Genomic DNA, 144,179 nt, shown 5'->3' with positions numbered 1-144,179 from the left:
CAGCAGCCACGCCAACTCGGCCGTTAAGACCATGATGAAGCCCATGTCCGCCCCGGGGTCGCTGCTACACCAAGGCGTGTCGGACGGCAGCAGCTACCTAAAGAGGAAGGCGGAGAGGGAGAGCGGCAGGACCCTGAAACAGAAGCTCAATTTCTCTCTGCCAGACCCAGACAGGAACTTCAGTGAGCTTTCCAACAGCAGCTGGTCTGAGACGAGCCCCTGGGTGATCGGCAACAATTACCACCTGTACCCTCTGACCCCGGAGATCGAGCAGAGGCTCATCCTGCAGTATCTCACGCCTCTGGGAGAGTATCAGGAGGTTTGTCCCTTACCACCGGTCTATACAGTGTACAGTAAAATGCTGTTTTGAAGCATGCAAATGTGCTTTTTTAAAATCGCTTCATGCTAGTTATACATTTTCCTTGTCTTGTCACAGACTCACCAGTAGATGTCAGTCTTCCTTAACCTCTCACCACTCTGGCCCTTTGTTTAGAGGGCTCGGGGATGATACAGTACACACCACATAGAAGTTATCTATCTGAAAGCTGGGAACATGAAGCTCAGCAGCGTGTGTCGAATTGTTCTAGTCGTAAATCAGATATAAAAAATTCATTAAAATAATTTGTGACAGTGTAATAGAGCATAGAACATTATGATGGAGGTATGTGATGGCCATGCTCACTTATAAATTGCGTGACATGTTGGTACCGATAGATTCCTTACATATTGTAGTTTGATACGACACCTTACTCGAGCTCTTTTGTCGTCACCTCACGCGTTTGTAGTCTGTACAGGAAGAAGCTAAAGGCAACATTGGTTCCAGTGACCAGCCATTTACAGGGTTCACCAGTGAAAACATGATTTCAGTGTTCTTGATGTTCCTCCTCCTCCCTGCAGCTGCTGGCCGTGTTCATGCAGATGGGCGCTCGTGAGCTGCTCATGCATTACATGGACCTAAAGCAGACCAATGACGTGCAGCTCACCTTCGAGGCTCTGAAGGTAAACACCGTCCCCGTCCCCCCCCGGTGACCCTCCATGGGGCCGAAGCAGAAGGTCCAGCTCTTCTGACTTCTCTCTCTTCTCGCAGTACCTGGCGTCTCTGCTGCTGCACAAGAAGTTCGCTGCAGAGTTCGTGGCTCACGGAGGAGTTCAGAAGCTGCTGGAAATCCCCCGGCCGTCCATGGCTGCCACCGGAGTGTCTCTGTGCCTGTACTACCTCGCCTATAACCAGGACGCCATGGAAAGGGTACAGAACAGACGCGCAGCATGCGAACACACTGTACTTTGTGCTGTACACGTCGAAGGAAAGCTTGGCAGTTATACTGCATTGGGAAATAAGATATTATCTTGAATTTGGATAATGATGATATTGTGATTTAACTCAAAAGTACCTACAGGATGCTTTAAAATGTAATGATACAATTATGAACTGGTCTGTTGTATTTAAGTTAAATGAACACCAAGTTCCTCCTTTTTGCTCATCATTTCTCTTTATACGTCCTTTTGCTTAAAAATGTATTTATGTGTACAAAACTGCATCTCTGCACGAAACGTGAAGTTGAATGTGTGGAAGAAAAAACTTCAACATTTGGGATGAAGATGGGAAAGCAGTTTGTGCTTAAACTAACAGAGTATACATCATTAATGTGGACACACCGCTGGAATAAAATCAAGTGATTACTTAAAAACAAATCTACGCTCTTTATATCCAGAGAAAGATTCATAGTAAAAGTGAAAGATCATTTATAGACCGAAGCTTAACGCCAAAAAAATGAATTGCACCGCTTTAGAAAAATATTCACAGAGCAAGCACTACTCAACGGATAAGACGGATGTTATCAAGCTTTCAATAGAAAAGATAACTTGCATATAAAAGGATAACAGCTTACATTTATGAAAATATACGGAAGCCCTTCTTTAATTATGTTCAGGATTTAGATTTAACCGACGATCAAGTGAAGGACTTATTTCTGTGGACAGCGCAGTTTACCGAGCTTGTGGAATTTAACATTTTTCTTCTAAATAGTTGTTATACTTTGAAGCTATTATTATTATACTCTATTTTGCATAGATCAGGCGGAGTCTTTATTTATTTTGAGTTAATGCAGCAACTGTATGTTTTTCATTGTGTTAAAAATAAATACAATGAAATAAAAAATAATGTTGCTATGCAAATAATGTAATTAATATAATTATATATTCATTCAAAAAGTAATCGTGACATAAATATTGCGGTATTTGCTTAAAAATGATATTAGTTTGTTATCAGTGTTGCATAGCTCTGGTGCACATCTGTATTCATTCGTGTGTCCTCTCCTCTCCAGGTGTGCATGCTGCCTCACTCCATCCTGTCGGATGTGGTCGGTTACACGCTGTGGCTGCTGGAGTGCTCGCACGCGTCCGGCTGCTGCCACGCCACCATGTTCTTCTCCATCTCCTTCTCCTTCCGCGCCGTCCTGGAGCTCTTCGACCAGCAGGACGGGCTCCGACGCCTCGTCAACCTGGTAGGCCGGACCGGCGGTGGCGCTGCATGTGATCCTCACTGTAGCCGTTGTAAACGTGTAACGGATGCTGATGGTGTGGGTGTACTAGTGTATGACGGTGAACCGACTGTTTTCCAGATCAGCACTCTGGAGATCCTGAACCCGGAGGACCAGGGAGCGCTGCTGAGCGATGACGAGATTTTCTCCAGCAGGCAGACCGCCAAGCACACCTGCATGGCCCTGCGCAGGTACTTTGAGGCCCACCTGGCCATCAAGGTGGAGCAGGTGAAGCAATCCCTCCAGCGCACAGAGGGGGGCGCCCCCATTCACTCCCAACCATACTATAAGGTAAGACAAGGGACAGGTGGGATTACTGGACATTTTATTTATTGATCTTAACATCTGTAAAAAGTGTGGAGTCAGCTGTTGTATTGGTGTTTTGCTTTCTGTCAATAATTACTATTTAACATACGAATAATATAATTCACACAACAAATGGATTATTTACATTTAAAAATAGTTTAGTCCCCAAAATAAGAAAAATTATATGACAATTCAAAAATAACGAGTCTCCCTCTCATCTGACTGTTGGAATGGCAGCGTAAATTAAATGCACATCAGTCTGAACTCCCGCCCTGATCATCTGTGTGATTCGTTCTGCAGGCGGTCAGCTATAGCCGCGAGCAGGTGGTGGAAATGATGGAGTTTCTGATCGAGTACGGTCCGCTCAGACTCTACTGGGAACCAGCGGAGTTCTTTCACAAGCTGTCGTGTGTCCAGCTCCTCCTGCAGCTCATATCCATCGCCTGTGACTGGAGGACCTACTATGGCAGGTATGGACCAGGAAGTAACTCTCATTTCCTTTTATTCCATGATGCATTATGTGGTGATATAATGATTTGATAATATATTATAATGTTTCTTGCCCCGTAGGAGCGATACAGTGCGTTATGCTCTCGACATCCTGAGCATCCTCACAGTTGTTCCAAAGACCCAGCTGCTGTTGTCGGAGGCCGTCGCTGTGCTTGACGAGGGAGGATCCACTGTTTCCACTGTTGGTAGGGGTCGTGATGCTACTGAAGTGTTTTATATTTTACATGAAACGACAACGTATACGGACAATAGTCGCTAACGCATTCATTCTACACAGAATGTAACATGCAGTAGCTTTGTTTTTATTATTGTTCATTTCATAAGCCCTGTGCCCAGCTCTGCAGTATTATCTTTGTGGTATTTCCTCTAATTGTCTGTTTTTTATGTTCCCTCAGGAATGAGTATAGTCCTGGCAGTAGCAGAGGGAGAGGTATTTGTAAATGACGCCGACATTCAGAAGTCGGCTCTGCAGGTCGTCATCAACTGCGTCTGTGCTCCGGACAAACGCATGTCCAGCATCGGCAAGTTCATCGCAGGCACCCCCCGTCGCCGCCTGCCTCAGCAGACCAAAGCCAGCGAGAGTGTGCTCACTAAGATGTGGAACGTGGTGCAGTCCAACAACGGCATCAAGGTACCGTCGAATGGTTTCAGGCTCTCAAGCCTTTGTGGTTGTTACGCCTCTGCGCCGGGGACAGCTGTAGCCGGAGGCATTATGTTTTCGGGGTTGTCCGTCCGATCCATCCTCGTCCTTCGGGAACACCTTGATGAGGTTTCCTTTTTAAATTTGGCACAAACGTCCACTTGGACTCAAGAATGAACTGATTAGAATATGGAGGTCAAAGGTCAGTGTGACCTCACAAAAAAGTTGCAAATACAAGTTTGTCATTCTCAGGCTGCGACCTCTGGTTCGGAAAAGTGAAGCCAAAGCTTCATGTCTTAAAGCTGCATTCTCTCTAATGACCACCAGGGGGCGACTCCTCTGGTTGTTTAGAAGTCTATGAGAAAATGACTCTACTTCTCTCTTGATTTATTACCTCAGTAAACATTGTAAACATGAGTTTATGGTCTCAATCTCTAGTTTCAAGTCTTCTTCAATACAGCATGATGTTCATTTAGTAAATGATGGTCCATTTAGAGTCAAACAGACCATAAAGCAGAGGATGCTTTAGGGCAGGGTTTACTGTGATTCAGAGGATTTGTCCTCCGTCTTCCCCTTTGTTTTGTCAACTATCGTTTCTTAACTTCCCGTGTCTGTCCCGAAGGTGCTGCTGTCCCTGCTGACGGTGAAGATGCCCATTACCGATGCAGATCAGATCCGAGCTCTGGCCTGCAAGGCTCTGGTGGGTCTGTCTCGCTCCACCTCCGTCAGACAGATCATCAGCAAGCTGCCTTTGTTCAGCAGCGGACACATCCAGCAGCTCATGAAGGAGCCCGTGCTCCAGGACAAACGCAGCGAACACGTCAAGTTCTGCAAGTTCGCGGCCGAGCTGATAGAGAGGATCTCCGGGAAGCCGCTGCTGATCGGTACGGACGTGTCTCTGGCGTGGCTGCAGAGGGCCAGCGTGGTCGCCAAGTCCAGGATCTCCTTCCCCGAGAAAGAGCTGCTGCTGCTTATTAGGAACCACCTGGTGGCCAAAGGCCTTCACGACACAGCCACGACTCTCACAAAGGAGGCAGACCTCCCGATGGTGTGTCTGTCTCACCCGCCACACGCGGCTTCTGCTTTCCCCCCCGTCGCTCCCCCGCCGCCCGCCTCCCCTGTCGCCACGTTACCCCGCACGCCGCGTCTGGCCAACGGTGTCGGGTCGAGACTCGTGAACCATCCCTCTCACTCGTCCACCCCGGGGTCCAACGCTCCACAAACGCGTCCCTCCACGTCACAGCCCGCCGTGTCCTCCTCCGCCGCGTTCCCCTCCACGTCCGTCCCGCCGTGCACCAACGGCTCCCCGCTCATCGGACGGATCGTTTTCTCTCGCGAACGGCAAGCCGTGTGCACCGCGGTGAGCTGCAAGAAACCCCGGGTGCTGAGACAGAAGTCTGACCACGGCGCCTTCAGCCAGAGTCCGGCCATGAAGAAGCAGTTCGACCGGCACCTGCCGTCCCCGCCTGCGTTGGACAGCATCATCACAGAGTACCTGAGGGAGCAGCATGCGCGCTGTAAAAACCCCGTGGCAACGTGCCCGCCCTTCTCCCTCTTCACCCCCCATCAGTGCCCCGAGCCCAAACAGAGACGCCAAGCACCCATCAACTTTACATCCCGTCACACTCGGAGGGTTATATATCCTAAATACGGAGGGGTGGACGGAGGCTGCTTCGACAGACATCTCATCTTCAGCAGGTGGGTCTCTTTGTTTCCTTCCTTGAGCACGACGTGGGGCTTCTCCACCAATCCCTCCGCAACCGTTTCTCCACATTTATTTCCTCCGTTTCCCCAGGTTCCGTCCCATCTCCGTGTTCCGGGAGGCAGAAGAGGACGAGAGCGGATTCATGTGCTGTGCCTTCTCGGCTCGCGAGCGGTTCCTGATGCTCGGGACGTGCACGGGGCAGCTCAAACTCTACAATGTGTTTACAGGCCAGGAAGAAGCCAGCTACAGCTGTCACAGTTCAGCCATCACTCACCTGGAGCCCTCGCGGGTTCGTAGAGAAACAGTTTTATGCTTTGTCTTGCTGCTGATGTGTGTATTCTTACTTTTCCTCCATATATAAGATATTTAAAGCCCCTCTCTGCTCGAAAATATGTTTTTCAAATAGTTTCTTTACTTGGATGTCTGAGTTTAAGATGAACACTGAGAATGACATCTGACATCCAGCAGTTCAACTTTTGAAATTAACAATATTTGCAGATTCTCAGAGTATATTTATAAGTCTATTTATAACGTGTATGGAGGAGATGTTTAACCATCACAGTTTGTGTTTTTAGGATGGCTCTCTGCTCTTAACGTCGGCCTCTTGGAGTTACCCGCTGTCTGCTCTGTGGGGCATGAAATCAGTCTTCATCATGAAGTAAGTGATGTTGATACGAGAGACTAAAGCCAGATTTGTTGTTTTTACCAGCTGCACACAAAGTCTTCGATATTGAAACATTTTGCAGTGCAATGTTGCAAGACGCCATGTACAACATGAACACAGTTTGACCATAGACTGGGGATCAACTGCTCCATTAAAGGGATAGTTCGGATGTTTTGGGTTCTATGAGGTACTTATCTATAGTCCGTGTATTACCTACAGTTGTCCCAGTGTGGGGACACTCTTTCAAAGGAGTCTGGTTGCTTTGGTGAGAGCATAGATAACGGCTTCAGACTGTACAGCTCTCTCACGGCAGAGTTAACCCGACAAAATGTTCTGAACATAGCGTACAGTTAAACCGATATTAAATATTTTAGCTGCCTAAGATACATTTGGGTGACATCCCTCCTACAACCCCACTTTAAAACATCCAAACTATCCCTTTAAAGCCCGCCTGTTGATCCCGCCTGCATGTATGTGGCCCCATCCGCCCAATGTTACAGCAGCTTTATGTTGTCAGAAGAGGGAGCTGCAGAAAAGAGACCACGTGCTGTTTAATTATGCACGCTAACAGCCCGAGGGCTGCAGTCTTCAGTTCATGGAACACAAGCAGTTGGCATCGTTCATCCTTCCAGTTTAACCAAGGCATTACTGGCAATTTATGACTACTCAGCGTTTGTGCTCACACTGGCTCCGTGTTTCTGATGAAATGTTGAAATGTTGCTCTTCAGGCATTCTTTTCTGGGCGACCATTACGTGGAGTTCAGCAAGCTCTCACAAGATCGCGTCATTGGGACGAAGGAACACATCGCGCGGGTACGTATGTCGGCATTGTTTTCCAAACAATGATATGAAAAGATTAATACAGAAAAAACCCACATTACCCATCAGTGATGAAGGCTTACGTTCAGCTGCTCTCTTTGCCAGATCTATGACATCCAGACGGGTCAGGTAACGCTGAAGTTAAACAACCCGGACCTGGCCAACAACTACAAGAGGAACTGTGCCACCTTCAACCCGACGGACGACCTGGTGCTGAACGACGGCGTGCTGTGGGACGTGCGCACGGCTCAGGCCATCCACAAGTTTGACAAGTTCAACATGAACATCAGCGGCGTGTTCCATCCCAACGGCCTGGAGGTCATCGTCAACACGGAAATTGTATCCTTGAGACTTGAACGCATGGGTTGATAAGACTGCAGTACAGTAGACTAACTAAGCCTTCCAATACTCGTACTACATACTATTTAGTACGTCCCAATGTCAAATGCAGTACGCCAAAACTACCCGGATGTCTCACTGTGTCCGGTTGCAGTTTAAGCATGCAAGCCAGCAGGCTTTCCTGGCTTCTCTGACCCACAATCCTCTGCACAGCGAATATATGAGCAATAGAGTCAAATGTGCAGTGTAATGACGATGTAGTATGTCCCAATTGAATGCATACTGCATTAAATAGTATACATACCTTTATAAGGGCAGCTGCAGTCCGTAGTAAAAGTACAAAGAAAAGGTATGTGGTAGTTGGAACGCAGCTTAATGCGTCACAAAAAGCCATAATCACGGTGTGCGTGTCCTGCACCTCCGCTTTTCAGACATGACTGTCACAAATACTTCACCGATAAAAGCACTATTTATAGTCTAGGAATTACAAAAATAATTTGTCTTTAGACACTTTAGAAACAGGAGGTCTTACATATCTTCATTTGAGTAAATATTTTGCAGCAGAAATCAAATCGTTTACAGGATATTCAGCCTTCAACAAAGCTTAAGAGTCTACAGCCAAACCAGTCACACTGTGTGCCTGTACTGAGGCACGACGCTCTCTGAGCTAAATGCTAACGTCAGCATGCTATGTCCCCTAACAATGACAATGCTAACGCGCTGACGTGGTAGCAAGTGTAACGTGTACCATGTTCATCATCCTAGTTTAGTGTTAAAGGATCATCGGAGTTATTACAATCCACCCTGAAGGGGACATTATTGTCTGTAACAAATTTCACAAATGTGAACCTCATGATGTCACCAGAGTCAGTGGGAGTTATACATTGGGAACTACGAATATCTGTACAAAATGACAATCCATCCGTCTATGGTCGGAACCTTAGAGCCTCTTAGATCTTGCTAGCATGGCTAACATTGTTATTTACATATTCATAGAATAGATGGATACAAAATATGTATATCAAAAAATTAAAATGGTCAAAAATGTACATCACAATATGGTGAAAACATTTTTTGCATCGTCTAATCGTTGCAACTAATTACTAAAATGGAAAGTGTTTGCATTAGTGCAGTTGCAGACGGCTTGTTTGACATTAGACTTTCGTAATGAATATACAGCGAAACGTTAAAACATAAGATCCTATCAGTGTTTAAAGTTGTACTCGCTCCAATGATGGGATGAGCTTTAATTTCACAGCCAAACATTAAATATTTATTGCACTGAAAATTGATTTCATAACCCAGTGGATGGTTTTAATTGCTGTGTGATTAAATCCGAAGCAGATTTAGTTGATACAAATGAAAAGCGGCGTCTTGGTCCTTAGTCGGAGGTTCAGTGGGATCTGCGCACCTTCCACCTCCTCCACACGGTCCCCGCTCTGGATCAGTGCCGAATAGTCTTCAACAACAACGGCACCGTCATCTATGGAGGTACGTACGGAAGCCGCTGCATGATGGGTAATCCACAGCGCTTGGCGTCGAGCCTGCAACTCGCTCCACAGTCGGCGCGAGTGTGTGAAAGGTGTGTTTTTAGCTAAAGGCGGGTAATTATTAAGCAAAGTGAGCATGTGTGTGTTTGTAGGGAGGTGTGAACGGAGCCTGTAGAGGTGTGTGTGTGTGTGTGTGTGTGCACGCTTGATACCACCGTCACTCAGAGCCATATGGGCAGAAGGCTCAGCGTTGGACGTGCAGCAGAGAGAACCAGCTGGTTCACGCTCAATACGACGACCGCGGAGCCCCAACCTCACCGGTTTGTTTTTTTAATTCACCCGCTCACTCGTTCTGTGGCTCTTTGGCTTCTGCAGCGATGTTGCAGGCCGACGATGAAGACGACATGATGGAGATGCAGATAAAAAGTCCATTTGGTTCGTCGTTCAGGACCTTCAACGCCACAGACTACAAACCAATCGGTAAGTGTCCCTCATGTTCATTTAGTTACATTAAAAAGATTAAATTATTAAGTCATTTATTCTCCAAGTCCTCCATGATGATTAGGGTTTTTTTACTTGGAATGTGTGTCTATATGTATGTATATATATATATATATATATATATATATTTATTGCAATATTTTCAGAAATTGTACTTCCTCCACGTGTTCTTTGCTCTCTTCTCAGCCACTATTGATGTCAAGAGGAATATATTTGATCTTTGCACTGATACCAAAGACTGCTACCTTGCTGTGATCGAGGTAAATAATGTTGCTTTAGGCGTCAGTGACTTTTAGGCTGAAATGTCTGATAATTGATGTCTTCTTTTTTTTTGTTTACATTTATGAAAGAGTGAAATGTCTTTTTCCTGCTGCGTGTCCCGTAGAACCAAGACTCTGTGAACACGGACACGGTGTGCAGGCTGTACGAAGTCGGCCGGCAGAGACTTGCAGAGGAAGAGGAGGAGGACGAGGAGGATCAGGTTCCGACTTCGTTCTTTTCAAATTTAAAATGTCGTACTGACTCTTGAGGTTGCTGTGAGTCTGTAATTCACCATTTCCTTTCTTTGTCGTCAGGAGGATGACGATCAGGAGGACGACGACGACGACGACTCGGACGACGACATCGACACGGATCCTCTCATCGCCGAGCTGGAGAACGAGAACGGCGGCGAGGACGAGGACGACGAAGAGGAGGACGATGGGAACGACGAATTCTCTCCCTCCGACGAAGAGGTGTCACGCCTACTTGACGTCGGGGACGACGACGATGACGAGGACGACTCCGATAATGACGATGTTGATCTGGATGGAGACAACGGTGAGTAGAGCTCGAAGTGAGCGACGCTGTCCGCAGGTTCTTATTCACCTCACCGCTGCATTGTGGGATTTGTAGTCTTACTTCCATTTTAATTCTTTCTTTGCTCCGTTTCTGCAGCTTTATCATCCTTTACTTTCCTAAAATACTTTTAAAAAAGCTTAAAAACTTGTTAACTTTTAATAATTTTTTCAAGCGAGAAAGTAACCATTTAGATCCTGAATATGTGATCAGTTTATACAAAGAACGCCCATTTGGAAATTCATGCCGACATTTTTGGAGCTGGTTGCTTTGTGTGACCACAGACGGCACATGTCGACATTTTTTTTATAAATAATCTCACTGCCCAAAACCGGTAGACACGATTCTACACTGCATGTTTAACCATCGGGTATTAAAAAATTATAATAAGTTAAATGAAGAACACCAGTTTTGGCGATAGCTAACCAGCTAGCTATCTGAGTTATAACATGTCAGTTATTCTTTTCGGCATTGTTTCTTTTATTTCTTTATTTTTTAAACCTGATAGTCTGGGGATGTGTTCTTTGTACATGGTTAACCCGGTTTTCTTGATCTTACTGTTTATGATTAGACACAAGTCTAGATTTGTATTCAGATCTTGTCAGAGCAACAAGCCCCTTAAGCACAAACCTGCAAAAGTTCAGGTAACCGAACGCTGAATACGACATTATTACGCAACCAAAACTGCTACAGTTAACTTTTATGAAGTGAAAACACACTATGAAAGGGTTAAAGACCTGTCAATCACCGTGTAGTCCCACCATAAAGCATACCCTGCTTTATGGTCTGTTTGACTCTAAATGGACCATCATTTACTAAATGAACATCATGCTGTGTTGAAGAAGACTTGAAACTAGAGATTGAGACCATAAACTCATGTTTACAATGTTTACTGAGGTAATAAATCAAGAGAGAAGTAGAGTCATGTTCTCATAGACTTCTATACAACCAGAGGAGTCGCCCCCTGGTGGACACTAGAGAGAATGCAGCTTTAAGACGCTTCAGCTTTGGCTCCACTTTTTGGAAGCGGGAGCTAAATGTATAAATAAACACCTTTTGCCTGCTGCAGAGTCGTTTGTTCCGGGAATGAATGCCGACTGTGACCTTTTCCACTAAAGCGTTCTTTCTCCAGTGGGAAAGGTGGATTAAGTGATGCAACGAGGCCGATGTTTGGTCCAGGTTCTGTGTTTTCATGCTTGTCTGGTCACCGCGAGGAAACGTCGTCTTTCCCAGCGGAATGTGAAAACTGCTGTCTTGGTTTATTCCAGAAAATGACAGGGGATGTAGTGCACCCCCCCCCAGTCTCTGTATCCCCATATTTCTAAAAATCTGTATTTGTCTGTCGCACCAACAGACAGCTCCGACAACTCTGACCTCGAGGATGACATCATCTTATCCCTGAACGAGTGAGGAGCCACCGGCGTCCGGGACCCGAGGATCCCGACGACATGTCGAGACCTCGCAGACGTTTGAGCTGCAGAGCGGGAGGCGAGAGGAGCCGATAGCATCGGCAGATGAGGCGGGAGATAACGTGGAGCGCTGCCAGTTTCAAACAGTAGGTGTCTGCACTCTTGAGTGACAAGACCGAGGGACAACAATCTCAGAGAGATTTGCACACAAATTGACTTACTGGTGGGCCAGAAAATGATTGTAAACGCTATAGTTTTATATGTATAAAAAAAAAAAAAAAGAAGTCTGGTTGATGAGGAGAGAAATTGTGCGCTGAAGAAAAGTTTTATATTTTATCACATTTACGGCTTTTTTAAGCGAGCCTCTTCATTTGGTATTGATTCACTCACTTTGTAAGCCTCTGTTTGGTCACAGATTAGTGTTTGTTGGAGGAAAAGCTCACTGCGGCGCTGTGTGCTCTGCGTTTGTGTGGCAAAGGATACGACGCTCTCGCTCTCGCTCTCTCACGCTCCCGGTGTTTTTTCCATAACGCCCGGAACGATCACCAAAAAGTAAAACAGCTTTTGAATCAGGCAGCTAACCTCATGCACAAACACGTCGCCGATGGCGTCAAAGCCGCCTTCAGGTTTTACTCTTAAAACCGCTGACCAAAAAACGCCACACACACACACACACACACACACACACACACACAGCAGTGCCATTCGTGAACGTCGCCTTCTGATTTGATTTGTGTAAGAAGAGAAATGAAATCGGCTTGCTGCTCTCGTGTTGCTGAAGAAAGCGTAACTAGTGTGGACACTGTAACAAACAACTATTGACACACCTGCTCACATGACGGACACACGCGTGTGATTTTTACCAGGCTTCATTGAGCCGATGGGAGGATTTGGCCTTCGTTGAAGATCGCAGGGCTTTGTGCTGTCACGAGTCCGTCATACAGGGAACATTTGACTTTATCTTGTTAGAAAAGTGATGAAATCGATCTCGCTAAACCTGGAAAGAGAGCTCGCATCGAAGTAGAAGACGTCGGTCAAATTTAGCAGAGTATTTTCACTTCAAACTTGTTTCCTCCGAGTAGAGTGACGGGAGGCTTCAAACTCCCAAACATTGTGAAAAACGAATACCGTTCACTTGCACACCTTTTTGAAAACGTTTGGATTTTTCTCATGTGTTCTTTTTGCCTTGTGTCTGTTAATTTTACCGGTTTTCTTTTTCCATGGAGAAGTCCTGGATGTTGAGTTTCTTGAGACCGTTTATGTACAGCTTGTATGTATCTAAAGTATTTTTACTATAAATAAAGACGGAAAATTATCTTTGTGTGCTTCTTTGATGACGTGTGAACGATGATCGCAGACGGACGTTTAATAAGCTGCTGTAGGAGAGCGGGTGAAGAACACCTTTTTAAGTGGTAATCTTGAAGATTTTCATTTAATTAAATGTCTTTTAAGTCACTGAAGGAGGTAACGCTGATGAACGTATTGCAATATTTATGTATTTGCAGTGTTATGATGTTGGTGTTTGTCCTGAAAACAAATGCTGTATCAGTTCCTTCTCCATTGAACACGAACAAAAAGGGAACTTTGCAAACAATTGTGAAAACTTTAAGGTCACGCATCAACAACAACACTCCAGACTGATAAACTCTTCAGTACATTTCCTTTGTTTTCACTCAAATATACATTATAAGTCACCCAGGACTGAAATTATCAAGGTTCCACATTATAAAACAATGAGATTTTCATGTCTTTCGATTATTATAAAGTGCTGTAAATACTGTGATTATGATTATTATTAAGTATTGAAAAGCTCAATCCATAGAGAAATACATACAGTATTCAGAAACTGCCTTTAAACGAGCCGTCAGCATCACATTCATACAGTATAGAGACCGTGTCACCGTTTTAAATGTAAACATTCTAAATTATTAGTGTGAATATTCAGACTGACAGTATCAGAAAAATGTGAATTTTTGAATATTAAAGCAAGTATGAACCTGTAAATGAGCATCATATGAGACCTCTAAGGATCCACTTTAAGAGGAAGAAAGCGGACCCGTGAAGTCAAATGAACACACTAACTCCATCGTTCTATCGGGTTCCTACAAGGAGATGCTGAAGGGAACCTTCAGGTCAATATTTTGAACTAGATAGTGAACTCTGATGGATCTAGACTCTAGATGGAACACAGGAGACTTCAACTTGTCTTCACATGCAATCGTACGCAGCACAACGTAGCTGCATTTAACCACCGTAAGCATCGAGGAGCAACTTTGGGGTTCAACGTCTCGCTCAAGGACACTTTGACAAGCGGACGGGATGGAGGAGGAGGGATCGAACCCCCGACACTTGTGTTTGAAGCACCGCCCTCTTAATAACCAAAGGGTTGGGTTTCATGCTTTGTCTATCGTTATGTTCTATCTACATTATTATTCCAGCACGGACTTATAATATCCACTTCTATAGAGATGATGCACTTCTCTATGTGCACGCCTCCTCTCTAAATGGAGTGTTGTGTCGCACGGTCCTCGGACATCTCCGCACAGCCTCAAACTCGTACTGAAATGGGAGTATTTTGCAAATTTGATCCGTCTTATTTTGTGGAATCCTGTATTCAGCCTCACCAGCAACAGGAAGAGAACGACACACCACCGTAGTTTGTAGATGCATCCTGATGAAGCTGCCTGAGCGCCGTACAAGTGGAATAGATTACAAAGCAGTTCAACCCTTGAAAGTCTGCTCCAGTTGGACCATTTTAAACCTGTGTGTGACTGCCTGTGTTTTTTTGCTGTGTTGTCTTATCTTTTGTTCGATTTCTTCCTGCCGTACAGATCCACCTCATGATGCTGAAGGATATGATAATGTGTCGGTTCTGTTCCTCCACATCAAGGCCCAAACCACCATCTATGCATCAGTGAAGTGAGCGAAATCACGTCCAGTGAGATGAGATCACGCGTGTTCCAGGCTGCTCGTTACCACGATGCAGGAAATAAGAGACGACCGTGCGTTTAGATCTACATTTTAATCACATATTCGCTGCGCTACACATTACTTGCATGTGAATAATTCCACCGTTATTGCCCTTAAAGTGTTTATATGCATCGTGTTTTTCTTAGAATTGTGCGTGCAGGGATTCGCCTCTACATTTTACTGCGCGGCCTCCCCCTCGTTTAATAATAGAACACCTTAAAATAGTCACCAGAAGCACATTAAGACGGATGAAATGAGCTTTTTCTGGCACGTGTGTGTGTGTGTGTGTGTGTGTGTGTGTCTCCATGTGTACAGTCAGTAGTTCTTCGTACAGGATGCATGAAACATGATCCTGAGGAGTTAAAAGATATAAGATTGGTGTGTTTGTGCGAAGGCAGTGTGATGGATGAGTCTAGGGGGGGGTGTGCATGCCTCTTATTGCCTCCTCGGCTGCCTCTTATTGCCTGCAAGCTTTGGGAGTGTTGAAACAGATAGCAGCTCTCACTGTGTGAGGCGGACCGGTGCGTCTCACCCTCGGTGCTGCTGCATCACAGCCAAATGCAGCGACTGCTCAGAAAAAGAAGTGCACTTTTCAAATCTCTTGTCTTTTTAAAATACCCTCGGTTCAACACGTCTCTGCAGCAGTGCTTTCGGCAAGTACGATGGAAGCTTATAATTTGTCATTCTTTTTTTTTTTCTTCCCTCAAATGTTTATTAGCTGGGATGCATATTTAGCTTACAAAACGCCCCGCACTCCTCCAGCTTTATGTATGTGATTGGAACACCGCCCACAGTGTTCCACTTGAAGTAATAGACAGATGGGAGTCAGTCACAGCGTCGCTGTGATGGAGAGAAATTACCCTGCTGAATACTGCCCTCCCTCCCACACTACATCAAAGTCACTGGACGCTCAATATTCACAGAATCACTCTAGTTTTGTTCTTTTCTGCTCCTTATTGCCGCACAGGACAAGACGGCTTTATGTGAGGGGGAGATGCTGCATGACAAAGATGTTTTCCGATTAAAACTGTATATTCTCCTGGTTTCAAACATCATGTTCTCTTCCCACAGCGCGCTGGTGCGTAAATGTCCAGATCAAGGTCTCGGTGAGACAGATGAACATCTTTAAGCCCTGAAACGTTCACAGATGTGAGGCTGCGTTTATTGACGGTGTTCTATGACGTACTGAAGTAATTAGGCAGGTTGTGTGGATGTAACAGTGATGACGCTTAACTCCACAGGTCTGACGCTTCACAGCGAAGTAATGCACATTGTGTTGATCCCCCCCCCCCTTAACTGGTTTAACAGCAGTGACTCACTTCATGATAGAACAGTGTTCCCATATATAAGCGTACTATTCACACCAATCAGCTTACAGGCGAACGGTTCCTTTGTGTTTTCTAGGCCCATTATTTTATGTGTTTCTTTTAAGCCATAAAAAGATTATTAAGTAAATAAATAACCAGCTCACTATTACATACCCACCAGAATTTTATTCCCAGTATGGTGGCGGCTTAAAAAACAGAGCTTAGACCTTCATGTGTTGGGGGACATATAAGTGAGCAATAAACTAAATATATATATATATATAATTAAAAAAATACAAATACTTAATTCCAGGAACTGAACTCACCTTTTTGATATTAAATCAGCTCAAACTGTGCAGGAAGAAAATCTCGAGTCCAAAGTGACGTCACGTCCACACACCGGCAGCTAATTAATTTACAACAGGAACAAATGGCGACTAAACTACATTTCAGATTCAATCATTTATTTCATGTGAATGGCATCTATAACAAATGCGATGCAGCCTAATGGGGAAATCCAGCGTTTTATTGAATCCAAACTGTGTGTGTGTGTGTGTGTGGGGGGGGGGGGGGGGGGGGGGGGGGGCTTTATAGGAGTTATATAGCTGCATCTCATCCGTGTGGGAGCATGACTGCACTATGACAAAGCACCGCCGGTAGTGGGTCTGTTTCTTTTTGAAATGACTCAACCAACCAGGAGGTGCTTCCCCACATGGTCTGGCCTGATCCGTAACACCGGGAGCTACTTTATGCCCCCCCCCCCCCCAAAAGCAACGCATTCACAATCAGAGGTGGCACGTTGCCAGCCAGCAATCCAGCATCCTACAGCGGGAGAAAACGCAGTGTGTGTGTGTGTGTGTGTGTGTGTGTGTGTGTGACGGATGCAACTGCCACGCAGAGAGAGAGAGGGCGCATATATTTGCAAATGATGCTTGACACATCGGTGTTGACAAAACGAGTCATGTGACGACCGTGAAAGATGGCGCAGCTTATGGTATATTGCAGGTTTCTCGGGGTTCTCTCGCGCCAGCTCGACAGCTCGGACCGCGGAACGACATCGCGACCTATTACCTACTAATTACCGACCCGACGGAGCCCGTTCACGACCGGCTGAGCAGCCTCATTGTATTGGATCAGCCGGACTTGCGCGCGATTGGCTGCAAGAAAAGAAACAGAGAGGAACAACAAAATAAATAATTAAATGAACAAGCTTTGAGGGAAAAAAAGAAACATTTTTGTTCCACTTAAAACGCGCCTGCAATAACACCTTTTTATTTTTTTGGAGACCAGAAAAACCGCTCACCGTGTGCGTGCATGAAAGCGTGCAGTGCCCGCTTGCTTGCGCGCGCGCGTGTGTGCGTTACATTAGGTGGACACGGAGACTGCATCAGACTGGAGACACACGCCGGGGACATAATAGAGCGGAGATATCGAGGCTTTGATGGTCCTTCCTTCCTCCCCTCCTATTGCGAACACACACAAGCGCCACGATCCAGAATCCGGTCGAGACATGTAGTCCCATGTTCGAGCAGCCAGGAGAATTTGTAGCCTTCAGCTCCCATTTTTTTTTTCAGCAGCATCATCTCACGATATCGACATAATGTGGCTTGCTCTACCGGAGGGGAAATAACCAAATATGTGGATACCAACGGAAGAGGAGAAAATCGGAGTTGGTGAGTCAATCGCACCTTTTTAATCTCATTTTATGAACGTCTGGCTTTCTAGTGTTGTTGTTTTTTTAATTGACTTCAATCATACAGCAGTATAGTGATGGCAAATCTTTTGCATGAGAAACACCCAATTTTCGCTCATCGACACCCGCATAGGCTCATCCAGCCCATGTTCCCTGTTATTATGCCCATTACACCCAGTGGAAAAACAAAACACATACACTTCTAATGGCTGGTGTACACGCGCAGTGACTGCATAGAAAGGGGGGAAATTGCGTGGGATGATACACCACCTTAGAGATGCTATCGCAGTCTGTACACAACCGCGGGCGGTGCTTTACATCAGGCGCACTCTGAGTTGTGTGGTTTTGTACAAAATGAATAAATAAATAAAAAATAAAATAAAAATATGCGTCAGTGTAGCATTTTAGCCCTTTTCTTTTTATAAGCATATCTGAAGGGGAGGGGGGGGGGGGGGTGGTGGTGGTGGTGGGGGGGGGGGGGGGGGCGCGATTCGTGTTGAAACCACGAGGGGGCATCGTGACTGCGTCCCCTCCAACAGGTGTAGGCTGGAGTGAAGATGGAGTCTACCTGTAGACGGTAAACTGCCCTAATGCTGCTGCAACGAGTGGATTACTGCACTGCACTACATCACCCCCGAAGAAGAGGTGGTGGAGTGTATTATGAGTGTTTCACTACTCAGATTAGCCTCTTATGGGGGGGGGGGGGGGGTATAAGTAGAAAAACAGGCAACTATAACAACGTCAGACACCACACGGTCTTATTAAACTGAACCCCACAGCCACGACAAAGAAGTATGATGATCCTACAGAGAGGTTTTTCATCAGGGCAGTGAGTCATGTCCAGATGCTCTACAGCTGGTTACTTGCAGGTCTACTCACGCTGGCTTGCGCGCGCGCACACACACACACACACACACACATACACAAACACTTTGTTTTGGAGGCGTTCAAATGTATCATGATCGTTTCATAAAGACTGCAGGATGAGAGCGCCTAGTCTTGTACTGCGCTGTGCAGTATAACCTTATCTTCATCCGCGCATCCATTTATCCGTCATAGAATCACTGCAGGTGTTTCTCTTTTTTCTTCTTCTTTTCAATCGCAAATGCATCATTTGGTGGGTTTTAAACAGGGGAGGGAGTGTGTATTGGGGGGGGGGGGGGGGGGGGGAGCAACAGTTCGGTGCAGCCTCCGCGTCAGTTATAGGTCCGTTGGTGCGGAGTGACCTGGCGCTGTCCACGGTGCTGAAATGTGCAGACGGCGCTGTCCACGGTGCTGAAATGCGGGGAAGCAGAGCCGCTGTGTACACAGAACGTACTGTACCCTTGCTGTTACCCCCCCCCCCCCCCCCCCCTCTCTCTCTCTCTCCTCGCGTCGTATAACGTGTTGACATGGGTTCAACATTTCTCCAACGTAACCTTCCATCATTTATTCTCCCTCCGCGTCTGTGTTGTTACAGTGGCACCATTTTGCACACATTTTTTCCCCATCTTCTTTGCTTATTTTGCCTGTAAATTGCCCTCTCACCAATATTGCCACGCACGAATGTGAAACTGCGATGTGTGTGTGTGTGTGTCAGCAGACAGCTAGGCCTTTTCGTTTTTTTTATTCCCATGTTGCCTTAATGGGCTCCGTCTAAAACGGGGGAAGCAGCTGGAGACCACCTCATGAAACGTTAATGCCTTTTTCTTAGAATCGCTGCCTCTTCATTATTGTATTGGTTTATGCAGAAAGTAATATTAGTTTGTAAATGACACGTAGAGAGGCAGCAAAGGTCGCCCAGCTCTGTCCACCCCGGAACTGCAACTGATAATCCTTTCAATCACCAATGAATCTATTATTACCCTTGTTTGATAATTAGTCTTTAAAATGTCAAAAAATACCCAAATGTATTGACTCACCTTGCAGTAAAAACGGAATATAAGCTTATTGAGATAGAAATTGTTAATATTTTGAATTTAATTTATTAAATTGTTCAAATTATAACCATTATAATAAACCCTTCGTCCAGTGTTCTTGGGATTTTTTTTATTTACAAATGACTCACTGATGGATTTCTCTCATATTTGCAGCAATATTGCAAGAATTTCTCTGCACTTTTATTGGAGAGCGCTCCGACTTTAAGTCTGTATACCTGCTCACATGAGAGAGAGAAATGAATCAGATATCTTTATCTTTTTACCACAGGACGCGGCTCAAGACGCAAACTGCTACTGTATGAGCATCAAAATAAATAAATACACATTCAAATACTATACTATAATATTAACACAACATTAACACAACATTATGATTGTTGTATAATAATGATACCTAAATACAATATTACTATTACGTTTCAGCAAACACACACGTGTTTTTGTTTGAGTGTGTCTGTTATTCACTGCTCAGTTGATACAGACGTTATTAAACAAAAAAAAATCTGGAATTACTGAGTTGAATTTGTCCAAAAATAAATGTTCCTTATCTCATTGACCGTTTGACATTTTAGGAGGAAGTGCGTCTCTGCCTCGACCTCTCCTGTGGAACAGTGACCACATATTCTACCGTGATGTTTTTGTGTCTTTAGCAGCACATGAAAATAATCAAGCAGGCTGTAGGCCACCGTTATCTGCACCGGACAGCTCAGAGGATCAAACGTGTTCACGGCAGAACAAAAGATAGAGCTAACGTTCAAACTGAGCGTGGTGTTCGAGAGATTAATGGAGCCCAAAAGTAGCGTTTCTTTGTGGGTTTGTAGCGATGACTTTTAGTGGAAAAGTTGCTCTGCTTCGTTTTGGCGAGCACTTCTTTGGACTCATCGTTGGCTCTGGATCACACGGTTCCTTTGTACCTTAACCGCACATCAGCACTATAAATACACCTGTTGTTTCATTTGTTCTAGTCGTGAACTTGGTCCTTTTTTAAAAGTGCTTTTATGATAAGGTCGTCGTCTCGCTGCTACCCGGACCCCCTGCAAGCTGGTTAGCGTGCCTAGATTTCCGTGACGCTGATTTGGGATCAGGTTTAGTAAAAATGTCTCCTGTGCCTCTGTAGCAGGAATCCCTACGTTAGCAAGACTTCAGCGCAGTAATGTGTCAGAGTAAGTGAGTGTGCATTCGAGTCGTGCCGAGCAACATGACTCAGTGGGCGAAGCCCGGAGACCGCTTGTGTGAATTTTTTTTTCAACTTCGCTGGATCTGGGACAGGACTACTCAAGCAGGACCTTCGTGGTTCTCATGCTCACATTGCATTACTGGAAAGGGGTTTAAGGATTCACTCAGTAAGCAGCTCAGCTACAGTTGGACCAGTCACGATGGAGACTGGAACAAAAGAAGGACGGAAAGAAACCACCAGGAAATTTCAGTGCTGCGGTTTTTACAGGAGCGCAGTGTCGTCTTTAATACGATGTTTCTCAGCACAAAGGAGCCAATAACAGATAATTCATAATCCATATACAGTGCTTACTGTTGTACTGGCAGGTTTTTGATGACATCTCCCCGCACTCTGCAGAATATTTCTCCCCGGTGAGCCGTTGTACAGTCAGGTGACTCTCACTGACTCTAATACACGGCCACTAGGTCACATATAGAGAAAGAAAAATCATCTTTCAAGACATAACGCATGATATAGCTTACATGTTGGATTTGGCCTGGCTGTAAAATGGCAGAGAAGGACAGGAAACAGGAAAGTGAAGGGTAGACATGGGAAATAGGTCAACGGTCACCATCAACAGAGTGTCTTTAAATACCTTAGACTGGCTTTCTCTGGACATATGTGCCGATTCTATCAGTGCTTTTTGATGTGCAGGAAACACGGACGACAGCAAAGCCAAAGTAAAGTGACCCGAACACATTCTAAGCTTTGCTAACAAACCTTTCAACATGTTAGGCGCCATGTCTGTGGAGCTACAACTCTCTGTTTCAACACTTCGGAGGGCTTTGAATCGCCACATTTTTTCTCGCAATCATCCCCGTTTTTCTCTATTTTTTCTATTTTCTCTTCTTTTTTTTACTTCGCAACACTGCAGGATTCAATCAACAAGGTTGAGTTGGAGGTTTTTAGTGTTCACTCGTGTTTTTCCTTTCCCCAACACACTGCTGGTGAAGAGCAAGCAAATTAGAACAGAGGAGGAGTGTTATTAATTCTCACTGATGCTGCTTCGATGATTTTAAAATGTATTTTACAATTATAGTTTATCTCTTGTCTCCTGAGTCTAATGCTTATTTCAAACCACGATGCTTGAAACGGTAATTTTCCTCCTATGACTCTCAGTATTTGATAGACTCGAGTGACGTTGTGTAGACGTCATGGCTTGAATGTCATAACTTCTGCATATTTAAATCCAGGATTGTGCTGCTTTGGTGCTGAGGAGCTGGTGGTAGTAAAGTTATGAAGTGCTGAACCAACTCTGTCTGTTCTCACTTCACGCCGACACAGAAGAGTGGATTCCTAAGAGACTTTTGTCAGACTTTAAAAACGTTTGGTGGATATCCGAAGAATAATTCAGAACAGGAAATAGAGAATATTGTGTGCTTTGAGTTTTGTTTTCAGAGTAAATATGGACTCTTTTGCTATTCATTTGTTTACTTTATTAAATCTAAAGCATTTATAGTAAACACATTTTTTTACTTTGTGCTGAAACCTGTCTGGCTTTAAGTTGTATTTCTGCTCTTTATTTAAATGTATTTCTTTTTAAAATAACTTGCTTTTGACCTTTATGCTTTTGGTAAGACTGATAATTATTTCTGAAAAGGTTTTGCATCTCTTTGCTGCCGTCAACTCCTTCACTTTGCTTTAAACTGCGACGTGTCACAACCAGATTACTCAAGAAATCCCACTTTTTGGGAACTTTTTTCTCTGCTGTAAGAGCTGTATAGCTTCTCAGAGCTTCGATGAATTCAGGTCTCATACCCGGTGCTGCCTTCACTTGTGCTTCATAATGAAATATTCTGAAACACGGATTGGCTTCAACCTACAAAACCCCAAACAAATTAAACATTCTTCAAAATTTGTGCCGCAACGGATCAAAAAACTCACGGTTTCAGATCGGATCACTGATCAGATCAGCACAAAAGAAAAAAGGCAGTGAATATAACTTTTAGAGATCACTGGTCACCGTCGATACTAATTGCCGATCATATATGATCCACATTTGCAGATATAGAACCCTTATATATATATTATATATATAATATATATATATATATTTGTCATACATGGAACAATGGAAGTGTGGTGAGGTGAGAGGAAAGCGGAGGACAGCAGGAGCCTCCTCCTGTGCTCAAGCCCCATAATTCCTCCCCGTGAGTTGCTGGTTACACAACAGCGGCCATGAGATGCCATGTGGACCATGAATGTAACTAAATAGAGAGACAGTCTGGACTGATATACCGTTGCTAAGTACAAGTGTTTGCTTTTGCCAACATTTTCCACTGCCTGTCCCGTCAGTCCTTCCAACATCCTACGTTCAACATGTTGAAGAAGTAGAAAGATGAATTTTGGTGTGTTTGTGTGTGTGTGTGTGTGTGTGTGAATATGCAAATGCCGAAAGCTTTTAGGCACAATGAAAGAGTGTTTACACGGCTCGGAGGTTTTTTTGTGCGGGTGGACTATGAAAATATAAGCCTGCTCGATGCGTCGGTCTCTCTCTCTCTCTCTCTCGCTCTCTCTCTCGCTCTCTCTCTCTAAAACATGACAAGCTCATCTTGTTCTGACGTGGCCTCTGCTAAAGAGTGTTTCAAACGGTGTGAGTGCAGGTTTTTTGCAATTCAAATGAAATAGAGGCCATTAAAGAATAGCACTCTCAAATAGGAAATACTTAGGCCTGGCTGGAAAAAGGTGCCCGAGGCAGACAGGGGGAAGAAAAAAAAAGGTGACAAGGAGCCTCTTTAAAGTCGATCCGTCTCTCCGACTCTAATACATGCCCAATACGCTTGACTTGAACTCCACGCAGCATCCAATGAGCTTTGCCATTTAAGAAATAAAAGCCCAGATCCCCGCAGCAGCTACACTGAAGAAAGCCCTCCAGTTTGTAGATCATCTGTTGCCACAGTTACACGAGCACTCGTTACCCTCAAACAGCCAACTGGAGCCGAATCCCAAGCCCCTCCTCCTCTTCCTCCTCTTCCTCCTCCCCCTCGCTGGGTCCCCTGGCTAGTTCATTAGCATAATGATTCACACCAAACTCTCCTTGAAGGGCCACCATTTGTAGGTTTTAATAAAAAGAAAATCGTCAGTAGAGCGCTGTCGTCATCAAACAAGTTTGTCTTCGCTGAGGCGTGTGTGATACATCGATGCACAGAGGCAACGCGTGAAGGCCTTTTGCTGTGGCGTCCATCCCTAAAGGAATAATCATGTTCTTAATCAGAGTCACGTGATCTTTGTTTGGTCAAAGACTGCACCGCGAAAGCAGGTGGCATGGAAGATTTATGCTAATACCGACTTATGATAAACCAGCGTTTACTACTTAGCAGTTTGTGTGGGCTCTATTTTGGGAGACAGTTCAATTAACTTCACGCTGCACAAAAAAAAAAAAGGAAAGAAATCAGGCCGCTTAAAGAATTAATTGCCTATTAAAATGACTACCCACTTCATGGTGGGAGCTTGTTTACAGTTTGCTAAGCAGTGGTTCCTGTGTGACACTGTGTTCAGATGTTTGCATTAAACAGCTTATTAAAAGCCACAAACCCCAAAAACACAAGCTGTGTGGAGACACGACAGTGTAAGGGAGGCACGATGCTTCATCAGAGGTCTCACCGATTAAAACCAAGCATGGACTACTATAAGGTCAAATGTTTGGTCTCATGATTGTTTTCTTTTTCTTTTTTTTGGCACAGTGATCTGCAACTTCCGGTCATCAATATGCCAGGCCCTGGTTCTGGAGATCGGGGAAACTGTTCAGATTCTGGAGAAGAGTGAAGGTAAAAGCAATAAGATCTCCTACAAGAATGCATACTTGTGATAAACTGAGGCACGGTTATTGTGTATCAGGTACGTAACTGTTGCCACTCAGGGCCTCAACGTCCGCCTCCGTATTCTATCTGGGAATTTGTCTTTTTAGCTACCTGGGGGTAATCTACATTCAGGTAAAAAAGTCATTTTAGTATTTATATTTGGCTACTTTTAGGCCAAATAAATGAATAAAGAATTCTGTATTTGTCCAACCAGAACTTGTTCACCGCAACTTTATTCCTAGCAACACGGAGAGGGCTTTGAAATCGCATTTTAACATTTGTGTTGGAAAATAAAACTTAAAAGATGAGTCAGTATTTCTGCACTTCTGGTTCCTTCGTCTCTAAGTCAATGTTTTTTGGTTAGATGCCTGAAATAAGGTCTGTGGTTAACACAAGCTTAAGAGATTTTCTTCTACTGTATAAAAGACGTCAGTAAATAACCCTTTTATTTTAAATGTTGAAGCTTTACGTGTCTTAATAAAGAAGGTTGCTAACAAGTGGCTAAATGAGACAAAAAAAACGTGATCACGCCGACTAGTCTGCCTTCACTGCCTCGTTGTGTTTATACTCGCGGTCATGTGACCGTGTTGTAGTTTATTTATAGCCTAAAGATAGTTGTCAAGAACTATGTATGATGGTATTAATTATAGGTAAAATAGAGGCAATGTTAGTTTGTTGATTTCCAGATGAATTTCCGAGAAAGACCTCTGCCATTTGTCTGTAAATAAAACACAGAGAAAGGATCACTGAAAATTACTCAATGAAAAAATTACAACAAATTCAAATAATGATATCATTTTAATTGTGTGGGGTGTCTGGTGGGACTTTGACTCATGCCCACAGTATTTGTAAAATCTGTCTAGAGTTCACTGCACTCGATGGCACAAATTTAAAATAAGTCTCATTAAAGATTACAACAGAAGAATAGCAAAAGACAATAGAATCATAAATGAACAATAGGATAACAATTGTTAAGTGTAAAATAAATAATACACACACTATTGCAAATAAAATACAATTGCAATAAGAGTAAGATAAATAAATACAGTTTTAAAAATACAGATAACAAATAAAACAATTAAAGTGGATAAGAAGTGATACTAACACCAGTACTATTGCACATGATGTGGTTATTATTGTTGTAAGAGTACGAGGAAATTCAGGGTGAACCAAAACAAACTGCACACTTTGATAAACACCAGTTCTGACATACTGAGCTCATGTTATGTAACGTTTGTTATAATGTAATCTCATTACTTTTCCCAGTCCCTCCAGTGGTATCTAGAAAGCCACTAGCGTTATCTTTTTATCCATCATAATGGTGATGTAGCCGAGCTAACTGCTAGTTTAGCTGACAGAACCCCGGCTAACGGGAGTGCTGCCGCTATCCGTGTGTTAGTTTGTGGCCAATAAATTAACGCTAACTGACTAAGAAGTATCCACAGCATGATTTTAAAACGGCATGTTTTGCTTTTGTTGGTCAAAAAGACTGGTAGTCATGTTTAAATCATTTGGCTAGTCCAAGCTAGCACTGTCAACATGAGTCAAATATATATATTTTAAAACCAGGTTAGCTATTGTGTTAAATGCAATGTTATAACAGCAGAGAACGACATTCACACTGACATGTAAAGTAACTGTTACAATTGGATTTAATGTAAAAAAAACTAGGCTGGTGCAATTGCACCATGATAAGTACAACATTGTGTAATGGCACATGTTGTGTCTTAATACTTGTCATTGTGAGGTCTGATGTGCACTTTGCTCTTCCTTTAGGTTGGTACAGAGGCTTCTCCACCAAGAAGCCTTCTATCAAGGTAATTATAACACATTGTGGTTTGACATTGTGTGGAGTCCTGCAGACTGTCAACACAATATTTACTATTTAAATCTCTACTGTATTTAGTAATGCAACAGACTGTTAACAAAACTTGTTGGGCAACCCAGTATTCAATGAAGGTGTTTTATTAAACACACGAAGAGTCACCAAAACATCTGTAAAAGTGGTTGTCTTGGTCTCCACAGGAAGGCTTGATCAGAGACCGATACATATTTGTGAATGATAATGTGATGCGAGAGATGTGCATCCCAGAAATAACTCCGTCTAGACAACAAAGAGCTTAATGACTGATTAACTTATTGAATAGAGCTTTGATTTGACAGAAATAGAAATCTCCTGACCTGTATTTCCAGATGTGCTTTCATAAAAATACCGTTTTAACCAAGTTTTGACTTCATAGCAAAAAGCACAAAATTTAGTTTTGTTAATGTGTCATCTTCAAGATGTTGTTCACAAATGGTGGATTAAAAACAACTCCACAGCAAATATAGCAAGTATGTGCATTGCATTACATGCACACCAGCTCTATTATTTAATTTAATATGCAGAGCATCATGGACCCACCACTCCGACTATGTGCAGAAATCTTTGGGAAAATCCAGATTTTGTTTTCCTTTCAGCCAGCAGATGGTGCAATTAGAGATCTGAAAAACAGTCATTTTTGTCCAAAAAAGCTTGAAAAAAAAAAAAGATACAATAAAATTACAATTTAGTTCTAATCCGTAACATCAAAGAAATTGTATTCTTCAGTGACTTCTGCAGGCGAGATGCAGCGCACTGCACTCGTACATCTTTTGATCCAGGCAGAAAGAAAGTTAAGGTGGAGGGAAGGATGGAGACATTGAATCCAAACCTCTCACTTAACAGTCTGTGCATGCAGCATCATTTTTGATAAATCCGGCTCAGTAAGAAGAGAGACCATAGGTGCAGAACTCCGAATTATACAACACCATCACCGCTGACAGAGATCAATACTCTGCACTGCAGTAAGTGGTTATTATATACGACTGACAAATCTGCTTCCCATGGGATTGATTGTTCAGTAAAGTCTGTCTATGAGAGACTCCGTTCCTGATAACCTGTAGCGGAGCTGGAGAGTCATTAAACCCTGTTGGAGAGTTTGCATATCCATGAAGGCAAGCGGCAGTAGCGTCAGAAACACGAATAGCAGACATATTATTAGAAACATGAGAGCAGGTAATCTTTTGCTATTTCGTAGGCCCGCTCTGCTTTAAACTGAAATGTAGTGTTATGTGATGCTGCTGTAACGTTTTCAAAGAAAGCACAAAAGCTGTCCGGTCCTGGTAAATGTGGGTGTTAGTGGCTACATGCTGTCCTTCTCTACTCTCATCAGCTATTTACAGTTCTTACTAACACCCCTCCATTTTGTTATGTACTCTGCTCTGCCCACATTCAGTCGCCCCCGTACTCTCTCGGTGCTGAGAGGAATTAGTTGTGCTCGCTGTGGCCAATTCGCCACATCTGGCAGATTAGAATAAGAAAGATGAACCGCAAGGATGGCAGTTGGCTCCACGCGGTCTCTCGTGGCCTTCCCCCTGCTAAGCCAAGCCACAATAGGGCTCCTGCACGTGGCTCTGCCTCTCGTCTCTGCCCCCCCGCCCTGCATGGCAGAAAATGTCAGCACACTGCAAAGCCGACATTGTCAAAACACGTATAAAGGAAGCGTGATCTTGCATTTTCTTCAGCACATAATGTGTCGCCAGCAGAATTGTATAACCTCCACTGAAGACGGTCGAGGTTTTTTTTCTACCTAAATAACACAAACACACAATACTGTACATTTTGGTTACATGTAGCGGGAGAGTAAAGAACGTGATCCTGTCACACTCGGTAACGTCTCTGCTCCTTCCTCTCTGTCCACAGGGTATTTTCCCAGTCAGCTATGTCCACTTGAAGAAATCCACAGTGACCAACAGAGGGTAAGTCGTATGATGAAGTGTTCTTATTTGGGCTTGCGCAGCATCATAATTGACCCTTGGCTAAGCCCCGCCCCCCCCACTGCTCCTCCGTCGAGCTGTCCGAGCCTCGTTACCATGGAGTCCACACTGTCACTAACTGCACTCCCTGAAGAAATATGATCTAATATTTGGAGAAACGAAAAAAAGTGATTTCAGAGAGAAGCAGACAGAAGGGTGAACCCAGGACGTCAAACTGATTCATCAGTGAAAACATGTTTTAAAGATAAAGATAGAAGCTAAAAGTGAACCACCACAGCACCTGGACATCCAGAAGACAATGAAATTCAAGAACAATAGTGTTCCTGTGAAGCTGGCTAGGTCTGACAGTCATTCAAATGCATTCAGTATACCTTCAGTAGCTACTGTAGCATTGAAGTGCCAACGCCAGTTAATTGATGTGCTAACGTAACCTGCTAACGTTAGCTCCACAGGTTTTTATGTGGCGATTTAGTAACGTATATCTCCTTCCAACCTCACCGGGTAACGACTATCACCATTACACGTTTAAACACGATGAGCTCCAAATCCACTAAACCCGCCTGAAAATGAAGACAATCTGAAACGATTCAATGAGCGTCTATGAAGCAGAGCCGCATCGCTGTGGGAGCTTATCGCTCTCTGATTGGCCAGTCTGCTTTTGAGGGGGGATCTTAGTAAAGGGTCAACTAGGGATGCACTTGTCTAACTTTTTACGATTTTTTTTCCTACTTTTTGTCTATCTACCCTACCCCCATATATCCAACATACGATAAAAAAACTAAAAAAGTTTGCCAGACTAGCAAATAACTGTCCATGCATGCCCACATATGCCGAGTAGAACTGACAAAATGCTTGCTGCACACGTAACATTCTGCATTAGAGTGTCAGGATCCCACAGCTCCTCCGCTCTTCCTGCTGATTCCTCACGTCTTATTGCCCGTATCCTCAGTTTTTCGGTTTTATAAAAACTTTAGTTCTGGGTTCTTTACCCTGTTGGTAGTGAATCCCACTACACAGCAGCTTTTTTTTGCCATTTCTCTGTTGTTTGCATGCAGACGAAAGTGATAAGGAGGAACCCTTCACACAAAACAAAGTCAATGGACAGCGATGAATTGTTTCCCCCCTCCGGTGTGGGCGGGTCTTCAATGCGCTCCGTCTCTATGTGATAGATTTCGCACATGTCGCACCTACAAACCAGTCTCCCGTCACACTAAAATTAGAGTGAAGGAACACCTTGCAAATGTGCAGGGAACGTTCCATTATCTGAATCTATTACTAAGTAAACACAGCAAGCGAGCGAGTTGAATTTATTGCAGACGCAACAACATCAGCAGTGGTTTCTCTTTACAGATTCACGGCTGGTTTTATTGAGACATATTGGAGGACGATATGAGCAATGATGATGAAACCATTTTGTTTATTCCATACCGGTCAGGAGCTCCGCTTCGCTCGTCATACAGGGAGTCTGATACAGATTCATCAAATGTCAAGAGCATGACGATCTGTGACGATCCAATCTTCAAGACAATCATCACCGGACAGCTGCTGACATGCATGCACGCACACACGCACACTCTCTCTAAAACACACACACACACATGTGCACACAGTGGCGGTCATCTACAGTTCCCGTCACAATGGCCGTCCACGGCTGTAGAGGCCAGAATACAGGCGAGAACAAAAGCCGGCAGCAGAGCTCTTTGTCAGCCTGAGCTCGTGGATGTTAACTCTGCAGACTGGGAGCTGTGGCTCAAGTGTGGATTGGGAGTTTTGCTGTTATGTCACCACCCCTGCAGTTGAGCTACCACATAGCAGGAGGACTCTCCATTGCACTCAAACAATTAAAAGTGCAGACTTGGAAATTGACATTATTATAGTTCCGCGCGCCGGGAGTTGCACTTTGGAAAATGTGCTTTGCTGTCTCGTGGAGTTAATGAGGTGACACACCTACTGCATAATCTGTGGTTCTCCCAAAGCATCGCCCTGACTCACTGTGTAATGGATGGAGATGCTGCCATTGTTGCAACAACAAGGCTACAGTATTAATTCTTTGCAGCACAGGAGAGCAAAAGCTCCAGTTCTCACAAGAGAGCTCACCGTTGGTTTAATGTTCCTCCTATGAGTGTGGTCACAAAGTGACAGGAAGGATTCCTAACTGCAGCCAGAGAAAATCTCATTACTCTACATGCTATTATTTTATTATTTTTCAAAGGCGCTCCCCTATTGTATAGATGTTACATTTGTACAAGCGGTTATAGCTTTTACGTTATTCAGACTTTAAAGGAATAATATGCAGGAATATTCTAAAAAAACAATGTATGTTCCATTAGAAGTGTGCAGTGTTGTGTGTATCCACAGAGACCCCGCCCCTCTGTATTTTAATTTGCTGTGTTCGGGACATTTTGGGGTGTCATCAAAGACTCTTTGGGCCTCGCGTGGAAGGTGTGTAACAGCGTGCAGGGGTGTGCAGCCCGTTCAGGTCGTCCAATTCCGCCGCTTTGTTACACCCTCAATGTCTTGATACTGAGGCACAAGCATCATGTCCGTGTGCACACGGCCCACTTCAGCTCTGTCAGATACAAAGTGGCCGTATTTGTCGAATGACAACGGGTTGTTACATCTTTGTATTTTTTATGTGCTCCAGTGTTCCCCCTGCTCCTCGTTCTGAGTGCAGCTCTCGGTGTGTCAGCTTGACCGTAAGCAGCATCGAGTCACACACACACACACACACACACACACACACACACACACACACACACACACACACACACACTTCCTCTCTGCATTCGCTCTCTAGCTCGCTCGACCAATCGCTGCTCTCTCTCTCTCTCTCTCTCTCTCTCTCGCTCGCTGAGCTGAAAAGGTGACATATTATGTCTTTAAAACCAGTGAAAGAACGGCAAAGTACCTGACAATAGTTCAATGCTGTGTGTCTTTTGTTACATTTCCAGGCACAGTAGGTTCACAATTTCTGACGGCCTGAGTCAGAATTTAACTTCTTCCCGCTAATGTGCTTCTGTTGACCTGTACCTGGAAGAAAATGCTGCATCGCAGTAATCATCACACAGTTGGCATTTCTATCACCTTCTTTAAAGACTGAATAAAAGAATCTATCAGAGGTACCTGTCCACCGAGCGGACAGAGACCAAAACTGATATCAAACCTCAGTCGGTGTGCCAGCAAGACGACAAACAAGTCGAACCCCAAATTGTTGAAGTAATGGAGCATAACTGTGATTAGCAACTGTGATGTAATTACTGAGTTTCTCATTTTAATCCCTCACACTACTCATTGCTGTTACTTGCTGTTATGCGGTACAAAGTATTGCATTACTGTCCAACGCTGATATTTGTGCGTGTGTTCTTGTTTGTACTCACACTCATGTACCTGTTTGTTTGTTTTGTTTTTGCTGCAGGCTGTGCGAGACTGTGGTGCCCCTCGAGGACCCTATTATCACAGAGACCACCTCCACACTTCAGGAATGGGGGGTCTTGTGGAAGCAGCTCTACGTGGTCAGTAGCACTACATAACAATTCATCTCACTCGTCTTAAAACAAGACACCAAGCAATAAATGTGAGGCTGAATCTAACTTTACCAAGATCTCTAAGGGAGGAAAAAAAACAGCTTTTCGCAAAAATAAATTGAATCCATTGTTGTTTCATTTGCATGCTCCTAAGGGGGTTTTGGTGGAATAAGCTTTTCTAGTATGTTTCTCCTCCCTGCACCTAATTCAACACCTTCTAACCAGTAAGCATTGCGAATAGAGATACAGCCCAAAGATACAGTGACAGCTCCCCCTACATGTTCATATACTAGATCTATGCAGGCACAGAAGTGGTGGTCGTACACAGATAATGGCCTACAGACCTGTCGTATGCCATTTCATGCTGTGTCATTCAGTCCCTGATTGATTTAAGCCATGCCTCCTCATAGCTTCTGCGTCATCTTAAGATCCGGCTCAACTCGCCACCTTCAGTCCGCCTTTTACTCGCCGGGGCAAAAGTGATTACTGGGATCCTAAAGCATCCTTAATCCCGCTACGTGTCGAGGGGGGCAGGCAGAAGTGGTCGGTAGGGTTTTGAGTCGGGAGCTGAGTGGATCCGTTGCAGAGCTGGCAGCGAGTTTTTACATAACCTCTCACTGAGGACTGCTCATGCTCTGAGCAACCGAGGAGCCCGAGGCATTGGTGTGGTGATGTAACTTCCTCTGAAGCTCGACTAATGTGAAGCGCTGATTTGACAGTGCTCGTTTTCGGCGCTCACCCCCTGTGTGATATGGGCCGTGTTGCCACAGTTGCCTCCATAATAATGGGATGTAGCGTTGGCTGGATGTTGATACATTTCACCTTATTGTTACCAATTACAATTCATGTTATTACTTCAGGGAGCAATGGCCTAAGCATAACTGTGTATCTGTTATAATGTAGGTAATTAGCCCCGCAGAATAGACACCCGAAAGGGCTCATCAGCCCTGACAAAAATCTTTGTTTTCCAGCAGCCTTTGAGAACATGCAGTGTTTATCCTCATTAAATTTGCATCGGCATTGTGATGCCGCTTAATCTTTTGCATTTATGTAAACAAACCTGGGCGGTAATGTGGACTTGTCATGCCATTAGGGAGAACAGAAAATGCCTGAATTAAAAGTGTCGTCCTTGGTTTATGAGAAATGGTGATGAAATTCATTACCGTGAGGAGGTCAAAGCGGGCTTGCGAGGGGAATTCTTTTTTTTAATTTTTGGTTTCATTAACAGAACCAGTGGGCTTCTAACTCTCTGTAGCAACACACATATTTACTCTGCACAGGCTGGAAGAAGCGGTTAGAATGTGATTCTACTTTAACTAAATGTAAAATACGTCGCCTGAGTCTGATATCAGAGAACCTATACAGACTCTTGTTTTCTCACTGTACAGCTTTACACTAAACACAACAGATGAAATCAACTACATTCTGGATTTCATTGACAGTTACAAAGATGCTGCAGAAGAAAGAGATCACATGTCCGAACTAAATCTCTTTTTTTTTTTGGGCTGCTTCACTAGAAACACAAGGTGGATCTGTTCCATAAGTTGCGTCATGTGATGAACGAGCTCATCGACCTGCGTCGGCAGCTGATCCAGGGTCACCTCGCCCAGGACCAGACCCGGGAGATCAAGCGGCACATCACCGTGCGGCTCGACTGGGGCAATGAGTGAGTTACCCCTCGCACTGAGTGCATTGCCTTCGAGATTAGCTTCCCAAAGAATACAATATTCCTTTGGCACTGGAGAGACCTGCAACACTGGATGAGTGGGTGCGAAATAGCATCCTCTGTGTGATGTCATTTTATGGTCATTTAGCAGATGAGTGAATCTCAAGCGGCTTAAAGTCAACGCACATCCTCCCTGGAGGAAGTGTGAAGTCATATTCTAACTGTTCCCTCCCTCCGACTGAGCTGTGACAGGCGTCCATAACAGAGATAAAGATGAGATGGCTGCAGCTCGGCTTTTATGCGGAGGGGCCATCTGTCAGTTTAGTGTAATATTCACTGCACATAAAAGTACACAGAAATTCACTTGAACTATATGTATTAATGTAAAAAAAAAACCTCAGAAGTAGAGTCTGTAAATTCACTGTATTTTGTCCACCATGCGTGTTGAAGCTCCGTAGTGCACACTGACCTGAGAGCTGTAGTGATCTAATTTCATGGTCAAGAGATCACAGCAGCACTGATAGTACTCCACCGTTTGAGTCTGCACAGTAAGACATCCAGCAGCATGAACCGGAGGTGTGAGGAGACGTTTACTCCGGTGCTGTGCTCGACGCGATGTCATGTGATGCGTCGCTTTAACACAAACTCATGTGAAGCGGTTCAGTACTTTTCAAACCCATGAATCCCAATTACAGATCCAAATGTTTCCAAAGTTTCCAAAAATGCTTTATGCACAAAACTAAACTAAAAAAACGTGTTTTAGATGTGATGGTTCTGCCATGACTCGTGTTGACTGGAGCGAACTGAGACAGAACAGAGTTTACATGAACATACGTTTAAGTGGTTTTAAGTTTAAACACTTTTCTTGCGTATTTCCATTTCTCCATTGTGTCTTTACTCCACTACATTTGCTTCTAATGTCAGTACTGGACCCCATTACATTCTTCTGACAGCTAATTGTTTTGCAAATCAAGTTTTTTCGAGGTGGAAAACTGCGTTACATTAATACATTAATACATTAATAGTAATTTCATGATCCATTTCTGGAGTTTAAACCAATTAACAATATATTATGATAATAAAAAATGTGCTCATTATGCAGAATGACCCTTTTTAGTATTATATATACATGACATCATTAATTATTGAAATGATGCATTCATATATTAATATTAGTGTTTTAATGTTGCAGCTATTCGAGGATAAGCTACATTCAATGACTTTAAATACCGTTGGGTTGTTACTGAACCTACAACAAGTCATGATGTCTGATAGTTATTGATAAGAAATCCTGTGATTTGTATGTGAAATCTTAAAAAGAAAAGTTCAACATTCTGAGAAATACGTCTATAACTGCTTAATCGTGGCCCTGAGCAGTTTCCAGGCAACCAGCGGAGACGACAGGAAGTTACTGTGCTTAGCCAAGAGATCGTCTGGCACATGAAAGCCCCAGTAAAACAGCAAACGGGCACTTTTACACTCCAGCTTTTGTGCGAATTAAACAAACAACATATAACGTGTGAATTTGTGAGCGTTAGAGGTGTCGGTGGGCAGACTTTGCCACTTTCAGGCAGAGCCAGGTTAGCTGCGTCATCCTGTTCGTGCTAAGCTAAGCTAGCCGGCTGCAGCTTCTTATTTACAGCACAAACTCAAATTCCTTTGATATGCAATCGAGTAATTATAACTATTAGATAGATGTAGTAAAGTGAAAGCATATTCAATATTTTAGCATTTAACATTAATACTATTATTAGACCTATAAGTACAGTAAATGTACAAAAGGATGTATATAGAGAGATGTGTTGAATAAGACATGTTTGGACAATTCTTATCATCTTTAAAAACTACTCCAATCCTTCTGTCTCCAGGCACCTTGGATTAGACCTTGTTCCCAGAAAAGAGTTTGAGATGGTGGATCCAGATCAGATCAGCATATCAGAGCTGCACAAACTGGTACGTTGGGGCGTGAATGTTCTTCAACCGATGCATGCCGTACAAACTCACTCCATGAATTATTCAATACAATAAATTAATAAAGTAAATGTGCATTCTATGGCAGAAAAAAATGAAATTCTGCTGCATGCATATATGAACTACATATATCTATTGCAATGGCTCAAATGATGCTGTCTTCACACACTATGAGCTTTCTTTCTTATCATTGCATAGCCTGGTTTTACATATAAGAATGTGTTGTTGTATGTGTAGGGATGTGTGAATGTACCGATTATCAAATCATCCATAAGAAGGTGACTCACAAGAGAGCGATTCAGCTGTTGGAGCTGCCTCATGGTGACCTGTTCTTTATGCTTATCTTACCGCCATATTGAGCGTGTCCTTCTTCTTGCATGCACGTGACTCTCACTAGCGTGATCGGCCAGCTCGCAGACATGATGCACAGTTGCAGTCCTGGCTGAGGCTTTGGGAAAATACATACAAATCTATTTTTTATAGTTTTATAACTACCAAAGTAGTTTTGGTTGCTGTAATCCACCAACCAGACTAGAGACGTATTTCCATAAATACATAATACCTCAAATGTAGTTTGGCTTCATTGACATGGGACTTTCAAACACACACACACACACACACACGCACGGGGAGAGAGGAGAATAACTGAAGCAGATCTAATTTTAGAAATATGCGATTACAGCACAGATGTTATGAAATCTAATGTAATACTGCTGCAGACTGTTATCTGGGAGGGAGATCCTTTCTGGTCATAAGTTGAAGCTCCATGTGCTGATTCAAAAACACTCCCAAACGCCCCGCGGCCTCCCGTTATCCCGTCGCAGTGTTTCTCAGCTTTGCGCGCAGAATGTTTGTGCACCGAATGCTCCGTCCAGAAACAACAGCGTGGCTCTTTCGTGCCAAAAAGCCTCCTGACTTTGTCCATGAAAGTGAGCTTGTTTTTTGGCATGGATCAGGGGGGCCTTGGCTCCTCTTCAGGTAGGGGAGTAGAGGAGTCCTTTTTCAGGCTGCCGAGCAGAGAGGTGTGTGTGGGCGATACTGGCTTTGTCTCTCTCTCTCTCTCCCACGCGCTCACGTTTTGCCTCACGTAGGCTCCCTTTCAGCGCTGCAGCGGTGTAGCCGATCGGCAGCATACGTAGGTGAAAGCGTTGCTCAGGTGGTGTGTGTCTGAAGCTGCTGCGAGGTGTATAAGTTCAATGCTGTGTGGGAAGAGTATAGAATGGACCGACTGATCTGACATCTTTGCTTTGTGCTTCGCTCTCTTTTAGCATGTATCCAGCAGACACTGTGGTCAGCAAAGCACAAACCAGGTATCGTCCGAACCTTTCATACTGTTGCCCGTCTCCTCATCTCTCACTTTGTGTTTCTCTCTGTTCACAATGGGGATTTTTTTACCATTTGATTTGAGATTATTACAGAAAATAAGCTCTGTTGATATCAAGCGTTTATGATAGTTGTACATTTTGTTCAGCAAGATAATCTCCACAAATGAACACCTCTTTTAAGATTTTTGATCAGCCTGTAAACAAACTACACCACGTTCACATTGTGACTACACACAACGAGGCTGTAGAGGCAGAATAGTCGGTGTGATGATGTTTAGTCGTCTCATTTGGCCTTTTTTAAGACACGTAAAAGCTTCAAAACTCACCAGACATTGCTGACATATTTTATGTCAGAGAACAAAACGTTAAAATCTCTTCAGCTCGTGTTAAACACAGACCTTATCTCAGGCATCTAACCAAGAACACATTAGGAAAACCCATTGGCTTTGAGACGAGGGAGCTGAAAGTGCACATTAGCTTGTAGGGCTAAAAGCCTTTGATAGATAATTAACATTACAAGGTGTCACTGCCGTGCTCCATAAGAAGCTCATGGAGTGTAGAGGTTGACTCCCCGTGGGACCACATACGCCCCAAAATGTTGCTGTAGGGCTCTTTAGATAGTTGTGTCTGCTGAATTTAATTTGTGCAGAAACACCAGATTAAAGACTTGTTGTTGCATTTTGAATCCATTCAGGGATGTAGCAGTTTTTCTAAACGCTAGTATTTTATGTAGACCCTAGTGGATCTTCCATAAGCTCACAATGACTGATAGAATGCCTTTAAAGAATAGCTGTCTGTCCATTAAATAAGAAGCTACCACCAGAAGCTAGTTAGCTTAGCACAAAGACTAGAAACACAGAAAAGCTAGCGTGGCTCTGTTTGAGGGTGACAAATGCTAATAAGAGAGTTTTAGAGAGGCTGAACCGTGGATTCTGTTACATTTTGACAGAATAAAGCCGACTGCTTCCTCCCTCATTTAACAATAAACAAGTATTTAATTAGTTTTAGAACGGTCATCTTTGTCATTGAAAACAATATACCCAATACTAGTCCAACAATAAAGCTCATTTATATGGCACTAAAATCAGGATGAATTAAGGATAACAATTTTTAAATGGCAGTAGTACCACAGATTGCGATCCGTATAGGGACCCTGGATTATGTGCATTGAGATGCACATAATCACTGAAAGCTTAGTTAAAGTTGTCATACATGATATAAATACAGAATGAAAGCGCCCTCCTCTACGCATCCAACAGCAACAAATACAGACCCTCCAGAGCTGCAGCATCATTCATTCATCACTTCTTGTAATGTCTACTCTAAATAGCACGTACATGTGACAGCAAGAAATACTCTGCAGAGCATTTATCAATGAATTATTCACCTCTTACAGTACCCACATTGATCTGTTAAATAAGCTTATCCATACACAGAGTGGCAGGTACTTGGCCTGGCTCGCGGTACCGACCCGTCTAGTCACTTTGCTCTCCGTTTTCCCAGGCTGACAGCACGAGACAGCGGCACGGTGACGGTTGCCGTGTCCCCGTGTCGCACCACCTCTTCATCAACCTGAAGAGCTTCACGTACAACAGCATCAGCGAGGATGCAGACGTCTTCTTCTCTCTGTACGACACTCGCGAGGCCAAACAGATCAGGTACATGGGGGGGGGGGGGGAGATCTCAGTTCACCCGTAACAATAATCCCACAATGCTAAGTGCGTGCATGCAAAGAGCAAGCACACACAGTATGTCCACACACTGTGTCTGACCGGCAGATCGGCCGAGGCCTTCTGTGGTTGACAGACGCTCTGAAACTGTGAACTCGGTTCTTTTTTGCAGCGAGAAGTTCATGGTGAAACTGAACAAAAACGGAGGACCAAAGAATCCAGAGAAGGTGGATCGTCTGTGTGCTCTCTTCACGGTAACACATTTCCCTCTTGTAGGCATGAATAAACAGACAGAGACGCACTTCCTCCTCCAGTGTAAAACATGCAATGAAACAAGGAACATTCGTTTCGACAAATTCAACTCTGTAAGAGTTTAACGACTTAAATTAGAAATGCAGAAGGAGACATTCGTTTCAAGGCAAATGTAATTGTAATACTCGATATATATATATACTATTATATAACACTTGTAATGTTATTTTAATGTCAATAAAGCCACATTGAATTGAATTTAAAAATATATATATATTCTGTATTTCAACCCTTTCTCTTCAGGACCTGAGCAGCAAAGACTTGAAGAGAGACCTGTACATTGTTGCACATGTCATAAGAACTGGTAAATGAAGTACAGTGTTTAATAACAAGAGTTTTTTCATTTATTTATCAGTGCTTCTTCTCAGTGTGTCCCTCTCCTTTTTTTTTTGTTTGTTTCCAGGTCGCATGCTGCTGAACGACTCAAAGAAAGGCCCGCCTCAGGTGCAGTACAGGCGACCTTACGGCTGCGCCGTTCTTGCCATGAGTGACGTTTTCCACACCATCACGGACCTCAAAGAGGAGAAGGACTTCGTGCTCAAAGTTTACACGTGAGTACGCGCATGCGAAGCCCTTGATTATAAATACAGCAGCAGAAAAATGTTCCCGTCTACGGCTGTCGGTGTAATTGCTTTTTTTAGCTGCGTGGCGTCTGCACTTCTGGAAGTAGAGTTGAAGAATCTAAGGCGGGAATGTTCTTGCAAATGTCGTGCATGACAACCTAGCCGCTTCAGCGTTGATGCCAGGTGTGTTTTGACCAGAATGATAATGAAGTGTCCTCTGGAAAATCGATAGCCGCTCACCCCGGGCCTGAGATAGGGCGCTTGGCGTGTTGTGAATCTGGCTGCTTCTGTTAGGCCCTCGCCACAGAGAGACACTCCTGTACGCTGGCCAACCCAGTGAAGGAGGGAGACACAGAGAAGGAGAAGAGAGAGAGAGAGAGGGAGGGAGAGAGAGAGCAATATGACACTTAGATAATGGGGCAAAAGTTAGAGGACGAAGAAGAGAAAACAAAGAAACACCGAGCTCAGCATATTCTCTTGTCAGTCAACAGCTAGAACGTCTCCTTGTGTCTGTGCTGTCCTCCTCAGCGTCCTCTCCGGGTCGGAGGTCACTCACACACTTGGCCATCCTGTCATGTGTGTGTGTGTGTGTGTGTGTGTGTGCGTGTGACAATTTTCTCTCATGTTTTCAGGATAACTTTACAGCTCGGTGCGAAATAAAGATTTCCAGAATAGAAAGCTGTCGTTTTTATTGGATTCCTCTGCTGAGGCGAAGAGCTCTTCCCTTTTTAAAAAAAAAAAAAAAAAAGCAAAAAGCAAAAAGCAAGCAGTGATTCAGTGCTGAGCTGCCTCCAAACTGTCGGCTCCTATAACGCTCCAGTCTGTGCATTTCCCCATGCCATCCCAGGGGCCTTCGGGCCCACAGTAATGAAAAAGGCTGGTAGAGAGCTGGCTGTCAGGTTTGCTTAGTGAGCTGTGCATTTGGGCTAATGTGCTGCTTGATAGCGCCTCCCCCTGCTGCTACCTTTTCTCCAGGAGGAAATCGGCTCTGGGACACATGCTGTTCATGTAGTCCCCGCGCACTCAATTCCGATCCCTCCATCTGGGCGCACTAATGGGCGCGTTGTTAACAGCCCCGCCCCGACTGTCTCTTCTCTCTCCAGGTGTAACAACGAGAACGAGTGGCACCAGATACAGGAGAACATCATCCGCAAGTCCAACACCAAGTACTCAGCTCCCAGCACCAACTATGGTAAATATGTTTGTCTCCACAGACCGGCTACCTGGTTGGTCTCAGGATTACATTTCCACCTTTTTTTTTTTTTTCTATTGGTTTGAATTTAAAGAGGAAAAAAAGTCAAAGTCAACGTCTGTTGCTGATGTTTTTTTTTTATCCACATTACTCAGTCTCGTGGGTCATGTGACTGCTGATAGATAATCAGTATATTGGCTCTAGAGGATATGCAGTTATTAGACAGTTTTGATTTGTTTTCCCCAGATTTAGATTTTCCTGCCGTCTCATTTATTTTTATTTTTAAACATTGAAAGTCTCTCTAGACGCAGCGTCATGGTGAACATGCTGTTTATAGTTTTCATAGGAATTATTTCCTTCGTTAATATTAGTTCCAAAGATAATTGTGTCCAGCTCGGTCTGTCGGTTATTCTGACAAAACAGGATATTGTTAAAGTCTATTGACGACTGCATACAATCAATAAAAACCCAAATGATCAATATTATGCCTAAAAACACAATATTTTTTTGTGAATAGTCTCGAGTTCACATGAAAATATACACCATGAGAAGATTTATTAACTTTAACTATCCTACTAAACTAATTTTCATATTCTGAGGAAACTATTCCTGTAATATCTCTGCTTGTGTTACGTTATTGCGTTTTTTGTACGTGCTGCGATGAACTTTGCTTTTTCCAGATATTTAAAGCAATTTGGTATTTTCGCTTTCTTGCCGAGAGTTAGGTGAAAAGATCCGTACCACTCTAGAATCTAGAGAAAGCCGCAGGTTAGCTTAGCACAAAGATTAGCAGCGGCTAGCTTAGATCTGCCCGAAGGTTTAAAAGAACCTCCCAGCACCTCTAAAACTCATGAATTAAACTACGGTTTCTCTTTCTGGTTTTTATTCCAAACAAAAACTTGAACACGTTGTGGTTGTTCGGGGGATCATGTGAGGGTTTCATGGCTCACTGCTCGCGGCCAAGAAACAGAAATCGTCCTCAGGTTAGCGAATCGACTTCTGGCTGTAGCTTCGTGTTGAAAGGACAAATTACAGAGCGGCGTCAATATTCTCATCTAACTCTCGGCAAGAAAGTGAAAAAGGGCTGCAGAGTATTTTCTCAATTAATAGTTTGGTTTATAAAAAGTATGAAGTCACGTCTTCAAATTTTATATTGTTTGAAAACCAGCCAAACATTCACATTTGAGAAGTTTTCAGAATTTTAGTTTTGTTTAAGAATTGTCAAATGATGATGAATTGATTATCTAAGTTGTGTGCTTATTATTTTTCTGTAGATTGACCAACTAATTAACCAATAAGTAATCGTTGCTGCTCTGAAAGCAAATCATTAAAATCCCCAAAACGTCTTTAATTCATTGGATCAGACAAAAACAGACGTCCCCCTCTGATTAATACATCTATAAATGTTTTTAAAATTCCAGATAGCATAGAAACTCTACTCCCTGACTTTTTATAAAAAGTACATCTCAGTACATCTCCCCCTCCCCTGCTGCAGTCTTTGTGATAATAATCACATCAGCTCAGCTGTTGGATTAGCTGCTATGAAAAGGTGACGCAGGTCACTTTGTGTCTTCGGTATGAAACGATCTCGCCGTGTGGAGTTTTTCAAAATGGCTTCGCTGTCGACGGGAACAAATTCACTTTTACTTCTTTTTTTTATATTATGAGCATCTCACAGTTTGCTCTGTGACTCATTCCTCACAAACAAACTAGAGTCACTAGATTTGTGTGGTAGCCTTATTTTTTCTTGCTTCTTTGCGTAATTCCACTACACCATTTCTCCTCCCTCCCTCTCTCCCTCCCTCCCTCCCTCACTCCCTCACTCCCTCCCTCCTTTCTCCGTGGCTCTGATCACGTCTCACTCTTGTGTCTGTCTTCTCCTCCCCCACATTCTGACTAATGTCCTTTTTAATACCCCCCTCTGTCTCTCCCATCTCACTTCTTCTTCGTCCCTTCACTGTCTTTACTTCCATTCCTCTTTCCTCCCACACCTCTATACACCCCCCCCCCCCCCTCCCATTCCTGCCCCAGGCCTCATCATCTCCCTGCAGCTGCTGCGGGGTGAGCTGGAGCAGATCAGACGGGAGAACCAGGCTGTGTTCAACAGGGCCCTGGCTCTCACGCGCAAACTGGGTTTCCCAGATGTCATCCTGCCAGGTGAGGAGCAAAGAGCAGTGGGCGGTAATGGGGACAAGGAGGGGAGGAGGTGGAGACCGGAGTCCAGATGGCTTGGAGGATACGAAACGAGGAGACGGTCACAGATGAAGGCAGAGAGGATGCAGACGAAAGAGGAGAGGGAAGCAGGATGTAGGAAAAGCCAGAATAGGGCTTAAAGATTGTATAGAAGTACTTAAGCACGACATTGAGGTACTTGTACTTGGAGTATTTACATTTGATACTTCTATACTGCTACAGTTACTAGTTACTTTTCAGTGAAATTGAAAACATTCACTAAGCTCATGAAATACAATAGTTTTACTAAATTAGTAGAATACTATTGGCCTCTTGTTACACGTCGATGAGTTGTTAAAGCTCCGCCCTCTAAACTTCATTTAAACGACTTCACGAGGCTCAAAGAGGTAAAAATATTTTAAACGGCAAATTAACTCATTAATCATTTACTGACCCATCTGTTTTATCTTGTGACCCTTTGAGGGGACCCGAGCCCTAGGTTGGGAACACTAAACTACGATAAAGTAGTTCAAAGTAGACACACGGCGACTAGCTACAACAGCAAGATACACAGCGACTACGTTCACATGCACCCAATATTCAAGCTTTTGCCCTTATTCCGAAAAATGATAATATTCCAAATAAGCTGAATAAGAATATTCCAGTTTAAATGCAGCCTTGAGTACACTTATTAACGTAAAACGACCCCATGACACATCCTCATCACCGGGGCCGGTGAATCCCACGTCGTGTTTGACCGGAATCGCGTTAAATTATAGAAAAGTCAAACAGCAGGAGCTGCTTGTGCCATTTTCCTCCTTTGCGTCAGAATATGTTCATAAGGTCGACGTTGTGATATGTGTGCACATCCAAAGAACTGTCGATATCCAAGTCCTTCATAATGTTTAACAGTAGGCGTGTTTCTCCTTCTTTTCTCTTGGACATGCATCTCTACTCCAGCTTTGCAAACTATTGGCTCGTTGGTGTGAGTTGGTCGTAAACAGGAGAGAAGCCGTGTGTCACAAAGTGCCATAAATAACTTTACTTCACTGAGACTCATATTCTGAACGTGCTGGATACACATGTCCAAAGAATGCTCCTAAAACCTGAATAATGTCGACATTTCTCACAGGTCTTTATCAGAAAATGCAGAATATTCAACCAGAATATGATGTTCACATGTTCACATCTGAATAATAGTGGAAGATGAGCATGTGGACGTCGTCCTTAATGCATATTAAGATTTTTTCAATGCAGGATGTCTTTAATGGAGCGTTCTGAAATGATTGTCTTGTTGCTAGTTCTTCTTCCACCGCTGGTATCTCAGATTTGTCGCTCCCTATTTGCGTGAGATCAGGATTTAGGTCAGGTGCTGAGCAACTTATGAAGAGCAGAGGTCTTCAAAGATAACTCAAAGAAAGGGAGAGAGAACGGAAGAGGTGTGTGTTTATTTCGGTAGATTTCATCAGATAACATTGTTCTGCTTTGAGAATGTATGATCCTCTCCTCTCCTCTCCTCTCCTCTCCTCTCCTCTCCTCTCCTCTCTTCCTTCTCCCATCCTTTCCTCTCCTCTCCTCTCCTTTCCTCTCCTCTCCTCTCCTGTCCTCTCCTCTCCAGTTAGCCTGAAATACCTCCCAATATCACCTCTTGTGACTCATCCGTCCCCAAGGAAATGACTTGGATATAAATAACTATAATCTGATTTTATAAATAACTGCAATATCTTCCTCCACTGTTGCCACTGATATTTATTGCATTAAACGCTGACCTCACAAAAGGTGCTGAGGCAGTCATGAGCTACAGTGTGTTACGACTCAGCGGGGTCGTTTCTCATCGCTGAGAACGATGACGTGCGGTGCACATCTTCGTCTTAATTTATGTTGACCGCTCGCAGTTCATCTGTGAAGCGGAGGCTGAGATGTACATTATAACTTATTAACATCGCCGAGGCAGGGCGGACATGTTTGTTCTCATCGTCTGGGGGTTTGAGAGATGTCTTTGTCCTGTTGTTGTCTCCAGCTTGAGCCTCAAGAGGGCAATGACTTTGTGCATGACGTCTATGTTGGCGTGTGTAGCTTTAAAGAGCGCTCCACCGCTTTAGCATTAGCATTGCACAGGTTAAAACGAACCAGAGGAAACTGACGCCTACATGACCCATAATGCAACTTGGTTAAGCCTCAGTTCTTTTTCCGCACCATGGATGTATTATTAGAGCGGGATGCGAGGCAAACGGACTTCCTTATAAATTCATCCCAGTAGCCACTTGTGATATTTAATGTAAATATAGATCGACTACCATTATAAAAGAGTACAGATACAAACAAAAGAAGGTTTTTGAGAGATACAGGGATGAGGAGTCCTGTCTCACTGTGACGCTTGTTTTTTGTTATTTTTTTATTTCATTATTAAGATTATTAAGATTTTTTTTAGGTGTTCATGTGATCAACATTAAGTTCACTATTTAAGTTATAATAAGAGGTATAATTTAGGGCTGGGCGATAATTCAATATGATGATTTATCTTCTTTAAGTGGAATCGTATCGTGAGAAATCATATATCGAGATATATATTATGTCTTTATTCTAATTTTCAAGTATTTCATTTACACAGGAGTTTACAAACACAGGCTTTACCAATGCGGTTATTTCATACAGACTATTGAACTACCAGAAAACATGCTATATTGTGATATATAATAAAGATTTTGGCCATATCACCGAACTCTAGAAGGACTATATAAGTGTTTTGGACATTTAAAATATATCTATTTATTTAATTTATATTCTTTATATGTGTACGGTTCATTTTATTGTCCATTCTTGTTTTGTTTTCTTATTATTTGTGTGTTCGAAATGAATCAATCTAATCTAACAGAGTAAAACTGTTGACACCTCAAAATGTGAACAAAAAGTCAATATTTACTCTGTGTTTTACCTTTAATTTATAAACGGAGGTTTATAACTGTAAAACTTTCCCAAAATCTAGAATAAAACTAATTTTATTTAAGCGATGTCATCAGACGTCTTTGGGCCGAGCGGGAGGGAACATGAAGCATTAAGGCAGCAACACAACAGCTAAACATGGAGGATAGTACATTTTCATTCAAGCAACTGATTGAATCTGTATCCAGTTCCTCTAACACGTCCAGGCTCCAGATTCAAACTTCAACTTCCCAACTGGAGTTGCCTCAAGTGGAGTTGCCTCAAGTGACACTTAAGGCAACTCCAGAGGGAACCACAAAGGGCTCTAACCAACTTGTTTCTGAATGTGCAGTAGCAGCCACCTGTAGACTGATGCTGATATGTTGGTGGAGTTTCCCTTTAACTGAAGTTCCTCCTGTGTAATTTGTTTCAGGTGACATACGCAACGACCTGTATCTGACCCTGGAGCGGGGGGAGTTCGAGAGGGGCGGCAAGAGCGTCCAGAAGAACATCGAAGTCACGCTCTACGTGCTTTACGCCGACGGGGACACACTCAAAGTATGACACAGACATGAGTTTTTTGTGTGCCGTGCATGAGTCACGATCAGTGTAACCTCCCCCTCCATTCACCCACACGTTCATTTGAATGTTTGTCACTTAAAAACAATCCACTGTGCTCCTTTTTTTCCCCTCTCAGGACTGCATCAGTTTGGGCAGCGGCGAGCCCAGCAACAGCGAATATCGCTCATTTGTCCTTTACCACAACAACAGCCCTCGCTGGAGTGAGATGGTCAAGCTGCCCATTCCCATAGATCGTTTCAGAGGGTCCCACCTACGCTTCGAGTTCAGACACTGCTCCAGTGAGTCACTAATGTCCCTCAGCGCACGGGTTTGTTAGGACGTTATACAAGTAGTGGTTTGTGCTGCGCAGATACACTCTTGATGATGCACGATATTCCTTCCTTTCAGCTAAAGACAAAGGAGAGAAAAAACTGTTTGGTTTTGCTTTCACTCCTCTGATGAGAGAAGATGGGACCACGCTGTCAGATGAGAGCCACGAGCTGTATGTGTACAAGGTATGTGTGCCGGTTAACGCACACATTTAGATGTATGCTGTCTCGTTACCTTTGACCTTTTGTGTCTTTTTAAAGAATAAAGTCGAGTGCGTTAAAGTTACCCGGCTGTCTCTGTGACTTTAATGTATTTTATGTAATTAAATGCACTATCCCTCTTGTTTGCTCTCCTTCACCAAAACATGTGCAGAAGCTACACTGTGATAGCTGAGTGACAGATCCACTGATACAATGAAAAGTGTTTGGTCCAGAGGCAACTATCAGAGTTTTTCTGGCCTATGATTCCCGTTTTTAGGCCCTAAAAATCCAGAGGACCAAAGCTCTGTCTCATAAAAAAGTTATTTCAAATATGATATAATCCATCATGGAGCTTAGAGGATGTAAATAATACGTCTGTGAGGATTTTTAGTCTGCATTTGGAAATGACAATGTGCTGTATTTCAAGCGTGATATATAACTAGCACTGATATATCAATCTTCTACTCTACCCTTCATTCACTAGCATATCCCTGCCACACACGCTAACACTTAGCATGCTAGCAGTACGTGTGATCAACGAAGCTGGTTGCTAGCATGCTAAAGTGTCACCCTCAGAAGAAAAACATTTTTGTGTGGTTATCGCAGCACGTTAGCAGGCAACATTAGCCAGAAAGTTACTCAAAAGTATATTGTGCTAAGATGCTCAAACGGCACGCCAAACTTCTTTCATTGGTCTATATCTCAGTGCACGTCTCAGTAACTCTCCTCTTCCTCCAGTGTGATGAAAACGCCACCTTCAGTAACCAGGGCCTGTACCTGAGTCTGCCCTGCTGTAAAGAGGACTTCAACAGCTGCACCAACCTGCCGGCCAACCTGCCCTTCCAGAGAAGCCCCAAAGAAACCTTCTGGGTCTCCACGATACTCTGCTCCACCAAACTCACACAAAATGGTAATGGAGCACCTTACATGCTCTTCTTGTTATATATTTATTTATATATATATGAGCAAAATCTACTATCTTGATATATGTCGATAACAATATATAGCATGTTCTCTGGTAGTTCAATAAATAAATAGTCTGCATGAAATAAGCACATTTTAATCTGTATATACTCCTGTGTGAATTTATTTAAGACAATAGTTTGATTTTAACTGAGTTTGATCAGATTTTCGTGGAAATCTGAACAGTTTGTGTTTGTTATTCTCAATTTAAACAATATAATTGTGTTTTTGATCAACATACGAATCCATTTAAAGACGATAAATCATCATTTTGATCCTCATCTGTGTGACTTCACTCTGTTCTCAGTGGACCTTCTGGCTCTCCTGAATTGGAAGGCCCATCCGGACCGGGTGTTGGACATCCTCGGTCGATTGCGTCAGATTAGCGGAGAGGAGATTGTCAAGGTCGCTGTCATCACATTATTTATCTATCGGTGTGAGGGATGTATGAGTGTACTTACCGTCTGTGTGGCTGTAGGGTGAACTCCATAACACCAAACATTTAGAGCAACATGAGGAAAAGCTGAGTAATACAGTTTCAAGTGTAACTTTATTGATAATAGGTGAAACTATAATGTTATTCTTATCTATTAGATATTAAGCATTTACAGCTTTAAATTGTTCCCATGCTTTCATGTTCACAATATGCATGTTGACTCTTTAAAGTATTTCACTGTGTGAAACTGTGTTTTTCATCTCAGAATTAAAAATAGGTTTTATTGCCATGCTTTGTGGATGAAGGGGCTACCCGCTGTTTCTATTTCAGTCGGGCCTTTCATGTGACGCTCTCGTGTCGGGTGCTGTTCCTTTCTCTCCTCACAGTTCCTGCGAGATGTCCTGGATACGCTCTTCTGTCTTTTAGATGACAACACTGATAAATATGGACCGCTAGTTTTCCAGTCACTGGTAGGAAAATGAAACAACTATTACTCTGTGATTTATTTGCCGATGTATTGGTAGCGGTAATAAGAGTAACATCTATGTGTGTGTGTGTGTGTGTGCTCAGGTGTTCATCATTAACCTGCTCAGGGACAGCCGCTTCTACCACTTCAGACCTGTCATGGACTCCTACATCCAAAACCACTTTGCTGGAGCTTTGGCTTACAAGTACGAGAACAAAGCAAACGCAGAAATCTGAATTCAGATTACCTGCAAAGTCACACTTGACATTCAATTGACCCGCGTGATTTTAAACCATCTGTCTGCAGAGAACTGATTCGATGTCTGAAGTGGTACATGGACCGCTCGGCCGAGGTCGTCCGACAGGACCACATCCAGGAGGCCATGAGGGTAAAGTATCACACACACACTTCCTCCTGGTCCGTCCTGGCTCCCACTACTGGGGATTAATTAGTAGGAGATGGTAACAGAAGGACTTAACAAGGATTTATGTGACGCCTTATAAGGCCCTGCTTGCCTGCTGAGAGAAAGGAAGTTATGTAAAATCTCTACAGATATCGACGTGTTCTGCAGGCCTTCACACACCGGGGGCAAGACGAATAAATGATACGACAACCCAAAGTACTCGGCTGTGAATATTTAGCATGTGAAATATTCATACCGGCAGCGATGCAAATTTGTGACGGTTGCAACAGTTTTTTTAAAATAAGAGGTTCCAATAGATTTGTGCAGGCAGAGGACCAACCAGCAGGATCCTATTGACCCAGGAGCAACCTGATTTTCTTATTTACTTAAATGAAAGTGTTTATTTTAGTTTTGCACTTGCATCTCAAGCTGCTGCTGCTGCTGACTCTGTTCTCCCTCTCAGGCTCTGGAGTACCTGTTCAAGTTCATCGTCCAGTCTCGCATCCTGTACTCGAGAGCCACCTGCGGCATGGAGGAGGAGCAGTTCAGAGCGAGCATCCAGGAGCTCTTCCAGTCGATCCGCTTCGTCCTGAGTCTGGACAGCCGCAGCTCAGAGAACCTGGTGTTCACGCAGGTCGGATAGTTCACCCCCGCACGACAAAACACCGTCGACCTGCTCTGCAGCCTTATTTATTCTTAATCTTTGGTTATAAATGTTTTTTATTTTCTCTCTTATCCATCCTCACTATTTGCATTCATGATTCACTGATTATTCTTTTGTTTGTTACTGTTCGTAACTTATTTCGCTTTTCTTTATTTCACTTGCTTCACGTTTCATTCTGTGCATTTTGTGACTGACGCCTCAATCCCTCGCCCCCCCATCCTTGTCCTGCTCTGGGACAGTTTAGGGGTGTGATCAGCTGCATGCCTCTCTGTGGTTATGCCTCTGGGCTCTCGTCCGTCTCAGTAAGTCACAGCGCCCCCCTGTGTTGGTTCCTCTATGCAGCAGATGCTGCGTGTCCAGGATGATGTATTCCTCAGTAACTGATATGCAGCTAGTGCTTTAGATAGAAACTGAGATTATTTATGGCTGTGGAAAGAGATAAATGGTGGAGCTCTTTTGAGATCTTGCTGCTCTCTTAAGAAGATAAATAGGTTTCATTTTGGGCTATTTTGCTTTGGATCAGTGTCACTCAGAAAAAAAGCAATTTTTTGTGATGTTTTAATGTAAGTGTGTCTTATTTGAAACATGTTATTCCTCATGTACACTACATATTCCCTCTCTTTGTCCTTTAATTCTCCCCCCCAGGCAGCGCTGTTGAACAGTTTCCCTGATATCTTTGATGAGCTGCTGCAGATGTTCACCGTTCAGGAGGTTGCCGAATATGTCAGGGGCACCCTGGGGAGCATGCCCAGCACAGTGGACATCGGCCAGTCCATGGACGTAGTCAAACTGCAGTCCATTGCTCGCACAGTCGAGAGCCGCCTCTTCTTCTTCCCCGGTGAGACAATTGTTGCAAAGTGTTTTCCTTTCCCTGATGATACCCAAACAACCGTACACGTAAGCCCCTAATGTGCATTCAAAGCTTTCCAGCTTCATCCTCACTGCTTCTCCTTTTTTTTTCTTTCCTCTCCTCGCTCAGAGTCTCGTAGTATTCTGCTGCCGGTGGTTCTGCATCACATCCACCTGCACCTGCGCCAGCAGAGGGAGCTGCTCATCTGTTCTGGGATCCTTACCAGCATCTTTTCCATAATTAAGACAAGCTCCATGGTACAGTACATTTTACCGTGACTTAAAATCACATCTGATCACAAAGAAAGTTGCAGCGTATATCATTTCTATTTCCTTTTGAAATATATAGGATTATGATAATGCAGCTGAAACACTAAAGCTTTAAGCAGCATGTGTGCATCTCTGTGTTTCCTCAGGAGTCTTCTGTTCAGGAGGAAGTGGAGATGATGGTGGAGAGCCTCCTGGATGTGCTGCTGCAGACTCTGCTGTCCATCATGAGCAAGTCTCACTCTGTGGAGACGGCCAGAGGACAACGCTGTCCCCAGTGCACCGCCGAGATAACGGTGAGCTTCCACTCAATGTAGCTCTTTGACGTGCAGTAAAAACAGTCTTTTAGTTGATTAACCTTTTTAAATATGCGTGCCCCTACCTGTCGTTTTCCTTCGTGCAGGGGGAGTACGTTTCCTGTCTTCTCTCTCTGCTTCGGCAGATGACAGAGCTCCACTTCCACCATCTACTCAACAACTTCCATAGCAAAGAGGAGCTGAAGGTGTGAACCCGTCTGAGTCACGTGATCGCAGCATTTTTGCTGCAGCCCGCTTACTGCATACCTTGACTGCTGCATACCTAGGCGTTCTTATTATATCCCTTTGCAGGAGTTCCTGTTGAAGATCTTCTGCGTGTTCCGCAATCTGATGAAACTGACTATCTTCCCCCGAGACTGGAGCGTCATGAGGCTTCTAACTAGTCAGTGAGTCTGCTTTTTCCCATTTCTGTCGAGCGGTGTTCTTTGTCCCGGCGACGGTAAGGGAATACAGCCAACCATTAGATCAGACTCTTCAGATTATCCTGCTCCGAAGGTGACGCTTCTGTTGAAAGTTTTATTTTTTTCCTCTATTTTGGGCTGCAACCTCATTTCATAAACTGACGGTGTAACGTTTGCTTTCTGCAGTATCATCGTGGTGACAACACAGTTCCTGTCTCCGGCGCTGCACAAGAACTTCTCAGAGGCCGATTTTGATTTCAAGGTGTGTGTGTCTGTGTGTGTGTGTGTGTGTGTGTGTGTGTTTAGGAAACCCAGCGCTCTACGAAGCCACAAACTGGGTGAAGCTTTTCCATAATTCAGTTTGTTGAACTTGTTTGTGGTATTTTATTTCCTCTTGTTTTGGTCCGTGGTGTGTTTCAGGTGTGGAACTCGTTTTTCAGCCTCACTGTTCTGTACATCAACCAGCCCAGCCTGCAGCTGGAGGCGCTCGGCCCGGCTAAGAGAAAGAAAGTCCTGGACAAGTAAGGAACAGCCGTGTATATTCATCGAATGCATTCTCTCCGTTTTATCCGGTATTTAACTATCTTTCCATACGTCACTCGCCACTCTCTTTAGGCACGGAGATATGAGGGTGACGATGGCGTACGAGCTCTTCAGCATGTGGCAAAAATTAGGTGCGTCCGACAACCCAACTCCACACACACACACACGACACGTTATCACTGGGTGTTTTTATGAAATTAGCGAGATGAAAAACGGCTCCTTTCTGTGTGAATCTGTGTAATCCAGGCGACAACAAGCCCCACTTCATCCCGGGAATGATGGGTCCCTTCCTCGGCGTCACCCTGGTGCCTCAGACCGAGGTTCGAAACATCATGATCCCAATTTTCCACGACATGATGGATTGGGAGCAGAGAAAAAACGGCAACTTCAAACAGGTCACTGTCACATTGTTATGTCATGAACTACAGATTGTGTGCCGCTGTAGAAAAACAGCTTTTTGTCACATAATATACCCTCATCCTTTGGCTGAATGTGTGTGTGTGTGTGTAGGTGGAAGCAGAGCTGATGGATAAGCTGGACAGCATGGTGTCGGATGGGAAAGGCGATGATAATCACAGAGAGCTCTTCAGCCTTTTGTAAGCATCAAGCCTGTGTTTAGTGAGCCTGGAGAGCGATTCGCAGAGTGATGCTGCTCTCATAGTGTTTCCCTCTAACGTTTCTTCTCTGTGTTGTTTGGCTGTCACGCCGCAGGACCCAGCTCTTTGGTCCTTATCCAAGGTGAGGTGTAACGCTCTTACGGCTGAGACGAAGAGACGTGCGATTCATATCTACTTACCTCCTGCGCTTGTCGCCTTTGGTAAGAACATCCTACTGTGTGTTTTCTCTGTGCAGCCTGCTGGAGAAGATAGAGCAGGAGACCTGGAGGGAGACGGGGATCTCGTTCGTCACGTCGGTCACACGACTTGTCGAGCGATTGCTGGATTACAGGTACGATGAGATTCAGTTCCACATTTTGAACCTTTACCGCCCCCCGGGGGCCACATTGCCTGCTTGAGCGGCGTGTGTACGTTGTGGAACCTTCTTGCTTTAACTATTGGCGGCCATGTTAACAGGTGAGACTAACCACGACGCTGCATGTCGGCCGCATCGCTGCATTTTTTCCTGTGAAAATGAGTTTCGGTGTCTCTGTCTGCAGAAAAGGTTCATATTTATTTTTAACTCAAAAGTTCCTGTTTCTGTTTAAAAATAAAAGCTCTCTAGCATCTTTTTGTGGACATAATCTCTTCATTCGATAACACAAGGCTCTTATTCTGAAATATTTGCGGGACAGTGATGTGGAAAATGCAATATACTCTTAATGCAATATTAAGAGCACATGCTTCTTAACCTTTTAATGCCTAAAATAAATATAAATGACATTTATAATAAGAATTAAATTATTCATTTAGACTATTATGCAAGGCGAACTTTATGTTGAAAAAGCAACAATGCAAAAATATATATTTTCATTTGTAGGGACTGCATGAAAGGAGACGAGATGGAGAACAAGAAAATTGGTGGTTCCGTCAACCTCATGGTGAGACATTGACGGCGGTGTTTTTAGACTTCAGAAACACGTTCACGAACAATTCCACACGTAAAATAAGATGTTGACCAGTATTTTTTAATTCAACCCCAGAACTTCTACAAATCTGAGGTCAACAAGGAGGACATGTACATCCGTTACATCCACAAGCTGTGTGACCTGCATCTCCAGGCAGAGGACTTCACAGGTAACAGAGACTCTGGGGCATTTCTTGTGACGGTGCAAGGTTTCTGGCTTTGTTCTGCCTAAAGTGGCCTTTTTATACCTCTTCCTTTCATTGGGTTTTTTTTTGTAGTAGAATAGATGCGGGAGAGAAAGGTTTAAGGTTGCAGGAAAAACAGAATATGTAGACCCGGATCATCATCACGGCTGTATGTTTCTTTTGGTTGAAGGCCACGCACACACATGGTCCGCCCACACATGGTGGTTTAGCTTTTGTTCAGCCGATTAGTGTTCTCAAGGTGCCGTCAGACCGAGTTTCACTCCCCATTGATTTCTATAGAAGAGCGAAGTATTCACACCATGTTTTGCTTCATGCGGAGTCCGATTGAAAATCACGAGGCCAGTTTGAGGGAGGGGTTGGAATTTACTGTTCATTCAGTAAAACATTGATTGTTAACGGCCTCGGTTTTATAAATGCATGACAACATATTAATAACACAAACAGCAGAGAAAGAGGGACGCTGCTCGGCTGCAGTGGGTGCAAGGACAGCGACAGATAATTCATAACTTTGTGGATTCCTGTTTTTAACGTGCTAGCTATGCTAGCTCGTGTAGCTTATAGGCACGATCATTAGTCTTTATTATTCTTATTAGCCGATGACCTCCCATACTTCCCAGCAGACCTCCGCCCACCTTCACCCTGAGTTGAGGTTTAATTAGAGAGAGTAACTGAACATGTGTGAGTGTGCTTTAAAGTGAGTGACTTTAGAGTGACTTTAAAGGTTCAGGCCTGGATGTCTTCTCCTGCTTTCTTCACCGGCGACAGCTGTAGCCAGAGAGGCTTCATGTTTTTATTTCTCCCGATATCTCAGGAGCGCCTGGAGGGAATTTCTTCAAATCTGGCACAAATTTCCACTTGCACTCAAGAACGAACTGATTAGAATTTGGTGTTCAAGTGACGACATTCTGGCCAGACGTTGGTGTAAACTGCAACATGACTGGTTGGCAGAGGAACACAACTTTGAGGCGGTGAATGTAGTGTTTTTAGTTCTCTTTTAAAATAATTTTTAACAAATTAAAAGAGAGAGTCTGGCGGCCTCATCTTATTACAACTGGTGAAACTCCACCACAGCAGACTGGATGCCCTGTTGAGCCGCACATTAGGACGGTAATAGATATGAGAGTGTCGAGGTAGAGATGCAGATAGTTTAACATCAAGACATTACACTGTTGCTTCCGGTGACTTATATCACATTGGTCCATTTTATATTAGAAAAGGGCAAAATAAGTTATTCGGAGGGCGATTATGGTAAATTTTAATCATGTCTGGTAATGCGACACTCAATCACGTAAACGGGAAATTAGAGGAAGTCAGTTAATGTAATCGCGTAAATGGCTTTAGTGTTCTTGCTTTACTCACGTTATTGGTAGCGGTGGCTTTATTGTGTTCATGTAAATGTGGCCAAATCTGAGTAATTAAATGCAACCTTATTCATCGGTTACGTAAAACAAACAAACAGGCAGCTGGCGAGATAATTGAAAACACATTTTATTGTTCCGCGGAGTCGGCTGTGATTGCACATGTGGTTATTGTGTGAATCATTGTCTAAAAACAACCTCTTCTCATCATCAAAGATGTGAATTCAACAGAGAAAGAGGCTTCTTCTGTCTTTAGTTTTATACTGCGGATGAGATGGACACATGTTGTGTTTATTCTAAGGATGCAACTGATGACTATATTCATTATTGATTACCTTTTTGGTTAATCTATAAAAATGTGAGAAATTAGTGAAAAATGCACGTCACAATTTCTGTAGCCCACGGTGATAAAATAGTAACTCTCAAAAACCCAAAGATATTTTATTTGTTATCTCGTAAAACGAAGAAGTAAATCCTTCTTTCTGTCAATCGAATAATCCACTCTTATTATTTTTTATCATAGTTTTTACAGCCAAGTCAAATATCTAAAGAACAATTTCAATGTAGTCACTAATATTGTGTCTTTTATTTCACTCACTGTCACTTAACAATAAAGTCGAATGCCCTTCACGGTTGATTGAATCGTATCATACAAACAACAGTTTTCATAGTATTTATTCATGTATTTATTTCAGAGGTTGAATGATTTTTAAAGATATAATAACGATAGTTTGGAGCAGGACGAAGCCAATAGCGGATTAATCGCCTAATTCCTTCTGTTGCATCTTACAAAGCATTAATGTTGCAAATGCATATCAGTGAGGAGGAGCCTGAAGTCTGTGATTTCATTTCATAAATGGATATTTACCTGGTTGGATTATTTGAAAGAGAAAATTGTTAAATAAGAGAAAGTAACAGTTGAATGATTTATTTTCCTGCTTGTCTTGTATTGTGGATACAGAGCTGATAGTGCTGCGTTATTTATATATAAGAGAAATAAACAGAAAACGGTTTAAATGTAACATGCGTACAACTTGTCAGCTGTTCCCCTGCACCACAAAGGTTTAGCTCACATTTATAATCCTATCGGCAGGAAGAACAATGCGTAGAACGTCTTTTGGAGATTTTATTGAGTGGAGAATTGCTTTCTGAAAATGTATCTCTAATGTAGTCTACATTAAAGCAAGTTAATCGAGCCCAGTTCCACGGATTAGTTTGTAAAACGTCATATCTGCAACGAATAATCAGCCAAACCGATTAATCGGTCGAGCGATAATTCATTTTCAAAGTAAGTACTTTATATGTGAGCGTGATGTAAAACAGAAAATGCTAAATTTAAATAAAGGGAAGACAAATGTCTCAAAACAACAACTATTAATTAGAAACCATTGAATGCAGATTAAACGGTATTTACTGGACAACTTTGGGTTTGAGAATTTCACAGAATCTTGATTTTCCTTTTGTGTCAAAGCAGCCGAGCAAAACTGAAACCAGGAGCGAAGAGCAGCCGATGTGATTTAAACTGTGCACTTTGCACCTCTGGACAAAAAAACATACCCAGCATGCTCTGGGCAACTTGTGCTTTATGCAACTGACTGCGCTTTGTGTCACTCCGTCATCTGCTTCACAAAAACTGGACCCAAAAATATATTCATCGCTGTGGCCAGACGGTACAAACTGTTCAACATCTTTACTAGATGGCAGATAACACACTTTTACACCGATGACGTTTGACCTGTACCCCTTCCCCCACAACAGAGGCAGCGTTCACCCTGCTGCTGTACTGGGAGCTGCTGCAGTGGGAGGACCGGCCCCTGAGGGACTTCCTCCACTACCCCTGTCAGAGCGAGTGGCAACGGAAGGAGAACCTGAGTCGTAAGATCCTCCACTACTTCAACAAGGGCAAGGCAAGTCAATTCTCACTGCACAAGATTCACATTACGTTGTGTAGCTTTCTTATTTTGTTGTTTCTTTTTTACCACGTTCACGTGCTCGCATCTGCAGTGCAGCTGTTCCCAAACTAAATTACATTTATCCGTCATTAACATTAAGAGTGAGAGAGAATCCTGAAGTGTTTTAATTATGTTTTACATCGAAACTTGTTAGTATTTGTACGAACTAAACTAGATTTATACCGTGGTAGAGAAGTGCTTTTTTTATCTACTTAACAATACTACAGTATAAAAGTCTAAAGGGTTACTTCAGTAAAAGTATCAATACCACAGTATAAAATACTACAGTGTAGAATTATTAAATTCTAAATGTTACTTAAGTAAAAGCATCAATACCAATGCATCATTTATTACAAGCCCATGTAGGTTGAATATTGTGGAATAAGAGTATAAAGTAGCTTAAAAGTGGAAATACTTACGTAAGTACCTCAATACTGAACTAAAGGACAGAACTTGAGTAAATGTACTAACGCTACAGGTTTATTAGCTTCAAAGTAACTTCCTTTCCACAGTGTTTAGAGCATAAACACAACTGTGATTTATTACAACAAAATCATCTAATTGCTTCGGTTTATATCAGGAAAGAGTTTTCTGCGCTAAAGCAAACCCTGCATATCATACAACAGAGACACAAACATGCAGCCTTTGCCCTCACTAATACTCAGGAAGGGTCAGACGTCTGCTCAAATGTGATTTGCTCCCCCGAATCCTTCCTCCCTGGCTGGTTCTCCTCAACGAGATGAAATTAGTGGACTGGTCTCAGAGCGTCGGAGCTGAGGAGGAAATAAAAGTGGCCTCCGTCGTTAAGTCTTTGTCATCTCTGGTTTTTATCGCTGCTCTGTAAGTAGTCCGTACCGGTGGAATCTCCCGTTACTGTTACTGTTACTGTTACTGTTACTGTTACTGTTACTGTTACTGTTACTGTTACCGACGTAAAGATTCTTCCGGCACAAATAGAAATCTGTATGCGCTGAAAAAGCACCGTTCATGAAACATGAAGTAAAAGTCCGGTAAACAATTCAACCTACAAATTGTTTTTTTTTTAATGTCATTGGTAGATGCTATTTATTTTATTTTATATCATTGAACAATAGGATTTATAGTAAACAGATATCGTGTTCATGTACAGGAGCTACAAGAAGAAAGAGATTTTGAAATCAGATTGGTCTCTTCTCAGTCATCACATTTTGAATTCCAGATATGATATTCCTACTTACAGCTCCGACCTTTAAATTATAAATACAGCTCGGCAGACAAACAGGACTCGTATAGACCCTGAAGGAGCCCCCCCCCCCCCCCCCCCCCCCCCCCCCTCACTTTGAAATGATGAGGCTCATTTAAATTCTTCTAATGTTGAGGATGACGCTGCTTAAATCCATCAGCTGTCTCACTGATTCTTCCTGAGACGTTTGTCACTTTAATGATTCATTCTCTTTATTATACAGGATGACTTAAGCTTCATTTATCTCATTTGTGACTTCGCAGTGCTGGGAATATGGAATCTCTCTCTGCCGGGAGCTGGCTTTCCAGTACGAGACTTTATATGATTACCAGAGCCTCAGCTGGATACGGGTAAGTAAAGTCCTGCGTGCTTCCTGTTATTATCAAACAAGCAATCCTCTGTGACGCTGGAAAAGTGAGATCTTCAGCTCCCTCTGTCACCGTCATCCTCGTATGTGGTGCGAAGCGCGTATGGCGTCAAACACAATGGTCCCAATCGACTGTGCACGCCCACACTCATCGGGGGGGAAGCAGAGGCTTCAGTAATGTGTGTGATTAGACCATTAATCATCGTGACTCTTTTGCACGTTTTATTGTTCCGTGACAGAAAATGGAGGCAGCGTATTACGACAACATCATCGAGCAGCAGAGGATCGAGCCGGAGTTCTTCAGAATGGGCTTCTACGGCAGGAAGTTTCCGTTCTTCCTCAGGGTAAATCCAGTCTCCTCTTCGTCCGTGCTGACACAGATGTGATTCTGCCGATGCGTACAGTTACTCCGCTGCAGGAGCTCGTTTCGAGAGCGAGATGAAGGGACGGGCAGTCGATGTTGAAATCCATCTACATCCAGATACATATTTACCCGTTTTGATGATGGTGCATCATCATAAAATATAAGAACATGTGTCCACTACCGTCTAAATATCTACTTTCAGTTCGTGGCTTATTTAGCCAAGAAAAATAACAAACCTTAACATTATATAGTTGTATTGATTGGGCCTCATATATTTCATGGTGGTAGATGCTATGTGTGTATGTAGCCTACTGTAGGCAGTGCATATGTTTCCTAAACCTAGCCACGTAGCCTCAGAGTTATGTGCAGCGGTTCCTCATCAACGTGTCACTGTCGGCCTAGAATAACTCCAGCTGTTGTCTTTCCCCTTTTTTCTGCAGAACAAGGAGTTTGTCTGTCGCGGTTATGACTACGAACGACTTGAGGACTTCCAGCAAAGGATGCTGGGAGAATTTCCACAAGCCATCGCCATGCAGCATCCCAACCAACCCGACGACACCATCCTGCAGAGTGACGCTCAGTGTATCCTACTCGGCTTAATAAGAATAAAAGCAACAATTACTGACTTTATAAAGTCATGTGTAATTTATTTATTTTAGGTTATAAATCCTCAATTTTTAGAAGGTAAAATTTGTGAATATTTGGCATTATTGCCTGATAAAAATGATTATTAATATTGTTGACAGTTCATTTCAGTTTGCATCGATTAGCTTGCACTATGTATTGCTTATATATGCGTTAAAAAGAGGAACACGGTATGAAATGATTTCCATTCAGGCAGCGAGAGCAAACGCTCTCTGTAAGCATTTCCTGTGAATATCCCCCCCGCTCTTCCTCCTCTGTGAGTATGCATGTCCGTCCGTCTGTCACTTCCTTGACACTTGGCCCTCTAAGACTTGCAGATCTACGCCGTGACTCCGGTGTCAGACATCTCCGACGTGCCTCAGCTGGAGCGTGTGCCCGAGAGGATCAAGAGCTTCTACCGCATCAACAACGTCAGCCGCTTCCACTATGACAGGCCTTTCCACAAGGGGCCCAAGGACCGCGAGAACGAGTTCAGGGTACGGTGAGCCAGCAGCCCCTCCCAGTCCATCTCTGCATCACAGTTTAGTGTGTGTGTGTGTGTGTGTGTGTGGGGGGGGGGGGGGGTTCAGATGCAACACTAGTCAAAAACATCAAATGGATTCATGCAGAGGCCTTGCAGCTCATGCAAGTCAAGTCAATTTTATGTGCATAGCCCAATATCACATATTTGCCTTTAAGTGCAGCATATGACACCATCTTTTTTAAGGGAGAGAGAGCGACGAGGAGAACATGCACATAAGGGAGAGAGAGAGAGAGAGAGAGAGAGAGAGGAGGAGAACATATGCACATAAGGGAGAGAGAGAGAGAGAGAGAGAGAGAGAGGAGGAGAACATATGCACATAAGGGGGAGAGAGAGAGAGAGGAGGAGAACATGCACATAAGGGGAGAGAGAGAGAGAGAGAGAGAGAGAGAGAGAAAGAAAGAGAGGAGAACATATGCACATAAGGGAGAGAGAGAGAGAGAGAGAAAGAAAGAGAGGAGAACATATGCACATAAGGGGGAGAGAGAGAGAGAGAGAGGAGGAGAACATGTACATAAGGGGGAGAGAGAGAGAGAGGAGGAGAACATGCACATAAGGGGAGAGAGAGAGAGAGAGAGAGAGAGAGAGAGAGAGAAAGAAAGAGAGGAGAACATATGCACATAAGGGAGAGAGAGAGAGAGAGAGAGAGAAAGAAAGAGAGGAGAACATATGCACATAAGGGGGAGAGAGAGAGAGAGAGAGAGAGGAGGAGAACATGCACATAAGGGAGAGAGAGAGAGAGAGAAAGAAAGAGAGGAGAACATATGCACATAAGGGAGAGAGAGAGAGAGAGGAGGAGAACATGTACATAAGGGAGAGAGAGAGAGAGAGAGAGAGAGAGAGGGAGAGAGAGAGATGAGGAGGAGAGGCTGTATATTATATATTTGCTATAACAGCCATGTATGACTGAGAAAATGACCTAAACTAAAGTTAGTCTGTTTCTACAATCTGTGAATCGTTTCAATTCTTTCCCCACGCTGATGAAAATATACTTAATATTTAAATTTGATATATAACTCCAGTGATGAACTCAATCTGTATCATCACTATTTTAAGTTTACATACAGCGATTAAATGAACGTGTGTCATTGGAGGTCCAGTATTTATCTGATCATCGTGTATTATCAGGGTTTATTATCTTGTTGCATTTGTTTGTTTTTAATAGAAGATGATTGAATATTGAAATATTAATCACACGAGTTAATGTTATATTAATCAGGAATTAAAAAATAAATCTTTTGAATAAGCAATAAATTAGTTGTTAGATTAATTGACTAATTATATTTAGATTTAAATGAGATTTATTGATGAAATAATCGTTCGGTCGAGCCCTAATAAGAAACAGAAGAGCAGCGAATCTTCATCTTGAGTAGCAGCAAATGATTCATGTTTGAATGAACGATTAAAAGATAATCGCAACGTTTTAGTCAGAATCCATTAAAGGTTTCAGCCGTTATTGTGTTGTACGTCTTTGTTGTTCATATACTCATTCTCTTTGTATCTAGTCCAGGTTCACGACTCACAGTGCTTCAGAGACTTGGACCAGACATGATACTGTACTGTAGTTTCTGACACAGTGACCTAAATTTGGAAACAAACCACACCAGGATTTTTACTCCTCACTGAACTGACCTACATGCACGTGCTACACTAAAAACACTCTCTTTCACATTCTTGTTATTTATCTGTCACACGCGGTCACTTCTCCAGCAGACCTGCGTGATGTTGCCAGATGTTCGGCTCACAGCCGACCGCATTAACCTCTTGTTCTCTGCTCTGCATGTTCTAACAGAGCCTGTGGATCGAGAGGACAACCCTGATCCTCTCCCGTCCTCTCCCCGGGATCTCCCGCTGGGCCGAGGTGGAAAGGAGAGAAGTGGTGAGGAGCTCCGACGTCACCTTTTTTGTACGGCACGTGTAGATTGTCATACGCGCACACGTGCTTCCTTCTATCATGCGTGTGTCTTGTTTCCAGATGGAGGTGAGCCCTCTGGAGAACGCCATTTATGTGGTGGAGAATAAAACCCAGGAGCTGCGGACTCTGATCAGCCAGTACCAACACAGACAGCATCATGGCAACATCAACCCGCTCAGCATGTGCCTAAATGGGGTCATCGACGCCGCCGTGAACGGAGGCATCGCCAGATATCAGGAGGTAGCGACGCCGGGACTAAGCATTGAATGGGTGGATGTGTTGACTTTTGTTTTAACGGCGTTGCGATAGATCCTCATCCTCTCGGCTCCTCCTCTGCTCCAACAGGCCTTCTTCGATAAGGACTACATCAGCAGTCACCCAGAAGACACGGAGAGGATCACACATCTGAAGGATCTGATGCAGGAACAGGTCCGAGGTTTTGAATTTAATCACATGCGGTTCATGTGATAATTCGTGCGAACATCCTCCTCATTTTGTCTCTGATTTCACGTCAACAGGTGCACATTCTCGGAGTGGGGCTGGCTGTTCACGAGAAGCTGGTGCATCCGGAGATGCGTCCCCTGCACAAAAAGCTCGTAGACCAGTTCCACATGATGAGGACCGGTTTACATCATGTGAGTAGTTCAGCATGGGGCTCAGATCCATAAATCATTATTACATTATTACAAGCGATCTTGAGACAATTTCCTCTCACATTTATGACCATAACTCAAGAATTCATATGCTAATTATGACAATTTCTCACAAACGTCAAATTGGATAGAATAAAGAAATGATGACATTTAAGACAGACATGGATGTAAACTTGTTTTATTGCGTGTGAGAGCAGTGTGAATATTCAGAGCAGTATATGGTTGGGTCCCTGCAGGGCGTGCCCGGCGTGGACCGATTCGTCCCCACGGGCTGCCAAGGGGTCAACTCTCCCAGAGGCATCCTCTCCTCCCACAGCCACATGAGCCCCGAGAGTATCCGCCTCATACACAGACACAGGTCAGACACACACACACACACACACACACACACAAACACACAGACACACAGACACAGTTACACTTGTAACCACAAACCTAGACTAGCATCTTCAATCTCAACCCAGAATTGACCATGAAAAAATGTGGTCAGGTTTTCAAATTGAAAGTAAGTATTTTACGTCCAATCATCCATTTTTTTAAGCTGATCATCCAGTTCAGGTTCACCTGATGCTGAAGCCTATCCCAGCATGCATTGGGCCGAGATGTCACCCACACATAAAAAATAATAAACACCTTCACCCTAGAATCTCTATTGGGAAAATAAAAGCCGAGATATTGCCAATATTTATTAGGATCTAAAGCTCTGACAGGTTGATTTGACTGCAAAATGCCTTATGAATATATATAATACATACAACAAAATGTCTTCTCTTCCCTAAAATGATTGAAAACTGGTTCATGAAATCTAGCTACACACACACACACACACACACACACACACACACACATTCATGAACACATGGAGATCAGTGATTTACAGTCTCCAACGTCGTCTCCGTCCTGCAGCCCTCTGAACCTCCAGGGTTCGATCCGTCACTCGTCCTCCTCCCTGTCCTCCCACACGTCGAGTGAGGCGGGAAACCTCGTCATAATGACAGACGGTCTGATGGGGGAGCACCCCGAGGAGGCGTTACACATGCAGGTAAGACTGGAAGACAACAAACACACACCGGCATGAATAAAGTGGAAACAAGGTCAACGATTGGTGGATTCTTTAAGGTCGATGTGCTAACGATAGTTGGGAGCAGGAAAAAACATACATACATATTCCTGGAGTGAGGAGAATCATAAACTCTGCATATTCATTTCATGAATGGCATGTTGGCGAGTAAGTTAAAGTAATGACACAATGATAGATATGACACAAGGTTTAGTCCACATTTTCTAATTAATCTGCCAAATGGATGAATTAGTCGACCTCTAGTGGAAATAGAATGAATTTGTATTGTACTTGTAAGCTTAACTTTAACTTGTTTCAGGATGTAAAACGTACAAAACTACTCGGATCATTACTTTTTGTGAATTTCAACATTGATACTGTACCTTTAACTGCATTTCAGTCCTGCACATAAACTTTATTATAAAAGGCAGATACACCAAATACAGCAAAAAGAGGTTTTCTCTCACAGAACAGGGACTTTTAAAGTTTTTGTTCTTATTAAAACTATGTTTCGTTTCGCAGCCGAGCCCCTCCTCCTCCAGCCTGAGCTCGATCCGCTCCAACTCCTCCCAGATTATTAACTCTGCTCCCTCGAGTGCCAGAGGTAAGTAAGAAGCACACACATCAGAGGTGGATACAGACCGAAATGCTTTGAGAATTGGAAAAAATCTTTCATAGATATCTATAAAAAGTACGTAGAAGAAACCGCTGCCGGTAGAAATGTTGAGATTTCAGCGTCTTTTCTTCTGTCACAGGCTCTCCGTCTCTGCCCGATAAGGCCAAACACAACCGGGAGGTGATGATACTGTTGCCGTCTCATCGTGAGAGGGTCAACAACTCCTTGTACTACAACATGGCAGAGAATGGACAACAGGTGGGACAGATCTACAGCACCATACATGTGTATCAGTGTTCTAAACACACCAGATGACAAATATGTTGGTAATCATTCACATCAACGGGTGTTAAAATGTTCATATGAGGTTTTTGTCATTTGTTTTTAACGCGACGTTAAATAAAACAACGTACTAACTTATAATGATACGCTTCTGTGTTACAGAACAACCACATGCAGCGTGCCTTACTTCAGCAAATTAGCCCGTGTAAGCCGTGTGCCGATCCTCACATGAATCTACCAGATAAAGGTGAGAAAACAGGCCGACGTGTTGAGTATTACACGAGACGTATCACATGTTGACCTGTTAATAAGACGTGGACACAGTCACCGTGATGTCAGCCACTGGTTTGTAGACGCCTCGAGTTTGGCTTTATGGCCGGAGCCATCTTGAATATTTAACCATCGCCATCTTACATTTTTGTCCGTCGCCATCTTGGCTTTTTGACCTTGAAAGATGCTGAAAGAGGTGTTTTTTTATTTCATTTTTTTTAATTTACTAAATGAACATCATGCTGTATTGAAGAAGACTTGATACTAGAGATTGAGACCATAAACTCATGTTTACAATGTTTACTGAGGTAATAAATCAAGAGAGAAGTAGAGTCATTTTCTCATAGACTTCTATACAACCAGAGGAGTCGCCCCCTGGTGGCCATTAGAGAGAATGCAGCTTTAAGACACTTTGCTTCACTTTTCAGACCCGGACGTTGCCGCCTGGTGTTGACATGTTTTTGTTTTCCCCCTCCAGTGTTTCCAAACGCTCCCAGCAGCTGGAGTCTGGATGGAGAGAACAGGGAGCAGGTGTCCTACATGCCAGCTTCTACCGGAGGTGTCATCATGCCACCTGTCCCCCCCAGGTCCTTCCCACCAGGTACCTTATCCCCTTTTACTCCACACTCATCGTTCTTTATGGGGGTTTAGAGCTTTTTTTGAGATGTCGGCTGGATTTTTTTCGAGGGCTATTTAAGACCTTTACGTAAGAGCTTTTAAGCAATGTATGAATTCATTATCTCTCCATATGAATTTCACTTTTGCAGGACACTTCCTGATGCACTGTGATGCGTTTCACCACCAGAACAGCGACCCTCCCCCCGCCCTGCCCGTCCGCTCCCTTCGAAAGGTACCGCCGTGAGAGAAGCGTTATACGTGTAGTCATGAAATATCAGACGCAAACAGCTCTGTTGCCAGATTATTTGGCCTTTCTTCCTCAATTTACATGCATACCCTCATGTAGAGACGATGATGAAACTGTGATCCTAGCTTTGGAAAACCTATTTCCAAGTCTTTTGTCATGGTAACCTTGTTTTCACAGAAGCTTCCATTTCCCCAAGTTGTCAACTCCCACACACATTTTCTTCACTTACAGTCAATCTGTTGTACGCACACCAGAGCAAAGCCCGATGATGGAGCGTAGACACACATTTGTTTCACTCCAGTAGTCGACTTATAATTACAAAGCACATCTTCAAGTGCCTCAGTGTTTGAAACACGGACGACGTCAGAATGATGAAGTAGTTGTTCTTTTACTCGCAACTTGTAAATCCAGTATTTCTGACAGCACGTGAAGGCGAGTAGAGATGACACCAATGACACCCACTCACTCTCTGACTCTTTCTCTCGCCAGTCTCCTCTCCACCCGATCCCCGGCTCCCCCACCAGTCCCCAGTCAGCGTTGGGTGGCAGTAACTCCACTCTGTCCGGCAGCGCCAGCAGCGGCGTGTCCTCCCTGAGCGAGAGCAACTTCGGAGGCCAGTATCCGGACCCGGGCCCCATCAGGAACGACGCGCTGGAGCCCCTCCCCAGCCACCTGTGGTCCCCGCCTGACGAGTACCTGGCCTCCCCTTACCTGCACATCCACTACGGCGGGCCGGAGATCGACTCCGTGGACCCGGTCCGCCCCTTCCACTACCGCAGCCCCGCCTCGCACCCGCACAACCACCCGCACCCTCACGCCCACGCCCACCCGGGGCTGGACGGCCACTCCCACGGGCCTCCGCCCCACCACCACCCCCCCATTCACGGCCCCCACCACATCCCGTACCGCAGGCCTCAGCCTCCGGCCGTGCCGCCCAAGCCCTACCTGAGGGAGGGCTGCATCCCCGAGGAGGACCTGCCGCCCCAGCCCATCCCGCTGCCCCGCAGGATCTTCCACTCCCCCCACGGCCACCGGGAGGACCAGGGGAAACACCCCTGGGAGCAGTGCATCAGCGAGGAGCACGAGGAGACGCAGTGATGAGGAGGCTCCGGCTATATCTCAGTTAGAGCTTTTTTTTTTTTTTTTTTACTCCTTGTCTCCTCCCCTTCATTTGCACTGAGATAAAGCAGCAGCAACAGGAAGGAGTCTCATGCGAGGCAGAGTGTGTTCAGTCGCCCCCGTGATTTAATTTCAGTGCACATGAAGGAAAGAAAAGAGGGAACCTCCATGAATCTCCAGCACGAGGCACAACTGCCGTCACTGCTCCGCGTGGCCTCCTAGATGTTACGAAAAGAAAACGTGTCGAACAATGAGACGGATTAACTTTGTTCAGAAATTGATGTTGATTGTACACAATTGTACAACTCGTCTGTGAGCATGTTTGTTTTTTTTTTCATTTGAGAATAATACGACAGCAGTTTTGTGAAATATGACAACCGACATGATCCCAGGTGCAGCTTACGCTCTGAACTCCCTTCATTTTTGCTCTTCACGGCGTTTTCACAACAACACGAGGCGACGGCCGCCGCTTATTCACAGCTCAGTGACTCCTCTGCTTTTAAATGCTTCATATATATATGAATCCTTATTTTGATAAATAAATACATAATACAAAATACATTATAGTGTTTTTAAAAGCTTATGTCCATTATGTTTTTCAAAACACTGTTAAGTGCTCCTTAATGGTGAATCATATCAAATGGCGCGCTCTCAACACGTGCTGCTGCCGACATGAACTTCGGTCACTTGACGATTTCCCAAATCCGCACCGCTGCGTACGGGAAAAACCTTCGTGAATGTATTCAGATGAGATGTTCTATTTGAGTTGCACAAGCTTGCAACGCTGTTATTTTGTTTGTGTTTTTTCTGTTTTTAAGTGCTTTAAGTTCAGTCTGTGTCGGGGAGAAAGAGAAACACGTCTCCATTCTTTTTTCGTGTGACAAAGAAGAAATCTGGAGAGGAAGGAGATGATGGACGATGTTTCACGTTCACGGTGGATGAAGACAGGAACAGGAACTCTCCACACCTCAACCACCATCCTCTCTCTCTCTCTCTCTGCCTCTCTGTCTCCATCTTTCTTCCTTCCCTGTGTGGTTGTCAGTAAGCAGTGAGGGCTGAACCTGGACAGCTGCAGTGGACACTGTTTGTTTAGACCCCCCACCCCCCCCCCACACACACACACACTGAGGAGGAGCTCACACTCAGACAGCGTTGGAATCGCCTACCTGCCTTAAGTGCACTCAAATGCAGTTTGACCTCTCATCCGGACTGTGAGAAGCTCATTTAGCGACAGCCGTTCTCCTTTTCATTCTCCTTTTGCTCAACGCTCCCCCAAAGGACAAAAACAAACAAACAAACAAACAAACAAAACAAAAAAAAAGAAGATATCTACCTAGTGATGTTTTGTATGGTTTCGTCCCGCTTTGGTTTCAGGTTGTCGTTTGGTTCGTATAGCAGCTAATATTTCTTATTCTGCCCGCGGCTCTTCTCTCGATCACCTTCTGTCGAGTGAAAACTGAAGATGTGTTTCAGAAAGAGCTCTGAAGCCCCGGACAGAGAGAGAGAGAGAGAGAGAGAGAGAGGGAGAGAGAGAGAGAGACAGAGAGAGAGAGAGAGAGAGAGCGCGGTTTTACTTGTTTTTGCGGAGCAGAAGAAACAGCGCTGTAGTGGGTTGGAAGGATATAGCTAATATTTTAACAATTACTTGTTTTTCCTGGTTGTTTTTTTTGTTTTTTTTGCAGGTGGGATGCTTTGTGTTACTGTACATCGAGTTGTCAGCTGACTAGACAACATCTATTTTTGTATGTGAGATCATCAGTTGTGTGAACATATTTCAGAAACCGTACCGAGACAGAGGAGGGTACTGCATCAGCTGTTGTACTTTGTATGGAGGTTTAACCTGAAGTCAGATATATCGCCTACAATATGTGAGTATCTCTCATGAGCCGGGCGGCGCTGAGGATAACTGGTGACTGAAGTGATACTCAAAATATAGGTACAATAGAATTTTTCAATGTAAATTCTGTTATTGTACATACAGCAGTATTGTGAAATATTTTTGAGAATTATTGCAGACGCCCCTAAAAGGTTTATCGTCGTTTTTTTGTGTATATACGTGTACTCCAGAGATCAGTGTAATTGATAAATATCTATAATCAGTGTTTGAAAAAGGACAAATCCATTAGACTGTGGCTGTCTCCACCGTTCTTGACTTCGAGTCTTCTCATATAAATACTTTATACACTTTTCAATGTGCTTTCCTGTACATATGGTGTTAGCATGATCAAACAGTGTTTGGTTGTAAAAGTGGTTTTCCTACTCCCATAACTGCTGTGGTATGGAATTCATTAACGATGCCAAACATTAAAGACAATCTTTTATCAGCGCTAACTCTTCCTCCTTTACCTTGTGCTGTGCTGTGATTGGTGGAGCGGTGTGTCGAGTGGACAGTAGAGGGCGCCGCCCGGCATGGAAATACACGGAGCAGACGGCAAAGTGGTGAGAATGTAGGCAGGTGTGTGTGTGTGTGTGTGCTTCATCTTTAGTTAAAGCTCTATTTATAGTCGACATAATGATAACAATGAATCACATGTGAAAGGGGTCGCCTGTAGTTATGAAGCTGCAGAGTTATCACCTGAATCTGCAGCTCTCTGGAGTTTCAGCTCATTGTTCAGCAATCCGAAGCACAAATGTACCCGTTTGGTTTGGTTTTCTGGCTCTATAGGTATTTGTTTTTTTCAGCAGAAACACTGTTAAAAGGAGAACTAAACAGCAGACGGACACAGTCAGACGCTAGCTGGTGAACGTAGCGGAGCATTTAGCAGCTGAAGAGACAGATGTTTCCCTCAGAGACCTAAAACAGGACTAACAGAGTAATTGGACTTATATTCACCAGGTAAACAGAAACAGCAAGTACTTGTTAGCAAAAGTAGAGGAAAAAGTACAATGTGTCCCTCTGAAATGTAGTGGAGTTGAAGTGTAAAGTAGCCTCAACTGAAGTAAAGTGCAAGTACCTCTAAATTGTACTTAAAGGAGACATATTACTCTCATTACTAGGGTGTATTTTGGGTTTCTACTACAACATGCTTGCATACTTTAACACAGTGTATTTCATACCTGGGCCTTCAGTGCTGTCCTACTACAGTTGAACCACCTCATTATGACGCCAGCATGACGGGATGCTGCGTCATTAACGGACAATGCATCGAGTCAAAATCAATGTAATTAACAGAATGACAAGAACAAACTCACAAGAACCAGTCAGATATATTCATATGACAACAAAGTAGGTAGAATAACATAAAACCCAAATAACACGATTCAACAGGCCTCTGCACATTCCAGTAAACCTGCAGCAGCACTAAAACACGTATTCCACCGCAGACTAAAGGGCACCATTCAAATATTATTCACATCAGAGGGAACAATATTAACCATATCATAAAAACGACACAATAGAAAAGTTAACACAGCAGTAACGCTACTGCAGATGTAAAAACACAAAAGCAGTTCACTTACCAAAGCTGCTGTTCACTATTTAAAGACAAAGTCCATCCTCCTTTCTTTGATTACAAAGAGTTTAATGACGCGGTTGTACAGAACATCGGTTCGGTTCAGTTCCACTAAGAAGTCGACTCTCCCCAGTTGTATTTCTTGAATACGTTTAAATGTGTTTGAGGGCTGAAAATGTAGAAGATATTGGGATTGTCACCGCACAACATGCCAAAACGCTAAAAATGTAATATCACGTAAAACGTCTTACATATCTTTAAACTTTAACTCTTACTACTACAAAGTTCTGCTGGCTAGTTTCACAACAGTCACGCTAGCCCACTGACCAATCAAGCTGCACGTTAATGATGACGTACTTGTAGGCCAGCTAGAAGCTCTGACAAGTCAAAGAACACGCCCAACATGTCAAACTAAAGATCTGATTGGTTGAAGACTGTGACAATCAACAATAGAAGCTCTGCTTAAAACAAGCTGCGCTGGAAGCAGAGCAACTGAGGGAGACGGTAGCTGTGCAATGAGAAAATAAGCTAATGGGAAAAATATTTAGAATACATGTAGTGTATTTATAAAAAGTAATTAAATTATAAAATAGCTATAACTTTGTGATTCTGTCTAGGTGTGTGAGTGTGTATATGGATAAATCAGTGTGTGTGTGTGGGTAACAGCATGTCACACAACCCCTGGGTCCACCACAGAAGAAGAAAGACCACCTCTTCAGCGACAGTGACGGCTAAGGTTCCTGCTCTCAGCAGCTTCACACCGTCACCAACGTTGTACCTTAACATTCGTATGCAGCGTTTCTTCTTTCTTTCTCTGGTGTGTGATAACACAGCTGGAGTTTAGGTTTTATTCGTGGGGAATCAATAACGTGGTCTCTGTTAGGAATACATGTATGAGCACATTTCTCTGCAAATATAATGAACAGAGATGGTGGAGCTCAGTGAGGAGCAGTGACATGTGGCCTACAGGTGGCACAAGTGACCCATTTAGAGCTCCTGTAGGATCCTGAGACATAATCCCAATCTGCTCTGTTTATATCAGAGCAGAACTGATACAATACAACATGATTATATCAGCTGCTTATTTAGGGTTTTATGTTTGATGGATAGATGGAGGGAGAGATAGATAGATGGATGGAGAGATGGAGATATGGATGGTTAGATGGATGTACGGATGGATGGATAGATCGATAGATAGCTCTAAGCCTGGCTGTTGGACTTCAGCTGATTAACACTGAAGTTGTTATCGTTGTGTGTGTGTCTGTTTTTTCTCTGAAACGTCTTCTGTAGCATTGAGGACTGAGCTCTCTGCGTGTCTCGCATATCCATGACGCAGTCACAGGAAGAAGAAAAAAAGCAGAAGAGTTGGGATGAAAGGATCCTCTCCAGAGGCTGATGATGCCGTGGTGCATGCTGATGCAGATACTGAAATTCATTTTAAACAGCGTCACCGTGGCTCCTCTCGTTTCTACAGCTCCCTCTTTCTATTTTCTTCCCATCTTCTTCTTCCTCCGTCTTCCTCACGTCTTAAAGTCTCCCTGTATTTCGTCTTAAGGGACTCACAGCGAGTGCATTCAGTGTAACGTGCTCTCCACACTGGATCTTTAATCCGTGCACACTTGCATGCATGTCAGTGGCAATGCCAGTCGAGCTCTTCCCCCCCCACCCCCGGTTGCATCGGTGTCATTCTGTTGTTATTGTTTCGGGGCAAAAGAGCACAATGATGTGACAGGCGTCTCTCACACGGTGCGACACCGACAAGCTGCCATCCAGCCTTCTCGTTTGGAAGAAAAGCAAAAAGGAAACCTGGTATCTGGAGTCGCATCTCTTCGTGTGCACCGTTTCCTGGCTGGATGTGCGCTTTTGTGCCGCTGCATTAATTCGACGCAGATTCAGTTGCCTGTGAAGTAAATGAACAGACCTTTTGAGCACCAGTGTGCTACAAATAAAGGTATATATACACATACTGTATATATATTTCTCTTTTAAAGTAGAAGACAAATACATCAGGAAACAAAGATTTTTAATAAATGAAACAATACTAATAAATAAAGATTAAACAAGTTGCACATTCAAAATAAAATCCAACAAAACGAACATAACACTGAACAGTAAAGTACAGTACCAGAGCACGGATTATTACAAAAAGAAAAATCCCAACCCCCCCCCCCTCCCAAAGACATTTACAAATTTTCTTAAAAACTTCAAGAGGCAAACATAGACGTTGTATAAAAGCATCATACAGTAGAGCATTTGTCATCTGAGTATAATTTACAAATTTATTGAAGGATAAATACTTAAAGCTGATCCTTAACTTGAGATGCACACGTGAACGCTGTGATTTAAACATGTGCTTCTCAGGTGAGGTCCCAGCCCTTGTTTTTTTTTTTATTACTTTTTTTCAACTTTTTTTTTAGTGATCAATAACAGTGATGAGGTGACGATGAAAGCAGTCCATCAATTCATGGGAAACAAATGATCTATAACCGTAAATAAGGTTTGAACAGCTTTTTGTCCACATCTCCATTGGTCTCTTCTCTGTTGGTGCATCATAGAATAAAAGTCAGCGGATATGGCTACATCGGGCGTTTTTTTTTTAATGTGTGGAAGAACACTGCAGCTGTCCGTCCCCTGACTCCCCCCCCCCCCCCCCCGGACCCGGAGCTCATCAGTAAGGAGCGAACTTCTGTCTCTCTGGCTTTTTGATGCAGTTGGCTGAGGAGATTTTGGCGGTGTAGGCGGCCAGAGTGGCGTGGGAGGGCGCCGCGGTGACGGCCACGGTGGGGCCGTGGCCGGACAGAGTCAGAAAGGGGACGGACTTGACCCCCAGCAGGCCGGAGAGGGGCATGGCGCCGTACGGGTTGCCCAGCATGTGAGCCGGGGTCAGGGAGCCCATGGTGGCCATGGTGGGTGCGGGGGAGCCGGCGGGGGAGGCCGGCTGGGCGAAGGCCATGTTGAGGTCGACCGGAGACGCCATGGTGGCGGCCTGGGCCGTGGATTTGGCTGTCTCTAAACTATGAGGGCCGTGGGAGACATGGAGGGGAAAGGACAGAGAACGGAGATTAGAGGATTATTCTGTTGCAGCAACACTGGGTGAAGGGTCTGGAATTTATTATTTTTAAACTCCACAGATTTTACACATCAAAGCCTTGCTCTTGTGGAGTACGAGTACTAATGATATTACTTAATCTTACTGTTCTGTTTGCCGTCCTGGAGACATTAAACCAAACAAAGAAATTCTGTTTTATCAGCTTGATAGTTGAGAACTGATGACATGTTTCAGAAGTCCACCACAGAAAATGATTTTATTCTGTTTGTGTTATTAAACATGTTTAAATGTTTACATGTGCTCAATATTCCAAATCCCGAATAATCAGGTTCAGAAGTAACAAACTACATTTACTCTGTCAGTGCACAAACTAATACACATTGACACTTTAATAACAAACTTGTTTTACCATACTCTTATTTATTTGTTTACCATATTTTACCACATTTTCTATTTTTAAATGATGTCTTATACTATTGCACTGTGTCTGTTGTGATGCACCAATCATGAGCCAGATTCCTTGTGTGTGTGTAACGTACTTTGCAAAAACACGTTTCTGATTCTTAGAGTAATTAAATATATTACAATTTTGAGGTAGTTGTACTTCACTTAAGTATTTTCGGCTTCTTCATGTCAGAGGGAAATATTGCACTTTCCTTTTGACTCCACTACATTTATTTGATAACAAGTTATTTTTCAGATTCAGATCGATGATACAAAACATAATCAACATATTTGGGGCAAAGATGAGACTTAAGACATCTGCAACCTTAAAGTGATCGATGCATTAATAATCAATAATATAATAAGGATTTTAAAATAAACCATTCTGCCTAATGAGTATGCTGCTTTTACATTTTGTACTTAGTTGATGCTAATACATTTGTACTTTTACTGCTTTGAATGCAGTACTATTACATAACAGAATATTTCTACACTGTAGTACTAGCCTACTTTTACCTGAGTGAAATATCTGAGTACGTCTTCCACCACTGCTGTTTTTACACAAACAAAGTTGTTTTAATTAATGAACTAATGCATCTACCTTAATTAATCACTGGATTAACGCTCCGTCCGGCGGGCAGTTAAGTGAGACAAATCAAACGCACCCACGATGTTACCTGCACAGGTGCACGCTGGATGTTGCTAACATGCTAATCAGGAGGACCCTCCAACTGAGGAGATGTTCACCTTCACTTTGCGGTGTTTGCGCAGTTTTTGCGCAGCGGGTCAGAACCGGAAGTGTTCAATGTTAAACGAGCAGAGAAATCAAACCTGGAGCAGATTGAGGAGGACACCGCAGTGCGCGTGCGTTCAGACAGGTGAGTACAACCACGAGTTTAAAACTATGAGAAGAACACAACTCCGTGATCGTTGTAGCTCGGCTCTCTCCGTGATGCATCGGTGTTTGCAGCAGCTGTGTTTAAGGCTGGGCTGTCTGTCTTTAATTGTTGATTTTATAAGAAGCGTTAGCTATTCATTTAATTGATGTGGCTTAATATTGGTTGTTGCACGGCTATTGTGTCCATAGCTGTTTTTTTACTGTTTTGTCCTCTTTTCTATATTTAATTGTATAGAAAATGTAAATAGTTGGTTTGGACATAAGGGCTCTCTCCCTCATACTGCAAAATTTGACAGGATGCAGTACATCCCGGTGTATATATATGTTTAGCATATTGCATATTGCACGACATACTACGTATAGAGACATACACAATATGTTTCTGTTGGTAGTATGGTAGTTTGGGTATTGGAACACACAGACGGTCTTAAACTATGGTGGTCAGGCTGCTCTCCTCCAGCATTCGTAGCTATACCTAAGAAAAATAGCGCTCCGCTATTCATAGGTGTCCCACGAAGAAATGTATGCACGTAATCATGAACGAGTAAGTATAAAGACCTCAAAAAAGCCGACGGGGATGGAGGTGGATGGGTTCAACAAACGGTGATCTTCCATCCAGGAGACCGCGGTTCGTTCTCCAAGTGAAACGAGAAGTCAACGTTGAATTAACTCGTAACTTGTGTAGTTCAGTAACGGCATCTCAGTAGTTATTTCAACCCAAACGACGATCTTTTCCTAAACCTAACTAAGTAGTTTTCTTGCATAAACCTAACTAAGTTGTGTCTTGTGAAGATGGACGTTTATGTTGAAAAGACCGTATGCATGAAGCGAGCGGAAAATAGACAGATGTTGCAGGACTTTCGTAGGAAAACGCACGAAAAAAAATGAGGAGTAACCTTTCGTAAGATATCGTACGATCCGTTGTATGAGAATACGTTGATGTGGTATGACTCATGGTCTCATGGTTACAGAGGACGTTAGAAATAAAGGGATGGTGTCCACATGGGTGCCCTTTGGCTGTGACAGCCTGTTAGAACATTTTGTGTATTTGAAAGGATGATATACAGTAGAATGCCCTCAAATATAAAACGTTAGTACGAACTACTTTTATGTGCCCAGGTGTTTTCTTTCACCTGTTCTTAAATGATTTACTCCCAATACTTTTCCTCTTGTTGCATTATTGGAAAAAGATAATTTAGAAAAAGTCTCCAGAGCTTTACTGCAAATACTGAATTCCAATAAGAAACGTCAATACCAGCAGGCTTTCACCCGTTCCCTCGAGACCAATTATCCCAGCAGCACAAAGACGTACCTCGTTATCACTCATCACTCTACGGCGTCACCTTTGACCCTTTTAACAATCGATGCATTTCTGTCAGGCCTGCGCGTGAGGCGGATCGTTAGACGGCCGTACACCGGGCCTTACCAGGAGGTAATGAGGTACTGCGCCAAGTTGATGCTGACCGGCGTTCCTGTGATGGTGACGTGGCGGTCGCTCGTGCCGTCCAGCTGGCTGCCGATCTTGATCTGGGCTCCGGACACCTGCCTGATCTCGTTGATCTTGGTGCCCTGACGGCCGATGATCGAGCCGATCAGCTGCAAAAAAGAACAAGAGGCAAGAGACGGATTCGCTCAGTTTTGACAGAAAGAGAGAGGGTTCAATACATCCTCTACTTTTGTCTCTTATTGTCGGTTGAAAGTGATCCTGAAGAAAAGGACAAAACAATAATAATAAGTAAAAAAATGTGCGGTGGTGTGGGGCAGACTTACAGTAACGCAGACCACTTTGAATATTGCACTTACATTATTGTCAGCGGATTGGTCATCCATCATGCATGTCAAAAGCACTTTTCTCCCCCCCACCCCACCCCGGAGTCTCCCTTAATTGCTACTGCGTGTGCACCGGTAAAACAGACGAGAGAAGGCACATTTGCTTCTCATTAATCTGAGTGGCTAAAAGGTTATTGATTCCTCAGAGTGGTGATGACTTCCCAAACAAATCACTTCCCAAACACACGCCAGCTAGATGCATCTCCGCACTAATGGAAAACATAATGGGGAAAATAACTCAAGTTCATAACGCTACAGTCCCGTCGGCCCGGAGCGTTCTCCCTCCGCCCCGAGAGTGGATTAGACAATGACACGGGTTTTTATTGCATTCCCAACTACATTATCACTTTTGTTCATGCTTTCATTAGCCAACCTGGACCCTCGGCCTATTAGCGACAATAGATATTTAACAAGGCCGAAGCTCGGGGGGGTTTGAGGGTGTGTGTGTGTGTGTGTGTGTGGGGGGGGCTGCATATCAGCTCAAGTGCAGGGTGTCGGGGCTCAGCGACGGGGTTATGCTGCCAGATATATAGTGAGTGAGACAGACGGTGATGAAGTACTTGTAGTATGCATGTGTGTGCTGGCAGCTTAACGGCGGCTGACGCATGGGTAGGAAATACACAAACACACACACATGGTGCTGCACTCGCATTCCTTTCCTGAGAAGTAAGCAGCCTGTTCCACTGTGTCTGATTTGTCACACGGCGCGACCTGGTCGCTCCGCCTGGCTATTATTGGCTCAGCAGTTTATTCGGGGCTTGGGGGGGGGGGGGGGGGGGCACACACACACACACACACACACACACACACACACACACACTGAGAGCTGCCAGCCTGAAGAGCAACTCCAGAGACAATGGCCACTACAGGCCTCAAATCACAGATAACGTGTCCACTGTCCACTGAGACATACGACTCACCAGAGGACTCTGGCCTTTTTTACACCAGCTGTCAATAGACACCAGCTGTCAACAGCTACACCCCCCCCCCCCCCCCCCCCCCCCACACACACACACTTTGGTGTGCATGACCTCAGACAACGACATTCCTCGGTGAACAACCTTTAAAAAAACACAAAATGCAAACCAGATCTAAATAAATGACACAGGAGACTCCGCAGGTATGCCTGCTGTGTTGATTCTTCTTTACCAGCGCTGTTCAACTATAAGTGGCCTACATATTGTGGAGTTCCTGCTGAGGCAGTCATTTGAAAGGACACACACAGGAAGAGGGATAGGACGGCGGAGGGTGCAGCCATCTTTCTTCCGGCCAAATCTTCCTCGCGCAAGAAGTGCAGTGCATGCTGCTGACTGGGTCTAAGCAGTTTGTCAATGCATCTGTGTGTGTGTGTGTGTTTGTGTGTGTGTGCACACAGAGCAGGATTGTGTGGTTGGCCTGAGGCAGGGGGGGGGCTGAGGAGGCTCAGTCGTGGCTATAAGTCCTCTCTTCTGGAACAATGGCTGGAGCTTACAGCTGTCCCTGTCACGTATGGCGCTGGACTCCCTCATTCCTCTGATGCATTGTGCCAGTCTTGCTTAAAAAAAGCCTTCGGGCATTTGAGAAATGTTGTCGACGGGGTTGTGGCTATACATTCTATACAGTACAATGAAACCTGCTGGAGGAGACCAGGCAAATTCAATTTCATTGTCTGAAACTTTTCCTTTTTTCCAATGCTTGTAGTTGAAGTAGTTTTTTTTTTTGAAAAGCACATTTGACAGAAGCGAGCGTTTCAGATCATGAAGTCCAACTTAGTTTAATTCCCAAAGACTCATCATAGAACACTTATATCTGCAGTTCAACTTTGAGCCACACGAGGGAGGGAATGTTCTTATTGTTCTGATAATTGGAGCCTACGTAGAACATTGAATCAACTGAAAAGTGAAGCCAAAGCTTCATGTGTTAAACCTGCATTCTCACTAATGGCCACCAGGGGGCGACTCCTCTGATTGTATAGAAGTCTATGAGAAAACGACTGTACTACGTCCACCTCTTATATTCAGTCTATGAATCTAATATTAAAGGCTGCTGTGCATTCTGTCTTGTTTACAGACGAGAGAAAGTGAAAAGAATGCGATAGCGTATGTGACGTAGGTATAGGCTTCCAATAACACATTCATAAAACAAAGTTGTGCTTCATCAAACGTTAATCTCTTAGAGATGTCTGGTTTACCTGTTCAAGATAATATGAGGTGATGTGGAAATGGCAGTAAAAATGGCCGGGAACATTTATTCACGCACAAATGTGCTCTTCTCATGATTTATAGATATAAGGCCTGTTGTGAATTGGGAGGCAGTGGTACATTACACACACGGGTTTAAAGGATAAGACTGGCAATGTTCTATATTTTTGTTATTGGTAATAAATCCCTTGAAAAGACCAAAGAACAGTTAAAACACACCAGTGAGCTACACTGGGTGACAGCTTCCTTTGCTGTGTTTTATTCAGAGTCACTATCCTTCTGCTGTAAATACTCACAGACGTGTAAAAACCTGCAGATGAAAATGATCAAACGCATCATTTACCTTTTGCTTAAAACTACAGCGCCCAGCTGTTGTTTAAATTAACAAATGAACCTCTACATATGTGACTCGATTTTAAAAGATTTACGTCCTCGTTAGGAGCTCGACGAAGTCATTTGAGAAATGGACCAACACACCGTTTTGTTTTGGTCTTTTCAGAGGACGACGTTTCATTCTTATGGATAAATGTGCTTCGGTTTTTTTTTTAATGTTTTTACAAGAGCTGCAAATTAGATCATGCATCATAAATGACTTTAAAATGAGAGCTTTCTCTCTCATTTTCCTAAATGAAATCCAATAAGAAGCAAATTACAATGTGTAGCCAAACCATCCGAACCAAATACTACAGGGATCATCTGAAGGTTAACTGTAGCCTGACTTTATTTTGAAGAGAATCTCTGCGTTGTGATTTCTGCTCAGATTTGGAGAGACGTTTCATCAAACCCCGGCGGAGGCTAAGTGAGGAGGGAGAGGATCCTCGTCTGTTTTCTTATTGGCTGTTTTGACAGCAGACAGCCTCTAAGTAGGTCAGGGAACATGAGAGGATTTACTGAGCACCCATGGGAGCCACTCTAAGACACTGCAACTGCAGCCCCGACAATAATGCGAAAAGGGGATCCATATCGGCTCAGAATCCCTTTAACCTTGGGTTAGTCTGAGGTTAGAATAATGAGGATAATTAGGAAGCTGCCGAAATGTTTCTCGTCTCCTTTTTGAAGCCGCAACCAGACGTCTCCACAGTCGCAGCTACCGCACGCGAAGTCACCCGCTCCTGTGCATCAGCGCCGAGTTCCTTGTTTTTTCCTCGTCGTTCAGATAGGAGGGGAGGGGGGGAGGGGGGGAGGGCATAAAACAAGAAACCATGAGGGATAAAAAAAGTTGCTCTTGCTTACATCATTGGGAATAAGCAGCTCCTGAGATGTCTGACAATTGGAGTCCATCCCTGAGAGAAAGAAAAGACAAGCATCGCCTGAGCAACATTGACATATCTGACATTTGAATAATCATTCTTTTACTTAGTGAAGCCACACAAACTGTCACTGATATGCCGGGCGGCGGGGGGGGGGGGGGGGGGGGGGGCCCTTTGAGCAGGGAACTGCTAGATATAATAAAGCAGTTAATTTCCATTTTAATAGGCCGGTGTTTAACACGGCGCTCATTCTTCTCCGTCCACCAGTCCTCTGACTCTGCGGAACGTATCGTTTCGCATAATGGGGAGCTATAAACCCTCGTCTCCTCCCCCCTCACTGACCTCGAGCACATTACCCGACGGCGAGCTTTTTATTTCTCAGGTCTAAAGGCAGGTTGGAAATCTAGTTACAGACGGAGGAGCGGAGACGGGGAAAACTCTGCAAGCTGCTTATTTGATGGGATTTATCATCCAGAGCAAACGCAGACTGCTGCTGCTCTACATACCGGGTATGATAGTCGAAGCCGGCTGGGCGATGGGACTCAGGCCTTGCTGCATTGACAGCTGATGTAGCTTGGCCATCTGTAAAGAAACAGGAAGCAGAACGTAATGCACTAAAACCATAAACTACTCATCTTTATGTTGTAATATTTCCTGAAATGGTCACGCCGTACCTCTGAGTGTGGAATGCCGTATTGGTTTTGCAAAGCGTAGGCCTGCGAAGAGAATTTACATTAGGTAAATTACAGCAATAAAACATCACACACGGGGCAATACATCTGCAGCCTCTTAATGGAAGTGCTTCACTGTTGATACACGCGCCTGTTCTTTGTTTTTCAGAAGCAGAGAAATGAGCGTTTTGTCGTTCAGCTTAACACACTTTCCGATTTGTCCAGGCTTTGAGATGTATCCATCTCTGAACAACCACAACCCCGCAACAATATAAGTGAATTGAATTTAGCTTGTGGTTGTCACAGCGTTAGAAATGACATAAAATATTCAACGAGAACATCCCTCTCCACACACGGGTTGAGCCGAATAATCCACGGAACGCGGTGTGAACAGATGTACGGACTGTGAAGGAGCTCCGGTGAGCTGGACTATCCTGATAAACCAAAATCAGCAGTTCCACTTCTTTGGATTGCAAAATCAACAATTGTTTTCTCTTGAAGTTCCCTTTCTTTGCCAAACTTGGCTTACGTATTTGACAAAGGTGATGAAATGCATAAATTACCGTTAAGCATTGTTTTTACACTAAATCATTTCCTGTTTTATATGTTCTATTGACAAATACATTGTTTTTATTTGCCAAAAAAAGTAATTCACAGACAAAGAAACATATAGTTCTAGTTATCCTACATGGTGACGTTACTGATGTTTTGGCTCAATTAGACCAGAGAGAAGTTTAACTCCGTTAGACCTCTAACGACCTCTAGACACCACCAGAACGAGGGGAAATGTTTCGAACTGTAATTTCAGAGACCTGACTCGATTTGCTAAAATCTTTTAATACTTAGAAATATTTTTCTTTTTTTCAAGTTCTTAATATTTTGTGTTGTAACAAATGATTTGTTCAAACCTGCCTGTTGGCTGCATCATCCCCCCCCCCCCCCCCCCCCCCCCCCCCCCATTATCTTAAATTAAGCAGACTCCCATATGTTAAGCCCCCTTGTTCTCTCACTCCACCCATAGATACTTACTTTAACTTCATTTTCTATCTGTCCATCTGTCTATCTATTCTAACTCAATTCCGCCTGACGCCAGCTGTCTGGCTTCTATTACCAGAGCATCTTATATGGTCATAAACTGGAGAGGCCATTACAATGCATCAGAGCTGCTGTTTGTACAGGATAGCACAAAGAAACGCCACAAATTAGCAGCAATTATCTTTCAATTTACAGCATGAGTGATCGAAATCCCGAAGTCTTTGTATATCGTTACCCACAATTCTTTTTATTTTTCTCAGTCTGGGGCTGATTTGTCAGAAGCTGCTGTTTCTGTTTCTTATATAATGAGAGTATCTGCTATTGCTGCCATGGGAGGAATACTCCTGGAGTCGAAACGTTTCTGGTGCAGAGCGAGGCAGGACTAAAAAAAGAGCCTGGTGGTGGTGGTGGTGGTGGTGGTGGTGGTGGAGTGTGTGATGGCATCGAGTTTCAGGAGGGGTTACAGCTCTTCAGACGGGGTAGAACAATAGCTGCAGCTTTAACGCTCAGCTGTTGTTTTAAATGCCTCAGGCCAGATGATGGACTGTGTAAATTTGGACATACCGCTCAACCTTCAGATCCTCACAGCCCCCCCGAAACCCATTCCCGCCCTCTGCAATGCAGCTGAAGAGCAGCTTCTGGAGATATCTTTTTATATATTTAGAAGAATGGAGATTATTCCAGTTACCTGCTGGAGGTCCAGGCCACCCTGGGTGACGGAGTACAGAGGGTGGGGTGCAAAGTCGGACGCCTCATACATCTGCAAACATACGAGGGAAGCACAAAAGGGGAAAAATGTGCAGCTCATTACTGAAATATCTTCACGTTTATGAAGTCCAGACACTCATTATTTTGTGATGATTACTGAGTTTAAATGTGTTCTTACCAGCTGGAACCCTCCCATGTAAAAAAAAATAATGAATAAAAACTTCCAATTTCATTTCTTCCCCCAGCTCTTTCGCCACAGATCAAATTTGGTCTCCGGTGAGCTCTTGAGGCTGCATTTCTGACACTTCAACACACCTAACAGGCTTATGGGCCATGACTCATCCTCAGTCCTTTTCCCCATTCCACTTCATTTTCTCCCCTGACAAATTATACAAACATCCCTTATCGCTGTGCTGCCTTCATTAAAAGCCATCTCCCGGTGACCAGGACCTCGCTGCGGGTTTAATTTGATAGCTTATTATGGGTAATATCAAAAACACAAAGCCATTCCGTAAATTGACCAGAGTCTGAGGCAGCACAAACGGCGTCAGAACTGCTGACAGCTATGCAGAATATCTGACTGCTGCTGCATTCGGAGGAGACGGCAGGCCTTGCTAATCTGGTGACTTGCTCCATGGGAGGGAGGGAGGATATCTGTCCCTTCTCGTACGGCAGCGTCTGTTCCACTCAAACCCACCGTCACACGAGGAAAAAAACCCACTCATTCCCCCACCCACTACGAGGTTGACATTTGTAGTTCCGAGTGAAATGTCTTTCAACTTTGATTTGTAACCGTGTGGTTATCTCCGGTTGTGAAGAGTTAAGCCAATGCTAAAGTGTCTTAAAGCTGCATTCTCTCTAGTGTCCACCGGGGGGCGACTCCTCTGGTTGTATAGAAGTCTATGAGAAAATGACTCTACTTCTCTCTTGATTTATTACCTCAGTAAACATTGTAAACATGAGTTTATGGTCTCAATCTCTAGTTTCAAGTCTTCTTCAATACAGCATGATGTTCATTTAGTAAATGATGGTCCATTTAGAGTCACACAGACCATAAAGCAGGGGATGCTTTAGGGCGGGGCTACTTTGTGATTGACAGGTCGCTACCAGAGACGTATTCTATGTGTTATTCCTCAGCAGTCCAAATAAAGTCACTTCCAATCACTGGTTTAAAGAAAAAGAAGAAAAAAAAGATGGCGACGACCAAAATGCCAAACTCAAGGCTTCAAAGCGGCATGATGGGTGACGTCACGACGACTACGTCCACTAGTTATATACAGTCTGTAGTAGAGACGGACAACTTCTATCTCCAACACCACAAAGACGTTTTTATTTCAGCACAACGAACACTAACATCTAGCCGTTAAGAAGACGTTTATAATCTTGGAAATTCTGAGTTTTTTTCTTGGAATATTACCCGCTTCTCCTGCTCTGTAATCATTCCTTTTTTTTAACCTCCAATTGCCCAAATACGCCGGCATAGAGAACCACTGTTCTCGTTCCATCATAGATAATCCTCCCAACATGTGTGGTCAAAATCTCTCACCTGGTTCCCTGCGATGAGGAGGGCAGCTGGTGAGGGGCTCGGTCGGTAGGGGATGGTAGCGCCCTTCGGGGGAGACTGAGTAGTCAGAAACAAGACAAGAGGCTTAAAAAAAACAAAATCTTCATCATAAATCTCACGGACGTGAATGAGCTCTCACATCCACTCCGAAATGACAGCAGCACTTCTGTCAAACAGCGAGACGCTAAGTGCAAATGGTGTGCAACTCTTTGGTACATTAAGATACAATAGCACTTAATGATGAACTAAACTGCTAATGACACCGACATGATTCCCTTCCTTGTTTTCCTTTGGATAATATTAGTCATTCATTGAATTATTGAGGCAGTGCAGCGAGAGCTCTTTGTTGATAATAGCGCTGAGCTTTAGTTTGCTTCGGAGCTGCAGTTGTTTGCCCTCTGGATAAATCAAGCATCCACTGACGAGGAGACATTTGAAGATAAAATTCTTCAAACGCCAATGAGAAAAAGGAGATTATCCAGAGTACATGACACAGTATATCTTATCGAGTCGCTGCAATGTTGCCGATACAGTTTCAGCTTTCGGAATGTGGAGCATCTCTTCTGCGGGAGCAGTCACAGCAAATTCTTTGTATAACTTTGCATAATTTAAATCTCGGAGCCAAAAGCGAGAAGCCGCTGGTACAGAATCCTAATGAAACTCGCAAGCCTTTGAAGAAAGCCCTGGAAAACTGGATCAAACTAGCAATTAGTCAGTCAGGTCCAGCTGCAGCGCTAAAACAAAAAGGACTTGTGCACTTCCACGAACACACAGGGAGAAACTGTGCTTGGGGTTGTTTTTTCTTTCTTTTTTTTCTGTCTCTCTCATCTCATCTCCTCGATTTTCTCAAGAGAGCCGTTGTCTAAAGGTGGACAGATTTTGCTGCAGGCCAGTTTGTTTTCTGTAAGCAGCTCAGTGTCCTCTCCAACAACACTGAGCTGTGACCTGAGAGCAGCACCTTTTCTTTAGTCTCGCCCCGGCAGTTCAAACCGCTCAAAACGGTAAAATAGCTACACACTTCCTTCATGTTTCCTAAGTTGGATGAAGATAATGCTACAGACACACAGTTACATAACACAGAAGGCCAACGCAGCATACTGAAAATGCATTAACTTCTTCTGCAGCGGAATAGACAAAAAACTGCATACTGGTGAACTTAAAACATGCACGTCAACAGCAATAATTCCCTTCATGTAGCTGCAGCTGCAGAGCTACCGACAACGTGTCGGCTATAGGTGTGGAGTGAAGAGAGGAATCGTGCTCGTCCTACCTCCAGGATTACTGTGCAGATGAGCCTGACACACTGGATTACAGACTCCTGATTCCCAGATATCGTCACCCCTCGCTCAGTGGAGTTGGGCAGCAAATCCCCCGCCACCTGTATCTGAGCTCCGGTGCTCTGCAGAATAAGAGGGGTTTTAAAGAGAAAAAGATTAGTTTGATTCCAGAGATAAGACGAGTCGTTCTTACTCTCCTATCCGTGCCTCCCTGATGGCTTTGCTGACCTTGTGTTTTTAAACCGATACTGACGGGAGATCCGACCGCGCTGTAGTGTGTTTAACGTCGAGCCGTGACAGGTTAGAGATAAATGAAGTCACCCATGGTCAGCAGACGTATCTTTTCCTCAATTCTAGCTGATCTATTCCCAATAAAGCATGACTGCAGGCCAGGAGGGACTGCTTTAGATGTATGCTGATGTCTCCATCAGACTGCAGGGGGTTTTTTTGGACGCCATTGTTGACAACGACACACATCTCAAAATGCTTCTGTAAGTAAGCGAGTGTCCTGTGGCAACCAAACAAGACAAAACAAATCTGTAACCGAAACCAAATTTGGGCGATGAACACGGCTCGAAAATCCGTCTAACCGCTGAAAAATCAGCTGGATGCCGTTTTGTCGGCGAAGGTACTATGAGAGAGACTCTATTTGCAGATCGGTACAGAGCTAAAGTTACTGTGTCAATCGTCTCTGGCAACAGATGTGACGCCTTTTTTAATCCTATTGTTTCAACTGGGACTGAATGTAGTCAGGAGTTTTTCCCCTTTCAAAGTTGCCACTGCTGAGTCATAATGTTTGTTGGGTTAAGTGATCTGTCCGGACAGCATTGTCTCACTAATTTCCTGCCTTAATGGCCTATATCCATTATTATTCTGGTGCCAACCTACATGTAAGTGCAGATAACGTCACTTTGGTCCAGACGGAAATATCGCCGCAACTATTTGATGGATTGACATGAAATTCTGTTAAGTCACGGTGCCCAGAAGATGAACCCGAATGACTTTGGGGATTTTTCCGCTAGCAGCCTTTTCAGGTCAAAAATGTAACTTGTGCAATGCTTGATCATCAAATACCTACAAAACTAATGACATTCCCATCAGCCTCAGCTGTTTTTTTTGTGTTTTCTGCTCATGAAAGTGCTGCACGAACGAGTCCTACAACCCAGAAATGAGTCAGCAATAACGTTTTGTTCTGCAACATGAAATGCGTCAGTAAGTATCCCTCTGGTACATCTTTAAGCTTTTTAAAAAGGCGGTCTAAATGAGACCACGAAACGTCATCATGAGAACAATAGTTCTCCTTTTTAGCTTCGTGGTGGTGACGTGAAGTCATGTGACCGTGGTGGAGTTTCTTTAAAACGTTAGCATTTACTTCTGGCGATTAAGTATGACCCAAGACACAGTACGTCACATACGGTTGCCAAATAAATACCAGGATGTTCTCCTGCATCTGGTTGCGTTTTGCAGTATGCGAGCCAGAAAGGCTTTTCTCGCTGTTCTGACCCACAATCCTCTGCACAGCGGTCATATGAGCCAGAGTTTAAAATGCAATGTTATGAGGAAGTAGTACGTTCCAATTGAATGCATACACAGTACGTACTTTCTAAGGGCAGCTGCAGTATGTACGTAAAGTAATAAGAGTGTAGCCTCACAGATCTGCTTACATTGTTAAAGAAACTTTGTCTTGTTATTTACGACTTACTAATACTGCCAGAACATCTTAATATATATATATATATATTATTTTTTAATGTTAATTCTTCTTTTTGTCATGTTACTCATCTGAACTCTATTTGTATTCTAGCGTTATTAACCGTTTTGTTGCTGTAGATGAATGTGATCACCACCTTTCTAACTGACTTGTACTGCGATACTGATTAAGAGCATACCTAACATGTATTGGTGTAAGCAGGAGGACTAATGTGGCACAAAACGCAGCAGGGGAAAAACAAACCGACAAACAACAGCAGAGTTCGCAGAAAATGAAATATCTCTTCCTTCCAGCTGCAGTTTATTTCCCCTCATCTCCAGAAGCAGATTTGTTCTCCTCATATTTCAGTGTTCGGCCCGTGCAGTGAGGGCGGGGAGGACGAGGTGGATTTGTGTTCTGGCTGCTCACCTCTCTGATCTCCTTTATCTTGGCCCCTCCCTTCCCGATGAGAGAGCCACACTGGCTGGCAGGGATGACCAGCCGCAGGGTGACCGGTGGCTTGGAGCTGATGGTGCCGTTGGCCACCAATGCATTCAGGTCCTGGGGGGAGATGAAAAAAAAAAATGTGGTGAGAGTCGGCAGGAATGAAAGAGAGAGAGGGAGGAGGGAGGAAGAGAGAGAGAGAGTCCCTGTGGGAATGATCAGACAGCGGGGGTCAAGGTGGAAATGGAGAGTGGAAAAAAAGCCGCTGGAGGTTTTTATCTCCAACAATTAGGACTGAAGAGGCTTTGAATTTGAAACCACTTCACTTTATCGGCCAATTTAGGATTCATATTAATATAAACACACTTTAAATTTGTATCCATAGGCCTTAAAATCTCCCCAATTAAACCATGTGCACTTACTTATACCTCGAAATCCAAAACTATGAAGCGTTTTTTGCCGTCGCCATCTTGTTTTTTTTGCAACCAGTGAACAGAAGAGACCATATTTAGACTATGGAACAGTGATGTGTAGATGCTGTATACATCTCTAGTAGAGACCTGTCAATCACCGTGTAGCCCCGCCCTAAAGCATCCCCTGCTTTATGGTCTGTTTGACTCTAAATGGACCATCATTTACTGAATGAACATCATGCTGTATTGAAGAAGACTTGAAACTAGAGATTGAGACCATAAACTCATGTTTACAATGTTTACTGAGGTAATAAATCAAGAGAGAAGTAGAGTCATTTTCTCATAGACTTCTATACAACCAGAGGAGTCTTGGGAAGAATCTAAGTTGAAGACACTATAGCATTAGCTTAACACAGCGTTGTCCGTGTTTTCTTCTTACAGCTTCAACCCGTTCACAGTGTGTTTTCAGTTAATGAAAGTTAATTGTAACAATTTTGGTCACCTAAAAATGTCTTTTTTGGCGAATGGTTGTACTTAGCTCCACCCTTTCGTGTCACTTCTGGTTGCAAAAGAAACAAGATGGCGACTTAACGTAACTCAAGGCTTCAAAACGTCAGTCCACAAACCAATGGGTGACGTCGCAGGGACAGTCTCATGGTCCATCCCGTTCTCCTAAAGGCGACTCTGAGCAAATTTCTCTTTAAATGTGGATTGAACGTCCACTCGCACTTTATGTTGAACTGATTAGAATTTGGTGACCTCACAGAACGCATTTTTTTTGGACGGACATGGATGTAAACTGTAACTTGACTGTTACTCCCGACTAGAAAAGCTAATTAGCACATTTCCCAAACTGTTGAACTGTTCCTTCGGAATGCTGTAGGCCTACATTAGGGCACAAATCATATCAAAACGCATCTCAACGTGTGCGACTAACAATGTGTGATACAAATAACAGCCCAGGGAAGAATGGGTGTGTTGTCCACACTATATTAAAGGTATTTGCATGAAGAACCTCACTGATGTTTTTTACCGAGCAGGAGGCAAACATCCTGTATCTGCTCTCCTGTGGGCGGAGACTGAGCTTTTAATTAATGAGCAGCGCGTCTCTGCGAGCCTTTTGAAATGTAAATACGCTGCGATGTCTCTCTTCCCATCAGAGTTCAACCCACGACGAAAAACCGTGTGACAGAAGGCAAAGCCCGCTGCTTTGCTTTTCGTGTGACTTAAAGAAGGGACAGTGTGGCATGCTTTTCCAACGACCGTGAACGCCGCGTTTGAAAAGCATCCTGTGACGCGGCTCTCGCGCCTCTCTCTTGCTCCGCGTCTATATTTAGGGAGGCGGATCAGGCTCTCTGACGTCTCGTCTCATTAGAAGAGCGGCTCGTCTGCACAATCAAGACTCTGGGCTTCATTTTTCTGATTTGATCTAAAAATACGAGTCTTAACAACTGTGAACGTTCCCCATACTTCTCTGTGACAGTGAATTAAAACCTCAAAGCGAATGAGAGGAAAGAAGACGGCGCGTTACACAAGCGCGCGCTCACACAAAGAGTTGCTTTAATCCTCATATTGTGTTGCTCGTGGGAGACGGACTCCCAACGCAGACAGATTATGTGGCTTTTGCATGCATGCTGTGCCTCGACACCTGGGAACAAAATACAAGCACGACACCGTAGTATGTGTCGTGCTATTGGAGCATTACTCTCAAGACGATCACATGAATGTTTTCTGCACTCTCGCGGCTACAGTCGGTGACAACTTCCTCCATTAAAACGCAGACGGAAGCTCGCACGAGCGATGAACTGTCAGATGAAAGAACTCTTGTGTAATCATAAACTATATTGAGACAGTCTGATACTCAGATTATTCCCCTTTTTTTGTTTTTAATTAAATGTGTCACGCATTCAATAACTCAGCTGTGGAAGCCGCGCGCAGTGTGGGTCAGCCAACGCGTTGCCTTGGAAACTCAAAGAGTTTCAGGGGTTTGGGAGAATAGGTGGGTGTGAAAGATCTTTTAATGAATGCTGCACTGTGCTGCCAGCCAGCGTGCGTGTTTGCTGAGCGCAGAGTCTTACTGTGATGCTAAATGTGAGAGAAGACGGCTCTCATTCCAACACGTTAATTAAGGCAGTGATGGACAGACACCGTGGGGGCTTCATAGCAAGAGGAGCCTGCCATCCACAACTCATTAGTATGATGACGAGGTTTATAAATCCTTCTTATTTACAGGTGCACATTAGCATAATTGAACATATGTTTTTATATGACGTGAACAGAAGCTAAAAAACAAATCTATTCAGTCTGGCTTTTATGTAGTGTTTTATCCTCTTTGTATTATTATGCCATATTATTACGCCTGATTTGATAAAGTGTTTTTATGCTACGGTTTTTAGTAGGTAAACATATTTTTATTTCTTATTTTATGTTGCTTTATTTCACTGTTTTACCATGACACATTTATTTGTATTTATTTATTTTTATTAACTTTATTTGGTGTGCTTTATTAGTCTCTTCACCTTCTCTCCTCTTTGTCTTTTTTTTCGTATAGTTAATCATTTGTAAAGCACTTTGAATTACATTTCATTTGATTAAAAGGTGCTTTATGAATAAAACTGGATTGATTAATGGGTGGATGGCCCAACACATGTATGTACTCTGACAAGTTATTGTAAATCATTTTCTATCAAAAAAGTCAAAAATGGTTTTACAACAGCAGCCACTTACACCAAATCTTCATCTGCAGTGTGATCATGTCTGAAAGCTACATTTTGCCCTCCATCTCTTCACTTTAGAATACAATCGATAGCGATAAAAGCACATAAGCGGTAATGTTGAGAGCTCAGGAAATGCTTTCTTGTAAGCTTGCCACATATGATTATTTTTCTCTGTTTATGGGACATGACGACATGAGCTGATTTCACTGCTAATGAGTGGCGTGCAGCGCAGTTACAGCTAACCTCCTCCAGTTTGTACGTGATCATGGTGAAGGCCCTGAAGACGCAGTCCGTGGAGCCGGTGATGGTGATGATCCTCTCCGGACAGGAGCCCTCTGAGATGTTGACCCGGGCGCTGCTCTGTGGGGACAGAGGTCAGTTAATGGTCAAAGAGTTTGATGGTTTTTGTTGGTGCAAAATATGCTTATTTGCTTTCTTGCAGAGAGTTGGATGAGAAGATCGATATCACTCTTTGTCCTTTTTTAAATACGAAGCTATTGTACAGCCAGCAGCTTGTTAAATTAGCTTAGCATAATGACTGGAATCACGGGGCAAACAGCTGGTTCTGTCCACATGTAGTGAAATCCACCTCCCAGCACCCTTCATAAAACCACAACTGGTTGTTTTTACACTTTGTTCTGGTGCTGATGACACAAGCGAGATATAACCTCTGAAGCTCATGAATTAACACCTGATATTTCATGTTTCATCTTTTATAAAACACAGAATGTAAAAACGACTGGAGGTGTTGGTAGGCAGATTGTTACTCGGCTTTCGGCAGCCAGGCTAGCTGTTGCCCCTGGCTTCGGGTATTTATGCTAAGCTAAGTTAACTGCAGTGTTCCAATCAAGACCACCTAAACGTTGAGGTGTTGAGACCAAGTGAAGTCCCGCCCTGCATGACACACTTACAGTATTCGATTGGAGCATTCAAACCAGAGTCACTCCTCAAACTGATCTGAAAGATCCACATTTTGCGTCTTTTTAAAGGAGCGCCTCAAGCTGAAAGAAATTCAACTCTGAGCAGATAGCCGTCCAACGTCATCAGTGTTTTCTTCTCAATGTGGTGACTTTTGCTGGATACACAGATCTACTGTATATGACTTTACCAACCATAGTAACTGTGATCTGAACACCGCAGGAGGTAAAGTAGTTGTTTTTCATTAATCGACACTATAATACTCTATAAATGTTATAGCGTACAGCTCATCGTTCGTGTGAAGCAGTACAGCCAGCACACCCGAGGGAGGGAGGGAGGGAGGGAGGGTGAGGAGAAACCGAGAGCACATCTCTGTATCTCAGACTGACAACGTAATAGTTTCGTCTCGGGGTGTTTGGCCTCGGATGACAAATCTCCTGCCCTCCTCTCCCGTGTCCTTGAGTCGAAGTCACGTGATCAGCGGACGGACGGCGCTCTGGAGCCGAGGGAACGTTTTCTCCAGTCACTCCAGTGAGTCACGCTCCCACTGTGACTGGAAGGTCCTGACAGGAAGAGGCTCGTGCAGTGGGGAAGTAACTAAAGGCCAAAACTGGCTCCTGGATTGAATGGATGACTGACTACCATGAGTGAGTGGTTCATCCAGCAGCTCTGCAGGGCTGCATTGTCCCACGACCTCGCTGTTCCTCCGTTTATCCATAAAAGTACAACATAAACCTCGGCAGCCGGGGAAAGAATCAAATGAACTGCCACAGTGTCGGCCCAATTATTTATTCAATACAACGAGTTAACCAAGCGGCATCAGTTTGGTTGCACCCTTGAGATTTCAAGAAAAGAAAAGGTAACGGAGGAGCAGACAGAGAAGAATGAAGTTGTTTTCAAGCAGGAAAAGAAGGATTTTGTGGGAGAGCAGCAAGAAGAGGGGTAGTGAATGAGGGTTTAAATAGAAAAGGTGCCGTTATTGCTCAAAAGGCATTTCAGACAATGTCCGAGCTCTGTGTTTATTATTAATGCATAAAGGAGGCCATCTGAGATAGAATTATGTTTTCTCTTGACATGAGCCGGCCTGTGGTCAAAGAGATGTGGTCGTTCCTTGTCTTGTGTCAAGTTTTACTGACTGCTAGTCACACACAAAAAAACACACAATCAAACAGCACAAAGCATCACTGATGAAGATGATGAAAAGTCATTTAAAAGCTGAAAATCGTGGACACAGTACCTCTTCTCGTATTCGTTTCACCGTCTCTCCTTTCTGTGAAAGAGAAGTTGAAGGACAGCTTTAAACAGAATCAAATGTGCTTTGTTTGAGACACCACGGCGTCCTCGACCTCTTAAGTGAAACCGGCTATGTCGAACCACGAAAGTCTGATTGGAATTTAGCGGAGCAAATTACAGCTCGGGTTTCAAATGCGCGATGCATCGCAGCGGCGTCCTCCGCACTGCTGTCTCAGAGAGAAATCAGACACATCGGGACGTACACTTGCTGTATGGCTGCATGTGTGTGTGTGTGTGTGTGTGTGTGTGTGAGGACCTCCTGCCGGGGACAAAAACATTTTGTCGGACTTGTGTCACGCTGCAGCACATCCTCTGCTGGTTTATAAGATTGCTGCCCCCCCCTTCCCCCCCTCCATTTCCTTTTTGGCATAAGTCCATCCAAGCTGTCACAGCTCTGCTCACACCTCCGTGCGCATCCACTGACGATCAAAAGCTGTATCATCTCGCTCACTGGGCTTCACTCTGTCTCATGTTTTATTCCAGGAAAGCGTATATTCTATGTGGCGCATTGTGATTCTGGTGTCGGCCTTCTATTGATGAGAAAAAACATGAGAGGTTTGGCAAAGAGACGGAGTGGCGAGTCATTAGTCCGAGTACTGCAGATCAAGTGCTTCTCTCTGCCGAGCTGCACTCTGTGTGTGTGTGTGTGTGTGTGTGTGTGTGTGTGTGTGTGTGTGTGTGTGTGTGTGTGTGTGTGTGTCGAGCTCGTCTCTCTTCCCGTTCCCTTATTTTCTTTTACATATTTTAATTTCTGCAACACACTGCGGCATCCACGGTGACTTCTTTGCCAGCACTCTTTATTTTCTGCATTTGTTTTTCCTCGTCTTCTATCGGTGTCTTTGGTGTTGTATTTCGAAGGGCAGGCTAGCTGGAGCTACTGGTGCAGCGTAGAGGAGCCAGGCCCGTCCTAACAGACACTTTAAGTGCCCACAAGGGGCCAACGGTAAAATGTCTTTGGTGCTCGGTTTCAGCAGTCGATGCACTGATGCTTTTGTTTGATGGATTTTTTTTTGGGGGGGAGAGCTATGGGTGGTGGTGGTGGCGGCGGCGGGTTTGGTTTAATGCAATTACATTTGGGATGGGACGTTCTAAAAACAAGAATTTAGTTTGTTAGAGGACAAATATTCCTGAAGACTGATTATGAATCCACAGAAAAGGCATCAATAAGGTATATGAGACCAGTGATCGACCACAGGTGGCCCATCAGGCGATCAGATTATTCAATTTGTTTGTGTAGCCCATCATTAATCACAAATTTGCCTCAGAGGATGTTCTACAGCATCTTCTGTGCTTGGACCCTCGCATTGCAAAAGGACAAACTCTCCAAAAAACGAGGACAAAAGAAAGAACCGAGGAGGGATTCCTCTCCCGGGACTATAAATGAATTCAGTGAATGTGTGGATATATCTTCTTTTTTTATTTCATCCCTATATTGAAGCAAACCTTAAAATAATTGGGAATAAATTGTTTAGCGATGATTTAGCAACCCCAAATATATGACATGATATCCGCGGTCACTACAGACGTTATAAATCTGTCAGCTTATTATCAGCGAGTAGTCGACACAACCCGATGCAGGAGTCGGGCCCACTGGACTCACAAAGCTGTGCCTGCGTCGCTGGTCGTTCACGGAGTAGCAGCCAGCAGCAGTACAGTGGGTGTAGCTGAAACGAATTCCCATCTTTCATGAATGTAATGTGGGCTGTGCTGTATCTAAAGTCTTTTGTAAAGGAGACGCCTTTTTGCACGGCATTCCACTGAAAACGAGGCATGAAGGTTGACTGAAAGTTGGCGAGATGAATGCACATTTATCAGGTCCTTCTTCACTAAAGCTGCGAGTTTCCACATCACCTTTTCTCTTCATGCTCTTTGAGAGTGACTTTACCTAAACCTGATCCGGCAAGTTAAACACTCTTTTCTTCCTGTAAGCGTTCTCCACCAATCAGGACACTTATTGATAGTCAAAACCGGACTAATCTGTCGTTTTTCGTCCCAGCCGACTAAGATTTCTTTTGTCGTTTGGTCTGTTTTTAATGCTTTTTAATGATGAATGATTTTTTGACAAGAAACGTATGAAGACATCTCTAGCAAACACAACATTTAAAGTGGATCTTTTGTGTGATTTTGTGAGAGGACAGCCCTCGCAATTTTACAATGTTGAACCACCTCTCCTTGCCGGATGTCTGAGTGCAGTTAAGTATCTGTTTATCACTGTGGAGTGCCCATGTTTTTTTTAGGAGTTACACTGAAATAGGCTAATAAAAATAACATTCATTCAGTAAGAAAATGAAAATATCAAACAATAACAGGCCAATTAAACCTAATATATGAATATTTCTTGTAAATCCGACCCTCAGTTTACGCAAACATATTCTGTCTCTTGAACAAATGTAGTTGATGACCGCTGGCTTAGATCAATAGAAAATAAGTAGACATTTACATTAGATTCGTCCCAATCAGTCAAAAACATCAACCTCATCTGCCAAATGATTAATACCTTCATACATATATGCAGTATTTGGTGTAGAAGAATTAAAAAAAAGGGAATTCTCACCTTTCCTATGATGCTGCCAACCTCCTAGAATACAAAGAGAAGAAGGTAATTACACACTAAATACATTTATGAGACGCTGACCAATCTTATGCTCAAGAGAGCCCCGTTCATTTCTTCCGCCGTTCGTACACAAACGTGAGCTCGTATACCTTTCCATGCATGAGCAGTCGTAGTGTGAGGGTCACTCCCAAGCCCCCGTCTGCAAAGTCCTGCTCACAGTTCATGGTGATGTGGGAGTGGCTCGCAGGGAGACGCATGAACAAGGCTCATCCGCTGGTCACACAGTCAAAACGAGGGCCAGCGCTCGCTCTCCGGCTCTCCGAGGTCCTTCACTGCCGCTCTGAGAGAGAAGAAGAACGACGCAAAGTGAAATTGTCAGTCGTTCACCAAAGAAACGTGTGAATCAACTCACAAACGTGTGCATTCATTGTTTGCACTCACGATGTAGCTCGTGTGCACAAACACGAGAAATGCACACTGTATAGTCGTGTTGTTGTTGTGCTCAAACTGTATCTAACTGTTGTTGTCGACTGAACTCCAAGACAGCACAGACCTTCAGATGTAACCTTTGCACCTTCATACCAAAGGCCTCTGAAGGAACATTGAAATGAGGAACTTCATCAGCTTGAGGTCGATGTAATATCGACGGTGATTCATAACAAAGTCATAATGAAGAAGAGCATTGAGTGTGCAGCGTATTGACCAGAAGCACCAGCAGTGTCAGCGATGTTGCGTCTCCTTAACAGCCTGTGGGTGGCCATCGATGACTAACACACTATCTGTGCATCTCCGTTCACTGACGAGCAGTTTCTCACAGAGTGAGTTGAGTGATTTGTGAAATTGGATAAAAAAATAAATAATAATAATAATTAAAAAAATGAATTTTCCTGCCAGCAGAGCGTGGCGTGAGTTTAATGCAAAGTTAGTTTCTCTGGGGACCTGGTTTCTATCTGCTCCATCACAGTAAAAACAAACCGCTTCTAAGGCAGGATTTATACTGTGGGAGCAGACGAGGAGCATCTGTGCTGATCCCAGAATGACAATGTGGCTACGTGCCTGTCAGTAATGTGTCGGACCACATACGGTATGATGATTAATGTGCGAGTCACCTGGCGGCTCAGTGTCAGCGTGATGTGTATTATTAGTTCATGGAATCATTCGTGTTTCCTCTTGATTTATTTTTGCTTACATTTGTCAGCGTGGACAGGGGAAGTAGATAGATGTATATGTGATGCATAAATATATACAGAGATGCTGTGTGATGAGCAGAGGTTAAAGCCAAGCAGAGTTTCCTTATATTTTGTTCCATTAAGGCAGCCAATAACAATTATTATGTTATATATATATATATATGTGGGTAAATACAGTATGTGTGTGCACCTCTGCGTCCGTCCACGGCTAACCTCGCATTCTGCTGCAGCAAAGTGCATATAGTATTCTCGGGCGTCCATTCATGGCCGCATGCTCAAGGACCTCGTGGTTGCAGTGAGTCACACTTTCTCAAAACACCTTTTATTGCCTGTTTTTATATTCCCATTGACTGCCTGCCGACTCGTCACTCACTACTCTTAACCAGCCCCCGGTTGGCTTGTGATAACGAAGCTGAGTGCATCACCACTACTCTCAGCCAGAGACACACACTAACAAAGCTGCAGTACACACACTGATGTACTTCTCTGCCACTCAGCTACCGCTAAGCGAGCAGACACCTTTGGTGAGTTTAATTTAGTCTTTGAGAAGATTGTATGAGGTGTCTGATACGACAGCTTTGAGCCGATTGGCTGCATACATCGCTGCTTGTTTTTGAGTTTGAACAAAGAGTGTTTTAAGACGCCTTACAGCCCGTTAGTGTCTAGTCACGGGGTTAGCCAATGGATTGTATTCATTCAAACACACAATACAGCAGTGGTAGTTGCAGACACATTAAGTAAAAAAATATATATTTCATAGAAACCTATTGTACAGTCTTCAAATGTCTTGTTTTGTTCAAACAACTCTAAAACACAAAGAAATTCAAATTTCTTTATAAATCAAAGAAAAGGAGCAAATTCTTGTTTTCTTATAAATACTTATTTTAAGCCCAACCATCATGTTTGTCCCAAACTTAACAAAGTGATTTTGTTGCCTAAACCTAAGCAAGTGTTTATAGTTTGACGCGTTACAAAAATGATCATGCTGATGTTTGCAGGTAAAGTACTTTGGGATGATTGAATACGTAGATGCCAGCCATATATATATATTTACAAAATGTTGCACCAATTCATCTGGTGGATGTTGAGATATTTCACTGGTTAAGTGAAAATTCTGAAAGCATTAATAGTCGGGATCGCCGAAGTCAGTGAGATTCATCATCTGGGGACCATGAATGTCTGTACCAAATGTTGTGCCAATCCATCAAGTAATGGTGGAAAACGTCTGGTCCAAGATGGTGGACCAGACGAGCGATGGTGTTTTTCATCTCTAGAGCAGTTGTCTGACTCATCTATTAGTTGACTTATCGTGTCAGCTCCGCTTTCAGTACCGTAACAAGAAGCATTTGATTTCAGTGATGCTGTTCAGATATTTGAGATAGCAAAAGGAATCCTTTTGTCGTCATGGCTCATGTTCTGCAGCAAACACAGTAACAAACTCCGCCTCTCCGGTTTGACTCATCAAGGCCACTTTTTGTTTGTCTGCTATGTGCATTCCAACCAGCCCACAGAGCCACTGTGTCCCAGCCCACTGCTGCAATCCTACCGACGCCGCCTGGCACATGCGTGTCTTTTTTTTCTTAATCTGCATGCTGTCTGTAGATCTGCTGAGCTATGTGGGGAGATCATGTTTAATAAATGGGTGTTATTTTAGATGAGATCCAATCCCTGAGAGACTCGTTGTAGGCAGGTTTATTTCTTTTGCTTAGTGCACAAGGCCAACGCCGCTCCGCTGATTTATTCATGCACTGGATGCTTGCAAAGCCACGTTATAATGCTCGCACACATCCCTCTTAAGATTCTCCAGAGCTTGACTGCCTGTGTGGGTTTTTATATTCTCCTCCACGGCCGCGGAGCTTGATCGATGCATCCCCAACACGTGTGTCTATCGCAGAGCGCGTTTGTGCAACCCCGCGGGCTAACTTCGTTACGTTTAGGCGCTGGAGGGCACGCCTAAAATGTTAGCCCTTTATTGCATTAGGAGCTAATGGTTGGAAGGATCATTATGCGCTGCTCTGTGGGTTGATAACAAGGCATGTGTGAGGGCGGAGAGCTTCTGAACTCCCTCATTTCCAGAATCCCAGAAGCAGAAGCAGCAGCAGCAGCAGCAGCTCTCTGGGATGGACAGAGCCCCTCTGTTCTAAATTAGACCATGGTCACTCCGAACAGGGAATTAGCAAAGTTCAGACTGCAGCGGCAGGCTGCCAAAGACACGGTCTGAACAGGAGGGCGAGGCGGAGACGACATCCACTGTCCTGCTTCTCTGTCCCGGACGGTGTCACCTTGGTCCTGCTCCGCCCGACTGAATCCGGCGCGCAGGAGCTTCTTGCAGTTGCTTGCTTTTACTGATTTTTATATTTGCTGAATTAAAAGGGACAGTTCACCCCCAAAATCCAAAATATAATATAAAGAATATTTGTATTCATCTATGCTATTCATCACTGCTTGACATTTTTAGTAGGCGGCTGTCCCTGAACGCCGTTAACATTTTGTTCCTTTTGTCAGTCTGATGGTGGTCAAAAGAAAACCCACAAAGTAAATAAGTCGATATTTTACAGCAGATACATTCACACAGTTTGTTGCTGTTGTTTCCCAAATGTATGATGAGAATCATGACTTCCAGCAGCTGCTTGAGTTGAGTTCACCCGATGAATCCAAAATGCTGTGAGTGTTTGAGATGCTGGCTGGAGAGATGTCTGCCTTCTCTTGAATATAATGGGACTAGATGACACTCGGCCTGTGGTGCTCAACAGCAATGTCTCTTTGCAGAAATAATGACCCGCTTACTCAAAGATAATCCGCAGTTTCGTGTAAGAGCTATGGTTGAAAGAAAAATAGTTCCTACATGAAACTGCTCTCATAAAGGTCTGTGGATTATCTTGAGAAAGTGGGTCATGACTCCCAGAGAGAGAGACAGTTTGTGTATGTGTGATATGTCAAAGTGTCCCGGAGCGAGGCCTTGACTGAACTCCAAGTAGCTCCCCGGCACGTCACAACAGCCCACTGCTCCTAAATGCTTGGGATGGGTTTCATGGTTTGTAAGAGTGCCTTTCAACAATGTCAAGGGACGCGCAACTGAAGTAATCGGCCGAATAATCGACTATCGGCTGTTTGCTGCTCCAAACTATCTATATTATGTCGACCTTAAAATACAAAAGATATGAAACTATTGTATAAAGTTCACTGATATTGGAACATATTGACGTATGTAACGTGCTCAACAATCTACCAGAAGTGCTTAACTTGCTCTTGTATGTTTAAAGTTATGACAAATTGGCATCATGCCACAAACTAAAAATAAGCTTCATCACAGACAAATGTAATAAACTGTGATACAAATCGAGGTGTTTTTTCTTTTTTGATCTTACTTCCATGAGGCGTACATCAAAGATGTCACAGATAAAAAGCAGCCAGCATACATCGCTTGTCAGCAGCCAGCAGTATAATTCATTTTTTTTTTCTTGCCATGTTTTCTGGAGCATCCACTCCAGAGAGACGGTGGAGATGAAAGGGATGTTGTGCAACCCGCTTGTCCCGAGGACCGGACACCTGCTCAGAGGCAACCGTGTCCCTCACACAACCTGGCAAACAGACGGCTCTGGGCCGGTTTAGAGGAAACGAAGGACATGCCTGGTCCCCACGGTGAGGGATAGAGACAGGGTCCCTCTGCCTATAGCACATACAGAGGGGGGGGGGGGGGGGGGGGGCGTATTGAGTGTCTGCTCGATAAACACAGAGGCAGAGAGGATAGGCTGTCCCCCGGGAGGGCACATATAGAGCGGTAAGTGAGAGGGTGTCAACGTGTGCATGCGCATGGCAAGGGCAAGAGGTGAGAGACCATACACACACACACACACACACACACACACACACACACACACACACACACACATATACACACACACACACACACACACACAGAGAGAGAGACGGCGACATGCACATGTCTGTGTGCACCAAAGCAAAGCAGACACAGACATACATACAGCTGCTGGGATGAAAGAAGGCAACAATTCACACACACACACACACACACACACACACACACAGGCAGAGATTGTCCTGTTGAAACACAAACACAGGAGCGAACAAGCTTTGATCTGCTGAGAAGCTCCACAGGAAGAATTCTTTTTTTTGTCCTGCAGCGATCTGTCATAAACTCACAGTCCCCCCACTGCCATGTTTGAGTACATATGACACAATGAGAGCGTCATTTCCTAAGATGGTGATGAATGAAAAAAAAACCCACATATAGTATAAGAGAAGAGTACAGCAGTGTGTCCCAAACCTCTTCTCTGGTGACCCACTTTAACAAAACCAAAAAAAGACAAAGAGATTTGCGCGTAAATGAGCATTCCTGATCATTTTTACTGCCTTTTCTGCATCACTTTCTATTATCTCGAATAGGGAAACCAGCTATTTAGAAGAGATATACATTTGATAAATCACAACATAGTTTTATGCATGTTATTAAAACCTCTCATCAGTAAAACAAACGGACTGTACGCTAATCTTTTTATATTAGATTCAATGTTATACAGTAAGTCGGCTACAATTATCGGAACAATACGAACATTCAGGCTCTCTCATTTCAAAGCTGCGATTCAAAGCTGTACAGCAGATATTAATGCTAAAGTAAAAGCTATGGAATGTTATCATTTATTTGTCGACCCTAATAACATCCCCAGCGGCTCTCCTGTGGGTCCCGAACCAGTGTTTGTGAGTGACTGACCTACAGGCTCCACACAAACGTAAACCAACCATTATGAGTTTCTTTCTATGAATCTTTCTACGCGCTGTAGAAAGATTCTCTAACAGACTCTAAATAGGGTAAAAGTATGTGAGTAACGCATCTAACGACCGCACATTCAAAAGAATATTTATATTTCAGCTGAATTACGACTATGCAGAGGCTTCCTGATCAAGATGAATGACATATTCTCAGAGGGGCTGCGTGTTTGGATTCGGTTTAACAGCATCACGGCCGTCAGTCACGCTGGGATTCATCAGTAATTTTGTTTTATGAGCCGAGACACACAGCAGAGAGGAGACAGTATGTGCAACCGACTCCTGTACAAATGAAGCACAGTTTAAAATGATATTGTATGCTCCATCAGCCGTAGCTGTAAAGTTTAAAGTTAGTGCTTAATTCTCAAGGACTCGGTGTGAATGATTTGACAGTGTTGGTTTAATGAAACAACCCCACAACTGTCCTCCGATTTTCATTAAAATGTTGCTCAATTCTGATTGGTGCAAGTGAATAAACACAGACTGTATATAAGAAGTGGACGTAGTCTCTGTGACGTCACCCACTGGTTTGTGCACGGAGGTTTTCAAGCCTTGAGTTTTGGCATTTCAGTCGTCGCCATCTTGTTTTTTTGCAACCAGAAGTGAAAAGAGAGGGCGGAACTAAGTACGAACGAATGCTGAATAAGACGGTGCGGGTTTAAGGTATTTCCGCATTTGCGTCACTTTTCAGACCCGGAAGTTGCCACCCGGTAATATGTGACATCACTTTTTCCCAACTGAACCCCGCCCACTTTAATCCACTAAAAGAAAAAGAAAAAACACAAATGTAGAAATTGTTTTGAAACCAAAACTTTGGCAAAAAAATGTGTTTTCTTTCAGTTTAATTTACATATCCTATAGTTTTTTTTATATAAAAATGGACAAACAAAGCGCACAACTTCAACACTTAAAAGCACTTGACTTAAGTATGTAGAAGTGCAGTCATAAAAGAAACCTTGTCAATCTCTTCACGGAGACAGGAGGAGAGGGCTTTAGTTGTGAAACGGGAGAGGCTTGAAATGAAAGCGCAGTGTTTCATCTCTCAGCGTGTCTGTCTCAGCTCTGTCACGTATAACAGGAGGGGGTCAGTCCTCGGGGCCAGAGGGGACTGTCCTCGCCCATCAGCCCCCCGGCTTCGTCTGGTGTTAAAGCGTAACCGTGTCAGCCCTGCAGTGCGAGCCGCCTGTCAACCACCGAGCCCCAGAGAGGGTTATCAGACCCCCGGGCCCCCACGGGGCCAGCTCGGCAGAGAGGAGGCCAACAGCCGCGTTCACTGCAGCCGCTGCACCGAAATGTGGGCCGCCGCTGATAAGATTACCCCAAAGTGGGGTGTTTTAAATCCTTAATCTGTGGCGCTTTTAAAGAGCCAATAAAACTACAAGATCTCCTGCAGATTGTGCAAACAAATCTGCTGAAGAGTTTCTAATTCAAAGTGCTTTTTAAGCATCTCCCAAAACCTGCTGGGTTTCTGGCTGACTTGAAGAGTTCGGACAACAAAATACTTTAAGTCCCACATCGCACACACTTTAGCAGTCAAACTATTTTTGACTATATGCCACAACTTAAAAGTCTTTTATCTTCACACAAAAGCAGATTGTTTCTCATGCCACTCTCAGCGACGTGACGACAGCTCAGAGCCACAAACATCAGACACGGTCGCTTTTCCAAAAGTCTTGTCATATCTATTTATTTTTTAGGACCTCTTCTCATCACGGCAATTTAAAATCTTGTCAAGAATCGGCATAATTACGAGTGAATCCAATAGCTAATGAAGAGCCGTGTAATTGACCCTCCATTGTGGCAGTCTAACCCCAATCAATCAGTTTCTCTGACGGTCAGGATGGAGCAGTATTTAGTTAGCTCTGGCTAAATTAATACCCTTGAAAGAACATGGCCACTACTGCGAGAAACGCGCATTGATCAAGTCCTGTTTTCACAAAGGACCCCGTCTCCTCATTAGGTGAACCTGAGGTCCTTCCTCCTTCTCATTATTGCCGGCGGGGATGAAAACAACACAAACACACAGATAATGAACCTTACGGGGCTGTGTTTTCTGGGCTGTCGATTGTTATCTCCCAAGTGGCTGCTGGTTCCAGACACACAGTGACACCGTCTGAGCCTTTGTTTACACTGGCTTTAGTCTTAGCACGGGGACAGAGCGGCCGAGCCCCAACACTGTGACTGCACACTTGTCATTTAGAGATCAGAGAGAAATCAGAAATCGTGCACGGTTTTAAGTACGTTACGCATTTAGCTTCTCTCAGTTCAGGGCTAATACTAACTTTCATCGTCGATTAATCTGCAGATTATTATTCTGATGATTTGTTTTGTCTGTAAAATATCAGAAAATATTGAAAATCGAGTCTAACATGCACGCGTGTAACCACAAGTATCTATATGTGCATATACGTTCATGCATCCAGTCTGAATATATTTATCTAACTTTTGTTCTATTTATTCATATATATCTTTCTGTTCCTCTCACATCACTAGGTGCATAAAATACATATGAAAAATAATGGTTAAAAAAATAAATAATTGAACTAAATCATGACATCGTTGCCATAAAGGTTTAAAAAAAAGTAGAATATTTCTTCGGTGTCATCTATAGATTTTATGTTTTATCTGACAATCTGTCCAAAAAAAGAAATATACTTAAATTGCTATGATATATGACCAAATTGGACATTTTGTGGATGTACTAATTCATGACTTTATTGTAGTAAAGGATTCCATCTATCCAACAAAAACAAATGAAAACAACACATTTAACAATCTGAAGCCAAAGAAAAGTCTGTTTTGGGTGTATTTTTTGATTGAAAAGTAACAATACTCGATGGATCTCAGACGCTAACTAATCTTTTTCATATTCTCGATCTCTTCCAGTAAATTTAGGAACATCTCTAGTTCTAGGCTTCCCACATGCTGCATTGCTGTTTTCATTCGATTACACAGTTTGACTTTCTCCCGAGTGTTTATCCCTCTGGACTCAACGCTAGAATTTTCAGGTCATTTGCCTTGCCTTGACTTCACAATGGCATGCTTCTTATTATTAGGGAGCTCCTATTAGAACCGTATATCATTCTGAATGGGTTTTTTTGGCATGGAGGAGAATACACTCTGGCAGGGTATTAACTCCAGCTTTTATCCCATCCCTCTCGCTGGATGAAGGTCACTCTCTCTATCTGCAAAATGACTTTCCTCTCTTCTCTTCCATCCCTGCTCTCCTCCCATCCTCCACACCAGGGCATGAGTCAGAGAATGTGACACCTCGGGAGAGGAGAGAGAGAGGAGAGGAGAGGAGGGGGGGGGGGGGGGGAGACAAATTGAGAAAGAAAAGAGGGACAGTTGGAGGCAAAGAGAGAGACGAGTCGATACTTTAGAGAAACATGTAACCTGAGAAGATGTGGCCTGGCCCTGCTTCCTTGACGAGCAAAACGCTGTATTCAAAAAACATCAATTGGATTAAACTGGAGCGCAGATGGCGCAGGAGTCCTTGTACACGACACCCCCCACGGTGGCGTATATACAGTACGGCTGCAAAGTCACATTGTCTACAGCGTCGCTGCGCTTTAAGTCGGCCGAGCTGCTGGCGTTGCTGTTTGGTACGCAACAGCACTCGTGCACGCTGAGCTGAAACTACATATTACATAAGCTCCTCAACAAACCGAGCACAAGCCCAAAAATAGTGCAGTCCCCTGTTAAATATTTCAGGCACTCGGCAGCTGAAGAGGGGGATAAAAGGCTTCTCTCCTCCTCGGTCGCAACACAAAAAACAGACACACAAACACACACACACATTGATGCAGATGGCCGATTGAAAGAAAACCTCCCATTTAGTGTACTGTAAAGAGTCTTTTAGCTTCTCCGCTTGATATACTGGGCTGGAGTGGTTGTGCTTAGCGTACACCTCTCCGCTCGGTGCAGACAGCCACGGTGAAAGCCACTCTTTGAGGCATAACTTCTGAACTAAAATAAATCACGTTCATGAGACTCTTGCGAGACACAACAGGAGAGTCACAGGGGCCCAATCTTTTGGGAGCTAAACACAGAGGCGTCTTTTCATAGCCGGGCAAACGGCCCGCGGCTCTGTCAGACACCGGGTCGGGTCTTAAGAACAGCGGCGAAGGGTCACATTCTGCCTCCGTAAAGAAAGGCCTCCCTTCATAAAGCAGAGAGAGAGATGGCCCAAAAAAAAAAGAAGCAATCTACACTGCTCACTTGAACGGGAAATCAAATCATCCGATTTTTTTTGTTTCATGCCTTTTTCTTGCACAACAAACGCCTCCTTCATGGTGAAACACGAGGATAACGAACTGACATCTCTACTGCAATCAACAAAAGCTGGGAAAGTGTGGGGGGGGTTGAGCCTCGAGAGTCTGGAGTTATTAGCTACAAGCAGACAGGTTAATTGCCCAAATGCAGGTTAATTGCTAGAGGGGATTTGTCTCAAATATTGGAGAGGAAATGAAGTTGCACTCCTGTGACGACGACATCTAAATGAACGCCCGAGTGAGGATGATGGTATTGACTAGCCTCGTAAAAAGCACTACAAGTTATTACAGGTTTTAAGTCGATATGGTGTCAATGAAGCGCAGGTAACAATTTAGGACTAATTTCATATTGGCGGGACTTAAGTCATCAAGAGAACGAAATATGTTTTCAGGACGTTTCCGTCAATGGAAGCAGTTCTCCTCCCTCGTGTTATTGGGGGCTAAATTATTCGGGAAAGCTCCTCTTGTTCTCTCCTCACGTCAGTAAAAGGTGATTGAACATCCGCGATCTCTCTGCAGAACAGTTTAATAGACCAGAGCTGCTGCACTGGGCTGCATTAACGTGATGACTGCAAACTACAGCATTTTAGTAGATGAGAAAGATTATTGGCAGTTCCCAGACGTTGGAGCAGCACGTGTCGGGTCTGGCTTCTGTTATTTATGAAGCCTCTCGGTCCCTCGCTCTGCAGCAGAGATGCAGGTAGGGGGGGGGGGGGGGGGTGCTTTCATTATTGAAGATGCTCTTCCAGTTCTTATTAGATCTCTGACTCTCAGTCAGAGTGCATTAAGGAATTGCATTTGGACAGAGAGGCAGCAGTGCACGATGGTCCGTCTTTGTGCCTCCCGGAGTTCCTCTAAAATATGTGTGCGCCTCTAACGTCAGCCAAATGGTATTTTCAGGAATAAAAAGCATACTACACTAAACCAGATGCCCCCATCACCACACACACACACACACACACACACACACACACACACACACACACACACACACACACACACACACACACACACACACACACACACACACACACACACACACACACACACACACACACACATGCAGGATAAAATGTTGTTCTTTATTGATCGCTGTTTCTGAATCATGTTCTCCTACTTCGTCACGTGATGCATTAGGCCTACACCCTAAAAAATGAATGTGAGATTCTCCGCTCGTGTCCTATTTTTCTCCCCATGTTTGCTGCACATGCAAGATTCATGAGCGTCTCCAGGCACCAGGAACATGATTTCCTGAATCAATCAGCTGGTCCACTATCAGCCTTTTTGTTGTTGATGTTGTTGTTGTATTGATCGTCTAGTAGTGAAGAGTGATCAGTCTTGTAAATTTAATTTGGGCCTAAAGTGGATGAATTTAGGCCATGAAATGCAAAACATGAGTGTAATAAAAAGTGGGAAATGGAAACAATGGAGATCATTCATTTCATTCCAGCTCCTACAATGTTACATCAAGACTAGTTTGTATTGAAGCCACAATGGTGAAAAAACTACAACTGTATGGACACATAAACATCTACAAAGCATGTGCGTTCATGTACTTCAAGGAAACTTCACTTTGCCAAGAGTGACTCTTGAATCTAACAGTAGAATTGAGTAAAACATGTCCAGCCAAACAGCATCTGCACCGGGGGGGGGGGGGGGGGGGGGGGGGTTGGTTTTCATTTGGCTCAGCTTAACAAGACAGTTTTTCTATCCGGTGTAGAAAAAAAACTAATGCAATTAGGCTTCCTGGTGAATAATGGTGCTGTCACACGCACACTCGCTGCCTCAGCACCAAGCAGGCGCCCACAGTACCGGACTTGTTGAGAGTGATCTTTGTGTTCAGGACCGGCCTGTCCAACGGGAGTCCACTTTCATTATCATAAAACACACAAGGGACCAATTGTCTCACCCCCCCCCCCCCACCCCCCCCCCCCCCCCCCCTCTGCTCATCTGGTGACTTGGTGCCATATGCTGGATTTAACAAGCCAGTCACTTTTTGGCTCCATTAAATCAGCTCCAGTTTATGAAATCTAGCATCTCATACTCTTATATAAGATCATAAGAATCGTATTCTCATTTATAAGAGAATAAGAATATTATGCACATACATAAGTAAAAACATAGGACACTGCTGTAATGTAGGACAGTAGAATAGAAATAGTTAATTCTAGCTGTAATTCTGTGATTGCTCATTAAGAGGAGTTTTTAGACTTAATATAAAAACACATGCCTCTCCGTTAGAGGAACACTAAACATGACAGCGACCACGAATGTCACCTGTTTCAAGTTAGAGAAATGGGAACATACTGTGCCCTTTATTTTTATTACAAATATTCACTCACCTGTTTTCATGTAAAAGGTCGCGGGGCTGCAGTTCCCACTAAAGTATCCCCATGGATGTGTGTTGTGACCGGGCTTTGTATCCACATAGAGTCCAATGACGCGGACGTGTAGTAGTGCGGACTGTCCTCCCGGTGTGTCAGCAGACTGAGGGCGCAGGGCGCCTGTGCGCTGAGAGGGAGGAGGAAGAGAGAGAGAGAGAGAGAGAGAGAGACAGACACGCGCCCGCACGCGCGCGCACACACACTGAGAAACGCAGGCGGCGACCAACCCCGCTCACCCTGATCACTGTTAACCGGAGGCAGCTCGTGGGCAGCTCTCTAGGTAAAAAAAAAAAAAAAGTCGGTTTGACTCAGTGTGTGTGGATCCCCGCCCCGGCCGGTGAGCTGAGTCCCCCACAGGACCTCCGCTGGGGGGAGCGCAGCGCGCTTCTCCCCTCTGCGTCGCACGCACCGCAGATTGACACGTGCGCTCATCGTCGGTGCCTCTGCTCGGTGTGAAATCATCGCACGAGCCGGGAAATTGCATGTGCGGAATCAATCGGACTGTTCGGTAAACGTCTCCATAAGAGTTTAATGGAAATATTTGCAGTACGCTTCCTCCACGTACATCCTTTTTTTTTTTTAAAGCATCACGGCTGCTTCATAGACATCGCCTATAATCTGCTATTTATTTATTATGTATGCATTTAAACTCCAGGTGCAAGTCAAACACGCCACACCTGTCGAGGAGTTTCCCAGTTAGGTGAACAGAACATGAGACTAATCTTGATCCAAATTCTAAATGGTACAAAACAACATGCGTTGGCTCAAATGTACATTTAAAGCTCGTGGGCATTTTCTCTATACATTTTTGGTTTGACTGAAATCAGTATTTTCCTCTCACATAGCGCCATCTAGTGGATCTATCTTCATATTGCAAATGTTCCTAAGAAAGAGAGAGGAATATTCATGCATGTATATGTTTGTAACATTATTTATAATCATACTGTACAGGGTGTGGATTGTAATATTCTTGTGGATTGCGTATCGCATATACAAAGCATGTACACAGAAAAAAGCAGAAAACAGAACAAAAAGGATTAAATATCTACCGATTATCTCAAGCTTTTTTCTCTGGTGTTATATCGGTAACAATATAAAGTCCAGGTAACAAAATGTCTGACAGTCTCTCCCTGTGAGACGCATGAAACAAACAACATTAAATAAAAAGAATGACGTGAATCCGTCTTCTTCACGCCAAACAAAACAATGTGATGAATTTTCACTTTGACAAGACGGCTCATTCATTCAAAGACATTGAAGGAAGACATCTCCAGCGCTTCCTGTATAGAGGAGGGGACGTAATGATGAGCATGACATCTCCATCTATTTCACAAATTATCTCCGTTGTTTCCCAGGTGCCTCTCGTTAACGGCGAGAGGATGGATGTGGACTCCTATTTTATTTTTGTAAATAAAAGGCCTCTATTCATCACTGCTCGACATTTTTAGTAGCCGATTGTTTCTGAAAGCTGTTACGTTTTGTTCCTTTTGTCGGTCTGATGGTGACATCTTTTCTTTTGTCTGCGGGTCAAAAGAAAACCCACAAAGTCATAAGTTATTTACAGCAGACACATTCACACTGTTTCTGTTATTAGCTGTTTATTTCCCAAATGTATGATGAGAATTATGACTTATGCAGCAGCTGAGTTTCACCACATTTTAAAGGGACAGTTCACCCCAAAATCAAAAAAACATACCGTTACCACATTACCTGCAGTGCTATTTATCATTCTAGATTGTTTTGGTGTGAGTTGCTTATTTTTGGAAATATCAGCTGTAGAGATGTCTGCCTTCTCTTGAATATAATTATAATTCTGTGGTGCTCAAGGCGCCAAAATTATACATTTGATAAACTTAACACCAATGTCCCTTTCCAGAAATCATGACCCGGGTTACTCAAGAAAATCCACAGACTTGTTGTGAGCTGTTTCATGAGGGAACCAGGGTTGAAAGAAAATAGTTCCTATGAAAATATCGCTAAAGGTAAGAGAGGAAAGATGTGTATTTTTGACTTGGGGGGGAATTGTCCCTTTAAGCACTGACAAGCTGTTCTCATCTAGCATTTGTAGCTGTACCTATACAAAATAAAGATGCCCCGTAAAGATATCCTGCAAAATGTTTTCCTATGTTATCCAACAAAACGGAGGAGACGGCTGCTCGTTCCACATGGTTATTTTAACCCAAGCTGTGGACTTTTCCTCAACGTAACCAAATAGTTGTGTTGCCTAAACCTAAGTATTTCACCATCTTTAATTAAACCTAACTAAGTATTTCACCATCTTTAATTAAATCTAACTAAGTATTTCACCATCTTTAATTAAACCTAACTAAGTATTTCACCATCTTTAATTAAACCTAACTAAGTATTTCACCATCTTTTATTAAACCTAACTAAGTATTTCACCATCTTTTATTGAACCTAACTAAGTATTTCACCATCTTTTCCTAAACCTAAGAAGTTTATTATAGAGAAGACTTTAATAAACATGTTACTGTAACAAAGATAAATTGACATGTGTTGGTGTCTTTCATAGGAAATGAGGAGTAACTTATCCTCCGATACCATACGTACCATTGTATGAGGATACGTTGGATAACTTATTGAGACGAAAGAGATGCAATTATATGATATTATTACCACAACCCTAACCCAGTGCCGTGCCACTGAGTGAATAAAGCGTGTATATTATACCGTATACCTCGAGGGACATGTTGCAGTATTAAGACTTAAAACTTAACTTTGAAGAAAGCTATATAGAAGAAAAATATGGCCGATTATTGTTTAGTCTGTCACCCATGCAAAAGCAACTCTATTGGAGTTTCACAACACCCTTTGAATTGATCACTTAACCATAAAGAAGGTTGATGGAGTAACTTCCTGTGGTCCATTTGGTCCAGTGTCAGAGTGATGTGTTGATTTTCAAACAGCAGGAGGTGCTGTGTGATTTCAAATCCATCTCACAGAGACAGGGTGCTTTGTTATTGAATAAAAAAAGGAAAGACAAATGCAACCACTATTATGGTTGTGTGGGTCAGACCGCTGCCAACCATCCGTCATGTTGATGTGGCTTTAAAACAGCTAAGGTGCACTGTCGGATATGACAACAGCCATCAACTGGGGGTTGGGAATTGTGATTGCATCAATACACTTGGCACACGTAATGCAGGGATGTAATAAACACAGTGAGATCTGCACTGAATCACTGCTGGACAAGCTGACAGAGCGACACTGTGTGTGTGTGTGTGTGTGTGTGTGTGTGTGTGTGTGTGTGTGTGTGTGTGTGTGTGTGTGTGAGGGTGAATGAGAGGGAATTACATGTTCATTTTATGGTTTGAATCCAATTTTTAGTGACTGCACGTCACGCCGGAGACACGCAGATTTCTAATTTAGTCAGTTTAAGCCTGAAGTGCTTGCATGTGTTTTCATTGTAATGTGATAATTTCCCAAAATCAAATCAAGCTGGAAATTAGACAGTGATGTCAAATTCACAAAAGCGCCGATTTCAGCCGTGGAACACAGACCCTCCTCACCCACCCTTTGGCATACACACAATGTATATCATCCCTGCTTGTCTGGGAGCATTGAAGCTCAACGAATGCCTCTCACACTAAATGGCACTGAAACAACGAGAGATGACACAAGGGCAAACAACCGCAATTACTGAGGCGCGGAGCGTCTCTTCTCTCCTCTCCGGATCCTCCCGTGCACACAAACAAACACGGCTCAACGTTCTCTGCGTCGGATCTTCACGCCGCCGCTTAGCTTTGTCCTGACACATGGTGATTGAAGACATACTCCGCTTTCGTCTGCGCGTCAGAGCTCGAGGGTTTAGGTCGCAGGGCGAGGGTGGCCCTTTCATCAAAGTTAGTCCTGCGGGGGCTTGATCTCCCTGGAAGCGGCAAAAGTCTTTGATTCTCCCTCAAGCGAAGGAGCAACGGTTTGACATTCCTTCTTTTGAAGTCCATCAAACATTCCTCGTACAAACTTGACTATAACTTCCTTTTTTTTAAGAATTCACATGATAAAGTCTGCAGAATCTACAAGTGTTTCAACGTCTGTACCGGCTTAAAGAATGAAACATAAATACAATGTGCACAGACACAGCGGACTGCTATATAGTGTGTTTACCTCAGTGACAATGATTTGCATTTAGATGCAGAAGGGTGATGTGTATTAGAAGGCACATTTCCATAAATCTTCCTTTGAAGACATATAGCATTGCTTTGAAGTGAGTGTATTATTTTGAACAATGGGTGAGAGGGAGACTTTGGACAGAACAGACTGCAGTTGGAATACTAATATGAGATTTAGTATTAAATCGCTTACAGAACAAAGATTGTGTTCATCATGCTCTCCAAATGTTGTGCTGTTTGTCCACATGGGCACAGAGGATGATGAGTTACTATATTTACCATATTTCTATTTATTCAGTGTATTAAATTTCCTATTTCATCCACGGCGTCTTTTTCGATCAGTCAATGAAACATCATTAGTGCTGTTTGTACAAATATTGTAAAAAAAGAAAGAAAAACTACAAATTGAGTCGAGAAAACATAATACCGCAGACACGGAATGATCAAAAGTAAACCAAATGAAATAAGGGAAATTCATTGACGTTTGTTCTTACAAAAAGACGAGGTTAAAGCCGAAACATCTTAGACAGCTTATAACAAAGTGATGAGCTCCCCTCTGAACCACGGGGGGGCTGTTCCATCTGATTAAAGGCACTTTTAGTTGTATGTTTGATATTTATATCAAAGCTGATATCACCATCTAAGAAAACCCATCTGATATTCATCACAGCCTTCAATGTTTCACAGCTGTCACTGAACTTCTCCGCTTGGCCAGTCACTTAAAGCGACTATAATCAATATTTTTGTATCAACCGACGATGTGAAACTAATGTGACGATTTGAAAGCAGCCGCTCAAAGTGAGGAGCCTGCGGAGAACGATCACCTGAGTCTGCTGCTCTCTCTGGCTTTACTGAGCTTTATATAGAATTTCTGCTCATTGTTCTGCTGTCTGTTTGGGTTCACTCTCGCCGCTCTCGTAGCCTCGTTTTTTGGACGTAGCATGCAGCTGTTTTCAGAGAAAAAACTCGACATGTCGCCTGATCCGCACCAAATATACGTATGTGGTGAACATAGCGGAGCAGTTAGCCAGCTAAAGAGCCAGATGTTTCCCGGCCTCAGGAGTTGGCACAGAGAACAAAAACAGAGTTTAAAAGAGAGTGAATATCGATATTTGGAGATATCGCCCATAGAGATGTTTTGGCTTTCTCTACAATGTAATGGAACTAGACGGCACTCTGCTCGTGGTGCTCAAAGAAGTGGACTTACTCATCGTGATGTCACCCGTTGGTTTGTGGACTGCCGTGTTGAAGCCTTGAGCCTTGATTTTGCCGTCGCCATCTTGGATTATGGCCGTTGCCATGTTGTTTTTGTCACAACCACTGAACATTAGTGACCATATTTGGAATGTGGATGAGTGACGTAGTGACGCTGTATACGTCTCTGGTAGAGACCTGTCAATCACTGTGTAGCCCCGCCCTAAAGCATCCCCTGCTTTATGGTCTGTTTGACTCTAAATGGACCATAATTTACTAAATGAACATCATGCTGTATTGAAGAAGACTTGAAACTAGAGATTGAGACCATAAACTCATGTTTACAATGTTTACTGAGGTAATAAATCAAGAGAGAAGTAGAGTCATTTTCTCATAGACTTCTATACAACCAGAGGAGTCGCCTCCTGGTGGACACTAGAGAGAATGCAGGTTTAAAGACACTTCTGCTTCAGCTTCACTCGGCAGAAACAGAGGTTACCGCCTGGTTACAGATCAGCCGAGGAGGACACCATTAATATTTCCATCTGGTACAAGCCTCTGGTCCATAAGTAGATGCATGCTTATTTCCTGTGGGAGTTGAGTTTTTTAAACTTGTTTATTTGGCGCTTTGAGCACCATAAGCACTGCATTCTAGTCACATTGTATTCATCTCCATCTGCAGAACTAGGCAACTCACATCAAAACAATCTAGATTGATAAGTAGCACTGCAAGTAAAAGGAAAATCATGTATTTTTGATCTGGGGGTTGAACGCTCTCTTTAAGTTCTGCATTGGTTACTGAAGCCTTATCTCCGTGATTTCCGTTGCTGTGCTACGAATACTAATGTTCTAATCTTTTGACTGATGCAGTACTGAACTAATGTTGTATTTCTTGGGGAATGTGACAGGAGCGATCGCAACTGTTTGCTTCACAATGCACACAAATAGGAAAAGATTGGATATATCAAATGTGTCAATGTAATCTCCTCAAGGTTTTATGTCTTCTGGTTTCTGAAGAGCAGCCTGGTGGTTACAGAGACGCTGACGTTAAATCCTGACATGGCCGGTAAAACTTTCTCCCCTCAACACTGCATGAACATAGCTTAAAGGTGTATCTATAACTGGGTCCACTTTGAAACCAGTAAACATATTATTCACTTGTCGCATTTTCGCCATTATACAGATAATAAAACAATTAATTGCAGCTTTAAAAGGTGTCTCCACAGATCTGAGATGACATTGATTGAAGCAGCAAAGAAATCCTTTGTCTTCAGATCTAATCTCAACTCAACAGCTATGACATCACTTAAACCTAAAGATGGGACTTTAAAAGGATTGTTTCAGAGCTAAGACTTACTGTAATACCCTTCATAGTTTTATTCTGAGAGACAGATCACGACAGAATGTCTCTTTCATTTAATAATAATGAGTCTCGTCCTGCAGCCAAATAAATGAAGCTTTGTTTAAAACCGTGTTCCAGTTTTAATTCAACCACTTAAAAAAAATGGAGATTTCATGCAGGTCCTCGTCGCCTGTTTTTCTTTTATGATCATGCAGCCAAACCGAATGTGTAACTGTTAAATGTCTCGATAACAAGACCTCAGCCCCGGGTTGAAGCTGCCTTAATTCAGACTGTGTTTTAGCTGAGGATGAGATCATGGCAGATGTGCATGTCTGGAACAGACCAGATGATAATGTTTCACCGGCAGGTGCACAAATATGCGATGTAGGCAACATTATGACGGTATGGTGTCATGTGTTGTGGTTGGAAGCAGCCTGAAGGCAGGAACCTGATCTGATGAGTATAGTGGGAAATCCTGGCTTTAGTTTCAATGAGGTGAAAAAGAGGGAACAAGAAGTTACAATTACACAAACAGAATTGGAAGTGAGAACCTGGCTGTGTTTCAATTCTGCTTTATTAGTTCCTCAAATATTCTGACTGCTGTTGAGGAAAATATGGAGTAGATTTAATATTTTAACTCTTCATGTTGCATTTTAAGGGGAGACTCACGTTCTTAACTAACAGATCTGCATGAAGTTTAGATTACTTAGACAATTATTTTTTTGTATTACAAGGTTTCTGAAAATGTGTTTAAATTTGCAAATATTTAATATTTAATATGTGCTAATTTGCATAAACTTCCAGAACAGAAAGCCAGGCTCACATCTTGTTTAATTTTGTTAACATATTAAAGTTGAAGGATTTTAAATAGGGAAATCAACAAAGTAGTAAAATGTTTTCCAAAATGTGTATTTATGGAAGCAAAATAGCCCCAAAACTGAAACTTGACCAGTAAAGAAAAGCAATGCTTTTGTCTTTAGTGTCTCGCCTTAAACAGAAAAGTGTGAAATTCACTTTTAACATAACTTACTAATAACTTCCTGTCGCAGGGCCCCATCAAAGCTCTTGAACTTGAGAGACGGGGCTATCTGCTGAGTCTCATGTATCAGGTATGAAGAGTACCTTCAAACAGCTTTTGATCTTGAAAGTGCACTGAAGTGGGGAAACAGGTAATGAAATCTGTGCTGGAGCACAATACTGCACCTGTGCACAATACCACAATAGTGTGGAAGTGAATTCTTTAGAATGACTTTGGAACGTACTGAAAGTTAGCGGCTGAACCATAAGAGTGCCTTCATTTGCAGACATTGAAAAGAAATATGCAAACCAAACATTTAATTATGAACATTTTTGCAACTTTAAATGACATGAGATCCACAGTCCAGCAACAGATAAATGAACTGTTTTTGTGTTGCATTTATTGAGAGTAAAGGTACGAACGTTTTGTCCCGTGTCAGACCTCCATCAGTGAGGAGGACTTGCAGTGAAAAATGCCCGACATAAAGGATAAAGGCAGAGTGTTTGTTAACTACGCAGCCAACAAAAGGACCGAAAAACAATTACTGAGAAACACAGGGAGCTGGTTAGCATGCCGGTCTATTATTGAAACCATTGTTTATTCATCGGTTTTTAACCCTTCACTGTCCCACGCGCTATGTTGCTGAGCATGTGCATTCAACTGGAAGCTAACTAGCATAGCCACAATATACTGCTGTTGGGAACTGAGCAGCATGGTTGGCGCTGGGTGTTAAGCGGCAAAATGTTTCTGTGACAACTGAAATGTTTCTCAGTAGCATTGAGTGTACTTCTTGTTTGATTTAAATTCTTGTTACATTTAAAAAAGTTTTATTGAGGCAACATTTTTGTGTGGCTGCTGGCATTTGGTTTCTTTTATTCAACTTTAAAAAGCTCAAAACACTGTGTTGATAATGGAGGAAAGACTGACGACCCCCATTGACTCGATGTTTAAGATAACAGAATCATTTCATGGATTCTTTTCAGCCCAGAGGTCTTTATATTATGCATCCACCCATACTGTAAACACTCCGAATGTATTTTGTTAGACACAGATTAACTATACTAACAGTGAAGTGCCATTGTTTGCTTGCTATTATATTTTGTCAGTATGAAAAGGAAGCGTTGGCTGTGATTTATAATATCTAATACTAAAAACAATTCAGGCAGATAAATAGCACAAATACATTGTGATTTAAATTCTATAGCAATGCATCTGAGCCTGAGGGGATAAAGATCCTGGAGGTTTCTGTTCGGCTGCACATGCCCATACACATTCGAGGAATGCGTAGAATGGCGAGCGAGCGACAAGAGAGGCCTTGTATTCGTAGGTCTATCTCCTGCCCACCCTGTAGATTAGCCTCTTATCTGTTAAATGAGACGCTGCCGACGGATTTGGATAACAGGACTTTGGCGTCGGCGCGGCGCTCCCTGCACTGAGAGAGCTCTGCGGTATCACAGAGAGAGTCCCTGTGCCAGAGCTGAGCGGCACAGACAGCCTTGGACCAAGCAGTGGGTGGATATGGGGAGCCACATAATAGGCAGCTTCAGATGCTGCCATTACTTATCCTTGAGCGCAGCTGATGTTTTTTTTTTTTTTTTTTTATATTCTTCTCCTGGTTGTCTCTTATCATAGATATGACTCCAACATGGGATTATGAGTGATACGCCCCAGAGTCTAGATTCATTTCACACTTTCCCACACATCACCTTGGATGGATGTGTGTGGCTGTGATTCCTGCAGCCGTTGACTCATCCTAGCTCAGTCTGTGCCGTTATCATGTGACCAGCACGGCAATGAGGCAGGCTGAAATGCATCCTACAGCACTGGATCATGATTTGATCTGACTTGTTGTCTCCCTCACCCCGGGCCGGAATTGATAGGTGGCGTTAAGTGCACACCTGGGACCCGACGTTGGGTCTCCGCGCTTCCTCCCCAATTCCAATCGCCCCAGAGCCCGGGGGCCTCAGACGGGTATTAAGCAGGAGTACCGATCCACACACTCGGGCAGCCCACGCAGACTTAAAGAGACGGAGCCGCCTGCCACGTTAGGCGTGAGTGCCAGTCACCATCAGGTTCAATGGACGAAACTGGAGTACATTCCTGCGACGTTACACGTTGCTTGCTAGTTAATAAATCCCTTAGACCCGCCGAGGACAGAAAACACAGGAAGGTGATGGTTATCTAGATCCAGAGAGGTAACAGGAGAGGACACGGAGTCGGGTTACACTGAACAGGCTTGTCACTCTGTGCAGGGACTTGACTCTCACAGATTCATCCAAAGTGGGTCATGAATGTCTGAATCGTGTTTTACGACGATCCATAAAAATGGTTGTTAAAACAATTCACGAAAAGCAAGTGTCACCTTCATGTCGGCGCTAGAGGAAAAGCCAGAAGTCAGTGTAGGCTTCATCAATGTCTGTACCAAATTTCAAGGCAATCCATCTCATAGTTGTTGAGATATTTCACTCTGGAAGTGTTGGACCTACGGACGGAAACAGCCTTGTAATCCTGCCGGTCACTTCATTCAAATCATTCCTTTGTCATTAAAAGAAGAATTATAGCAGGCCGGTTCTGAAAAGTGAAGTCAATGCTTCATGTCTTAAAGCTGCATTCTCTCTAATGTCCATCAGGGGGCGACTCCTCTGGTTGTATAGAAGTCTATGAGAAAATGACTCTACTTCTCTCTTGATTTATTACCTCAGTAAACATTGTAAACGTTTATGGTCTCAATCTCTAGTTTCAAGTCTTCTTCAATACAGCATGATGTTCATTTAGTAAATGATGGTCCATTTAGAGTCAAACAGACCATAAAGCAGGGGATGCTTTAGGGCGGGGCTACCTTTTGTTTGACAGGTCGCTGCCATGTCGTTATTTGGTCTGGGAGTTTTCCGTGTTTTTGTCTTACAACTTTAACCCTTTCGCAGTGTGTTTTTGGTTTATGGAAGTTATTTGTGACATTTTTGGTCACTTAAAATTATTGAGCATTCAGACTTAGCTTCACCCTCTCATGTCACTAAAAAACAAGATGGTGACAACCAAACATGACGAACTCGAGGCTTCAAAACCGTAGTCCAAAAACCAATGGGTTCTTATACAACCTATGAATTACAGTCATAACTGAAATAAACTATATGTTTCTAAGGAAATTACTTTTAGACTGCTTACTTTAGCTACAAAACTTGTCCGGTTAAGGAATTGATGAGAACTGGTAGTTGAATATAATATCATAGTTTGAATGTGCAAAGGACATCACAGCGATGATAGACTGTGTTAAGGGTATTTCAGGCAACTGCTAAAGACTCTCAGCACACATTTAGGAGCTAATGAGTATTCAGTAATCTGGTTTTGATTTGATATCTGCTCTTCATTGGGGTCATCCTTTGGCCATGTCAATTTTTCCGATTTCCATATTTGCTTATGTCCGCTTTATGTGTTTCATAGTCATTTAAGCCTCTTTGTCTCTGATAAGAAAACTATTACCCCAGTCACAGAGGCCATTAGGGGCTTTTCCTCCAGCTAGCATTTAGCTTGAGGTCTCCTGAAGAGCTGTGTGTTTACTCTGTAATGGAGTGGCCTGATCTGCCACCGGTCGAACGTACAGGACTGCTAATGTCCAATCCTCCTGTAATTGCCTCCAGGGTTTCTGGCGGTGGAATAATTATGTAGTGTAATTGGCGAATTATCAGCTAACTTGCCTCAGCGAAGACTTGGATGGGTTTAAGATGCATGTAAATATGACAAGATGAAAGTACATGTTCCAATTAGCTTTTTCAATAAGACGTGTTTTGTAAGTATTAGGGGATTTAGTTTTGTAACACTGAAGAGGATGTTTTCACAGAGCTGTGTTGATCTAGTTCAGTATAAGCATGCACCAGTGATGATGGTAGCTCTTGGTAACCCTTATTTGTGCTGAGCAGCGAGAACAGATAACTGGGGGCAGACACAAACAGTACTCTGAAACCAGGAGCCGTGCTGAAAGGAAATCCTCCTTCTTCCTCTTCTATTATCGGCTCGACATAACAAGTGACGAGGTGAGCAGACAAACACCGCAGAACCAGAAGCAAAACAGGTGAGTGATGGGTTTCTGGAACGTTCTGTAAGGCCTTTCAATGACCCTGCAAATTACTGTAGCCTTGTGGGAACCAAACAAAAACTATTACAGGGGCAAATATTTTTGAAATATGAAGGTGACAGGAATTGTGGGTGAAGAAGAAAGATCCTTGAGCAAAGCAGAAAGGGTCTTTCCGCTTGTTAATGAGTGGAACCGAGAAGGGTTGTCTAAAGCAATCTACCATTGTGAGAAAGGGGGAGATTGGCTTCGTTGAGGGTCTTACTCAGCCCCCCCCCCTGCGGTCCAACAGTCCGCTCAGAATAACTCTTCTAATAAGTCACTTGGAAGTAAATGTGGGGAGTCAGCTGATTTGTAATCCGCTCTCTTTCTCGCTCTGTGCTCACACATCAAGAGTCAGATTGATAAGTGCAATCACATGAAAGCCCCTATACGCTGGTGGGGCTATCATGGTCTAGTAAACCTGCAGGTGTTTTTTTTTGTTTTTTTTGTTTTTTGGTCTATATGTGTGTTTTGGCAAAATGAGAGCCGGCTGGAAATCCCTCATCCATAATATGCCTCAAGTGTAAACAGCAGGACGAGGGAACGGCAACTGCTGGGAAATGAATGCATTCTTCTCCGCTGACGTCGGTGCAATTTACATATTAAGTCTGTGCTGATGGTGTATTCATTAGATTTAAAGACGATTACGTACAACACAGTTACAAAAAAAGGTTCTTGTTCTCTCTGAATGTGTTATGTAATGTTTTGAAAGCAACCTGTGATTAAGAAAATGGAACATCTATCTCATAATAAATCCTTTTATATATATTTAGAAAGTAATGTATTCGCTTGTGCGTGTTTACTTTGAAAAGAACATTCATTTAATGTTCAGTCTGCTCTGTTGTGCAGATACAACATGCTCTTTCTTCATGCTGTCGCCTCGTAGGGGTGAACTAAGAGTCAGGGGGATTCGGATGATTGACAGGTCTGTGAACTATTACGGACAGGCCCTGTATCTTAAAATCCTAATCATGCTTGCCGAGGGTTTTATTATTATAGGAAGGCTCTTTCTTTGTCGCCATGACCGTTGAGTCACTTTTTGCTCCAAGATATTCACACAGTTTATAGTTTATGATAATGTATGATGATGGCGTGGCTCAAATCTATATTTCACGCAAATAGTTTCTGCGGAGCAAAAAGACATCAAGTCATTTGTTGGTAAATGAACGACAAGAATGCCCATTTCCACGACACATTTGGCAGTATAATGACATCTGTGATGGTTGTTTCATTTTCAAGTTTATTTATTTTTTGAACTGTGCTGCTTGCCTCTTCTTCAACACTGGCTGTCAGTCAGTCGTTCCTCTTTCTTTTGACTTTTCGTTCCTCCTTAAAGTATCGTTCCCAATAGAGCTCATGCCCTATTTAAAACCGTATTAATGCAGGCTAACATAACCATTCATATCGTCATTCATATAAGCTCAAAGAGATCTTAACCAAGGAATGTCACCTTCTTTGTATGTCTCTGTTCGGCTGTAAAAAGCGGAAAAAAAGTCTTCAAGGTGAGGAAAAGCAATCTCAAGGCATCAAGAGCAGGACGTGGACTGAGCGGCTGCTCCACAAACTCACAAACCAATAGGAAGTGTAGCAGAAACATTATGTGTATATACTGTTTCTATGATATACTAAAAGCTTCTTTATAGATGTCATATTATCTCCACTACTTTTCAGTAGGAAATGTTGTACTTTATACTCCACTTAATTGACAGCTGGAGTTTAAAATGTGACCAAAAAAAGTACAAGATTCATACAATATAAATACATTATATTTAATACATGTTAAAGCATCCGTAATAATATTTCAATAATATATGTATGTGAATATATAGCTCTCACAAAAGCGACTGTTATGCAAGAAGTTTACTTTAATACTTTAAGTACATTTCGCTGGTTACTTTGACCTAAATGTTGAATGTAGGTCGGTAGGTTTAAGAGTTACATACAGTACTGTACAGAGTATATTTACATGGCATTGCTACTTTTCTCTCTAGAAACTCCCACTGCAGGTCAAAGTCTGCAGCAAAGTCGGATCTGTGTCTGTCTGCGGAGTTTCGGGTGAACATGCATGATTTCATGATGAAAATGAATTCAGAATAACTAAATAGAAACAGACAATCTTCTCGCCGATGGTCTCGTTTACTTAAACTTGAATAGAGGCATCAGTTTGAAATTGAGACAGTTTCATAACTTTAAGTAGAGTACAGTTTTTATTTAATCTTTGCAGATGAGTTTATATATATATATATATATATATATATATTAAAACACAGACTAAATATACCTATACTAACTTTAATCATTTCACCTGACAACACTTCATCCTTGAACATTTGAACATTTGAACCCTTGAACCGTTGAACAACCACATGCTTGAATCTTGTGACTAATATCACAGTTGTCTGCACTCAGCAGCCTGGATGCACTGATGCAAATGCACATTATTGCAAACTGTGTGCAGCGTGGCCGTAAGATAAGCACTCTGTGCTAAGATACCCGACACAACTCGTCAATAAAATCACCCAATATTCCTTATCCAGCTGATGTTTGTTTCCTCTGAAGATTGATTTTCAGCCACAACATTATGAGTATTGATACCAAAGTCAATATGGAATCTTTGTATTGACAAAGAAACTTGAATCTAGAAAAAATGGGATGTAGAAACGTTTTGAAGATAAGATCTTGACATGATGTTCAGCCTGCACAAACAGAAAATAAGTCACACTGCTGTTAATTATTTCAGCACAGTTCTTTGAACAAATACAACCTTTAGACCGTGAATGGGCCTCGTCTCAACAGTGTGGCTTTGACTTTAGAAAACATGAGCAGCAGTTACCCTTTTCAATCACAAACTGCATGTTGTGCACGTGTGTCAGACATTTTGTTTCAGTCGCACATCTCACCCAACGGATACACTCTTATGCAGATGTCTGCGCCGGCTCTGTGCTGGTGCGCAACTTAGCTCCGTCAACTTGACTTGAAGTGTTTATTTAGGCTTTAAGTCTATTTTCTTTTGTTGACAATACTAGTGTAAACGTGAGGTTGATGCCCAATAAAAACAGGCATGTAATAAATGTGTCTTTGGCTGCAGAGCAGTGACTGAGCACGGCCAATGCAGTCAACAGTGTGTGTGGTTCTGTTAGCGGTGGCGGAAAAAAAACCCAGCTGTGTGTGTGTGCTGTTAGCTCCGTTAGCTGTTAGCAGATAGCCTAACACACACACACCATACAAAACAAACTGTTTTACCCCCCACCGTGTCTGGGCTGTGTGTGTAGACAGCAGTCAGCAGTGAATCATGGCAGCATCAAACAGGTAATACAAGGTGTTATGAGACAGTGTGAGTCACTGCAACCACGAGAGGCCCTTGAGCGTGCAGCCACAACTTGCCACCCAACATGTTATGCAGTTTCGTGCAGCAGAATGCAAGACTGTAGCCGTGGACAGACACGGAGATGCACGCACACACTCGCGCACCAACGGCCAATCCCATTATCTCCTGGTGGAGGTAATAATACTACGAACAAAGCCCCTTGTCAGACACCATAAAGCACAGATACAGTGTCAGGAGATCTCTTCAGGGTGTATTTCACTTTTGTTACTACAGGACATTATTGTAGGTGGAAGCTGTGTGTTTGTTGTTTTCATTCTTCATCACAGAGACACACTTTCATAAAAACAGAACCTGCTCTGCAGATAGATACTTATCTTCAATGTCTACGTTTTTTATTGCAAGGAAGGCTATGAGGTTGGATTTTACGATAACGTTAGGCCATTTATGTCTTTCAAACTTACTACTGTGGATATAGCGCTTTGGTTAATTCCCTTTGTTGAATTTTGTCCTGGATCATTTTTTTGTGTGCGCTGATTTTCTGGGGGATCAAAGTACGCTCCTTCTCTGAAAAGTCCTTTCAGATATACTTGTGATGAAGGGCTCAATAATAACTGACTTTTAAATCGGGTCCAATTGATCTTATTAAAACGTCCTTTGAGCGATGCCGACGCTATTAAGAAACATCCGGCAGCTTCAATATTATCAAATGATGATAAGCCATGATTATATCTGAGTGAGGAAAACTTTTGTACAAGGTGATATGCTACAAATAACTAATGGATGGATTAATTTATATTTCATGTAACGCTTACTGGATTGTGAAAACATAAGTAATCTATGTGCATGGCAGGAAATGAAGCCATGTCTGTTGGAAGACAGTTGTAATGCAAAGTCTCAGGAGATGGAAGCGAGGATGTTAAACTATTCTACTGTCCAACTGTTTGTCTTAGTATGAACTGTTTTACATTTAGTTGTGTTGAATGTATCAGAATGTTGTAGTCTACTTGCCTTTATGTCATCACAGTTCAACAGTAAGGTTGGAATATTAAAGCGTGTTCTTAATTATGAGGTGATTCAGCGCAACTACCGGCAAAGTGCATCGAAACACTCAACCTAAGTGTCCTCCAAACTGTTTCTCTTTTCACCTGCATGTCTCCAAATATAAAAAAAAAAGTGGAGGCGGAGTCATGCTGGCACGCACACACAACCTGTAGACCTGTCTGCGATGAGGACAGAGGCAGCCGGGGAGGGGTTTCTACCGACATAACTACAACACAGAGCGGAGAACTATCTGTAGAATAAACTAAACCACGGGGGGGTGAGAGAGAGAGAGAGAGAGAGATATCTGTTCCCCCTTTTCACTGTGCCCCAGATACTCTACTTTCTACAAAAAGCAAGATATGTGTCTGTGGCGCTGAGGGGTGGTGGTGATGGGGGAGGTGGAGAAAGTGCATGTTTAATGGCATTTTGGAAGTCTCCACGGCGCTCTCCGGGTAGAAGAGGAGACATCACGGCGCGAGTTAGCTAACGTTAGCTCGCTAACAAGGTCAGTTTGCATTTTTTGGGTTATGTCGCTGTTTTAGCAGTTGCATCGTTAAAAAAAAATGCCACCCTCGTCGTCTTTGCCAAGTCTGCTCGTTTAACAGAATTCGCACCGACGCCCGGTCTTCTGATACAGGACAAGGTAACCTGCTGTTTATTTGCACACTCTCGACGTTAGCTTGTTAAGTTAGCACCCACTCGGTGGCTTTAGTGTTTGTTCGCTTATTCGACTTATAGGTGTTTGGGGAAAAAATGATGGAGCTGCTTCACATTAGCATTGCCCTGTAGAGGTTGTTTGTTTGTAGCTACATCAACAGTGCTGCCAAACTGAGCCAACGTTAGCTGCAATATATTTTTTTTGAGTAAGCTAGGTATTTGTGTGGATATCCCAGCAGCAGCAGCTCGGTGCTTCTTTCCGCCTAGAATAAAAACAGGTGCATCGCTCTCGCGCTAGCTATGAACAGATGCACGCGGCTAGTTTACTGGATTGTCGGCTTCCTCATCTGTCGGCTCGTTTTTAGGGATTCATGTTCCCATGAACACGGTGTCTACTTAAGTGTGGGGCCGTGAAGTTATTTATCAAGGTTGAACGGCGTAGGAGGCGATATCGTTTAACCAAAGGCCCCTCGTCTACATACTCCAAAATGAAACGGGCCCGGTAGCTAGCTTAACGTTTCAGTTGGTTAGCTTAACGTTTCAGTTGGTTTGCTAACGTTAGCTGTAAAACCGGCTACTGGGACACAAATGTCAATCCTGAAACACTTCATTGTGATAGCAATGTCGGTGTTGTTGTTTAATCATACGACGAAATATAGAAACATGATTTGTTGTCATCGACCACAGGGTCTCTTTATCTTTTAACGACGTTAATTTGGGAAGGGGCTGGTTTTTGCCTATAACGTTAACTTGACGTTAGCGTGAATTTCCCCAACGTGTTTTAACGTTAGTTCCAGCTACTTTGCTTTTATCGTATATTTATAATATAGTATAACAAGTCACAACATGTGTGGGTAGCAATATCACAATCAACAGCAATTGGAAATCTGTTTTTTACACGTATTTTAAGAAGATCAACCGATAACAGTTGCATCATAACGGCTCATTTTCAGATACAAGTGCCACTTGTTGGGAGGCTTGATCGTTAACGTTGTTTTACACTTGTAACTTTACTCTTGCTTCATGCTTTAGACTCCGAATGAATTCATAGAAATACACGAAAACAATATTTGTTGACTTCTAACGCTAACACTGGGTTTTGACAGCATAGTAGTTTCCAAAAACGAGTTGCTCTCAGGTCATCATGCCAGGTTAGACTTTCACTCAGCCAAGGCCGAGTTTGTGTTTCCTCTCCACATATTTCATTACTTGGGTTGAAGTGTGAGAGAGTGAGAGTGTGTGTGTGTGTGAGAGAGTGAGTGAGAGAGAGTGAGTGAGAGCAACACAAGGGAAACATCCAATGGCAAAGCAAGCTTGTCTTGTGGATATGTTTGTTATTCAGCTCATGCACTATCTAGAGGCTGCTGGATGTGGTACGTCAATTCAATTGGCCCTGAGTGCCACTGTGCATCGGAGTCCTAATTATTTTTGATGGTTTTCAAAGGTTTTAACTACTGCTAAACTGCAGAAAGCATGGATACCGTGGTTGTAAACGCCCCCCCCCCCCAGTAGTTCAGGTGTCAATTTGAAATGGGCAAAAAGCACACACACACTCAAGCTTGTGTCATTGTGCCGTTTACCATACATTAAAAGTGCTCCTCATAGAAACATGAGGTTTTAATAGGTGTTTAGTTGGAAATTAAGTATAAATATTGTTTAAAAAAACACCTTTTTTATAGAACCTTTGTTTTAGTACTTTGGCTTTTGAAGCTACACGTCTTAAATCTTTTAGCTGTGTGCTATATAGCTTAGCACCAATGCTGTTGAATGTGGTCATGACCATAACAATCTACTTTTTTCAGTTCTGATTTCTCATATCTGCAGATATAATTCTAATGTCAGAGCACGTTTAGCTTAACATTTGCATTCAAATGTAAATGTATTCCAAGGCAATTTATTTGAACTGTAGGTTAAGTAGGCTTCACATACAAACTTAAACTTAACAGCTGCAGGAGTGAAAATTCCTCCTTTTTTAACATTTTCTTTTAAAACTTGAACAAATCAAGCCCACAGCAATTATCACATACTAGAAGATTTCTATACGGTAGTTCAAAAGTCATGAGAGGATTCTCAGAGGAGTGCATTGGCAAATTGACAACTCCTTCAAGAATACATTTACACTATCAAATAAGTTATAAACAATGTCTGCTTCTTAATTCTGCTTTGTTACAAAATAGTTTGTGGTGTGACCCGATGTCTTCATGCTCACATTCCATTTCGATCAAGTGATACAAGTCGAGGCCAGAGGTCTGTTTGTGTCAAAATCAGATGGAATAGCGGTTCATATGTGGCAAACTAGATTATTCACGCCTGCTAGAAGTAGCCTTAATGTCGAGTGGTTTATTGAATCTACCGACCGCTTAAAAAGCCCAAAAGAGAGCCGCTGATGGACGGGACCAATGGCAGTCAGTTTATAGACACATTAGTGAGCGTTTGAATGAATCTTTATTGAGAGAACCGCAACTTGACACTCACCGACCTGCTTAATGAGCTGAAAGACAAAGTCACTGTGATAAAACAGACTGCAGGCCCGTTAAAACCGTTAATGTGAAAATACAAACAGTAATGTGTTGTTTATGTGGTCCATCTCCATCGACTTCCGTGCTTAAGACGCTAGTGTGGCTAACTATCGTCTTTGTAACCGTAACACGGCTGGAAGGACAATTCTGCAACATTATTACATATTTATATGGATCGATGACCTCACTTTAATATTGGATAAGTGAATTGTATCATAATGGAACTTTATACCCATATGTGATCTCTATTTTTAAATTCAACCCCATGAACAACGGGCAACATGGCTTCACGTTGTTAAGCCATGTTTTGATTGTTGGCTTTTTCCTCAAATGACACGTCCTCGTTACACGTTTTACTATGCACATTCATTTCAATAATGTTGTGTTCATTTTGAACAAATTAAAACGTTTCATATTTCTTAATGGGATGTTGTTTGAATTGTATTCTTAATTACTCGCACACTGTGAAATGAGAACGTGATAGAATCTAGGCCACATTATGGAAAGCTTACTTTGATGCTCAGATGTTGTTGTTTTCCTGTGTGTGTGTGTGTGTGTGTGTGTGTGTGTGTGTGTGTGTGTGTGTGTGTGTGTGTGTGTGTGTGTGTGTGTGTGTGTGTGTGTGTGTGTGTGTGTGTGTGTGTGTGGCCTGAGGTGAAGTGTGCTCATTTTGAATTAAATCAAGCTTATGGGTAAAACCTATTTTCATGTTAATGTTTGTGTTTTACATATAAACACAACTTAATAGATGAATTACGCGTTGTCTTTAAACTCAGCTGGCTGTTGAAGATTGAGCCTGTAAGTAGAGGAGAGCCTCCTTGATGTTTGCTTCCTAAGGAATACAGATTGCCAGATAAAGGTGCATGTCTCAACCTGGTTCAGGGTTAGGTGAGACATGACTTGGCACTCTCCGCCTATTTGCAAGTAGGCGGTAAAATGTCACGTTAGCAAAAAAGTACTTTTTCATGTTTCAGAGCGATATATCTTTTACGTTGTGTATTTGTATGTTAATTCTTTGTCCACACTGCATGCAGCCAGGTGGATGGTACAGGAGGACCCCTGTGGATGTGATTATACGTTCCAGTTTTCTCAGCTGGCTGTCTCGTCATAACAGTTTCACTTTTGTGCCAGAAATACCACACTATATATATATATATATATATATATATATATATATATATATATATATATATATATCTACCTGCAGTAGCTATTAATCATTGTCATTTACACTGAAAAGCACATACGAGTTGTTGTTGCATACATTAGCCTGTGTTATTAGTCATTGGCAGTAGAGGATCTTCTGACACCATCAGTTTTCCCAGCAAACATGAGACTTACTGTAGCTTCCTTTTAGTATGAATCATACATTTTCCAATGCACAAGCAGCGGCTGAGCTGCACACCACTATCGAGATACCGTTTTATTAAAACTGTACGATCAGATCAGAATGAGGTGGGCAGTTATTGTAGAAGTAGAGAGAGATTGACTGGAGTCCACAGAAGTTGCAAACTTAGTGGTGAGAATCTGGCAGGTTAACAGAGGCTGGATATTGATTTGGCAGAGAGGATTTGAACTACGATTATTTTTTTATTGGCTTCTCCGAAGGCTGATTTCTCAAGATTCAAGAGACCCAACATTGAATGTGTAAGTAGACTGAGGCTGTCTTTAACAGAAGAACATAATCTACTTATTCCTTCAGTCTTGTCCTTTGCAACGTATGATATAAAATTAGAGGTGTGTGTGCAGACTCTGCAAGTTTTCCGAACATTACTGCCAATTTCCACGGTGAGTCTGATCACTCCCCCCACCAGCAGCAATGTTTTCTATTGAACATCCTGCTGCCCCGTTCAGCAGGGAAAATGCAGTCGCTCAACTGTTTTAATAAGCCACCTTTTTACCATACAATTGAATTGCAAACAAGCCTTAGTCAATGGGTTTTATAGGTTCAGCTTCAGACACTGGGAACTAAAAACTGAATGGAAAAAGTTGTGTACCTCTCAATATGTTCAGTAAATGCTATAACTTACCCAAAAACCATGAGGTTGCGAGTATGTTCCTGCCTATATTCGGGTAAATTCATGTACATTTGATGATTAAAACATTTGTTTTGGTTCCCACGAGATCCCTATCCCAGTGCAGGGCTCATTCACTGGCTGTTTCTTCTATGAATCCACATATTCTGGGAGGAGTTTCAAACAGTAAACATCCTTTAGACTTCTCGACAGATTTCATGACGCAGGTTGTTGATCGAGATATTGACCAGTGAACCGCATGCTTTTCACTAAGACCCTCCGTAATAAGACTTGTGTGTCTGGAGCAGTTTAGAGGAGGCACAGTTTGTACAAGTTGACGTCACAGCTTTGTGCCAGTCGGGCATTAGGATTCCAGGCAATTGGATGACCCTCCTCTGCCCGTTTCTGAGTGCTACAGGATTGAGGTTGGCTGGGTCAGCACAATGGAGACTCTAATTCCAACCCCCAGGGCACCTAATTAAAACTTACAACCAAGACAAACAACCTTTTGACCATCGTGCATCTCGTGAGAATCGCTATGGCTAAAAATGCTGTGACGGAGAAGTGAAGATCAGGAGATCGATGTGTCGTTTTTCTAATCTTTATTACGTTGAAACTACACGATCTAAATGGAAATATAAGTTATGCTGTTGGCGCACATCACTAAATGCATGCATTTTGAGATCAGAGTTTTCAGCCAGTCTTTGTGTGGTGGTTTATTTATTCCAAATATTACCTCAGGTAGTTTATAAAGTATATCAGGAAGACAAATGTGGTGTCAAAAATCCTCCATCCTTCACACTTTCTCTACATCTCATATAATAGACCTTAAGATTTAAACGATACGTTCTCCTTCCTTCTCTTAGTCTCTCTAACTATACACTACAAAAAAACTAGTTTACCTGTACATGTGTTAAGAAACATCTAAAATAATTTCAGGCATTTATAGACTTTCTAAGGGAATCTCACGTTTCTGACACATTTTAGTTCCTTAATATTGGAGCGGGTTGATTGCGTCTTTTTAAAAAGCGACCCGGTAGATGTTTCTGAGCTTTTACACCACGAATAAAGGCATCAACCAGTCATGTTGAGCAGAACAGGTGGAGTAATGAGGACAATAAAACAACAACTCGGAGGAGCCGTAGTCTGAACCAAGATGGCTAATTTTGCCAATTCTTTTAACCGCGACAAAGGCAGCGCATTCCAGATCCACTCCTCTCTTTTCCTTTCACAATAAGAGCTCTAGACATGTGATATTCACAGGAGAGTATTTCACATTTTCATTTATTGTCTTTTATTCGTCGTGCCCCGGTGTGTAAGGCCTTTAGTCTGTTCTTGTTAGATTTTATCATATGTAGTCAACCGTATCCTGTTTTAGTTGACTAAAAGTCTTGGCATTTTAGTTTTATCTTAGTCAAAGAAAACTATTTTTGTAAAGTTTCAGTCAATGAAAACTTGACATTTTGCTCCTTTTTCTTTTGTAGCCATCAGAATATATTGGGATATAAGGGATTTTGGTAAACTTTATATTCTACTTAACTACATTTAGTCTTGTTTTTGTGTCACAGTTAATGATGTCGGTGCTGTCTTGTCATCATCTCCTTTGTCATAGAAAACAAAGGTAATTGACGAACATATTTAGTTGTAGTTTTCGCTAACAAAGTGAACATCAGTATCAGGTTTATTAAAGTACTAGAACAATGGCGCTGTACCATCATACTACTGTAGCACCATGTATATGCAATGTTGGCATGGGATGTATAAACAAACTGTTGGTAGTATTTGGGTTTGCAGTAAGGCTGGGCGATATATCAATATCATGATATGAGACTAGGTTTCTTCTTACTTTTTGGAAATCATAATATTGTAATAATACATTTAAAGGGTGCATTACAGTGAAGTCATTTTCTAAAATTAGCGTTTCTTTTTCTCTTTCTTTACCCAGTTAGTCATTACATCCCCGTTACTGATGATTATTTATCACAAATCTCATTGTATAAATATTTTTGTAAAAGCACAAATGGCCAATCCTACAATATCGTCACAATTCTGACACAGAGGTATTTTGTAAAAAATATTGTAATATTGGATTTTCTCGATATAAAATGATACAGAAGCATCAGCTGCCGTACCACCAGACTTTAGAGCAGCGTCTTTCCTCAGAATAAGAGGTGTAAATTCATCCTCCACCATATAATAGTTGTGTTTTTTTCTTATATATTCAATACTTGTGCCGATGTGTTGAGATCACTGACTATGAAACGGCGTCACCAGGAATGTTCTTGTGTAAGTGTTTTGAATGTTTGCACCGCTGGTTTTATTTTGTCACTCTGTCACTCATGTTTGTTTCTTCCTTGTTTCCTCGTGTAGCTGGCTGACATGGCTCTCTAACAGGCTGCCAAAGAGCTGTTCATGGATCACAGAGGACGGCAAAGAGAAACCACTGCATCTGTGAGCACAGCCAATAACTAGGGAATCTGACCCACAAGCATATCATCGGACTGACGGCGGTGCATGTGGCCTCTTAAGTGGTTCATAGACATCTGTTGGGCAGACCAAAGGCCGATTGCTATGCACTATAAACGGAGAGACATGAGCTGTGGGGATGCCGGGAGGCGAGAGCTTCTTTCGTGGAGGACTATCCTTCTGCTAATAGGTCTTCTGGTGACCATGGCCCAGGGCGCTGTGCCAGAACAGCAAGATACAGCGGCGGAGATGATATCTGTGGAACTAGAGGCTTCTATGCAGTCCTCCGTGCTCGCTGAGCTCCAGGCTGCAGCATCTTCGGTTGGTGAGGGAACACCTCCAGCTATCCCAGATTCCTCTGCAAAGAACGGTGGAATACACACCGGCATCCCGGACTCCTCCGCTATCGTAGGCCAGGTGTTTCAGTTGAAGGTTCCACCGGGACCAGCCAATGCAACCTGCAATGTCCATGTAAGTAACCTGAAGATCAGATAAGATAGATAATCCTTTATTTGTCCCGCAGCGGGGACATTTACAGGATTACAGCAGCATACAGTATAGTGCAAACAAGAGGAATAGTAACAAACAAGTATTATAAGTAATAAAACAGTAAAGAATATTAAAACAGTAAAAAAAACACAATAACTAAAATATATCTACAGACAGAAGATCAGATATGATAAGAATAATTACATTTTGAGATACATTTATTGATTTCATGTGGGAAATATTTGGCATTTAGTATTGAATCTTTCATTACATGATGTAAATGTGTTGGTATTTACAAATAAATGTAAATGATTAAACATTAATTTAATGAGATCGGAATTATTCAGTCAACAGTCAACTCTCCTATTTATGTGGGAGGTGCCTTCTTATACGTTTAAATGGACCCAGCACCAGTATCATTTGTGAACTTATAAGAGAATGAATAATGGGTTTAACAGAGGGCTGTGTAAACATTAACTACATTTTATTGTTCTTTTATGTCCCTTATGGTGACAACAGCATTTGTCTTTGTCTGCAGAAATGTATAGGGTTCATCCCTTCAGTTTTTAATCACCGTATAGCTGCTGATTGAAGCCGACGTTGGTACAATTTGTTCCAGTCTGACATGTGAATGAGCAGAGATTATTATTGGCCCAAGTGGTGATGCAGAATGATATCCTGTCATATTGTAATAACTCAAAATGAAGAGTGATGACTCACATAGTTATTATCAATGGAAGCTCACTCTGCTTCCTGTTCCTATTTGGCAAGATTTGATAAAGTGAATGGAATGTGGAGGGGGTTGGGGAGAAGCATTTCCGTTTTTACTCTAGATGTTTGAAAGATTTGCATTCATCTATTCTGTTTGGTTTCTCAAGCTCCTGTTTTACTGGAGACTTGGTCAATATCAAACCATCAAAAACAGGGTTTTATGTATGCTAATATAGTCGCCATGTTGATACCAAATATTTCCTAGATTCAACTTCACAATTGCCAATATGTACTTACTTTCTTTTCTTTGTTTCATATTATTTTTAAGTTCCTAGTCAAACTAAGGAATTTTAAGATGTCACTCGGGTCCTTGTAACTTTCATAATTCATTCACTTAATGACTTTTTCCTTTTCTGACTCAACTTACATCTCAGACGTATCCCTGAAGTACAAAACCGTGATTGTGTTTATTTTTTCCCCTCCTGTAGCTCGCTGAAATGGGAAAGGAGACTTTACCCTATTGGCTGTACTGGGACAAAGAGAGCTGCGTTCTGAGAGGCTTGGCCCTGGAGCAGGATAAAGGTGTGTATCATATCTTGGTGTCTGGAGACGAGATAACTGAGAAGACTGGCAGCCAAGGGTACCCGAGTACGGTCTTCTCTATTGAAGTGTACCCAGAAGAACGAGCCGACACCGAGCCGACCCTGCTCACTCTACAGTCGGACAGCAATGGCGTCCAGCCCTTCACCTGCGGCTCCGAGGAGCTCGTCACCGTCCTCACCGTCATCCTGGATGCTGACTTGACAAAGATGGTTGCTGAACAGAGGGTCAACTTACTGGGCATCATGAGAAAATTCTCTCACGTGCCCCTGGAGCACATGAGGGTGGTCCCTGTTGTGAACAACCGTTTGTTTGACATGTCTGCTTTCATGGCCGGACCAGGGAACGCCAAGAAGGTGGTGGAAAACGGGGCACTTCTGTCATGGAAACTGGGATGCGCCCTTGATCAGGGCAGTATCCCCGACATTGACAGCGTCCAATCCTTTGCAAAGGATGGGACCATGTCGGCCAGGCTGGGATACCCAGTGGTTGGCTGGCACATCGTGAACAAGAAGCCCCATGGAGTGAAACGGGTCAGACGGCAGTTGTACAACACTCCTACTCCAGTGCCCTCCTTGCTTCCTCCGACTTCTCACCCGGAGCCCCCTGTACGCATTGTTCCCACGCCGACTTCGCCCTCTATTGCCCTAGCAACAGAGATCTCTGCTCCCCCCGTCCGGGGTCCTTTGCCTCTTCCGGTGAAGCCCACTATGAGGGTCAGAGATCAGATAGCCCACACACCTGTATTTGGACCGCCCCAACCCACGAGGGTACTAGGAACCACAAGCACCATCCCAATTCAGCCCACCATGACCCGGCCTACAATTGTGGAGGCCACTGCTCTGCCGACGCCACCAAGCACCACCAAAAGACCCAAAACCTCTGCCACGAGGAAACCCAAGAAACCCAAAACCTCCACCCCAGCTCCCCGGGAGCCCAAGTCCACCACACCTAAACCGCCCAAACGCACCACTCCTCTCACTTTGACTCCTGACCAAAATCAAAACCCAGAAATCCGCAACGCCGTTGATCAGGTGAATGCATGGGTCGGCACATACTTCGAGATTAAGATTCCTCCAGATACCTTCTATGACCGGGAGGATGGTACCACCGATAAGCTGCGTTTGACTTTGAAAAAGACCCCCAAAGAAGCAGTGAATGAAACATCCTGGATCCAGTTCAACAGCACTATCCAGCTTCTGTACGGCCTCCCAGAGGAGCAGCATGAGGGGAAACATGAGTACTTCATGTTGGCCACTGACAAAGGTGGGAAGAGCATCATGGACGCATTTGAGGTTCAAGTCAACCGTTGGTCTACTAACGACAAACCGTCAGTTGTGTTTGCGGCTCGCTTCCACGGTGACCCCAAAACGTTAAACAACGACATCCACAAGAAGATTCTTTTGACCAAAAAGTTAGCGTATGCCCTCGGTGATCGCAACAGCAGCACGGTGACCATCAGAAGCATCACGAGAGGCTCTATTGTGGTGGAATGGACCAACAACAGTCTCCAGCAAAGTTCTTGTCCGAAGGACCAAATCACAGTTCTCAGCAACAGGATCTCTGATCCTCAAGGGACTCCCAAACTGGCCTTCACAAAAGCCATGGAGCCTGATTTCAAACCCATCAACATCTCCATCCGTGGCACCAATAAGTGTCAGAGCTACACGTTCATCCCACCAGGAGAGGTGCCCATTCCCGCTCTTCCCACGGCCACGCCTTCACCCGGGACCGGTCGTAGGAGCAGCGACGACGTCTACCTGCACACCGTCATCCCTGCCGTCGTGGTAGCCGCCCTGCTGCTCATCGCCGGGATCATTGCCATGGTCTGCTATCGCAAGAAGCGCAAAGGGAAGATGACCATAGAGGAGCAGGCCACGTTCATCAAGAAAGGAGTCCCCATAATATTCGCAGATGAGTTGGATGATTCCAAGTCGCCCCCGTCCTCCAGCATCCCTCTTATCCTTCAGGAGGAGAAGCCCCCACTTCCCCCTCCGGAGTACCCCAACATGGCCGGTCCGCACAGTAACCTGCTCGACCAGGATCTGCTGGAGGAGTACTCTATTTATCAAGATGACGATCCTAACGCACCACCTTACCAGCCCCCACCACCATTTACTGTCCCCATAGAGGGCAAGGGCTCCCGCCCCAAGAACATGACCTCGTACCGGTCCCCCCCTCCCTATGTGCCTCCCTAACGCACACTGGAGCTTTTCACTTTGGAAAGCAGGTGCAATGTAGGGATGCTTGTTGAAAAACTACAGCAGGAGTAATTTTACATGTGTTCAATTAAAAGGCTTTGACTTTGTAGAGGAGCAGGCAACCATACCCACATATTTGACCATCATGGATAAGACACTATCGTACAATTACTGCAAGTACTACTACTGGAAGTACTACTGCTGGCACAGGGCGAATGGATGGGGAACACTTTGTATTTCTTTTTGTTGTCCTTCAGATCTGCTTTTGACTTCTTGCATATTCCTTTTTTTTTTGGTCTGTTTTTTTTGCCAAGAAGAGTCCATTTTTATCTTCAATGATGTACTATTTCTATTGTATAGAAAATAATAAAGACACAGGAAAGACTGGAGCCTGCAGGGTCCTTTTGAGCAGATGTCCCCATGACAACAGACTTGAGGCTCCCCCTCACAGTGTTAATCTTTATGAGTTCTATATCACTCTCATCTGTCCTTCAGCTAGGTTTACTAAGATTTTGCACCTGTTATTTCTAGAGGGGAATGAAATGCTGAAAGCATGAAACACTTTCTTCAGTTTGTTTCTCGGACTTCGATCTCTCCCGTTTCTCTCCTCTTGCTTCGCTCCCTCTCGACAATAACATGCAAACCTTGTTGCACTTATGCAATTTCTTGTTAAACCTTGCACTATGTGTCTTTTGCGCAGAACTGCACACAGTGAGTGGTGGTAGTCCAATAAGGAGGAGAGGTTTTCTTTTTGTATCCTTGAGCTCGCCACATGACTGAGGTTCTTCTGGTACTTGATCACTAAGGACATCCCACTGACCACGCCTGTTGTAGATGTAGCCTAACGAAGTTACAAAACAAATACTGACTTTCAGTTCCTTTTTTTTTTTTTCTTGCTAAATGTGTGTGCCACTAAACCTGCCTGTGAGACGACTGGCTTTGCTGTTGGCGAGCCATGTGGGGTTGCTACAACAGTAATGAAGGGGCCAATGGGATGCTGTGGTTCACAGCAGGGTGACGTAGTCCACTGTCTTATGTTCAGTAGGTCTGAGGGGCGGGGGGGGGGGGGGGGCCTACAGTACTTTATTATGGCTGCCCTGCCTCTCGGTGGTGCACTGTTATGTTTGGTGCGCTGTTGTCGGGTCACATGAGGCATGGGGACGAGGGGGGGATGTACATAATTGTGTGCCTGTGAAATTAATCAACTCCATTACGTTAGTGTCATAAGTAAACCTAGTCGGGGGGGGAAGGGAGGGCCAGAGTGGGAAATAATTTTATTTTTTAATTGTATGTCTAGATTTATGATCACAATCATGGGGGGGGGGGGGGCGGAAATGACTTTATAGTTTGTGACGGTGCAAAATAACGTTTACCTACCCATCACGAAAAAAAATAATGCATTATCTCAATACGGTTGGGAACAAAGAAACATGTGAATTATGTACATTTCATATCTGATATCACCATAAGAAAAAATGGTTACAAATCTAATGTTTTTACTGAGTTTTTGATACAGTCTTAAACTTGTTTTATGAAAATATATTAATAAAATGTAATACTATTTGTAAAGCCTCAAAGATCGTGTATAGTCCCTTTTTATTTGAGAAAATGCAACTTGATTAAACCTTTTTCAATATTCATGTGTATTAAATTGGCCGATGAACACAATTTACCAGATTAATTAGAATGCAATATCTAGTAAATTCAATATGTGCTGATGCAATACATGTTGTATTTATAAAGTCAAAAGCAGTGATGGTGTTTGAACTAAGTGCAAACTGCTGGGCTACTGTGGGTCCAGTGCTCTGCCGGGCTACAGTGAGTCCAGTGCTCTGCTGGGCTACAGTGGGTCCAGTGCTCTGCTGGGCTACAGTGGGTCCAGTGCTCTGCTGGGCTACATCGTGAGCGATGGACTCTTTGTTGTACTAGCAGCAGGCGGCTCCTGTGAGACGGGCCTGTATTTTAAGAGAAGTGCTCCCTCTCTGTGGGCAGTTTGTCTTTTTTTGGCTCTGCGCTCCTACGTCTCTTGGAGAAATATCAATAACAATGACTAATATCTGCGCTCAGTCTTTTTTGGGTATAGAGCTTGTGTAATGATGGCTCATTGTGGAGAAGTGAAACCCAGTTCCACTGGATGGTGACCCGTGCGCTACAAGACATTTAGATTTGTTCTTGAGTCCTAGAAAACAAACTTTGAATTGCTCTGAAGGCTTCTCGGTGTAATTTTAGCAATAATGTGTATTTGGTGTGTTAATTTACCTTTTTAAAGCTAATACAGGATCACTGATTATCTCTAGACTCATCTTAGACTATGACTTATTGCAAAGCTCTCATTTGCTTAGTACTGTATATTTAGTTAGTGACACCAGACTTAAAGGCTCTGTTTTCACCGTGTGATTAAATTCAGCTTATACTGTTCGTATTTCAGTCTGTATATTACAGACGTTTCACCCCTTGTTGCGTAAATAACGGACCTGATTTCAGATGGTCGCATGGTCTGGGTTACAAACAATATACAGTACGATACAGGAAATCCTTTTTACTTTGTATAACCTTTATTTTAAAAGTAATAAAGTCATAGTATACTATCTCATAAAGTCATAGATTAGAAAATTCATAGTAGATCATAAACATGTTATTAAAAGTAATACAATATAGCATAGTATGTTGGATAAAAGTAAAAAAGGCATAGTATAAATACATCTTATAGTATATCATTAAAGTCATATGTCTGAAATATCAGAAGAAAGTCTTAATATACTGTGTAGTAAAAAGTCAGTCTACTATGACTTAAAAAAGGTTCTACTATACTATGTCAAAAAGTCATAGTATAGTATGTCAAAGTAAAACTATAGTCAACTAGAGTGTCATAAAATAGTGTCAAGAAAGTCATAGTATGTCATGAAAGTAAAAACAGAAGTCATTGCATAGTGTCAGTCAGTTTATTAGGCCATACAAAAATAAGTATATAAAGTCATGAAATAGTATGCCCGAAACAGTCTTAGAATGTCATTAAGAAGGTTACATAAAGCCATAATAGAATGTCATTAAAATGTAGTATAGGATATTAAGTCATGGTCGAGTGTTCCAGAACAAATCGAAATATACAATAGTAAAGGATGTTATACAAATGTCATAGTTCTGTATGACATTAAGAAAAAAAATCATAGTATAGTATGTCCTTAAAAAACGACATAAGTCATAGTTTAGGGTCAATAAAATATAGTGTCGTTTGTCATAAAAGAGAAGTAAGTCGCCCCTTCTGCACTACGTGACACGTCGACTCCCCGGGTACTTGAGCAAGGACCTCTGAACTCACCCAGCGCACCGTCCCAGCCTCCAGCTGTCAGTGGATCACAGCGTCCTCACAGCACAGAGGCAGCATGGGAAGTTTGGGGAAATGACATCACCAGCCCACCAGGTATGTGTGCCCTCCCCACTGCTCTTTCCCCTCTGGACCAACGAATATTTCCATGAAATGAATCATTTCCATTTTGCAATTGCTGTCCAATGTCAAGTTTCTATTTGATCATTTAAACGTGATGACACGATGACTGTGTGCTTGATATCCAGGAACTAGCGTGTACAGCCTCCAGGTTTCTGAGAACCACCGTCTCCCAGGACCACAAGTGGGTCCAACATCCTCTGATCAGCCACCAAACAGGACAGGAAGGGACTGCAAAGAAAACTGCGAAGAAAAGAAAATGTGGTTCTGGCCAGCCATCCACCCAGGAATTATACATCACTGCAGTAAAAGAATTCAAAGTATATTATGTCTAAAAAGAGCCATACAAGTCATATAGCATGTAATAGTACATTTGTACTTAGTATATATATTACTCCTCAGTATATTGTATTCATGCATAGGTAACTTGTCTCTGAACTTTGTTGAACTTCACCGTGTCTCTGTTGTGCAGAAGAAGAATTCTCCCTGCGCCTAAGATGACTGCTGTATGAGAATGTTCCAGCACCAAGGCCGTCCTGTCGCTTGTTTAGGTTGCTGGCCGTTGGTTTTTCATATCAGTCTGAGACCAAAATGTCTAACATTGGCCATCGGCCCCCACCGTTGCTGATTCTGTATAAAGAAAGTTTGTTCACTTTCTTCTTGGTTCTTCCTCGCTGAGACTGTACGCATTCTGTTGTGATTGATTGAACCTTCTCTGGCGCAGAGAATAAATACTTAAGACAACCTGGTTTTCGGTATTATTTATTTAAAGCGGGTATAGGAATTCTTCCACCACAAGCATGTGGGAAAAATTCATAGTACAGCATGTCGAAAAGTCAAAAACTTCATAAAAAAAAAATCATGAAAAAAATAAGTGTTACAGCATGTCGAAAAAAGTCATAAAATGTAAAAAGTCATAATATAGGATTTATACTTAGCATTTATCTATGGCAAGTGTCGAATGTTCCAAGAAGTCATAGTATAGCATGGCAAAAAAAATCATGGTATAGCAGGTCCTAAAAAGTCATAAAAAATCATGTTATAGTAAGTAAGTAAAATGTATATATAAAGTGCTTTTCACAGACAAAAGTCACAAAGTGCTTAACGGAGCAGAAATTACAAGCATAAAAAACACAATGTGACCATAGGGCCAATAATTTACATACACACAGAACATACAAAATTAAAACATGGTATAAAATCAGGGCTAGGACATGTGTTTTACCCAAACGCCGATCTACAAAGGTGCATTTTGAGCTGGTTTCTGAAAGTGTTCACGAGACGTGCAGGCAGAGCATTCCACAGCTTCGATGCTACTGCCTCAAAAGCTCGGTCACCACGGGTCTGAAGGCGAGTGCGTGGGACAGACAGAAGACCTGAAGCGTCTGACCTGAGAGCGCGGGCGGGTGAATAGGAATGAAGTAGATCAGCTACATATGTAGGAGCCTGACCATGTAGTGCTCTGTAAATGAGAGTGAGAATTTTAAAGTGTATCCTAAATGCTACAGGGAGCCAATGAAGAGATCTGAGTATCGGGGTGATGCGAGACCGTCGATTTGTCCTGGTGAGTAATCTGGCGGCAGCGTTTTGGATGACCTGCAAGCGGTTAAGAGCAGATACACAGTGATGAAAAAAGTGTGTTACAGTAGTCAAAGCGTGAGGAGATAAATGCGTGTATGATCATCTCTAGTTCAGCTGTTGATACTACAGATCTCAGTTTACTGACATTTCTTAGGTGGAAGAAACTTCTGGATAGCTGCTTAACATGGGGGTCAAACGACATGGATCGATCAAAGAAAATCCCTAGATTGCGCAGGTTGCAAAGGGCAGCAGAGGAGAGCGGACCAATACTCTGCCTGATCATGGGGACAAACTCATCCGGTGCAATAACTAGAACCTCCGTCTTATTGACACAGTCCAGGAGTCTAGTTAATGTGAAGGCCTCGCTGGGTTTGAACGACAGATGGAGTTGGATATCATCTGCATATAAATGATAGGACACATTGTAACTTTTTATAAAATCGGTCCCAAAGGTAACAAGTAAAGGGAAAATAACAGAGGCCCCAGAACCGAGCCCTGCGGTACGCCACGAGACAGTGGAGAGGTAACACACAATAGCATATTGAACAAGTCATAGAAAGGTAATAGTATAGTATGTCAAGAAAAAACATAGTATAGCATGTTGAGGAATTCATTGTAAAGCATGTCGAAAAAGTAATTGGAAATTAAAGCTGCAAGCAGCGATGTACGGGCCCTCGTATCCTCCCGCACGTCGGAGGTACTGGCGGGATGCCGGCAGAAGCGGCCATAAATATCTGCGACCATCAGACAGCGAGCCCACAAGTTAGACTTATTTTTAATGATTGGACTGTGTGACACTGGAAATTATGTAGTGCAAATATTTCACCAGTTCCTGTATCCACTATGTGGCGCTAGAGAACACGCGCAAACATGCATTATGTTGCTCTATATCAAGTATAGACCACATCGTGTAAATCCAATTCAGTGTGTCACATAACGACACACGACATAACTAAAAAAGTAAAGTAACTAAAAAAGTAACTTTAAAAGTAAAGTAACTTTAAAAGTAACTAAAAAAGTAAAGTAACTAAAAAAGTAACTAAAAAGTAAAGTAACTAAAAAAGTAACTTTAAAAGTAAAGTAACTAAAAAAGTAACTTTAAAAGTAAAGTAACTTTAAAAGTAACTAAAAAAATAGAGTAACTAAAAGAGTAACTTTAAAAGTAAAGTAACTAAAAAAGTAACTTTAAAAGTAAAGTAACTAAAGAAGTAACTCTAAAAGTAAAGTAACTAAAAAAGTAACTTTAAAAGTAAAGTAACTTTAAAAGTAACTAAAAAAGTAAAGTAACTAAAAAAGTAACTTTAAAAGTAAAGTAACTAAAAAAGTAACTTTAAAAGTAAAGTAACTAAAAAAGTAACTTTAAAGGTAAAGTAACTAAAAAAGTAACTTTAAAGGTAAAGTAACTAAAAAAGTAACTTTAAAAGTAAAGTAACTAAAAAGTAACTTTAAAAGTAAAGTAACTAAAAAAGTAACTTTAAAAGTAAAGTAACTTTAAAAGTAACTAAAAAAGTAAAGTAACTAAAAAAGTAACTTTAAAAGTAAAGTAACTAAAAAAGTAACTTTAAAAGTAAAGTAACTAAAGAAGTAACTAAAAAAGTAAAGTAACTAAAAAAGTAACTTAAAAGTAAAGTAACTTTGAAAGTAACTAAAAAAGTAAAGTAACTAAAAAAGTAACTTTAAAAGTAAAGTAACTAAAAAAGCAACTTTAAAAATAAAGTAACTAAAGAAGTAACTAAAAAAGTAAAGTAACTAAAAAAGTAACTTTAAAAGTAAAGTAACTTTGAAAGTAACTAAAAAAGTAAAGTAACTAAAAAAGTAACTTTAAAAGTAAAGTAACTAAAAAAGTAACTTTAAAGGTAAAGTAACTTTAAAAGTAACTAAAAAAGTAAAGTAACTAAAAAAGTAACTTTAAAAGTAAAGTAACTAAAAAAGTAACTTTAAAGGTAAAGTAACTAAAAAAGTAACTTTAAAGGTAAAGTAACTAAAAAAGTAACTTTAAAAGTAAAGTAACTAAAAAAGTAACTTAAAAAGTAAAGTAACTAAAAAAGTAACTTTAAAAGTAAAATAACTTTAAAAGTAACTAAAAAAGTAAAGTAACTAAAAAGGTAACTTTAAAAGTAAAGTAACTAAAAAAGTAACTTTAAAAGTAAAGTAACTAAAGAAGTAACTAAAAAAGTAAAGTAACTAAAAAAGTAACTTTAAAAGTAAAGTAACTAAAAAAGCAACTTTAAAAATAAAGTAACTTAAGTAAAGTTATGACTTTTCGACATGGTACACTGACTTTTTCATGACTTTTTTCGACATCCTATACTATGCTGTTTATAACTCCGCAGCAACTCCCTTCATCAACATCGATTGTCTTCCTTCAGGATGGAGTCCAATCGCCAAAGACGTTGCACTATTCACATTTGTACAATGTGTAATAAATTATTGTGAAATTCTAATAAAGTCTCTCCTGATTGAATGACTTTTTTGACTGTTTTTCGACTTTAGCCCCAGTAGAACAAACTGAAAAAACACAATTGGGTTTCATCATTAAATTCTTTTCTTTACTGCATTTGCACATAATTCACTGAACACACGGAAGTCCAGAAGCATCCAATACATAAACTGACCGATGAAAACAAGGTAAAAACAATACGTCTGTAATAAAATACACTTTCATGTTCTTATATGCATAATATAAAAACAATAAAGGAAAATATTTAAATTGCAGTAATTAATTTTCTTTTAAAAGGAACTTTTACAACTTCAGTACCTAAAATAAATCAAACTATATGCAGGTCAGGTGCAGTAGTACAAAAAGGCTTTGATATCAGGAGAGTAAGGTGACAGTTTTACAGCAGGACAGAAAGGCGGGATAAGGCCTGATGAACATTAGGTAGCCTGGAGGAGTTCACCAATGAGGAGCGAGTGCTTTTCCTCCGTTTCGTCTCTGGCCGGTCCAGGTTGCCTTCCAACCAAGCTGATATCACGCAGAAGTTCCAAATCATCAAGGTTGATAGGGTGAGGTCATCGCTAACGGAAATAACGAGCCTGTTGACGAGGGCAAACATATCAATAGTACAAACTACTAAACTTTTTCCCCCTATCATGTCCTACAGCCCGTCAACGGCCTCCCTACTGCACAGACCTGCTTCTTCCTGTT

At 42.9% G+C, this 144,179-nt stretch overlaps 4 protein-coding genes across 4 annotated transcripts in view; 3 read left to right on the top strand and 1 right to left on the bottom strand.

Annotated features, from left to right (window-relative positions):
* dcaf1 (ddb1 and cul4 associated factor 1) overlaps window positions 1-13,054 on the top strand; it is a 15,623-nt gene extending 2,569 nt beyond the window's left edge. Inside the window, exons 7-25 of the mRNA XM_079171916.1 lie at window positions 1-319; window positions 898-999; window positions 1,088-1,246; window positions 2,325-2,504; window positions 2,622-2,831; window positions 3,147-3,316; window positions 3,417-3,541; window positions 3,752-3,987; window positions 4,619-5,694; window positions 5,792-5,990; window positions 6,277-6,359; window positions 7,094-7,178; window positions 7,290-7,523; window positions 8,921-9,014; window positions 9,389-9,493; window positions 9,701-9,774; window positions 9,900-9,995; window positions 10,090-10,333; window positions 11,706-13,054. The exon at window positions 1-319 is cut by the window's left edge and continues 272 nt beyond it. Coding sequence (XP_079028042.1) covers window positions 1-319; window positions 898-999; window positions 1,088-1,246; window positions 2,325-2,504; window positions 2,622-2,831; window positions 3,147-3,316; window positions 3,417-3,541; window positions 3,752-3,987; window positions 4,619-5,694; window positions 5,792-5,990; window positions 6,277-6,359; window positions 7,094-7,178; window positions 7,290-7,523; window positions 8,921-9,014; window positions 9,389-9,493; window positions 9,701-9,774; window positions 9,900-9,995; window positions 10,090-10,333; window positions 11,706-11,761 — 3,847 coding nt within the window. The 3' untranslated portion in view covers window positions 11,762-13,054. The remainder of the gene's footprint in view (window positions 320-897; window positions 1,000-1,087; window positions 1,247-2,324; window positions 2,505-2,621; window positions 2,832-3,146; window positions 3,317-3,416; window positions 3,542-3,751; window positions 3,988-4,618; window positions 5,695-5,791; window positions 5,991-6,276; window positions 6,360-7,093; window positions 7,179-7,289; window positions 7,524-8,920; window positions 9,015-9,388; window positions 9,494-9,700; window positions 9,775-9,899; window positions 9,996-10,089; window positions 10,334-11,705) is intronic.
* Window positions 13,055-17,673: 4,619 nt separating this feature from the next.
* LOC306709090 (dedicator of cytokinesis protein 3-like) lies at window positions 17,674-67,136 on the top strand (the record flags this gene model as incomplete). The annotated part of the gene is made up of 54 exons (XM_079177120.1): window positions 17,674-17,710; window positions 24,549-24,632; window positions 26,442-26,482; window positions 28,390-28,445; window positions 31,879-31,975; window positions 33,505-33,653; window positions 35,522-35,606; window positions 36,893-36,934; window positions 38,453-38,607; window positions 38,792-38,873; window positions 39,175-39,235; window positions 39,335-39,482; window positions 40,598-40,686; window positions 42,718-42,843; window positions 46,214-46,338; window positions 46,478-46,640; window positions 46,750-46,856; window positions 47,610-47,781; window positions 48,142-48,239; window positions 48,657-48,740; window positions 48,841-48,941; window positions 49,043-49,124; window positions 49,603-49,773; window positions 50,449-50,641; window positions 50,783-50,910; window positions 51,069-51,215; window positions 51,323-51,421; window positions 51,528-51,622; window positions 51,824-51,899; window positions 52,058-52,158; window positions 52,253-52,311; window positions 52,427-52,575; window positions 52,691-52,776; window positions 52,892-52,918; window positions 53,033-53,128; window positions 53,657-53,717; window positions 53,820-53,913; window positions 57,066-57,214; window positions 58,745-58,831; window positions 59,088-59,192; window positions 59,653-59,794; window positions 60,167-60,333; window positions 62,170-62,256; window positions 62,353-62,532; window positions 62,638-62,721; window positions 62,811-62,927; window positions 63,182-63,303; window positions 63,852-63,987; window positions 64,528-64,609; window positions 64,761-64,879; window positions 65,066-65,150; window positions 65,652-65,774; window positions 65,941-66,023; window positions 66,528-67,136. 54 exons carry the CDS (start codon window positions 17,674-17,676, stop codon window positions 67,134-67,136), a joined length of 6,243 nt encoding a protein of 2,080 aa, XP_079033246.1.
* Window positions 67,137-73,274: 6,138 nt separating this feature from the next.
* LOC306713533 (poly(rC)-binding protein 4-like) lies at window positions 73,275-108,260 on the bottom strand. The gene is made up of 14 exons (XM_079183264.1): window positions 108,139-108,260; window positions 95,694-95,884; window positions 95,545-95,568; window positions 92,935-92,967; window positions 91,023-91,139; window positions 87,635-87,766; window positions 85,509-85,637; window positions 84,221-84,295; window positions 82,655-82,726; window positions 80,935-80,976; window positions 80,767-80,842; window positions 80,244-80,293; window positions 76,427-76,596; window positions 73,275-73,623 (listed from the first exon to the last, which is right to left on the bottom strand). Exons 2-14 carry the CDS (start codon window positions 95,799-95,801, stop codon window positions 73,278-73,280), a joined length of 1,374 nt encoding a protein of 457 aa, XP_079039390.1. The 5' UTR covers window positions 95,802-95,884; window positions 108,139-108,260; the 3' UTR covers window positions 73,275-73,277.
* Window positions 108,261-124,642: 16,382 nt separating this feature from the next.
* On the top strand, window positions 124,643-137,032 carry LOC306703421 (dystroglycan 1-like). The gene is made up of 3 exons (XM_079169397.1): window positions 124,643-124,852; window positions 131,909-132,475; window positions 133,693-137,032. The coding sequence occupies exons 2-3, from the start codon at window positions 132,053-132,055 to the stop codon at window positions 136,000-136,002; spliced, it is 2,733 nt and encodes a 910-aa protein (XP_079025523.1). The 5' UTR covers window positions 124,643-124,852; window positions 131,909-132,052; the 3' UTR covers window positions 136,003-137,032.
* The last annotated feature ends 7,147 nt before the right edge of the window (window positions 137,033-144,179 follow it).

Source organism: Pholis gunnellus, assembly GCF_910591455.1.
Source record: "Pholis gunnellus genome assembly, chromosome: 2".
In the NCBI taxonomy this organism is placed as follows: domain Eukaryota; kingdom Metazoa; phylum Chordata; class Actinopteri; order Perciformes; family Pholidae; genus Pholis; species Pholis gunnellus.
The sequence above is the reverse complement of the archived record's forward strand: the minus strand, read 5'-3'. Positions and strand labels throughout refer to the sequence as shown.

Excerpts from the sequence above, each read along its gene's own strand:
- LOC306713533 (XM_079183264.1), bottom strand. The coding sequence starts at position 95,801 with ATGCGTCTCCCTGCGAGCCACTCCCACATCACCATGAACTGTGAGCAG. Across the intron at positions 87,767-91,022 it reads TCACGTACAAACTGGAGGAG|GACCTGAATGCATTGGTGGC; the intron begins GTTAGCTGTAAC and ends ATCTCCCCCCAG. Across the intron at positions 80,294-80,766 it reads GGCTTCGACTATCATACCCG|GGATGGACTCCAATTGTCAG; the intron begins GTATGTAGAGCA and ends TCTTTCTCTCAG.
- LOC306703421 (XM_079169397.1), top strand. The coding sequence starts at position 132,053 with ATGTGGCCTCTTAAGTGGTTCATAGACATCTGTTGGGCAGACCAAAGG. Across the intron at positions 132,476-133,692 it reads ATGCAACCTGCAATGTCCAT|CTCGCTGAAATGGGAAAGGA; the intron begins GTAAGTAACCTG and ends CCCCTCCTGTAG.